Below are 144,179 nucleotides of genomic sequence, written 5' to 3' on the forward strand. Positions count from 1 at the left end.
GTGGTCTCAGCACCCCTGGTTTCGTGGCCAGCAGCTTCCCCACTCGGCTGTGCCCCGTTTCCTTTGCGTGACGATGCTGATGCACAGAAACAGAGAGAGAGAGGGTTGTCACATTCTTAACATACACATACATTACAACATACATGACAGTAACAATACATCTATTGCAAATAAAGCCCCAGGTAGAAACCTTTCAGAGCTTACATCATGTCACAACTGGATATTTCCAACATTCCCATATGACCAGTCTTACCCACACCATACGCCAACCATCTGACCACTACATCACCATCCCATCTATTCACCAGTAACTCAAAAACATCATGCACAAGATGAATTGTCTACATCTAAAATTTCTCCCCATTCAGATCATCACTGTGTATCCGCAAATAATTTTAAGGAAATGCAGTTTACAGACAACGCAATATCATGCCTCCCCCTACTCCTACTCTATGAAAAGACTCATAAAGAGTATCTGGACCCGCTTATCTAACTCATTGACACTAGACAATAATTCTATGTCCTGCAATAGGAGCCTACTTAGCATATGAGATACATCCACAGACAACCACAGGGAGCATAGTAACATCACCAATACAATGGACACCAAACAATGTGCATGAAGGGCTCATAGCATTCCACCATACATGCTCATTAGCAACCTCTACACAACAACATCTAAACACCTACATCACTAACAACTGTCCAGGCATGTGATTCCTATTACCTTAGTCCAGAACTAATACTTACACAACTAATTACTAAGGTAACCCTGAATGACATATACATCTAGAGTCAAGCAAAATGAATGACAACATACGCCATAATAACAACATGTGTATGTCAAATGGAACTCCTGGTACACCATTAATTGTAACACTGTTCAAACTGCCACAGATTAGTAAAGGTAAGCCTGGCAAAGAAGAGGTTTCAACATTACAATAGTCACGAAGTATCAATTGACACATCATATAGGCAGGAAATAGTTTTTGTTGCACTTATATTGGTGTGGTATTGCCCTATGTAGCATGGACAGTATACATGGGTTAAGGGATCAGCAAACTAGCCACTTACCTTCTCAAAACCATATACATTAGAGTAAAAGGTATTAGTACATGTCAATATTATGTCTTGAAATGTCAATGTTTTATTACCAACATGATTTCCACTTTGTAGGATGTACAGCCTGATCAAAAGTCACCTTTCCCAATGTACTAATCTGACCTGACAATATGGGATACCTCCTCAGACCTCATAGGGAGTGTAGTGAGTTTGACATGGCTAAATCCTGCTTGGGATGACAGTCTCACATGAAGTTTCCATCTATTTCAGGACACAGGATTTCCTGGCCCTGTTACTCATTTGTCAGACTCAATGTTTCACATAGAGCAACATCCAGTGAAATAGGACTGGTCCGAGAACAAAGAGCTATACAACTGATGAATTGGATAAATTGACTTGGGAACACTAGGTGGGTAGGATGACGAAGCTGGTTACACATATGTATGGCTGAGTAGAATTACACAGATGGCAAAGTCACATTTGCATCTCCACATGCAGTCATACTATTTGGTTGACATAGGTTATAAACATGTCCCTATATACAACGCAATAGCCACATCTGTGTTTTTATGTTGCCAACTGTAATACTATGTCTACCTAGGAGACACTTTACCCTGTATGACTTACCACATTGTCACAGATGAGATACTTATACATCATACACTGAACTTGCAGAGGCATGTACATGGGTTCAGTCAGTACTTACCCCTTTTTGGCTGCTGTGCTTCCCTCAAATTCCCATCCACCTCAGGGTTGTCTACTACTAAAATGCGGGCCATTAGGGGGGTCAAGGTCCAACGGGTACCCCTCCCACTTTGGGAGGACATCCCCAGATGGGCCTCTGCAGTCTTCCAGGCCTAGTGTCTCAGGTCCTCAGACCTCTCCCTACAGGGGGTACTCCGCTGGCTGTGGATGCCCAGATTCTGCACTTGTTTGGCAATGGCATCCCAAATTCCTTTCTTCTGATGGGTGTTGAGCCGCATGGATGACACAGACAAAACGAAAAAGTCATGTCCGAGTGCACCCTACCAATAGTAGTGGACAGAACATTTCAATGGCAGCAAGTAGACAAACATTCCCATCCTCTCAGCTCACACTCATTTACAAATTAGCATCTGCGTGCATCAACACCTTCACTACTTTACATTTCAGGTACACCGTCACACACCACACCTATCACACATTGGTTTTGCATTGGACTCACCTGCTCCTCTGGTGCACTAAATAGCTGTTTATACAGGGGTAGGGCCTCCTCCACAAGATTATCCAGCTCTTCAGGGATGAAGGATGGGGCCCTATCACCTGTAGGATGTGGCATGATTGCTCCCAGAGGCAGTACACTGCAGCTCAGATAGTGAAGGTCTTGTTGGCAGCAGTGTCAGGAGTCAAGTGAGCAATACTGCAGAAGATGACGGTCACATCCCACCACATACATGACTGTCACCACTGGAGGACATCGGCAATGGCCCAAATCTGCCAAAGGCAGTAATGTCTTCCAATGGCAATTTCCACAACGGTTGTGACCGCCTACCGCCATGAAGACTTCTGCTGGCAGACCTAGGTCACTTCCACATGTCCAGTACAGAAGTTCAGGCGGCTGCCATTTTAAGCACATTTCGTGAATGGAACAGTTTTATAGTCTGCGTCATAAACTACACCCTATATTGTGCAGTATATCCGTAAGTATTGCCTTCATGTTTAGTTGTCTATTTCTGCATCTGCGCAGTAAATGCTATGTAACTGGAGGACATGTGATAGCAATGTACACCTCCTCTGAGGTTTCTATGTGCTTTGAAAATGTAGATAATGTGCAACAACATGTGTAAGACATGTCAAGTCGGTGGGACTTGCAAACATATACAGTACCAGATGGATATGTATGTGTAGTTCAATAGTTAGTTGAGGGAATGTGCACCAAGGAGGGTGTCTTTGGATGCATAGCTATGAGCTGCCCTGTAGATGTCAGAGGCTGTAACCGACCTCAACAGCAGATATGTGTAAGTTGTTTATTTCGCTTTATATGATGTGTGCAGGCTGCATGTCTCATACTATGTTTACATCTTTTCACATGGTGACCCTGAGGAGAGGAAGACAACCACCTGTGTACCGTCCACTAGTAGACCTGCATACCATGGAGGAGAGACATTGTATCCAGACATATCGGCTGAATCATCATACTATCATAGATCTTTGGGATTAGGTGGAGCCAGATCTGATGCCTGCCATTTACAATCCCTATAGCATACCTCCCAGTGTTCAAGTCTTGTCAGTGCTATACTTCCTGGCCACTGGGTCCTTTCAGAATACAGTGGCCCTAACTCGAGGGATGTCTCAGCCCATGTTCAGTCTGGTTTTGAAGGATGTACTGTGTGCATTGTTGAAACACCTGGACAGCTACATCAGGTTTCCCCAACGTGCAGTTTTGGCCTATGTGCAGGCAAGGTTTTATGCTATAGGACACATTTCAAATGTAGTTGGAGCCATATACGGCACCCATGTAGCCTTAGTTCCCTCAGTGCCAATCAACAGATGATATAAAGGACCTATCTGTGTGCCTCCTGCCTTGTTGGTAGACTAACACAACCCTAACTTCTGTATCCTGTGGTTTAGCATTGTGTGACACTTTAGCAGACATCCTGATACTATTCTCAGTCATGCTCTATGTGCTGTTTGCATTTCTACCAATGATTGTGTATAGTTGTAGTTTACAATGTTTTTGGAATCTATCCTGTTACAATCCTATTGTAATGAGTCTCCTGCGGAAGGACTCCACGTTTGATGTCCATTGGAATGGGTGTACAGTACAGAGGGACATATTCAGACTAGAGTTGGCTGCGCTCAAAATACATACTCATTTACAAAACACAACCACATTGGACAATTTGAAATACACACACCTGATACACATACACACACCACACCCACACACCTAATCCATTATAAAGCACATACCCACATCACCCACAAACCCTTACAACCAAAAATGTGACAGAAGGCCAGAGAAAGATTAGCTAACACAACACCAGCATCCATAGACACACAACACCATCACTTATACAACATCCACGCACCTCAAACAACACACACCAACACATCCCCTCACACATCACAACAGACAGCACCTCACACATCACCCACACCACATCATGGCACCTCAAAGACACCCCAGGTTTTCTGAGGAGGAGCTCAGGGTCATGGTGGAGGAAATCATCCAGGTAGAGCCACAGTTATTCGGATCACAGGTGCAGCAGACATCCATTGCAAGGAAGATGGAGCTATGGCGGAGAATTGTCGACAGGGTCAGCGCAGTGGGAAAGCATCCAAGAACACGGGATGACATCAGGAAGAGGTGGAACAACCTACGGGGGAAGGTACGTTCCGTGGTATCCAGACACCAGATTGCTGTGCAGAGGACTGGCGGTGGACCCCGCCTCCTCACCCACAACTAACAACATGGGAGGAGCAAGTCTTGGCGATCATGCATCCTGAGGGCCTCGCAGGAATAGCAGGAGGACTGGACTCTGGTAAGTCATATTTTTACTACTACATCCCCTCAACCCCACCTGCATGCCATCACATAGTCCCACTCTTACCCTCACCCCATCACACCATCAACTCCATATGTCCCACTATCACAACCCACACATCTCAATACCAAGGCCCTGCATGCAACACCTATGCATGGACCACCGTCACCAAGGCATGCCCAGTATAGACACCCACACAGACCCCAAAACAACTATCACTAAAGGGCAAACACAATCATGCAAGCACAGGAGTAGAGGGTACCACACCCAATGCACAAGATGGCAGACACATATACTAAAATTATGCATTTACACCCCAACAGGACCCATACCCAACGTTACCGGACAGGAGGTACCAGACATATCCAGTCCCCCCACAGAAGAGGCCCACAGTGATGACAGCAGCTCTGTACGCCTGGATCAAGATGACCAGCCCGGCCCATCAGGGACCTCGAGACAGTCGGTTCCGCTGACACAGTCCCAAACCACCACAGAGCCTCCCCCCTCAGGAAACACCAGCACAACACCCACCCAGCGGGCCCATCCCTCTGTCCCCAGGACACGTCAATCAGCAGTGTCCACCACTACAGGGAACCCAGGCAAACCCACCAACCCAAGATAATCAGGGACCTGGGGTCAGTGGCAGTGGGCACACGGTTCAGGGGACAGAGGCATAGGATAACAGGGAAGCTGGGAGGACTGCTGTGTGACAGGGGGAGGACAGGCCCAGGGGACCCACTCTCCATGAGGCACTATCCAACATCATGGGAGCATACCACCATTCCCTGGAGACCATGGGCACGGTACTGGCCAAGTTTCAGGAGGCCCAGCGGCTGCAGGAGGAGCACTACCTTGGGATCAGGGAGGACTTGAAGTCCATTAACACCACCCTGGTCACCATAGCAGGTTTGCTGGCAGTCCTTGTCAACACCATGAGGGACACAGTGGCACACCAACGGGCCCCTGACACTAGCCTCGACGATGAACAGCCCTCCATCTCCGCCAGCACTAGTGGACAGGAGGCACCGACACAGGGCCAAAAGGCGACCAGCACCCCACCCCTGCAGAAGGAGAACCACCCCGCAAACGGTCCCTGAGATCCAGGAACAAGACAGAGAACATTGCCAAGATCCCTGCCAGGAAATAAGACTCTCCTGAATGTCACCCTTCTGTCCCACTTTGTCATCCTGTCCTCCTTAAACTGCCATTGCTCCACTTCCTATGCCCCATTGGACAATGCACCTGTGATACAAATAGACTGGAATCTGCCATGGACATTCCTCCACCATCACCCCAGCCCATTTCACACACCCCTCCACATATTTGCACAGAAATAAACACCCTTGAATCACAAAACAATCTGGAGTCAGTCTGTGCTTTCACAAATGTGTAATTGCAACATCTCTGGAATATAGCAATGTCAATGTACTTGTTCACATACCAATGTTACACAGCTGTAGGCCAGCAGTAAACATAGCAGAGGGCACAAATTGGGACCCAGATCTGTGAAATGGAAAGCCAAAGTGACAAGCGAGGGTTCATACATAGAGTGAAAAAGGCTGACTTATGCTAGCTCCTACAATAGTATGAGATGTGGGAAGCAGTTCCATCCTCTTACCTGTGTCTCACTGGAAGTATTGCATGATGATGTTGTTTCGGCTGTCTACATCTTCTTCTTCTGCCTCCTCTTCTTCACTGTCCACAGGCTCCACAGCTGCCACAAGACCAACATCAGGCCCATCCTCCTGCAAAAAAGGCACCTGGCATCGCAAAGCCAGGTTGTGCAACATGCAGCAGGCCACAATTATCAGGCACTTCGGTGAGTAGTGTAGGGATCCACCTGTAAGATGGAGGCACCAGAATCTGGCCTTCAGGAGGCCGAAGGTGCGCTCTATAATCCTCCTAGTTCGCTCATGTGTCTCATTGTAGCATTCCTCTGCCCTTGTCCTGGGATTCCTCACTGGGGTCAGTAGCCATGACAGGTTGGGGTAACCAGAGTCACCTGCAAATATCGAGGGACAACAGTTAGATATCCTCCAAACATTAGGGAATCTCCCATACCCAGAGAGCAAATGAAACTGTCTGGGGACTTTAGGCTCACCTATTAGCCACACATGGTGCCTCTGGAGTTGCCACATCACATAAGTGATGCTGCTATTTCTCAAAATGTAAGCGTCATGCACTGAGCCCGGATACTTGGCATTCACTAGGGAGATGTACTGGTCTGCCAAACACACCATCTGCACATTCATCGAATGGTAGCTTTACCGGTTTCTGTACACCTGTTCATTCCTGTGGGGGGGATAAATGCCACATGTGTACCATCAATGGCACCAATGATGTTGGGGATATGTCCCAGGGCATAAAAGTCACCTTTCACTGTGGGCAAATCCTCCACTTGAGGGAAAACAATGTAGCTGCGCATGTGTTTCAGCAGGGCAGACAACACTCTGAACAACACGTTAGAGAAAATTGGCTGGGACATCCCTGATGCAATGGCCACTATTGTTTGAAAAGACCCACTGGCCACGAAATGGAGTACAGACAGGACCTGCACTAGAGGGGGGATTCCTGTGGAATGGCGGATAGCTGAAATCAGGTCTGGCTCCAACTGGGCACACCTGTTGAACAATCAAGTCTGTAAGTGATAATTGTGTCTCTCTTCCATTGTCGACAGGTCCACCAGGGGTCTGTTCACCGGAGGATGCCACCATCTCCACACCTGCCCCAGCGGACGTGCCCTATGAAGGAGAACAGTGAGCAGAGGGTCATACGACACTTAGGTATCAAAATGTTTTTCGCAAAAACGTTACAATTTCTCCATGTGCCTTTGTCTGGACATATTCCTGGCCTAAATAGGTGTGATGCAGTTATTTGACCTGCCATGTGGCCCCCTGAAATGGCGTCTGCCTGACCTGTAAGCTGGGACAAGGGGAAATTAGGTAACTGCGCTGGCATAGTACACTGTTGCGGTAGGCGTTCAAAGACCGCGGCGCAATTCAGCATTGGTTAACATTGGGCCCTATGGGTTCCAGGAGTCAATGACGATGTATGCCGGTGGTGACGGTACGCACTGCCGTGGACGTGGACGCCATTTTCTACCTGTTCCCTCACTTGATACCTGACCTTCAACAGGAGAGGACCTACACTGCAAGTGCTAGTGTGACCTGTGTCTGGAAGCGACAATGGCTATAGTGTCTGGAGAAAGGGCGCCTGCCTTCACTTGGGAGGAGTTGGAGAAACTAGTGAATGGGGTCCTCCCCCAGTATACGCAACTGTATGGTCCACGGTCCTCCAGACAAACAGGTGAGTACACTGTGAGCATGGTGGATGGCACATGATTGTATGGAGTGTCATGGATGGAAGAGGGTGGGGAGGGGGACAGTATGTGTGTCTGGGCCTGGGTGGGAGGTGTTTAGGCAATGGGTGAGAAGAACTGTACGGGATAGTAACATCCATTCTTACTTCACTTTTCCTATAGGTCAGCGCCCACCATAAGAAGGGTATTTGGCGTGCCATCGCCAAGGACGTGCGGACCCTGGGGGTCTACCATAGACGGAGTGCCCACTGCCGGAAAAGATGGGAGGACCTGTGCCGCTGTAGCAAGAATACGGCGGAGGCCCACCTGGGGATGGCCTCCCAATGTGGAAGGGGTGCCTGTTGCACCATGACCCCCCTGATGTTCTGGATCCTGGCCGTGGCACATCTGGAGTTGGATGGACGCTTGAGGGCATCACAGCAGCCACAAGGGGGTGAGTACACTCTCATTCAGCTGACTCTGCACGCTTTACGAGGTGTCTAGGTGGGGGAAGTGGCCTATGGGTTCCCCTAGGCCAGGGCGAACTTGGCAGGGTAGGTCACTTGTTAGACAGGCTCTGTGGCACTCCAACCGCAATAGTGGTAGTAGCCATCTACACCTAGTCAGACTCCTGTGGACTGTCAGGCTCCCTCCCTGTCTCGTGTCCACTCAGACCTGCATGCACTACATCCTCAGCCACTACCTCCATCGCCAGCATGCCCATCACCACACACAGCTCACGTGCACTCAGCACTCCCACTACCATTCACACATCCCCTGTGTCCTCTCCCAGTGTGTCTATGAGCCCTCCTCCCAAAGTACACAAACGCAGGCACACACCCACCCAACAGCCATCCACTTCACAACAGCCTCCGGCCCATGCACCTTCACCCAAATTCAGCAAATGTACACCTCCTACAACCACTACCTCTTTCTCCACTCCCAAACCCCCTCCATCTTCCCGTCCCAGTGTGTCTAAGAAACTTTTCCTGGCTAACACTGACCTCTTCCCTGCACCTCCCCCCCGTCCTTCCCATAGGGCCAGGCTTTCCAGGTCCCAGGCCAGCACCTCAGCCACCAAATCCCCAAGCACAGTGGTGCCAGAAACTCTGGTCTCATTGCGTGCGCTACCCATCAGGGCTGCCAGTGTGCCACCTAGCGAGGCCAAGGAGCAGGCCATTCCGACACCTGCCAAGGTGAAGAAGGTGCCCACATGCCGGAGGGAGAAGTCGCACCTACCAGCAAGCAAGGGCTCCTCCAAACCAAAAGGGGACAGTGGCAAGACACCAGCAGCAACAACAAAAGTGGGGAAAGGACAAAAGCCGAAGAGCAGGTCAGGACAGGGCACAGTGGCTCTGACTGAGGGACCAGAGTCACCCCTTCTGTCAACCACTACACCAACCTGTACGGCGGTGGACACCGCCACCTGTACCGCCACCAGCACCGCCACCAGCACCGCCACCTGCACGTCTGCTGCCTCAGCAACAGTCCCCAGCATCATCTCCAGTGGGCAGCCGTCCGAGGCTGAGAGAGACGTCCTGCTGTGTCCCTCAACAGGTGCAGACACATGCACTACCGTCAGCACCTCCGCCACAGACACCGCCGCAAGCCCCGCCCCCAGCCCCGCGACGTGCTCAGACAGTTTCAACACAGCTTGACATGGCAGTTATCCCCAGTGGGAAGCTGTCCGTGGCTGCAGGAGATGTCCTGGACCCTGCCCAGCGTCCATGAGGCACGACTCTCAGCAGTGTTTGCACCTGCAGGTGGCAGGCGAAGTCGCAGCAGGGTGGAGTGTGTCTCTGCCTCCATGGCGTATCATGCTACCTGTTCCCAGGCAATCTCGTGGCACACAAACCCAGGTGAGGGAATGGGACCTGCACTGCATGTGAAGCACTCTGGGCACCAAGCCCCCTCCAGAACCAGTGGAGAAAGACATCCACTACCTCAGTCCTTGGCAGGATGAAGCACTCTGGGCACAAAACCCCCTCCAGAACCAGTGGGGATTCACATCCACTACCTCAGTCCTTGGCAGGATGAAGCACTCTAGGCACCAAGACCCTCCAGAACCAGTGGAGAAAGACATCCACTACCTCTGTCCTTGGCAGGATGAAGCACTCTGGGCACCAAGCCCCTTCCAGAACCAGTGCAGACTGACATCCACTTGTGAGTCTGTGGCTTTGCACTCCCCAGGATAGAGCAGTGGGCAAACCACCCACTGGAGAAACTTGTGAGACTGTGGCTATGCACTCCCCAGGATAGAGCAGTGGGCAAACCACCCACTGGAGAGACTTGTGAGACTGTGGTTTTGCACTCCCCAGGATACAGCAGTGGGCATGGAGCCCCCTCGTGGAGCAGTGGCATCGTGCGTTTATCCGGCTGAGGTGCCCCCCTCCCCCTGAGGTGCCTGTTTAATTTCGATCTGATGCCCCTGCAGTGTTCTCTCTGTTTCGAGTCAGGTATCCTGTGTGGGCTTTGCCCATGCATTTTGGGACACTGATCCACAGACGATGTTTGAGTAATATCTGGACTTGTGTAGTTGGTGTACTTATTTGTATATACTGATTTCTGAACTTGCACTTTCTGATTTTTATTGATTACACTTGTTACAATCATTTCCTTTTGTCCTTGTGTTCTTCCAGGGGGTGAGGGGTGTATATGTAATATCGCTGCATATATGTGTGTGTATGGTGTTGTGGGTGAGGGTGGGGGTGGGGTTTTGCGTGTTGCGTGTGTGTGTCACTCCCTTTTCCCTCCCACCCTCCCCTGTGTTGTAGGTGCAGTACTCACCATGGTCGTCGACAGCGCCTTTCCTGCTCCTGACACAGAAGGAGGAAGATCAGCATGTGCAGGACGTGTAGTTCGGGCTACATGGCGTCCTGGATCCTTGTTGGGTGTTGAGAGGTGAGTTGTTTCCCTTCTGTGTACTGTTTCCGCCGTGCTTTTGATAACGTTGGTTCCGCCCCCGAAAAGGTGGCGGATAAGCCTCTTGTAATACAGTGGGCGGTACATTGTCTTCCGCCTGTCTGTTGGCAGTTACCGTCGCGGTGTTAAAGTGGCTGTCTATGCTGGCAGTTTCCACCATGATCGTGATTCCATTTTATTTTCTGCCGGCCTTTTGGCGGTATTACCGCTGCTTTCACACCGACCTCCAGGGTTGTAATGAGGGCCTTTGTGCCTGCCACCGCTGCATGGCTTCCTGGTAGTTGTACCTCTACAGCTTTTGGATTTCCCCCAACATGGTGATAACTCAGGTATCATCTGTACTATGGGGCACAAAATGGATGAAACAGTCCTTGGCATGCAGGTTTGTGGGCGAATGGTTGCCCGTGATGTAGATGCAACAGGGCTGGGAGGAGTTGATGCAGGCAGGGTGAGACTGACACGTGTTGGCTAACCAGATGTCCCAGCCGGACCAGGTTCACTGTCAGTGTCCAGACATCCAGGGGTGTTCTTCTCACTGGGGCCTTCATCCGGAGGGGTAGTGATAGCCTCTGGTATCCTCTCCATGGTGACGATGGCAAGGTTACCTGTAGAAGGAGTGAAAGACAGCATTCAGGTTAATTTGGGTGTATTGTTGCAGTTATGTGAGATGCAGACAGTGCCTTAACATGATCCCCAGCAATGACATTGACAGCTTCTACACAGAATAACTTAGTACAACATACAACTCTATGACTTGAATTCCATACTCCATGTATAGAGTTGTTAGACTCGGTTGGTACTGATTGTATTGCTGATGGCATCTGATAATGTCTGATTATTGACATGGCTGTTCACCTCTGTTGCCTAGTGAACTGTCTGGCATGATAGATGGCACTAATAAGAGCTGTACAATGAACATTGGTGTCCTTGTAGGAACACAGTACGTGAGTAAGCAATGGACATTGATCTGCATCCGGATTTACTACATGGACATCCACTCAGCCATCTGAATTTCCAAACCAGGTGAGTATATTTATAGCTTGGGATCTTTATTCTGTGGCCATTATAAATTGGCACTCAGCTATAGCTGTGGTTTGCTTGGGATGCAAGTGTGAGTGAGCCATTGCATTGCTGTCATTGCCATGTACTGTCCCACATTAGAACAATCCAGCTGGCGTAGAAAGAAAATTAGTTTAACATGCATGACATGTAATATTTGGTGCAGTGTCCAGGTTTTGAAAATATTGGGATCTTGCATTCTGGGAGTTGTAGTGCTATAACTAGCCATTACTTTAAGTGCCATTTCCAAGGGCTGTGGCCCAGATGAGTTTAGTGGACATGTGGCATGCCAGAGAGGGGTATTAGGTGATTAGGACAGAGTTGTAGTAGGTGGTGTGTTAATTGGGGTGGGTTTAGGTGGTGAGGGAGAATGCAGGACTAGACAATTGGGTGACATGTATGTTGTGGGTACTTACCTGACTCCACTCCCTCAGGTATTCCTGGCAGACCCTCAGGATGCAGGATGCCCAAGGCCTTCTCCTCCCAAGATGTGAAAGTAGGCGAGGAGGTGGGGGTCCACCGCCAGTCTTCAGTACTGTGAGCTGCTGCCTGGATGCCATTGAATGACCTTCTCCCTGAGGTCATTCCACCTCTTCCTGTTGTCCTCACATGTGTGTGGATAACTGCCTACAGAATTCACCCTGTCGATTATCCTTTGCCACAACTCCATTTTCCTGGCAATAGATGATTGTTGGACATGTGCTCAGAACAGGTTTGTCTCTACCCTTGCAATTTCATCCAACATGACCCTCAACTCCTCATCAGTGAAACGTGGGTGTTTTTGTGGGGCCATGGTATTGGTTGTGAAGACGGTGTGGTTGTGTACAAAGTGAAAGGGTGCAGAGTTAGTTAAATGGTGAGAAAAAAGTGCTGTGATGTGAGTGGATGTAGGTGTGTTAGTAGTTGTGGTGTCTGCAGGTGTGGTGCCTGTGGGTAAGATGGGTGTGCTGGCTGTGTCAGTGACTGTTGCAGTGATGTCTGTAAGTAGGCTTGATGTGTGCATGATGTTGGGGCTGGTGGGGGTGTCAGGGGCAGTTGTGAATGTTGCTGTGTCTGTGGATGGGTGTTGTTTGTGTGCGTGCCAGTGTATCTTGTGCTACTTGTGTTTGTGAGTGGGTGGCAGGTGTTGTGAATTGTGTGTGGTTCTAATATGTAAGTTTTGTATGTTGTGCAGGTTTGTGATGTGTGCCTAATGAAGTGTAAATATGTGCCTATTCATGCTAATTTATACTCTCTGGGATGTTGGTTGTCTGTGGCTGTGTGTGGTGTTTTGATTGCAAAGGATTGTGGGGTGTGTTGTATAGTGCAGTGAGTAGGTGTGTTGGTGTGTGGATGTGTATCAGGTGTGGGATATTCAAACTATCAAAGGTGGTGTGGCGTTCTGACTGAAATGAGTAGGGATCACCGCAGTTCATACCGCCAATGGTTTTCCGCCATGAAAGAACAGCTGTCGTGATTTGTAGATCGTAATCTGATAGGAGGATTTTTGTCGGGCTGGCCGTGCTGGTGGTAGAACCGCCTCTTTTCCATCCTCCAGTGTCCTGGGGGTTTTAGAAATGTGGCTGTTTTTTGGCAGATTTTACAGTGTGACTCAATACGGCTTTTGGATTACCACCAACATGGCCGTCTTTTAGCGGCCGCCACTGCAGCAGTATTCCCAAAAGACCACCAAAGTTGTAATGAGGAACTTTGTGTTTTGGGACTCTCCCCACTTGTCTCCACTCACACTTGATAGATCACCCCAAAACTTTCCACGGAGGAACTATGCAAAAGAGAGCAATTTTTAGGAATGTTTTGTGAAGATTTGTTAAGCGGTTGAAAAGTTACTAGCAAACCAAAATTGTGAATGATCTTGCAGGTGCCCAACCCCTGCTGGTAGTGGGTTCCCCTCCTCACTGATTGTGTCAAGTGGTCATGCCTAGCCCTGAGCCAACTATCTACGTTCTTGTCTTTCATCCTCCTATGATCTTTCTTGGCCAGACAGGTCTACCGAAAAGGAATGTTCAAAAAAGTGTTAGGGTTTGTACACAGCAAAGAGCATGTCCCCTCTCACTGCACTAGTGGGTTCTGTAATAGCTCCCTTTTAAACTTACTATTCAAAGCCTTTCTTGTTATCTCACCTCCCCCCCCCCCCCTAGGCTTCTGTGTATGTTGTTTAATGTGCTGTTTTGTTTACACATTGGGCCTTGCTTTTACCAAGGCTTCTTTAAAACACTCCTCCCTAGGCCATGTGTTAATCCAACTCATTTGCATAATAACTGAAACTCTGCACACCTTCCAAGAACATGTGCAGCATGTGAGGACCACACCCAGCCCTTCAAACCACACCCAGCTCTTCGAACCACACCCAGCCCTGTCTATAAAAGGCATCCCCCGAGCCTCACCCAGTGCTTGTGCTCGTCTACCTCCCGCTTACCTGAGAACAGATCCCTCGGCGCTGGCACTCCTGCTCTTTACAGACTTTCTTTGACTTCAATTGGCGCAGCTGCTGGCTCTTCCTTCTTCCGGTTTCCGGTTCCTCCTTGCCTCAGCCTCTCTCCTACGAGTAACCTGCAAAAGAGAAAGAAGACAAGGTTAGACTGATCAGTATCTCTTGCCAGCAACAAGTAAGTGCAAAACTTTTTATTACCTGAGGGAGCTTTGACGGCAATTTCTGGATTCGTGTATAGACAGTTTGAGGCGAAGTGCCTTCCACGAGCATTGTGATTAAGGCTCTTTGTTGCAGGATTATTTTGCAGGACTTTGTGAAGCGGACATTGTTTTTTTTCATGGAACTTTTGGGAATCGAACAGTGGAAACCATTGACAGCAAGGAAAACAGTAAATCAAGGACTTGCACAAATTACATGCTGTATTTTGATGTAAAAGTACAGTATTTATTTTATAAAAGATTCTGGAAATATGCGAAAAGTGAGTCTGCTATTGGGAATTTAGGCTTTAGTTATATTATGATGAATGTTTGATATTGGTAATTCTGATAACGGTATTTGTTTAATTTTTTAGAAGCTTAACAGTAATAGAAAACACATCCCAGAGTAGTAACACATTCCAAACCTGGAAACTAGAGACCAGGATCCAAGAGGTACTTTTAGAAGAGAATTTCCAATAAATAAAGGGATAGTCAGGAACCCATTTAGGAATAGGTTGCACTTATCTGTTCTTTGTTTATGTTTCATCAGGCACCAGTTTCTACAGAAGTCAGAAAGGGCCGCAGATTTGTGCAGCACTTCAACAGTGGAAACGCAAGAACGGTGTTGTCTCTCTTTTTTTTATTTTATCCACTTCCCCCCTTCCCTTGAGCTTCTGTTCTTAGTGCACTGTTTTAAAAACTAGTGTGCTGGAACAAGCAGTTTCAGGGTGGGGTCGGATTGTCTTCAACCTCCATCAGAACTGAACAAGAACTCAGGTGAGCTGGGCTTTGACAGAAGCACAAGCCTTAAAAAAATAATTTCAGTTCTGGTGGACGATGAATACCGGGGAAGAAATAGAGGGCATTGACGTCACGGATATGGCGCAGGCCCTAAATGAGGACTTGGCTCATAATGAATCAGTGTCTGGCATCTTGCAACATATGCAAGAGGAAATAGAGAGATTAAAGATGGAGAATACCTCTTTAAAACAGGATTTAAGCAGATATAAATTTAGGGGATCTCAGTGGAACACAGCTTCTACGCCTTTGTTTAAAACCTCCTCAGAGACAGGGGCGCCATCAAAACATACAACTTTGCCTTCCCCAGTTGAGGTTACTGTTAATGTTCCTAATGTTGTGCCCTTAGCAGCACCTGAACGTTTTCATGGAGATAGTAACAAATTCCATGTTTTTATCAATCAATGTCAATTACACTTCATTTGTAAGCCACAACAGTTCCCTACTGATGATACGAAAGTGGCATTCGTCTTGTCTTATTTGGGTGGCACAGCAGCCAATTGGTCAATTCCTTTCGTGGATAGAGATGATCCCATCCTCCATAATTGGAATCAATTTAAACGTACCATGACCAGCCTTTTTGCAAAACACACTTTCATGCAGGCAAGTGATAATGAGCTTTTAAATCTTAAACAAGGTAACAAGGATTTATTGACCTATCTCACTATTTTTAATCGTTTACTCATCGAGACACAGTGGCCAGAAGAAAAGCGTGTCTCCCTTTTTTATAAAGGTTTGAGAGACGAGTTAAAAGACGCGCTGGCTCATATCGTTGATTTGCCAAAAGACTATTCAGACTTTGTAGATTTAGTTGTGAAATTAGAACATAGACTAGGAGAAAGAAAGAGAGATAAATACAAACTGGAATCACGGTTAACTTTTATTAGACACGAGAAGAAAGACACAGATAATAAACTCCCTGAACCAGAGCCTATGCAAATAGGGACACTCAGAGGTCCACTCACATCAGAGGAAAAAGAAAGAAGGAGAACATTTCAATTATGTGTATATTGTGGCAGGGCAGGTCACTTTGCCAGAGAATGTCCAGTAAAGCCTAAAACTCCACGAAAGGGTGCTGTTTCCTCCACCTCCTCAACTGAATCGGGAAACGATTAAGCTTGACAAGGGGAGAGGTTACTTGTTCGAGAAAACATCTTAATCAAACCTCTAATGCTGCAGCCTTCAGGGTACCGCACATACCTAGACATTTCATAATTCAGGTTGTTTTAATTGTTACTACCCAAGTGAGGCATTCTCTCCCTGTCCTACTGGACTCAGGCGCGACAGGACATTTTGTGGATAATAAGTTAGCTGAAATCTTAGGACTTCCTATGTGCCTAAAGCCTTGTCCAGAAGCAGTATGTGCAGTGGATGGGTCAGAATTGACCTCTGGATTAATCACAAAACAAACAAGTCCACTTGTTATGGTCTGTCAGAACGGGCACACAGAGGTGATTAGCTTTGATCTGATAGATACTCCTAATTTTGGTTTGATTCTCGGGGTACCCTGGTTAACAACTCATAACCCAAAAATTGATTGGGTGAATAGAACTGTTACTTTGGATTCCTCTTTCTGTAGAACCAATTGCTATCAAGAAGCAGGTATAGAACAGAGCACAGTATTACACTGTGCTAGTGTTACACAAGATGAACCAAGTCTCCCTCCTGAATATTCTGACTTTAAAGACGTCTTTGATCCAGTAAAGGCTAGTGTGCTGCCCCCACATCGGTCTTATGACTGCCGTATAGATCTTATCCCAGGGGCCCTTTTACCTAATAACAGAGTATATGCTTTGACTGACGAAGAAACCAAATACTTAAGAACCTACCTAGATGACCTACTACAGTCTGGGTTCATCCGTCATTCCACATCTCCAGTGTCATCTCCACTCTTTTTTATCCCGAAGCCGGATAAATCCCTGCGCGCGTGTATCGATTATAGAGGACTAAATAAGGCTACAATAAAGAATAAATATCCTCTTCCTCTAATACCTGTGTTGTTGGATCAATTAAGACATTCTACTGTATACACTAAACTAGATCTGCGGGGAGCTTACCACCTGGTCCGAGTAAAAGAGGGGGATGAGTGGAAGACAGCTTTCAAGACAAAGTTTGGTTTATTTGAGTACACAGTAATGCCCTTTGGGTTATGTAATGCCCCTGCGGCCTTTCAGTTCTTTATAAATGAGGTCCTACACGAATTCCTGGACGTTTGTGTCATAGTATACATAGACGACATCCTCATTTACTCTAAGAACTCAGAAGAACATACCCAACATGTTTGTGCAGTATTATCAAAGTTAAAAGAAAATCATCTTTTTGCTAAGTTAGAAAAGTGTACTTTTAATGTCAACAAGGTGGACTTTTTAGGATACTGCCTGTCACCTCAAGGAATAACTATGGATGTAAAGAAAATCAGTGCTATTGCTGATTGGCCAGAACCATCCTCTGTAAAAGATATTCAGAAATTTCTGGGTTTCGCCAATTTTTATAGGAGGTTTATTGCACATTTTGCAGACATTGCAGCCCCAATAACTACCTTGTTGCGGAAAGGGCAACGATTTCTTTGGACTGATGAGGCGGCACACGCCTTTCAACTCCTAAAACAAAAGTTCACTTCAGCCCCAATTCTGAAACATCCTGATCCTGACTTGCCCTTTTTTGTTGAAGCGGATGCTTCACAAGTAGCTTTAGGAGGAGTTCTCTCTCAACGAGATGCAGTAGATGGCCAGTTACATCCTATAGCCTTCTATTCCAAAAAGTTATTACCAGCTGAACAAAATTACACTGTGGCTGAAAGGGAACTACTGGCTATCAAAGTAGCCTTTTCAGAATGGAGGCACCATTTAATGGGAGCCAAGTACCCAGTTACAATCTTTTCTGACCATAAGAACCTACAGTTTTTTGGATCACTTAAAGCACTAACACCACGTCAGATGCGCTGGTTAATTTTTTTTAGCACATTTGACTTTGTTATAACCTATAGACCAGGTGCACAACAAATTCAATCTGATGTGTTATCTAGATACGGACATACCTCAGACATGAAACAAGATAAAATAGGAGAACCCATTATTCCTCCCCAAAAGTTGTTGGCACCAGTACAACAGAAGGATTTCATCACAGATCTATATAATGCACACATGCAAATAGCACCTCAGGATTGGTTAAAGGATTCCCATAACACAATACAACGAGGTTTATTGTATCACGACAACATGCTGTTAGTGCCCACCTCTGAATTACAAACACAGGTGATAATTTGGCATCACGCCTCACCGTTGGCAGGTCATCCTGGTTGGGTAAAAACCCTGGAAAATGTGCAAAAACACTTTTGGTGGGACACTATAAGAAAGGACATTAAGCAATTTGTCACTACCTGTCCAATTTGTGCAAGACATAAATCTTCTCATAAGGCTCCTGACGGCTTGTTAATACCAATGCCAACACCCAAACAACCTTGGCACACTGTGAGCGTAGACTTTATTGTAGGTTTACCACCTGTAAAATCCTTCACAACAGTGTTGGTTATAGTGGATTTTTTATCTAAAATGGCACATTTTGTACCATTACGGAAATTACCCACGGCGGCAGAATTTGCCGATATTTTTATAAGGGAAATTGTGCGTTTACATGGTTTGCCAAGCAAAGTGGTGTCAGAACGAGGGAGCCAGTTCAACTCCAGATTTTGGAAAAAATTATGTGAAAAACTGAAAATAGATGTGGCCTTATCCACTGCTTTCCACCCAGAGACAGATGGACAGACTGAACGACTGAACCAAACCTTACTTCAAACGCTACGTTGTTTATTGGCTGATTATTCTAGTGAATGGTTGGAAGCTCTTCCTGTAGCAGAGTTTGTTTATAATAATACTGAGCATTCAGCTCTACTTTGCTCACCATTCTATTTCTTGCAGGGGTATCATCCAAGAGCTATACCCATTTTGTTAGAAGATTCCCTGTTGCCTACAGTAACGGATAGACTAACGAGGTTAGGTGACATACAAGACAAAGCCAGAAAACATTTATTAAAGTACAAGGAAAGCATGAAAAGACAAGCAGACAAACACAGGTCTGAGGCCCCAATGTATAAAATTGGTGACAAGGTATGGCTCTCCACAAAAAACCTAAACATAGAGGGATCCCGAAAGCTGCAACCACGTTTCATTGGACCCTTTAGTATAACTGCCATAGTAAACCCGGTAACAGTAAAATTAGATTTACCAAAAGAATATCCAGTACATACTACATTCCATGTGTCCTTGCTTAAGCCGTACAACCCAAAAACCCGACCTGAACCACCACCTCCACCCATACCAATTAAAGGAAATCTGGAATATGAAGTGAAAAGCATAAAAGACTCAAAAAGAATTAGTGGACGTCTGTTTTATTTAGTAGAATGGAAAGGATATGATGAATCTGAGAATTCATGGGAACCAGCATCATATGTACATGCCCCACAGCTGATTAGACGGTTTTATTTAAAAAATCCAGGAAAACCCCGTCCTGTAGGAGGGCCTTTGAGGGGGGCAACTGTTAGGGTTTGTACACAGCAAAGAGCATGTCCCCTCTCACTGCACTAGTGGGTTCTGTAATAGCTCCCTTTTAAACTTACTATTCAAAGCCTTTCTTGTTATCTCACCTTCCCCCCCCCCCCTAGGCTTCTGTGTATGTTGTTTAATGTGCTGTTTTGTTTACACATTGGGCCTTGCTTTTACCAAGGCTTCTTTAAAACACTCCTCCCTAGGCCATGTGTTAATCCAACTCATTTGCATAATAACTGAAACTCTGCACACCTTCCAAGAACATGTGCAGCATGTGAGGACCACACCCAGCCCTTCAAACCACACCCAGCTCTTCGAACCACACCCAGCCCTGTCTATAAAAGGCATCCCCCGAGCCTCACCCAGTGCTTGTGCTCGTCTACCTCCCGCTTACCTGAGAACAGATCCCTCGGCGCTGGCACTCCTGCTCTTTACAGACTTTCTTTGACTTCAATTGGCGCAGCTGCTGGCTCTTCCTTCTTCCGGTTTCCGGTTCCTCCTTGCCTCAGCCTCTCTCCTACGAGTAACCTGCAAAAGAGAAAGAAGACAAGGTTAGACTGATCAGTATCTCTTGCCAGCAACAAGTAAGTGCAAAACTTTTTATTACCTGAGGGAGCTTTGACGGCAATTTCTGGATTCGTGTATAGACAGTTTGAGGCGAAGTGCCTTCCACGAGCATTGTGATTAAGGCTCTTTGTTGCAGGATTATTTTGCAGGACTTTGTGAAGCGGACATTGTTTTTTTTCATGGAACTTTTGGGAATCGAACAGTGGAAACCATTGACAGCAAGGAAAACAGTAAATCAAGGACTTGCACAAATTACATGCTGTATTTTGATGTAAAAGTACAGTATTTGTTTTATAAAAGATTCTGGAAATATGCGAAAAGTGAGTCTGCTATTGGGAATTTAGGCTTTAGTTATATTATGATGAATGTTTGATATTGGTAATTCTGATAACGGTATTTGTTTAATTTTTTAGAAGCTTAACAGTAATAGAAAACACATCCCAGAGCAGTAACACATTCCAAACCTGGAAACTAGAGACCAGGATCCAAGAGGTACTTTTAGAAGAGAATTTCCAATAAATAAAGGGATAGTCAGGAACCCATTTAGGAATAGGTTGCACTTATCTGTTCTTTGTTTATGTTTCATTAGGCACCAGTTTCTACAGAAGTCAGAAAGGGCCGCAGATTTGTGCAGCACTTCAACAGTGGAAACGCAAGAACGGTGTTGTCTCTCTTTTTTTTATTTTATCCACTTCCCCCCTTCCCTTGAGCTTCTGTTCTTAGTGCACTGTTTTAAAAACTAGTGTGCTGGAACAAGCAGTTTCAGGGTGGGGTCGGATTGTCTTCAACCTCCATCAGAACTGAACAAGAACTCAGGTGAGCTGGGCTTTGACAAAAAGAGAAACATTTTTAATCCACTGGGACAATAATGCATACCTACATAACTTAGGCTAGCAAGTAAAGAAATTCCCATTGCACAAGTGCTGACTTGATGGAGACTTTAACAAACTTATAACTAGTCTCTGCTTTCATACTCAAATGTTGTTAGACCTGTCACCGTAGGGTGGTCTTCCACCAAATGTTTTGCCCTTGCCCTCCACTTTTTGCTGAAATTAATTTTGCTTGCCATATTTCTTTGTTCCAATCGGACCCCACAGCCATTTAATATCAATGTCCACGTTCAATCCAGCCAGTTATTCAGTAATACTGCCATGAGTTATAGTCTTGATATTTCTTTGTTCCAATCAGACCCCACAGCCAACACGTGTTTCGTACAGGGGATACCCCATCGACTTCATCAGGGCTGTAAGGCAAATCCGCTGTGAATCTCAAATCTTGAGATAGTATAGAAAATAAGTCATCTATTTGTGAACTATTCTAATTCACCTCTCCAAAATCGCCTACGTTATGTGGCCTTTCAATTCTGCTTAAGGAAGAATTCTGTAAGAGCTGCCGCCTTATCGAAATATCAAGACTATGACTCATGGCAGTATTACTGAATAACTGGCTGGATTGAATTTGGACATTGATATTACATTTCAAGATTTTTGGAATCACGTTGGAGACTGCTTTGCCTCTTAAATTTTTTGTTTGTATCTCACACCATCCTAAAACACATAGCATGGTGTTTTCTTCCAAAGGACAACTGTAGTGACTTCAGCAGATACTTTTTGTACTCAGTGTTTTACATATGTTTATTTAACAAGTGCCTCTTATTTGTTTATGAATGCAGTTTTAAACTGCCATTTTGACTTGGCAATGTAACCCCCTTGCCAAGATTACTTTTCTCCATCTGGAAGGGCTGCTCTACTGTCTGGATCCTGGCTTGAACCCTCCGAGGCCCATTGTGCTGCTTGTGCCCTATTTCATCACTTGACTCCAGACCTACCCAAGTGACTCTAAGGGCTCCTGATCAGAGCCTCGGGACAGAAAAAGGTCCAACCATCTTAAACCCACACCAGGATCCAGTCTGAATGAGTCCTAAACTCCCAAGTGGGGCCTCTCCATTCCTGGACACTTGGGGTAATATTTATACTTGTTTTGCTCTGAATTTGCATAATTTCTTTTTACGCAAATTCGGTTCAAAACTAACTCCATATTTATAGTTTGGCCCTAGACCTGTCTAGCATCAAATTTATGGAGTTAAATTCACTTTTTGGATGTGGAAACCTACTTTGCATCAATGAGATGCAAAGTAGGCGTTCCCGTGGAAAAAATGACTCTAAGGCCCTAGCGCCTTATTTATCCTCTGGTGCAAAAATCACACACGGGAGGAAGGAGGGGTCACAAAATGGTGCAAAGCTTGTTTTGCACCATTTTTTAACGCCTGGGACAGGTCAGGCATTTGGGGACCTGTGGGCCTATTCCCATGGTGGAACAGACAGTGCGCATTCCAAGGGTGCTGGGCAGGCAGACCCCTGTGCTGCCCATGACATGGTAGTGAGCAGTGCAGGGGCCCCCAGCACTGCCTTTCTGCCAGCCTTTTCATGGCGGTACCCCACCATGAAAAGGCTGGCAGAAAGGGGATTTGTGATCAGCGCCGCCATGGCTGACCACTACTCCGACCACCCGTAGTCTTCAGGAACCATGTTACTGGCGGTGGTCCCCTGGTGGTTCGGCCGCCAGGGTTGTAATCTGACAGTCAGAGCGCCAGGAGTGCAGCAGTCCAACCGCCACTGCAAGTCTGGCAGTCATAAGACCACAAGACTCATAATGAGGCCCTAATTCAGAACGTAGATATCTTCACCATGGCTTGGTCTAGTGGCTTCCTGACGACGATGCTCCCTACTTGGACACCACCTGCAGCCTTGCCTGCTGATCTTTACCTTCTCCGAACCCAATCATGCCCAATATACTACTTGTATCCAAAATGCACTCCATTGTAGTTGGCTGTATTTTTCGACTGTGACTCTCTTGCGCGATTAGGTGTCTGCAGTCGGCACTTTTGTCTTTTGAATGCTTGTTTCTACCATAAACTTTCAAAAGTCATAACTCTGACTATACTGATTGGAGTTTTGTCATTTTGGTGCCAAATAATTTATAAAAAGTTACTCTATTTTTCTAAATTTGTGTGGAATTTTTCTTGTGCTGTGTTTTCACTTTATTGCTGTTTGTGTGCTACATAAATACTTTACACATTGCCTCTAGGGTAAGTTGAATGCTTTTTTGCCAAGCTATCAGAGGATTAAGCATAGGTTAATTAAGTGACTTTTGTGTTTCACCCTGACAGGGATTGTGGCTGTTGCTTGAACATTCAGCCAAAATCCCATTCTCTTACAAATTTTTCAAATTGAAAATTCTCTAAATATATCTATGGAATTTGCGATTCAAATAAGGAGAAAGCGGTAATAAGAGCTTATGTTTTTGAAAAATTGTGTTTAAACTGTGGACAATGTAGACTTCCATCAGGTTTCACACATTAGGTTTTGGAGAGTTCAGATATAGCTACAGAGTTTTGTAAAGGATGTTGATCTGTTCTACAATTGTTAACATCACATGTTCCACACTTTATTAATTATTTGTCTGAACCTTGAAGATAAAAGATTACAATTACTTGGTGATTTTATACAATATCACCACAACATAAAGTAAAATGAGTACAATTAATTGTTACAGATTTAAAATGTATAATTGTGGTTTTAACTAGGCCTCGGCGGAGTTCACAAAGTTCAACTCCGCGGAATTCCACAGAGTTGATATAAAACACTCTGTGGAATGCCATGGATGCTGAGTTCCGTGAGTCATGAAGTGGCACCCCCTCCTGAATGCACCCGATCTCAGAAGAGATAAGCAGGTTCGGGCCTGGTTAGCCAGGCCTAACCCTGCTTAGCCCTTTTGAGATCGGGTGCATTCAGGACAGGGCAGTAGGCAGTAAAGGCTGCTGTTTCAGGCCTCTTATGCAGCTGCTTGTCCCGGGTGCGAGCACACAGGACAGGCTGGTTCACAAGAGGTGTGAAACTGCTGCTTTCTTTCGCTGCCTTTGGCTCTGGCCTGAATTCAGGCCAGGGCTGTAGGCAGTGAAAGCTGCCTTTTCAGGCATCTTGTGAACTGGTCTGTCCCGTGTGCAGTGCATTGCACATAAGCCTGGCCAGTGACAAGAGGCCTGGGCGGGCCAGAGCACAAGAGGCCTGAAATGGCAGCTTTTGCTGTCTATGGCCCTGGCCTGAATCCATGCCAGGACGGTAGGCAGCGAAATTCTCAGTTTCAGGCCTCTTGTGCACAAGTGTGCACATAAGAAAAGCGAGGACTTGCCTGGGTCCTCCCAGGGGGTCCTCGTCATTGCCAGCGACATGCTAGTTCTCTGCCTCCCTCTCCCCCGCTCCCGGGCCTGGCCTGGGCTGCTGGTGGCAAGAGACTTGGAGGATCGGAGCTATTCCCGGCAGCAGCACTATTCTGCCACACCAATGTCTGTTGGGCCGAGAGTGCACACTGCAGCCCAGTTATGGGCTACACAGCACAAGCGCAGACTGTCTGCACTTGCACTATGTGGCCCATAACTGGGCTGCAGTGTTCACAAAGTGAGCTCTGCTCCGCTGGTGGGCTAGCAGAGTTTTTGGGTGTATTCTGCGCTCTAATTGGAGTGCCAAAAACTTCATTAGCTCTGCCACTCCTAGTTTTAACTCTTATGTTGACAGAAATTCTGAGTATATCAAAAGTATTTTCATAATGTGATGATAACATTAACCAAACAAAACAAACACCAAACGTGCATGTCAGGAACAATTAGCTTTCAAACTTTTTATACCACAAAAAACATGCTTATATACTGCATAGAAGGTTATAACAAAACTCACAGTACTAACTTACACTTACCATCTCTCTGTTGCTCAGTTTTTTCTGGCTAAGCATGGAGGATCAACAAAGCAGCTTTTTGACCCCAAAAAATACAGTGATGTCCTGCAAGGGAGCCGATAATGTGGTTGGGGGGACAAGACTTTATTTGTTCCAGTGACAAAGGTCCTTTCAGCACTTTCAGCAGAGCTTCCTCTGCTGGGTGTGAAACCCCACTACTCTACAGCATGAAGCAATGTCTTTTCAGATTTGTGCCCATGCTGCATTGCTCAGTTCGGTCTTTAGACCCCCATAAAGCTGACATCAATAACCCCTTCGGCTAATGATGTCTAATTCACTCTCAGAGAATGCAGTGGGGGCCTTCTCATCAAGTCCATCAGCCATGGTGGGGGCAAGAATACTGGAAGAATCAGCAGGATGGAGGAGGAGGAATGTGTTGTGAGGAAAGGACGGCTCAGAATGACAACTAAAAGGCAGACATTATTTTCTTATATGTCATTTGCTGATTGTTGTATTAGGTAGAGCTCTCTGCCCCAAGAGCAGAGTATACGGTCCATGTAAAGAAGCTCAACTCTGCACTGGGAGCAGAGAGGTCCATGTTGGGAAGGAACTCTCCATATGTGGGAGGGAGACACCCTGTATGAGCCGAAAGTAATACATATATGATATAATTACACACAATTTGAAGGGATTGTTTTTGTACTAAATATATATCTGTTAAGTAAAGATGGTAGTATATTTGCCCATAAAACATCAGTGTTGTCTGTGCGATTGTGCAGTTTTGTGATGTGAATAATAAGTGTGAGAATGTTTGCAAAAAGGAAGACCCAAGTAATTTTCAACTTAAGAATAGCATGATAGCTGAGAACATTATGTGAAGTAAATAGAATTGACTCAGAATGGTAGATATGGACAATGTGTAAGCCATACACCATTTATTAGTGATGAGGGGCTGTCTGGCCACAGAAATGCAGCAATCAAACTAGCAGCTGTAGAGAAAAATGAATTAATTAGCCAATGCTGTACCTGTATATTTTGACCTGTGTTCTGTACTCTAGCCCGAGAACCTGGATGTGAGAATAGGTTAATGTCAAGATCTATATGTAAGGCATGTTACATGGTGATGACAATCTTGCACACAAAATCTGAAATGTACACCCCCCCTCCAGGGAGTTGAGACTTCTGAATCGTAACTTGAGGATCCCAAAATGGAATCAATAATGGATAATATAAAATGGTTGCGCTTTTGTACCTCTGTTGAGATACTCTGGCTGGACATCTTTAGGGTGTGAGGAGATGGGGAAAGAGAGCATACCTGACATCACCTGCAACAAAGACGTTTGTTTACAAAGGTAACTCTAGTCTAAATGTACATCATGTCTACATACATGTAGTGTGTGTCAGGGTAATGTGTGTATCATACTGTACTGATTATTGATTATGTTTGAGATGCCACCCCAGACGCACATGTAACCCCAGGGTGAGGTATTGTTGCATGCCAATAAGCCACATGTTACCAAAATCCCCAGCAACCAAGCGACATACAAGAGGTGATTGTGTGTGCTTCCAGAAAAGGCAGCATTTACATCAGTGATGCAGCACCTGGCATCACAGCCAGCCAGCAGGATGAGTGAGTGCCAGCGATGTCTGTTGCCAAAAAGGTGTGCTGTGTGGTGAGGTGACTGAAGTGTCATGTGGGTGCAGTTAATGGCACATAGGACACTAGGGAAGTGGCCAGACACATACAAATTATTTGCCACCCTCTGTCTTACCACCAGTGAAACATAAACCATAGTAGTTAGAAATGGGGTCTCTGGTTGGCAGTCAGTTGGCACCCTGTCCAAGCAGGGACCGTCACTCTAGTCATGGCAATGGAAATACACACTTAGCTAACCCCTGCTCACCCCCTTGGTAGCTTGGCACAAGCAGTCAGGCTTATCTCAAAGGCAATGTGTAAAGTATTTGTACAAAAACACACAGTGCTACAGTGAAAATACTACAAAATGGACACCACACCAGTTTAGAAAAATAGGCAATATTTATCTAAATCAAACAAGACCAAAATTACAAAAATCCAACATACACAAGTCAAGATGTGAATTTTGAAAATAACAAGAGTCTTACTCCATAGAAAACAATGGAAACATTGTTGTTACACAAAGTACCTGTTTTGCTTCGAAAATAAAGCCGCAGGGGCGAGCGTGCATTGAAAATGTCAGTGATGCGTCAATTCCTTAATCACAAGTGAGGCATGCGTTGTTTCTTCTAGGGTTGGGTAGGCGATGCGTTGTTTTTCTCTACCGCAAGACAGCGATGCGGCGATTTCCAGACTGCGCACCTCGGATCCGTGCAGGCTTGTGCTGATTTTTGACACCCAGCGATGATGCATGCTGAATCCAGCCGCACAGTGATGGAGAACCGTGCTGCCTTGTTTCTCCAGCTGCAATGCAGGTGATGTATCGATTTCCCACCCCTGAGGCTGGCGCATCATTTTTAGAGCCTTGTTGCAGGTGGTGCATCGAAATTTTCCCTGCACAGCGTCCTATGCATGGATTTCAGTCCTTGTTCTACCAGCTTTACCTTTCAAGGGCCCAGGGACTGGATAGGGCACCACTTGGCAGGGCAGGGGTCTCAGCAGAGAGTCAAGGTGCTGGAAGGAAAGTCTTCTTTGATGGCCCTGAGCATTCAAAACAGGAGGCAAGCCCGATCCAAGTCCTTGGAGATTCTTCACAAACAGGAATATACCACAAATTCCAGTTTTTGTCCCCTCTCAGGCAGAAGCAGCAATTGCAGGCCAATCCAGCAAAAAATACAGTCACAGGCAAGGGGGCAGTACTCCTCCTCCAGGTCTTCAGTACTTCTCCTTGGCAGGGGTTCCTCTTGAATCCAGAAGTAATCTGAAAATCTAGGGTTTGAGTCCACTACTTATACCCCTTTCTGCCTTTGAAGTTGGCAAACTTCGAAGGAAAGTCTCTGTTGTTCACAGGATCCTGCCTTGCCCAGGCCTGGCTCCACACTCACACCAGGGGGTTGGAGAAAGCATTGTGTGAGGGCAGGCACAGCCCTTTTAGGTGTAAGTGACCACTCCTTGCTCCACTCTAGCCCAGAAGGCCCATCAGTATGTGCAGGCTACACCCCAGCTCCCTTTGTGTCACTGTCTAATGGAGATTCACAAACAGCCCAACTGTCAGTCTGACCCAGACAGGGAATACACAAGTAGGCAGAGTCACAGAATGGTTTCAGCAAGAAAATGCCCACTTTCTAAAAGTGGCATTTTCAAACTAACAATCGAAAAACTACCTTCACTCAACATTGTATATTTAAATTGTGAGTTCAGAGACACCCAACTTCATATGTCCATCTACTCTGAAAGGGAAACTGCACTTTTTCCAGTTACTGCAGTTATTTAAAAGCAGCCCCCTTGTAAACCTATGAGAGAGATAGGCCTTGCAACAGTGAAAAATGAATTGGCAGTATTTCACTGTTAGAACATGTAAAACACATCAATACATGTTCTACCTTTAACATACGCTGCATGCTGCCCATTGGGCTACCTAGGGCCTACCTTAGGGGTGCCTTACGTGTATAAAAAGAAAAGGTTTGGGCCTGGTTGGTAGGTACACTTGCCAGGTCGAATTGGCAGGCTAACACTGTTCAGGATCACATCAAGTGAGAAGCGGTGCTTGGCAATGACAGCTTCCCTGAAAATACCAAAGGTGTTGATCCTTCACCTTTAGAACCTCTTACTCGTCTTCCTTAAATAATTAATCCTTGAAATGAGGGGCAAACCTACAAAGATGTTCATGGACACAGTGAATACCTGACTGTGATTGGTTGTGGAAATATGTTTCAGCAGAATATGGATGGTGGAGGTGGGAACAAATGACTCCTTTCACTACCTGGTGTGTTCCAAGAGTTGTAATCCTTGTTATGAGAATATCCAGCATTTGCTTCTAATGATAATTTAAAAACAAAAAATAAAATATTTAAACTTGTTCAAACATTCCAAAGCAATTTTGTTTACGTTAAAAGTTAATGTTGATACAATATTATACAGTGAGCCAAAAAAAAGAATGATATTGGATGAGAAAGCAAAACAATTCACAGGATATAAAACGTTTTAGTAATTTGGACAATAGTCAAAGACATAAATGTGGCTTCATTTGCCAATATATTTCTATGCTTACTTACTCCATTAATTTCTAAGTGGATGTATCCGGGTTCAGCCATGTTTTGTTCTGGATTTATTCTACCTTTAACCTGGAGTAAATTTACTGCTGTTTTTTTACCTTTTTGGCTGTGGTAACTTTAGAAGTGCAGTTTAAGAATAGCAGGGGGCTTACTCTTTAGTGGTTGGAAGCATGCCCCTCCCTAAGCCCCTCATTAAACCTTCCTTAAGCCCTCCTTACTCCTCATTTAGTCCCTCCCATTTCGAATGAAGTAGTCCCCATTTTCCAGCTACTACTTCCCTTCCCTCCCTTTTTTACTTCTAAAACGTATACTTAGATGTGCAAAGATTCCGCAGTCAGGGTGGAGATTTCTGCACAGAAAAAGATAGGAGAGGTGGAAGTGAGAACTCAAATGTAAGTTTGTGAGTAGCATTTTGAAGTACATCTGTAGTAGTATCGTAGCACTACAAACATATTACAAAATGGAATTTGTGAATAGGCCCAGTAAATTTACCACCCTTAGCAAACTGTGCACACAAGCGTTGCCAAAGCCTCATAAATAATGCTGAATTTTGGTGTAGGAAAAACTCGGAATGCCTGTCAGCAGTAATTGATAAATGTATCATGGCAAGGAGAGTAAACTGGGTTGGACCCACAGCGAAACCCATGGAGGGAGACTGTGTTGTTCTAAATTTTAAAGATTCAGACTGTGTTCATTTTTTATTATCTCGTTTAAGTATTAATCTTGGGAAAATAAAGGCACGCCAGTACACATTTTTTTTTCTTTCCCCATTGGTCCAAACGTTTAATGCTTTGCATGACAGAATCTATAGACCCACATAAAGGCATTTGCCCCCAAGCCTTTCCTGTCCATCCCAATCGATTAGAGGTCCTGTCGGAGCTCACAGATATCGATTGCCTTTCCGATTCACCAGTAGCTCAAGCTAAAACTAGTTTTAATAATGCAACAGAAGTCTCCTCTAACCATACTCTCCATGTACCGTGTAATGTAAAGTCTGATAAAATTAACATAGATTGTGGCCAGGGTATGCATTTTCTCTCGGGGAATATTGTAGGGGCCCTGGGCAAACCTTTCAATGAAGATTGGGTGACTTTCACCCCAAAATTCGATATTATATGATGCAAGAAACATGGGCAGTTGACCCTATTGCTTTCAATGGGTTAAAATCCTATTGTTTATCTGCACACAATCATCTATGAGGAGAGGAAAGGGAGTACTGGCTGTTTTCATATCATGCACCATTGGAAGTTTGAAGGTTAAGATTGTTGCGGCTACCCCCTGCTACCAAATGTTGGGGCATATTTATACTTTGTTTGCGCCGAATGTGCGTCAAAAGTTTTGACGCTCAACCGGGGCAAACCGTGCACCATATTTAAACTTTGACACCTGAGCCCGCAAATGCCAAAATTCCGCTATGTGCGCCATTTTCTGGATGCGGGAAACCGCCTTGCGTTAATTACAAGCAAGGTATGCGTTCCCATCCAAAAAATGACTTAAACACCGGTGCGCCTTATTTATCCAATCAAGCAAAAATCCCTCATGGCCGGAAGGCAGAGGCGGTTAATGATGCACCACCCGATTTGCATAAAAAAATAACACCTGGATCAGGGCAGGCGTTAAAATGGGGCAAACACACCAGAACTTAAAGAAAACACACAGAAGCAACAGCAGAGCTCCAAAAGGAAGACATGGAGGTGCTTTTCATCCAGCATGCACACAGACACGAAGCACAGGACCAACAACAGCAGCATCTACAACACCAGCAGGGACCCCAAAGGCAACGCAGAAGGCAGAAGAGGATATTCCTCACCAGGACAACCCTTCTGGGACTCCAGCAACAAGACATCATCCAGAGGTGCAAGCTCAACTGGCAAGCCATTCAGCAGCTGCTGCGCAACATTGAGTCACAGTTGGCACCCAGCTTGCAGACACCCCGCACCATTCCACCAGAAACCAAGCTGCTAGCTGTACTCCACATGTTGGCAAGTGGCTCCTTTCAAACCACTGGTGCACTGGTTGCCTGGATCTCACAGCCCTCATTCTCTGCCTTCCTACCTAAGGTACTAGATGCCATCATCTCCCTCACACCTTCCACATCAGCTTCCCCAACACACAGCAGAAGCAGCAGGAGACAAAAAAGGGCTTCCACCAAATCAGCAGCTTCCCACAGTTGCTTAGTGCCATTGTTTGCACACATGTATACATTGTGCCACGTGCTGCAACTGGACATCTATACCGCAACAAGAAGCACACACACTCCATCAATGTGCAGGCCATTGTTGATTACCGCTGATTGATCACCAACATCGTGGCAAAGTATCCTGGGAGTGTACATGATTCATTCATCTTCCGCCACTGCACCATCAATCAGCACTTCCAGGATGGACGATGTGGAAATGGCCTACTTTTTGGTAAGTACAGAAACCTACTTATATACACACAGCACAGCAGCCCTCTAGGACTTACAACACATACACCACTACATTGACACCTGGCCAGGAAGACAATGAGGTTGTGACACTGCTAGGCATGTGTGATATCCTGACCCATTTGGATATACACCTATGGACAATTGCCAGAACCATATAACAACAGATGCCACTCCACAGACACAAGGGAACAATTTAAAACAACACAATGACGCTGACATGGCCTCAACTGCCAGTACAACTTGGAAGATTCATCTTTCAATATCACATCAATAACACTTAATCAAACACCCTTCCAACCAATACGTACTGTGTAAGGGGTGGGTAATGTGTTTTGCTACAGGTCAAACACCATGACACACATAGCATGATGATGACTACAATGAAGGTGACATGGAATCATTGAGCCTGTACCAATATCTCACATCACTCCTGGGGTGACATTACCCACTACCAATAAGCAAGTGGACTATGCGAAGAACACATATTGATGGGACAATATTGAAAGTGCATATTCCTACACATACGGATTGAGACAATTTCACACACACAACAGATGTACAGGCATACGGACATTCTGACACTCCAAATGACAACCTCACAACCAAGTTAGCCAGCTGAACTAGAACATGTTCAGTAGTATAGGTACACGTTAGAACCGGAGTCGACTTGGCAAGGGCAGAGAAATAGGTCTGCAGAGAATTTGTCACACATGTGAAATTTGTACATAGTCAATTGTCAACACATCAGTGCTGACAACGTATGGAGATGTGTTGTACATTGTCACCTAGCCAAATCTAAGGGTCTCACTGATGTTTAAATAATTCTATTGAATATGTGAAATTGGATGGGATGTCCAGGGTATATAGATGCAACCGTGTTACCACCACTGTGGAATTGATTCTGTGTTTGGAAGTATCATGTCACCCCCCAGTCAAGACATGGACACCTCTTTCACATGACAGAATGCAAGGGAGTACACAATGTACTGCAACTCCACAAAATTACCGCTGACATCTGGTCAATCAGCCAAACACCCGTTCAGATAAGGAAACAACCCAATGCTGATGGTACATCCTAGAAGCCTAGGATTCCACACAATAAACAATAACACAAACACAGATGAGTCACAGACAACACAAGAGAACAATTGCCATGCAAAGTGATAATCATGGTGCAAGCTACATCAACATGTTCTCACTCATTTTCTCTTTCAGCTGATCAGGGCTATGGGATCCAGCCATGGATCATGACCCCGTTTGCAAACCCAAGCACTGCAGCAGAGCGTGCCTATAATGAGGCACGTCGGAGGACACGCACCATAGTCAAGAGGACCTTTGGCATCCTGAAGTCAAGATTCAGGTGCCTCGACATCACCGGAGGCAGCCTCCTAAACTCACCTGAAATGGTGTGCAAAATCATTTTGACCTGTGCCATCCTGCACAACATATGTGTAAGAAGGAACATTCCCCTATATGAACCCGACCCACAAATGCATGAAGAGGAGGAAGAGGAGGATGCTGTCCATCAACATGAGGGGGACCATCTAAACACAGTTGCAGGATTGCATCAGAGACTACATATTGTCCAAAATTTCTTTAAACTCTACTCATCCATCACCACTGTCTTACCACATGTCAATAAACACCTATACTATTCACTGTATCATGGTCTGGATAATCATTTTTGCATAACATTATCCCTAACAATCAGAATCAGAGTTAGCCTCATGGAGCATTGCAGAAATACAGATTAGGAAACAGAAAAATCCACATCACAATTGATGGGTATGATTGTACAGCCAACTTCACACACACTGTAAATGGCATATATCCTGTCCATTTCACATTTGAAGGGCAATATCAGAGGACCACAGCTTTTTCACACATACATGTTGGCAACATGGTTAATTTCAGCATATGGCACACAACTAAGACACCATCAGTCAATAAGGTAACAAAATGCCTCATACATGAGGCAGTGGATGTGCTATGGCATTGGTGACAAGAAGGTATGACCAGACCATTGACATCAGTAAGTGTTACATCAGCCATCTTTGCAAGGAGTATGTGTGACAAGAATTCCATATAAGCAGCAAATGGATAGCACGAGTGCCCCAGGCATGACTAGCATTGCTCACAAGACATCCCCTGCACATGCCAGCCCAGGTCTTAAGTCCTGCCACTGCCATGTTCCCTGTCTCAACCCACCCTTCTTCAGAGGGCCCTGGAAAGGGAATGTGGGTACCCAGATAATCCCTCATCTATACACACCCAGATTCACATTCTGAATCCAGTGTACCATGGCTGTATGCATGGATTGGGTATGGTGCCTCCAGCACAACAAACAATGTCAGATAATGTGCAAGAAATGTCAACACATGTTAGGACCCTGACAGTCCACACACTGATTCACATTGCCCCCAACATATGGATGGGGCTTGCGTGGTAAATAGCTGTGAGATTAATCAGCACAGAGGCACTAATGTTCCCGGATGCAGTGGGAATATTAGAGGCCAACCTGTGTACAAATGTTGTGAGTAAACCTGTCGGTTTAAAATTCCTGATCCATTAACTTTGTCAGCACACCAAGGTTGCCCTGTTGTCAGACTCATAACACGTCTGCAGTGCCATAGCTGGTCTATCCCTATGTGTGTTCTCAATTCCTCTTCGGCTTTCCTTCAATTCAGCTGTGAAGGATACTTTGTAAATGCAGGAAATGGCTCCACAGACTCATGACTAGACCTGCACCTAACTGTGACAACATGGACCCAAATAATGACTCAGGCTACACATGGCCCCAGACATTTGAACCGGACACCTTTGTGCAATTTACCACTGGAAATATGTGAGCATGTGCTGCTTGGTCTGCGGGTCCTCCACTGCCACAGGAGAAACATGGCTCATTTATATGACTCCAACTGTGGCGTGACATGGCATTTGTGGATTGTATTTGGGGCTCAGTGTCACACACACCGTACCCACAAAGCATTATCCAATGCCTGACTCATGGGTAGTATACAAACAATTGCCTAGGAAGTAGTATCCAACATTCCAGGACATGTGATGGCTTAGTCTTGGAACATTGCTATGATCAACCGTCTTCTATCTATCCTATGCATGGTTTGTCATTGGTGGTGCTTATGTTCCAAAAAACCTAGGAAGTTCACACAGCATTTGTTGCTACGTGTATGACAAACACATTTCCTTTCTCATTTCTACACTGAATAGCATCTGATGGTTGGACACATTGACTCCACATGTATACAAGCAGATTTGAAAAAACAGGTCTTGTGATGTTCACACAGTGGGACAACTACAATAGTAAGAGCCAATTCACACACATTGACACATAGGCATTGGGTTACTGTATTGAGTTGCATACCCTTGCTATCCTCTCTTGACGCAAAACATGCCCAACCTGGGTAATACCTAATTGTATTCCACACGTTTGGCCATCTATTGCGTCAGTGAAGAGTGCAAATCCGGTACAACAACTAGAGGATCATGGTCTGCAGTAGTATGATCTGTCACATGTGCCCATACACCGGAATGCACAATGTTGGTGCAATCAGCCTATCTCTGTATTGTCACACCTGTCTTGTACTATACTATTACAAATGAGAAATGACCCAAACCCAGTCAAAGACAGAATTTTTGACGCATAAGCGTAAAAAAAGACGTACATGCATCAAAAAATTACGCATATGCGTCAAAAAATGAAGCTCATTGCCATGATACATCCATTGGACCTGAGTGGTAATTCCCACACTGTACCCCATGAAATTGGTTAAATATGAAACATATTTGAAAATATGGATGCAGGGTTTATTTCTAAGCATATGCGTAAAAACAAATGACGCACAGACTGTAACCGTTATAATATTTTGATGCATAAGAATATAAATGCCTCGCATTTGAGGCAGGAAGTAATGTAATAGGATATACTGTTTTGAATTGGTACAGTGGGTGTACTTTCACTTTCACTTTGCAGTCTGTGATATTTCCTGACTTTGTGGCTGTGTTTTGACATGTCTCTCTGTACATTTTGTGATTTTGTCTCCTGTGTGTACTTTTAATTGTCATTTTGTGTTTCCTAAGCGTCTGTGGTATCCTGTGTAAGTGTATGTTTTGTCATTTCTGGTGTATAAATTTGTCTTTGTACTGTTGGGAGTCTGTTGTGGGTAGTGGTAGTTTGGGGATAGTTGGGTTGTTTTTGGTTAATTTGTTTTCATTTCCCTCTCCTACTTTCCCATCATTCTCCTCTGTACCCCTTTATTCCCTTTTTTTGTGCAAGCATGTTGGGTAGGCCTCGTCTTGGCAGGATGGGAGAGAAGGAACTGGGTGGATTTATTTGGCTGGTGTGCCACTTCCTACCCTTAATGATCAAAGCAGGTGGGCATATGATACAGGGGTATCACACAGAGGCAAGGAGGCTCCGGTGGGAAAAGGTCCAGGACCATCTCAAGCGAATCTACAACACACTGCGCAACGACCACCAGCTGAAACACCGTTGGGCTGACCTGGTTGCCCGGGAGCAAGACCTGCTGGACCACCTGGGGATTGTGATTGGTGGCCCTGTTGGTGAGTACAAATCAGAGTAATGTGCACATTTAAATGCTCTGTAGTGACAGTAGCATATTTGTTCATATGCTGCAGGCAATGTTTTTGGACATGTGGAAAGCAAGTTAAACATGCAGTTGCCTGTGGGTTATACAATAATTCCTACACATTACCGTCATTTTGTTGACACAACAGCTGTACTAACTTACACTACACAACAGGAGCCTGGAAATTAGTGCTGCCTTCACGTCAATAGATGATGCAAATGTGTGCACGGTCTGTGAGTGTACCAGGAAATATTTTTTTAAATCCAGATATTTTCAAGAAATAATGTGTCCCTCAATTTTTTCGGATACATGTCTGAGCTGTATTCTGACACATACGTAACAAGTTATAGCTGACCTCAGGTAACATCTTAGACTGATATTTGGACTTTGTTGTGCCACAATTAAATTAGGGATGGATGCCAAAAGTTATGCACACAGGTTCATATCTCAATGTTTGGTGCAACTTACCATAGCTGTCGCACATAAAATGAAGCAAATGATACAAATTGAGGGGTAACAACTGTCCCTGGCCCTCTGTACATTGTAAATGTGTGTTTTACATTGGTCTTAGTCACAATAGTTGGGTGACTGGTATTTCAGTCCTCCAGGAAAGTGGCTTTGCATGTCTCTCATGGATACACATGATGAGAGGATTACACTCCATGAATGAGTCTGCTAACAAATGATGTAGCATGTTTGGCACCACATGATAGTTAGGGCCACTGCATGTGTGCAGATATGTGTGTATCACTCACTGGAGTGCCTGGGTCTGTGGATGTTTGCAGTGGTATGTCTGATGCAGTATCATCATGTCTGAGAGGCTTGACTTTCAGATTTAATATTACACATAGTATTTGTATTTGGAAGTGTTGTACAGTGCACAGACATTGAACACATTTCTCCCTTCCATGCTTTACATGTCAACCTGCCCCCCACACTATCGGAGAGGTGGCTCGATTTGCGGACGGAGATATCTCCAGTAAGTGTTGATATTTCTGTTCTGTGTTGTGTTTGCTGCTGTTGTGTGATTGACTCCTGTGTGTTGGACACATAGCAAGGTGTGATGTGCTGGTCAATGATCGGATATGTTCCTTGAGTGGAGTATCATTTTTTTCCCATCTTGAGTTGGCCAATCATTAGCGTATAGTCATACTTTGGGATTGTAAGTCAGTCTTGTAGGCACGGCCACGTGAATAGGGATGACTTTTATGGATAAAACTTAAATTCAGAAAATGAAGCAGAGGACCATATTTGTGATTTAGTCAGCAAGTTAGACCCTGATTGTCACAGAATAGGGATGCCAAAGTCTTACCCACAGACTTCAGCTTCCCTATTCACTAATGAACATGTTTGACTGTATGATTGACTTCCTAGCAGCATGTAGCTCCACATGTTGTGCTACGAGTATGAGGCACTTGAGTACAATGGCCTAGGGGTGCATGCAGCTCATGGTCAGATGTGTGCTTGCATCTAACTGCTTGTTGTAAGTCACGTGTTACTGGTAGGAAATGATGTTGACAATTGTCTGCATTTCCAAACATATGTGTGGATGGGATTGTCCAAGGTTTGGGTGTATCCTAGTTGGACATCCTTCTTACCTGTGGTGGGCTGCCCAAATCCATGTACAGCTGTCCAAAGCTTCCTGGGTGTCCTCGATGTTTAAAAGTATTTGTTGCTTGTCCGCCCCGCAGGCACAGGCATAGGGTTGTGAAAAGTGTACCTAGGACTGATGATCCAAGTTTAGTATACAGACATGTAAATCTGTAAGTCACTTGTCCAAACCTAGGATACCCACTCATGATTTGCAACTGCATTCTATCCTGGCAATTCCATTTACAACTCGCAGATCTTGTGCCCCTTGATTGTCATCAAGAAGATAGTCATTAGTTGGCCTGTCACTGGTGGAGGACTTGGGGCATTTTTTTTACGTGACAAATGGCTGAACAATGATGCATAGGTCATTCAAGTTGTTACTCATCTTTTAGACTATTGCTGTGCTGTTTGAGAGGACATGTGTATGCTTCATTGGCATGTATTTCCTCAGGGACAATCAGGGATCTGTATGATGATATGGGCTGTTTCTGGTACATTAGATGTATTGTCTGATGAACTTCTGGAGCCATGTCACACAATGAAGTACCTAATGTTTGGTTTTCTATTTGTTTTAACAGCTGCCAATATGAATCCCATTCAGATTCGGGAGTTTCAGCGCAGGGCGATGCGTTACTGCCACATTCTGGATGTGGAGTCGGGGTTCCGCAACATGGCAAGGCGTTATCACCATTAAGGAGCCTCCGGGGTGTGGAGGGAATTTGCCCAAGGGGGCCCTTCCGTGTGCACCACAGCCACCACCACCAGCACCACCACTACCACCCAGGAGGCACCAACCTTAGCAGGCACCTTTGCAGGACCGTCAACCTCCACTGCTGCATGACCTGTCACAGCACCACCTGCACCTCCTCCTACAGGCATGGCACCGACAAGGGGACATACTTCTTCAACTGGCACCCAGACCACCCCGCTGCAGTTATTGACCCAGCAGATTTTCAGCAGATACAGCAGAACTTGGACCGTACGTTGAGGAAAATGACCAGGCTGCAGCAGGAGGTGGCACAAGTAAATAGGAGGGTGCGTGCCATAAAAAAGACACTGCGGAGGGCGAACTAGTAGACAATATACCCTCAGCCATGATTCCCTCCCCTCTCTCCTCTTTCCTGGTTCTTTTAATTGGTGGGTTTAGGGGGCTTAGTGTTAAGTTAGTATAGGCTGTTAGTTTAGTTAGTAGTAGAGGGTGTGGGGTGGGGGTATGATACTTTTTATATCTGTTTTTTAATATGTGTGTGGGTGGGGGATGATATTGGGTTTTGGGGTTTAAAAAAATATATATATATATATAAAATATAAAAATACAAACAAATATATATTTGTTTAGTATAAGATAGTATGTGTTTAGGTTAGTATATGTTGCCCTCCATGTATCCCGTCTTATAAGGAGGGTGGGGGGGTTGATGTTTAGATTGATCGTTAAATGTGATAAGTAAGTTTAGCTTAGGTTAGTTAAGGCCAGTTGTGGGTAATGTGTAGTTAGGATAGGTTAGGTTAGTTAAGGTGTTTCCTTCCCCTGCTTTTTGCTTCTGTTTTTACTGTTTAATAAGTATTTAGGTAACCATTTACAGTATGTGTGACATGCTTGGGGATCAGGGCCTTGGCATGAGTGAACAGTGTCTCTTTTGTATTAGCTTTTGTGTCCCATGCTGCAACCAAATCCCAACTGAGCTGTTACATTGGCAGCTACACCAAAGCTACTTTGCTAAGATTCTGCCATCCATTGCACCCACCAATCACGGTTACTATGGATCCCAAAGTGTTGTTAATTTTTGATGTATGTTTTCAATGTCACATACTTTGCTACCAGAATTGGTATTGAGGACACTGTGTTAAGTCTGCCTGCAGCCTGATGTCCAAGTGAATCCTTATATACTCATAAGGTGAGTGGTAGTATGCTCTCATGTAGTATGGTATACATAACTCACACCTATAATTTGTTACAATGTTCAGCCCGGTTACATATTTGTATGTAAACTCACACACATCCATTCATGCAGTATGGGGTGTGTTAGGTAAAATATGGGTCAAATGTCACATATGTAAGTTTTGGCTTGAAGAAACATTTGAAGGCCATAATTTTTGGCTTAGACATCCCTAGAGGAAGCGTTATTCTGTCCAACACAGCATTATGGTGTATAGTTTCTATTTTCCTCAGAAATAACCCTCAGGAAGGGCAGATTATGGTACAATCCAGACGACTGTGCATAGTTATCAGCCAACATTCTTTTATGTCAAGAGTATTGACAATCTATTATCATTGACCTGAGGTAACCATCACTGATCTACCTCACGGTTGATGTGTCACATTACACAGAGACAAAGTTGTTGTGTAAGTGCTATTTATTAGTAAGTGCTGTAGTGCTATATGTGCATTGTCCATGATTGTGAGTCCATTAGTGTGACACCTTCTATTGTGATCCTACACAAGTGCAAAAGGACATGTCATTGGACATGGTGGGGTGAAGTGTCAGACAGTTCAGAGGGACAGGATTTGCCAATGAGTTAGTGAGAGACAATCACAGGGCAGGGTGACAAGATAAACAGTGGGCTGAAGAACAGTGCTTGAGTACAGTTGTTGCAAGACTGGCATGTTACAAAGCACAAGACCTTGGCAATAGGTGGCCATGTGGCAGGGACTAGTGCTAACGGGTACTCTTACGGGTGAAGGTGATCTGTTCCACGTCTTTATCTTCTGATGTGTGTGTTGTCTCCTCTGCCCTTGGTGGTGGTGGTTGTGAAGGGGCAACACACACCTCAGTGTTTGAAGACATGGAGTCAGACATCCCAGTAGCTGCCAACTGTGGGGCTATTAAGGGCAGTACTGCAGCAAGGAGGAGCTGCTGGTTCTTAAGAATAGCAGCCACATCACTGTGGTAGGCAGCCAGGTCGGTCCTGAGGGATTCAATATTGCATTCGTGCACGCGTTGACAGGATTGTTGTTGTAGGTGTTGTGTCAACTCTCTTACAGGTGTGCTGATTTCCTTCAACCTTTTTTCAATTTCCTGCAAGATTGTTGTTCGCCCTTGCATGGCTGCTGCCTGTTCTGCAGTTGACATCATGCACGAACGCACCCCCTCTAGGGTGGCTGCCATATTTTCCATCCCCACCGCACCTCCTTGGCCAGCTCCCGCTGTACTCCAACTACAGTTCTCTCAAAGCTGGTGCCAGTGTTGTCTGAGTCCTCTGCTGTGTTGGAGCTGGCAGGTCGTACAATTGGGGTGGTGGGTGATTCCTCTGTGATGGCTGCTAGTTCTGTGCTCCTCCTTGTGACTGAGGGTTCCAAGGACATCTTGGAGGGTCTGCTGGCTGATGTTTGTCAGCTCGTCATCCATCTCATCAGGGTAGTCCTGGGCACGCATATCCGCAGGAGAGCCATCGTCCTCTGCAATGAGATATGGTACAATTAGTGTGTCTGTGTTGTAGGATTTGTAATGTGACGTGCCTGCCTTCCTATTAGTTTCACATTGTGATCTTGGTTCCTGTTCATTGTTCCTGTCTTTCATATTAGCATTCGCCCAGGCATATGCCCCACCTGCATGTCACATGTATTGTGGTCCGTTTGTGGACTTGTCAGTATCACATCTTCTAGGTGTTGGTTCTGGCCAAATTGTGAATTGCCACCTTCTTGCCCTACTCAACCCACCATCTAATTCCATTCTCATGGTGAGGCCTTTCACTGGCTGTGGGTGTTCTGATGGCACTTGTACCACACTAAATATTCTGGAACTTCCCCAGTCTCTGATATTTCACATCCACCTATATGTTGCTGAGACCTAGCATATACTATGTATGGCATTGGCATGGCACGATACGTATGTCAGCATTGGTACTGTGTACTGCTGATGTTGGGAAATGTGTGCTACATTGGATTGCACTGATGGTCCTAGCAGTGTTCCATTTCCTCCTCTGACTGTGCGGGCGTATTTCTGTAGCCAGTTACATATGTCCTCCCCCTCAATGCTGTTGTCTGAGCAGTATGACATTTGGGATGTTGCATGGTGTCATTGGAGCTACTGTGACCCAGGCACAGGGTGGACCCTGACATGTGCAGCATGGGTATGACATTAGTGCTGTGTACCTCATAATGTTTATGACAATAGATGATGTTTGTAGCAACTATGGACAATCACATTTGACAGGATTGGAACATGTGTATTGATTTCAGAGGATTGATAATGTTGTCATCCTGAACCCTCTAATTTGGGTGTGTTTGATCCATGGGGACGTTACTGCCATGAGCTACTTGACCTACACACGCAACAGAGGTGGTAATGGCAACTGTTGTCAATGTTAAATTCCACTTGCAGATATGGCCTGAGGTAGTTAATTGGGCCCTAGTTCATGTAGGGAGAATACTGGCTGATGTGTGACAGCATGCCAGTTTAACGTTGTACCCTACCCTCCTGGCCTTCCTTTACCTTTCCATCATCCTTGGCATGGCAGCATACCCCCATGCAAAGGTTGTTGGTTTAGGGTAGTACTGTGCCCCAGGATTCCTCTGAACGGGCCATGCCCCCGTACCGTGCCCCTTTAACCATGCCACTCCCTGAATATCATGACTTCCATGCATTGTGTAGTAGGTATGACTCCTCCTCTGGTTGCAGTTAACAATTAGGCATTTTAGTTCCCCATGCGACTTACCGTGCATCTGTGTTGTCTCCTGGTAGTCTGCGCTGTCCTGTCCTTGAATCCCTGTGATGATCTCCTCAGGGATGATGGCTGCCACCATCTCCTCCATGTGGTCCAGGGCCTCCTGCGGTGCTGGACTCCCACCTCCAGTCTGCAGTCCTGCCTTCCTGTTCCTGGCCATCTTTTCCTTGGTCCTGCGCTTGCAGTCATGCCAGCATTTCTTGCACTTGACGACTGTTCTCCGCATTGTTGATCTTGTGAACAATTTGTTGCCATATTGCCTCTCTCCTACTGATTGGCAACTTTGAGGTGACAAACAGTTGGTGCTGGTGTTCCGTCACCTCTTTCACCAGAATTTCCTGCTCCTCTGCACTGAAGCGACACTTTCTTTTCTTCTTCTCCCTGTCCTGGGTCTTGTGTGAGTCCTCCTGGCTGGCTCCTTCTCTGTTTTCATCTTCCTGGGGTCTGTGCAAGCCTCTGGGATCCATTTTGTCTCTCCTTAGCTCCTTTGCGGTGTTTGCGCCACTTTTTGACACAATTGCGTAAAAAAGCGGCGCATTTCTGTTTTGCAACATCGTAAACCAGCTCTCAGTTATTTTCGCCACGTTAACGTCCTTTTTCTTTCCGATGTGATGCATTAGTTTGAGTAAAAAAAAAATACGAACACCTGTGGTTTGCGCCGCCGTGTGTCAAAGTATATATTTGACGCCCGCACAGCGCAAAGAAATGGCATTATCCGGCAGTAAAGTTTTTGACACAAAACTGCGTCAACGCAGTTTTGCGTCAAAATGTATAAATATGGGTGTTTATATTTGCAGCTAATTAAAGTGATATATGTGATTTCAATATATTTTCATATTAATTTATTTCTCCACAGCCCATTGAGATAGTTGAAGATCTGGGGAGGAATCTCTCTGCCTTTGTTGATAGAAAGGGGAAAAGTAATGTTTCAGTTATATGGGTAGGCGATATTAACATAACGAAATGTATCTATTGTGGTGAGCACATCTGTGGGTTCACTGATGTACAGGGGGTTGCCACCATTAACCACTTTACACAATCAGCCTATGGTGAAGCTTTAAACCAGATGATTTTGACATATAACTTGAATTGTGTATCAGAAGCGTATGGACAGCGTAATACTAATACCACCATTTTTACAGGTAGGGGCAAGGGTAGCACGATAGATTTCGTGCTCCTGTCAACTGAACTTCTGTGTAAATTAGTACACTATGAAGTTTGTCAACTCCCTTTTAGCATTCAGAACCCTATCTATCTATGTTTTACTAATAAAACACATCATGAGACATCAAATATAGCAAAGATGCCCATCTGCTATTCTGTTAATAAAGGGATTAAAGTGAAACAATAAATAACCAGTTAAGTTCTTTAACGATCTGATTAGTATAACCTCTATTGATATTATGTGCTGCCTTTCACTAGACAGGACTCCCAATGATATTTTGGAGAGTTTGACCAAATCTGGCAGTATTGTGGGATATCATTTCTACATATTTTAATAAAAAAGCGCCTCGTTAAACCATGGTTCAGTCCCGAATATACATCAGTACTCAAAGCTTTAAAAAGGCTACTAATGAAACATCCCGTAATATGGAGGACATAAAAGGAACCACAAAGGATTATAAGCAGGCTCTTGAAAAAAAGAGGCAAGAAATCAGAAGCCGGCCTGGGAGGACTTAGAAAAAGCTGCCCATTTGAAAGATAATAGACTTTTTTGGGAAACTCTAAATCAGCCTTTTTTCCGATAACCCAGCCACTGGCATTGAGTGACATATTGGTGAGCAGGACTGGATTGATCATTTCCCTAACATCTTTAACCTAAACAGTGAAGCAGCCAAACAGTGAAAAGACCACAGCCCAGCTTCAGCAACACAAAAGGATGATGGACAGAGTGTTGAAACTTTTCAAGCACTCACCCCTAGTTACAGATCTGGGTTTAATCCATCATTCTTTTGCTTACCACGCCACCCCAGTTTGGACCCAGCCATATGCAAATCAGTCTTGACCCTGTTCCCCATAGGAACAGTCCAGCTCAAACTGCCAAGTCAGGTCCTCTCTAAACAGGAAACAAGCATCCTGAGACCAGTTTCAGGATACCAACTTTCATCAACCAGGTTAGTTTGAATCCAGTGGCAATGTGAGCAAGAGACCCACGTCTGGACATGCTCTTCCCACTTAGGGCAACTTTAGCAACACAAAAGGATGATGGACGGAGTCTTGAAACTTTTCAAACACTCAGTCCCAGTCACAGATCGGGTTTAATTCATCATTCTTCTTTTCCTCACCATGCCACCCCAGTTTAGACTGAGCGATATGCAAATCAGTCTTGACCCTGTTCCCCATGGAAACAGTCTAGCCCGAACTGCCAAACCAAGTCCTCTCTGGACCAGAAACAAGCATCCTGGAACCAGTTTCTGGGTATCACCCTTCATCAGCCAAGCTAGCTTGAATCCAGTGGTACAGTGAGAAAGGGACCCACATCTGGGAATACCCTTCCCAGTTAGGGCAACTTTAGTAACACAAAAGGATGATGGACAGAATGTTGAAACTTTTCAAACACTCACCCTCAATCACAGATATGGGTTTAATACATTAATCTTTTGCTCACAATGCCACCTCAGGTTCGACCCAACCATATGCAAATTAATCTTGACTCTGAACTACCAAACCAGATTCTCCCTGGACTGGAAGCAAGAATTCTGGGACCAATTTCAGGGTATCACCTTTCATCAGGCAGGCTAGCTTGAATCCAGTGAGCAAGAAGCCCACATCTGGGTATAACCTTCCTTCTTAGGGGAACTTTAGCAACACAGGATGATGGACAAAGTGTTGAAACATTTCAAACACTCATCCCCAGTCACAGATCTAGGTTTAATCCATCATTCTTTTGCTCACCATGCCACCCCAGTTTGGAGCCATATGCAAATCAGTCTTGACCCTGTTCCCCATGGGAACAGCCCAGCCCCAACTGCCAAGTCAGGTCCTTCCTGGACTGGAATCAGGCATCCTGGGACCGATTTCAGGGTATCACCCTTCATCAGCCAAGCTAGCTTAAATCCCATGGTACAGTGAGCAAGGGACCCACGTCTGCTCATTCCCTAGCCATTTACGACACAGAAAACATCACAAAATAAAATGATGGACAGAATGATGAAACATTTCTAACACTCACCCCCCAGTCACAGATTTGGGTTTAATCTATCATTATTTTGCTTGCCACATCACCTCAGTTCAGACCCAGCCATATGCAAATCAGTCTAGACTCTGCTCCCTATGGGAGAAATCATTTTTGTGTCCTCATTCACTTATTCGGCACTACTATATGTGGGAGCAGTCATGTCCAAACTGCCAAGCCAGATCTTCCCTGGACAAAATTCAAGCATCCTGGAACTAGTTTTAGGGTATAATCCCTCATCAGCCAGACTAGCTTAAATCCACTGGTGCAGCAAGCAAGGGACCCATGTCTGGACATTCCCTAGCCACTTAGGGCGCACAAGGCAAAATCACAAAATAAAATGATGGACAGAGTGTGGAAACTTTTCAAACACTGACCCCCAGTCACAGATCTGGGGTTAATCCATCGTTATTTTGCTTGCCACGTCACTGCAATTTGGACCCAGCCATATGCAAATCAGTCTTGACCCTGTTCCATATGGGAGCAGCCCAGCACACACCAATGTTTTTGCATGCATTCACAATGGGGACCCATTCCCTTTTGCGAATGTGTTATCACCAGCTTGAAACTGGTGCTAAATGCAATTGTGTTGTGATGGCATTCACGGTCACAAAACAATCATTCATCGGACTGCGACTTGCAATTAGGAAGGGGACTTCCTAAATGCGACTCACAAACCCTTTTTGCGATTCAGTAATGTGATTGGGAAATGGCAAAATTGGGTTTGTGCATTGGAAAAAGCTTTTTTTCTTGTCACAAATGGCCCAATTCTGCAAACTTCTAACACTCACCCCCCAGTCACAGATTTGGGTTTAATCTATCATTATTTTGCTTGCCACATCACCTCAGTTCAGACCCAGCCATATGCAAATCAGTCTAGACTCTGCTCCCTATGGGAGAAATCATTTTTGTGTCCTCATTCACTTATTCGGCACTACTATATGTGGGAGCAGTCATGTCCAAACTGCCAAGCCAGATCTTCCCTGGACAAAATTCAAGCATCCTGGAACTAGTTTTAGGGTATAATCCCTCATCAGCCAGACTAGCTTAAATCCACTGGTGCAGCAAGCAAGGGACCCATGTCTGGACATTCCCTAGCCACTTAGGGCGCACAAGGCAAAATCACAAAATAAAATGATGGACAGAGTGTGGAAACTTTTCAAACACTGACCCCCAGTCACAGATCTGGGGTTAATCCATCGTTATTTTGCTTGCCACGTCACTGCAATTTGGACCCAGCCATATGCAAATCAGTCTTGACCCTGTTCCATATGGGAGCAGCCCAGCACACACCAATGTTTTTGCATGCATTCACAATGGGGACCCATTCCCTTTTGCGAATGTGTTATCACCAGCTTGAAACTGGTGCTAAATGCAATTGTGTTGTGATGGCATTCACGGTCACAAAACAATCATTCATCGGACTGCGACTTGCAATTAGGAAGGGGACTTCCTAAATGCGACTCACAAACCCTTTTTGCGATTCAGTAATGTGATTGGGAAATGGCAAAATTGGGTTTGTGCATTGGAAAAAGCTTTTTTTCTTGTCACAAATGGCCCAATTCTGCAAACTTGGCTGTTTGCGATGGCAAAAAAGAGCTTCGTACATGTGGGCCTAAGTGATAGTCGTACATTACTCAACAAACCTCTGACCTGCAAATTTAACATGTACTGACATGTGGACCACATCTCAGTACTTGGACACTAGCACTTCATTCTGGTTGCATTCAACTTGGCCACAAACAATGCATGCAGCACGCCAACAAATCTGCTACTGTCACTCAGGAGCATTCTACTATACACATATGTCAATGTGATACTCACCAACAGGGCGACCGATCACCACACTAACGTGGTCCAGCAGATCCTGCTCCCTTCTATCACCCTGCCACCCATCTCGAGCATCATGGGTAGAAAGTGGCACACCAGCCACAGGAAGCCCTCAAGGTCCTCCTCCCCCATCTGTGTCAGCCTCACCCTTCCTGACATGTCCCTCAACCACAATTTCAAACAATAAATATTGAAAAAAAGAAAATAAATGAGAATAAAGGAAACTTACTGCCCAAACTTAAGAACCCCAACTAGCCCAACTAATCTAACCCCCACACAGTCACCCGACAGTACAAATACAATATGAAATACAGTAAACTACACAAAATCACATACACTGGTACAAGTAACAAACAGATTTCATGACACAAGAGAGGCACCACAAGATACAATATTTGCAATCAACACACCAGCAACACCGAGACACAGCCACACAGTCAACAAATGCACAGACTGCAAAGTGAAAGTGAAAGTACACCAACTGTACCATGCCTGTGAACAGGATTTCCTATTACATCACTTCCTGTCCCCTTGCAACACGTTTTACATCATGCATGTATTTTTTTGACGCATACGATATTTGTGTGAATATTTTTTACGCATTACCTACATGTGCGGCAATATACAACGCATTACCGTTATGCTTCAATTTCACTGGATATCCACATGAGTGTGGTGCGCAGGTGGAATTCACTCTAAGGGCCCATGTATGGGTAGTTTGTGCTTGCAGGTGTTTTCGACGCATTACCGTCAACATTTTTGACTCTATCTGTGATTGCATGATTTTCTAATATTTAACATGGACGCACTCTGTATCAACATGAAGATAGGATGGTATGGGCTGCAGTGTGTAATATAGTGTAGCCACATGTGGTAGAGCATGCAACTTTGTGATTTGGGTGTGAATGGTCTGTAACAACAATATGTGTGTTTCTGAAGGAACGGCATGCAAAACTTTGGACGTCATGAAAATGTATGAATGTGTACAAAATGTGTATCTACATTTGATGGCAGTCAGTGATCTACAACAGTCATGGTATGTGTTTGTGAAATGTGTTGACTCTTGTGATGTGTGTAGTTGTTTGACTTAGGGGACATTACATTTCAGATGACAAACACAACTCAGGCATCATTGAGGATGGTTGATGAGTGCTATGTAAGATATGTTACCCCTCATATGTCACTAATTGTTGGTTATGAGTTCATGGTGACTTGTGTGTGGACTATACAAATGTCTGACATGTGTACATGTTTGGCACATACTGTGTTTGAAACACTGTGTCTAAATTCCACTCATTACAATTAGCTATGTTTCTTGTGTTGCTGTGGTGGACCTGCTGCCCTAGCTGTATGTGTTCACATATTTTCAGATGTGCATTCCACAGAAGTGACCAGTTCAAGTGTGTGGGCATGTGTACCAGGTGCCAGGATTGGGTTCAATGGCAGTTGCAAGACTGATTTCCAGGGATTGACTGTGCAAGGCATGTGTTGTGAACATTGCTTGTCATACTGGGGACAATCATGCCATCCATTGTCACAAATGATGCCTCCCCTTGTCACACAAGCTCCTTGCAGACATTGAAAGTGTCACATTTAGTCAGGGGTCTGTTTATACATTCCTGTACTTCTGATATTTCACATCCACTGCCTCATGTATGGGGCCCTTGCTTACCTTATGATTGGAGATGTCATAGTTGTGTGTCATGTGCTACAGTTGACCATGTTGGCAACGTGGATGTGACTCACATGTTGTGGTCCATTGATTGTGTCCTTCATTTGTGACATTCAAGAGATGAGTCTTTTTGTTATGTGTGGAATGGTTGCTGTACAATCATACACATCACATGTGATGTTGCATCAGAAGTAGTCAGATTTGTATTTATAACATACTTCCTGTGGGCTTTGACATTGGCCCCTTGGTGCTCTAGAGTGGCAGCTAATGTTTGTGGCAGCTGCCATTTGTCCAGAGGTGTGTATCCGATTGTGTCAGGGTGTACAACATAACTACCAGTGTCACACCTCAGTGTCACCCTGCCCACGTGTCAACTTAGTGGCGTATGTCTTGTGTGTCCTACAGGGTTGTTGTGCTATGTGTATATTGCTAGGTTTATTGACTTACCGACAAGAAGGCCATTGCCATATTCTCCATCCTGGAAGTGCTGATTGATCCTGCTGTGCCGGAATATGAATGAGTCATGGACACTCCCAGGATATTTGGCCAAGATGTTTGTGAACAATCCCTGGTGGTCAACTATGGCCTGCACATTGATAGAATGCGTGTGCTTTTTGTTCCTGAATAGGTGCTCTGTTGCTGCAGGTGGGATGATCCGGACATGGATGCAGTCAAGTTGCACCAAGCACATGCGGGAAGCCATGGATTTAATAAAATCCCTGTTTTATCTCCTGCGGCTTCTGCTGGGTGTTGGGGAAGCTGATGTGGTAGGATGTGAGGGAGATTATGGCATCTAACACCCTGGGCAGGAAAGCTGAGAATAAGGGCTGTGATACCCCAGTGACCAGGGTGTCCGTTGTCTGGAATGAGCCACTTGCCAACATATTCAGGATAGCTAGCAGCTTGGTAACCGGTGGTATTTTGTGTGGTGTCTGTAGGCTAGCTGTTAGTTATGGCTCAATATGGTGCAGCTGCTGCTGTATGGCTTGCCAGTTGAGTTGATACCTCCGAATGATGTATGTTCCCTGAGGCCATGGAGGGTTGTCCTGTTTCTGAAAAGTCTCTCCTACCTTCTGCGTTGCCTTTGTGGGCCACGTTGGGGTAGTGGTGGCTGCCGCCGTTGGTCCTGTGCTTGGCGTTGTCTTGCAAGCTGCATCAGTAGCACCTCCATGTTGTCCTGTTGGTCTGTAATGTTGCTTGTGTGTGTTTTCCTTAAGTAGTGGTGTGTTAGCCTCATTTTAACGACTGCCCTGACCCAAGCGTTACAATTTGACCCAAATCAGGGTTAGTATAATTTTTTGGTCCGCCTTCAACAGATGCGTCATTTTTGCTCTGTTGGATAAATATGGCTCTAGGGTGTTTGAATCATTTTTGGGACGGGAACGCCTACCTTGCATCTCATTGACGCAAGGTAGTTCGCACATCCTTAAAATGATGTTAACTCCATATTTTTGACGCTAGACGTGTCTAGTGTCAAACTATAGATATGAAGTTAAGTTCGCGCTGGATTTGCGCACAAAAATTACACAAATCCGGTGCAAATAGAGTATAAATATGGGCCTAAGATTCAATTTTAGCATAAAATCATTAAACATATTTAAAAGACACTGCAAGCCATTTGCTGTTAATGCTAAAAGGACAGCGTTGTCAACCTACAAAAATAGAGCAACTGCCTGCAAGCCAATGGGGGGATATCTTTACTGTATGACTAAAAGGACACTTAGGGGCATATTTAACTTTTTGATGCAAAACTGCACTAACACATTTTTTGCATCAAAAAGTTTAGCACGGTCTTGCACCAGTCCTGAGCGCCAGCCAGGCGCCATATTTATGGAATGGTGCAAGCTCACGCAAAGGGTGGGCTAGCACAAAAAGCTGGGTGGGGTGGCGGACCACAACCTTCTCTGAAAAAAGAAAAAGAAAAGCTATCATTTTTGTTTTTGACATGCATTCCATTTACCTTTAATGAAAATGTGCTGCATTTCAAAAAAATAAATACTGCTTTATTTAAAAGCAGTCACAGGCATGGTGGTCTGCTGACCCCAGCAGGCCACCATCCCTGTGAGTGCTGCCATTCCCAATAAGTTTGCAAATTGAGACCCACCTCATGAAAATTCATGAGGTGGGTCATTTGCTACCCCGTTGCGAATTGCAAAAAGGGTCATTGACAGTGTTGTACATCAGGTTTTGCGACTGGCAAATTTTGAGGTGTGAAGTCTCGCATTTTCCGACTCACAAAACCTGATCTTCGTACATGTGGCCCTTAGTCACACATTTCAGGTACCAGGGCAACACCTGTGCCCATGCATTCTGTCAATGATGATCAGGCAAGAAACTGGTAGCATACCATATTTCACTGGATCCTGACAGCAAAGTGGGCAATCCATGTTTAGCGCTGCATTGTAATCATTACACACACATGATCCCTGCCATTATGTTGGCAAAGAGAGCATACCCGCCTAAGGGGACACTGACAATGGAGCATTTGTTACCAACATACAACTGTGCCACGGACCACTGAACACATGATAATTACAGACTGAAAATTAAGCACATGTCCATCACACAGTAACTCAGTGTGCCTTAATGCACCACCCACAATACCTGAGTCACTTGTATTGCAGTGCACCAAGGAAATGCCATAGAATTTTTCACCCAAATAAAAATGATGCCATGGAGTACCATCTTAAATGGATTAGCCACCTATAGTTGTTGTAGGGTTTAGCACCACATGATTGTTAGGCCAAGTACATGTATGCAGATGTGTGGCTCTCAATCACCGGACTGCCAGTGTCAATGTGAGTTTGCAGTCGTATGTCTGTTGTACTGTCTTCTTGCAGGATCACTAGCTCACTCATGTAATATGTTACACACTGTGACATGTTGTCCACTCGTATGTAGAGTGATATGACATTGGACATATATTTCCACCCATGTCTTACAGGTGGACCTGCCCCCTATACCATCAGAGAAGTGTCAAGATTTCATTACCTAGACGTATCCAGTAAGTGTGATAATGTCTGTCCAGTGTAATGATTGCAGCTGTTGAGTGATTCTTGTGTGTTGCACTCATTGCAAGATGTGATGAGCTGGCACATGATCAGATATCTAAGTAGGCTGGATGGTGACATTGTGTGCCGTACAAGGGTTACCCATTCACACAAAGAGAGTCATATCTTGGGAGTAGTGTGCTGCGCAATAGGTAGAAGCGTGTGAACAAGGTGTTTAGTAGGCACATGTAGGACCACATGTGACTAGGAAGTGCACCAGTGTCAGTACATTGGCACTGGGTCATACCATCATTGTCACAACATAGTGATGTACCAGTCTTCCACACAAATTGGTGCATCCCTGTATTGTAATGTACACGTAGGACTGGATGGGTAACTGTCCCCCAGCATGTAGCCCCATACGTTGTACTCCATTTATGCAACACTTATGTGGTATGTAATAGGCGTGCATGAAGGTCAAGTACAGACGTGTGCTGGCATCAATGTGGGTGTTTTGGGAATTAGCTAGCAGATCAGGTTTTGATGGCTGTCCACATCTGGACACATGAATGTAGATGTGAATGACCTATGGATACCTTATTCCTAGGTGGCAGTCCTCCTCACATGCATTCCACTCCCTAAATCCATGTATAAGTGGACATGCCTTTGTGGTTGACCTCGACAGTTGTGATGATGTATTGCATGCCCATCCCCCCTGAGGCAAAGGGGTAGGGCAACAACATATATGTAGGTAGATGTGATGGTCACAGTGTTGATGACAGTCATCTCATTCAATCTTGCACGTGTCCCAATCAACACTGACCCCTTATGATTAGCAACTGCATACCATGCTCCCAATTCCATCTAATAGTCACCGGTGTTGCGTGCTTTGAAGTTGACTCAGATGATGACGATTAGTGGGATTGGCCCATGTGAAGGAGTTTCTGCTTTTGCATTGTGACAAATTGCACTACATCAATGCACAGATTACTTTATTTGGTCCAACTCTTGTTGTGTTTTGCTTTGGTGTCAATGACATGATGGGTAAGCAGTGTTGCCAGTACTTTGATCAGGGACATTGTATTATCTGGACTGTGATTCTGAGTGCATGTGCAAATGGAGGCAGAGTGTTAGAGTATCATCTGTACATACATCACACAATAATGACATTGATGGTTGCCTGTCTCAATTTTACAGCTGCCGACATGGATGTTGTGGAACTCGGGCGTTCCAGAAGAGGGCAGTGCGATATCGCCACATATTGCATGTGGAGCCTGGGTACCGCAACATGGCACAACGCTTTTGAAAAGAGCGAGCCACTATGGAATGGCGGGCATTCAGCCAAGGGGGACCCACATTGGCCACAAAGAGAGGACGGAGCAACACAACTTCACAGGGGACCACAGCCGCCTCCATCACATCTGCCCTACCTGCAGCACCATCAACATCGACACCACATCCCACCACGCCTGCTGCAATGGACATGTCAGCAATAAAGGAGCTCCAGAGGGACATGAAACAGGTCCTCAAAAAGCTAGACAGCCTACAGAAGAAGGTAGACAGCAATACAAAGAGACTGAAGGCCAACAAGAGGACACTCAAGAGAGCCAACCTCTGAACTGATGCCTCCCTTCACCCCTAGTTCAGACCCCTCCCTCCTCATTCCTTATCATGTTTTGTAGTGGGTTTAAGGGAGTTAGTGATAGGTTAGAGTAGGGATTGTTGTTTAGATAGGATAAGTAGGTTTGGGGGTGGGTTTTCACATTATTACATGTTAGTTTGTGGGTGGGTGGGAAGGGGTCAATGTTGGGGCATTTGTGTATAAATAAAATAAATGAATAAATACATAAATATAATAAAAATAAAAAATCTATATATATTTGTTTAGGATTAGATAGTATATGTTTGGGTTAGTATATGTTGTCCTGAATTTGTCTTGTGATATAAGGGGGTGGGTGTCCAATGTTTTGCTGCATTTTGTGGAACTACATATGGCATCACTGCAGCTAGGAGGAGCTACTGATTGTTGAGTATGACAGCAACATCCCTGTGGTAGGCATCCATGTCTGCCCTGAGGGAGGCCAGTTCCCGGTGCATGGAGTCCTGCTTGTTGTCATGCGTGCAGCAGCAAGATTGGGAGGCCAGGTGTTGTGTCAACTCCCTCACGGCAGTGGTTAGGTCCCTCACACGCTGTTGGACTCCATGCAGTGGGGATTGTGTGCCTTGTTTTGCTGCTGTCTGTTCAGTGGCCGTTATGATTCACATGTGCATACCCTCAAGGCTGGCTGCCATAGTTTGCATCCCCACCCACACCTCCTTGGCTCGCTCCCGCTGGACTCCCACTACTGTCCTCTCAAAGGTGGTACCTGTGTCGTCAGAGTACTCAGCTGTGTTTGAGCTGGCAGGTCATACTATTGGGGTGGTGGGTGGGTCCTCTGGGATGGTTGCTACATGAATGCTCCTCCTTGCGACTGGAGCTGGTGGCTGGAGGGTTCCCAGGACATCTTGGAGGGTTTCCTGGATGATGGTTTTCAGCTGGTCATCCAGGACATCAGGGTAGTCCAGGACAGGCAGATCCACAGGAGAGCCATCGTCCTCTGAAATGAGATAGTGTACAATTAGTGTGTCTGTGTTGTGGGAGTTGTAATGTGACGTCACTGACGTCCTATTGGTGGTACATTGTCATCTTGGTTCCATGCATTGTTCCTGCCTTTAATGTTTGCTGTCTCTCAGCCCAATCCCCACTTGTATGTCACATGTAGTGAAGGGCAGTTTGCACAATTGTCTGTGTCACATCCTCTACATGTGGGTTCTGTCCAATTTGTGGATTGCCATCTTCTGGTCCTCATCAACCCTCCCTCTGCTTCTATTTTCATGGTGAGGCCTTGCAATGAGTGTTGGTGTGCTGATGCAACAGCACCACACAAGACAATGTGGCAATGTCCCAGTCTTTCATTTTTCACAAACACCTATGCGGTGCTGAGACCTAGCACCACCCCATGCATGGCATTGCCAGGAGACAATGCACTTCTTACCATTGCTAGTTCCTCATGTTGATGTTTGCGTATGTGTGCTACATTGCATTGCACTGATGGACCTGGCAGAGTTCCATTTCCTCTTGTGACTGTGCGGGTTTGTTCGCCTTCCTACACACATGTCCTCCCACTCAATGCAGTTGTCTTTGTACTATGATACCTGAGATGTGGCATGGTGGCATTGAAGCTAATATGACAAAGGCACAGGGGTAAACCCAGAGATGGCCAACATGGGTATGAGATTACTGCTGTGTATATCATTATGTATGTCACAGTGCCTGATGGTTTTTGAGTCTATGGACATGAACAGTTGACAGGAGTTGTACTTGGATAGGGATTGACGTATTCATACTAAACCCTAATTTCAAATGTGTTTGTTTTATGGGCATCTAACTGTCATTCCTAAATGACCAGCAACAACAGCACAGGTAGTAGGGGCAACTGTTGTTAATGGGGAATACCCCTTGGGCTAATTGCCTGACACTGGGCATTTTCCTATAGTTTACATTCTGACAATATCAGCTGTCCTGTGACACCAGACCAGTTTTACGTTCTACCCCACCCTTCTGGTCTGCTTCAGCATTTCCACCAGCCTTGGCATAGTGGTGTACCCCCATGCAAAGGTTGCTGGTGTTGTGTTGTGCCCCTGGACGCACCTGCACAGCCCATGTACCTGGCATGGGCAGTGCAGGGGGTCCCATGCCCTGCCTCTTTGCCCTTCCCACTGCCTGATTTGCAGGTCTAACATGCATTGTGTAGTAGCTATGTGCCTCCCCCTTCTTGCACTTGGCATTTTGGCAGTTTTATCCGCCAGGCAACTTACCCTGCATATGTGTTGTTTCCTGGTAGTTTGCGCTGTCCTGCGATACCAGTGGCGAATTCCTCAGGGATGAAAGTTGCAACCATCTCCTCCATCTCATCCAGGTCCTCTTGTGGTGCTGGAATCCCACCTCCGTTCTGCAGTGATGCCTTCCTGTTCCTTGCCATTTTCTCCTTTGTCCTCCGCTTGCAGTCATGCCAGCGTTTCTTGCCCTTAGTGACAGTCCTCCTGACCTCTGCCTCACTGTTAATCTTGTCCACAATCTGCTGCCAAATTGCCTCTCTCCTTCCAGTTGGCAATTTAGAGGTGATGAAGAGTTGATGTTGGTGCTACGTCACCTCTCTCACCAGTATTTCATGCTCCTCTACGTTGAAGCAACACTGAGGCCCTCATTTCAACCTCGGTGGTCTCCTCCAGAGACCGCTGAGGTTCCGCCGGGACGAAGACGGCCAGTGTTGGCGGTCTTCCACCAACCATATTATGACTGCTGTCAACCCTCCGCCCTTTTTTTGACGAAGAACCACCAGCAGCCATACTGGCGGTCGGCGGTGAAGTGGAGGCTGCTCCACCATCACCGCCACGTCACCAGAACACCGCCCACCGTAATACGACTTAGTATTCGGCGTGGCGGTGCTCTGGTGATAGGGTGCTGGTGGCTGAGCAGCCCCCATGGATCCTGGTCCCTCCCAGAGGATCACCGGAACAGGCAAGGTGATCGTCCATTGGGGAGGGGGGCGGGGGGGTGTTGTGTGATGTGGGCGTGCATGGGGGTGAATGTGTGAGTTTGTAGAGGGGTTGTGTGAGTGCGTGTATGTATGCAGGGGGGTGTACTGTGTGGAAGGGAAATGTAACGTGTATGTATGTGTGCATGTGTGCATGTATGTGCACATGTATGTGTGTGAGTGGTGTGAGTGTGCGTATAGATGGGTGTGGGGCTATGTGTGGGGGTTTCAATGGGGGTGTGGAGGGGTTCCTACTACCTTTGAGGGGTGGTAGGGGGGTCCTGGTTGTTGGGGGAGGACTCAGGGAGGGGGATGGGGAGACCCCAATCAGTGCCAGGGAACGTATTCCATGGCACTGATGGTGCATACCACCATGGATTTCATGGCGGTAGAAAACCCCACCAACTCCATGGCAGTATGCGGGGTCCTGATACCGCCGGTGGTCTAGTGATGGCCGCCAGGTTGGAGACCGTTGTCTCCAGCCTGGTGGTCATTGCCGCTGTGACGGACGGTGCGGGACATTGGAAGTTTGGCATATGCCAAACCGCCAATGTCATAATGGGGCAGTAATGACCGCCGGCCTGTTTGCGGTCTTACCGCCCTTTTTGCACCGTCCACCACAGTTGTAATGAGGGCCTTAGTCTTTTTCTTTTCTCTCCCCTGGGTCTTGTCAATGTCCTCCTGGCTGGTCCCTGGTTGTCTGGGGTCTCCCTGGGGTCTCTCCTGGCTTTGTGGATCCATTTGCACTGTTTGCTCCTTTGCACTGTTTGCTCCATTAGCTTCGCTTTTTGGTGCTATTTGTGGGCAAAAATGGTAGGCACACACAACACGCTGAAGCAGACATGGAGAGAGAATTGGAAATCATGCCAGTGCTGCTTGCCATATACCTCCACAACCGTGACCGCCGCCGCCGCCGCCGACGACGGTAAGTACCGCAACCTACTAAGCAAGGGAAGAAAGGGCACAGTTACACACCCACCCATCCCATCCACCCTGCAACGCACTCCCAACCCCTCACACCATCACAAGCCATAAACACCAGAACAAGAGGTACTTACCCGACACAAGGCCAATACAACCTACCCAAAGTACACACATGTGCACACCACATCCCCACAATGAAACGATGAACCACGTCTCCAGAGTGTGCCAACAGCAACACTAGGCACACAAACTTTAATAAATGTTGAAAATTCAATGTTCAATAAGGCCATTGGCCAGTCACAACATAAAAAGGCTGAAGGTCCCAAATGGGCCGAACTTGACTCCCACTTGTGCACATGGTACTCCACCATAAAGGGACATCAATGGGGCAGCCAGGCACCTCAGGGAACATGGACATTGGGTGGCGGGATGGGGACTTACGTCTGGGAGGGGGGGACTTGGGCTTACATTTGGGAGGCGGAGGGGGTTTGGGTTTAGCCTTGGCAGGTAGGGGAGCAGGCTTAGACCGAGGGTGGCAGATGGACCTGGGCCAGCATGGGGCTTCTTGCTCACTAGGGAAGGGGCACGAGAATGGGAAGGGTGGACTGGGGCGGACTTAGAAGTAGAAGGAGTGGACAGGGCAAGGAGGTGGGCACGTTTAGGGATGAGACAGGGTGGGCCAGTGGGTTTGAAAGGTCAACACGGGATAGGAAAAGTTATTTGGGGAAGTTGGGGTGGACATGGAGAAGGGTGTGGGAGTGGAGGTAGAGGGAATGTTTGTAACAAGTGTAGGTGTGCTGAACTTGGATTCTGGTGCCTGTAAAGTGTTCTGAGGTGTGGGGGATGTGTGTTGGGTATGTGTCTGGGAACGTTTTAGTGTTTTGGGGGAGGAGGGGGTGGACACAGTGGGACAAGACAGGCTGCCTGTGGACATGAATGTTGCCTAGGTGTCTGCAGGTCTGGTGAATGTGCTGCACGTGTCAGTCAATGTCGTTGTGGTGAGTGCAGGTGTGGGGTCTGGGGTGCATGACTGAATGTCTAAGGTAGAGGTGACTGCAAGAATGGGGTCAGCAACAGTGAATGATGGTGCAGTGCTTGTGGGTGTGCATGTAGCGGTGACAGACAGGGAGGCAGGAGAGGTGGACACACTGGGGGAAGTGGGTGTTGTTGTGTGGGCCTTTGTATGTTGGCTGTGTGTAGGCCTGTGTTGGGAAGTGTGATGCTTGTGTTTCTGTGTATGTTTTTTGTGTGTTGAGGTGTGTGGATGGCTGTCTGAACGTGTGCTTGGGATGGGTGAAGGGAGTGGGGTGCTGGAAGGGGCAGAGGTGATTGGAGGGGGGATGGAAAGGCTAGGGACACTATCTGCCGTCAAAGAGGAGGCAAGAGCCTGAAAAGATCGCTGTAGGCCAGACATGGCACCATGAATGCCTTCCAGGTATGCATTGCACTGCTGCATCTGGGATGCTAGCCCCTGGATGGCATTTACAATGGTTTTCTGCCCTACAGAGATGGTCTTCAGGAGGTCAATAGCCTCCTCCGTGAGGGCAGCAGGGCTGACTGAGGCAAGGGATGAGGTGCCTGGGGCAAAGGAGACGCCCACCCTTCTGGGTGAGTGGGCACAGGCAACTGGGTGGAGAGCAACTGGTAGGGCAGTGATGGTGTGGGGGTGGCAGAAGATGAGACAGAATGGGTGGGCCACCACCAGGGAGCTCTAATCGGAGGAGGTATCAGAGTCACTACCGCCAGTGGTAGTAGCCTACCCTGTGGTACTCCCCTTGCCCTCCAATTCTCTAGTCCCCTTGGCGTCGGTAGACTCTGCCTCCGTGGAACCGTGAGCCACTGCAGCCCCCTTGCCGGTGCCACTGCTCCCTTGCCAGATGATGCTGATGTACACAGACAACACCAGAATCCAGGGGTGGGGAGACAAAACATGAGAGAAATATGTAAATACCTGTATGGATGTACATATGTGGCTCACTCATACTCCCACCCAGCTTTCACACCTACACGCAGCACCTACAACTATAGTCATGCTTATGCCCCTGACTAGTGGCCACAACCCTAGCATACAACTCTTCTCCCACATGACACAAAGACCTGATGAACTGCAGATCTGCCCCTAAACATTTCCGTGCACATGGGGCCCGGATTGCTGTAAGACACCTGTCAGAGTACCTGGCACTAGACAGCATACATCCGACAGCACCCTCAGATATCCATCAAAGAGGCATGATAGGGTGTTGGTACTCATCCCCTTGTGGCTGCTGTGCAGCCTTCAAGTGCCCATCTAAGTCTGGATATGCCACAGAAAAGAAACACAGAGTTCAGAAAATGGCTTTGTGATACCGCTGACTATACGTCCCCTCTGGGACGGACTCTTCACAAGATCATGTCACCACCTCACTCATGGTACTTGCCACACATTGTACGCCTGTGCAGGTACATACCGACCACACCTGCATACAGTCATCCGCCACCATCACACACATCCATGCACGTCAACCGCCTATTCACCTGCACCTCACGTCGCCCATATAACTTGGCATACAGGAGTAGGACCCCGTCCACCAGCTTCTCCAGCTCCTCCTTGGTGAAGTCCGGGGCCCTTTTACCTGTGACTCGTGCCATTTGAGTAACCAGAGTCAGGACACAGCAGCACACTCAGTGGAGTACTTCCATGCACGGGAACCTGGGAGTTAAGTGAACCTGGGGTGACGACATGGCTTATGCTCCATGGCGGTGTGCACCGTCACTGCCAGCAGCGATCATGATAGGCCCATATTCTGCATTGACAACCATGTTAACCAATGAATGGGTGCACGTCAGTGAACACCGGCTTATGCCATTACAACAACCGCCAGCGGAATGAGCTAACTTCCACTTCTAAATATCTGGATGGCAGGGGGCTGCCATTTTGCTAGCACAACACAGATATTTATTTGTCATGGGCCCCATGCAGGCCCTATGGACCCCATTCCTCAGTCGCATGCATACATGACTCTTTCCTCCCCATAACAGTCCAGACGTTACACCTAATACATGTCCCTACAGTTGTACATCATACATCGCTTGTGTGTAACGTACATATTGTACAGCAGTTATTCATACACACGGTACTTGCCACACATTGTACGCCTGTGCAGGTACATACCGACCACACATGCATACAGTCATCCGCCACCATCACACACATCCATACACGCCAACCGCCTACTCACCTGCACCTTAGATCCCCCATATAACTTGGCATACAGGAGTAGGACCCCATCCACCAGCGTCTCCAGCTCCTCCGTGGTGAAGTCCGGGCCACTTTCACTTTCACCTGTGACTTGTGCCATTCGAGTAACCAGAGTCAGGACACAGCAGCACACTCAGTGGAGTACTTCCATGCACGGGAACCTGGGAGTCAAGTGAACCTGGGGTGACGGCATGGCGTACGCTCCATGGAGGTGTGCACCATCACCACCAGCAGCGATCATGATAGGCCCAGATTCCCCATTGACAACCATTTTAACCAATGAATGGGTGCACGGCGGTGAACACCGCCTTACGCCATTACAACAACCGCCAGCAGAATGAGGTCACTTCCACTTCTAAATATCTGGATGGCAGGGGGCTGCCATTTTGCTAGCACAACACAGATATTTATTTGTCATGGGCCCCATGCAGGCCCTATGGACCCCATTCCTCAGTCGCATGCACACATGACTCTTTCCTCCCCATAACAGTCCAGACGTTACACCTAATACATGTCCCTACAGTTGTACATCATATATCACTTGTGTGTAACGTACATATTGTACATCAGTTATTCATACACAACATGTTGTGCATATGTATATGTGTCCCTCACATGTGTTCTCCACTTTCCCTAGGTACAGACCCATGTGGCGAGGGAGGGCCCCATCTGTGTACAGGCTTCTTGTTGATTTGGATACCATGGTGGAACATCACATCATTATCAATGACAGACTCAATCGTCCTACAATCCATGAGCTATGTGCATTACTGGATCCAGTACTGAGACATGCAAATCGGTGCAAGTGCTCTCTGTACTCCATTTTCTGGCCACAGGCTCATTTCAGGTGACAGTTGGCATGGGTGCAGGGTTCTCACAGCCAATGTTTAGCATCATCCTGTCCAAATTCCTTGATGCTTTTGTACCTCACCTGCAGACATATGTGAAGTTTGAATTTTATGCCTTTGCTAACATACCCCATGTGGTAGGTGCCATAGATGGCACCCACATAGCTCTCATCCCCCGAAGAGTAAATGAACAGGTGTACAGGAACAGGAAAAACTTCCACTCAATGAACACACAATTGGTGTGTACTGCAGGCCAGTACACATCACATGTGAATGCCATGTTGTCAGGATCAGTCTATGATTCATTTGTCCTGAGGAACAGCAGTGTACCACACATGATGAATCAACTACAAGGGGACAGAGGATGGCCCATAGGTGAGTGTATATGATACTGGTTCTGTACATAGCTGACAGCCAGGCTGTCTGCAAGTAATGGCAGTATGTTACAGTCCTGTTTCAAAACATTTTTGCAGGTGATTCTGGCTATCCCAACATGCCTCAGCTCCTGACACCTGTGAGAAATCCTAGGACAGATGCAGAGAGGAATTACATTTAGGCACATCGACATACTAGGAGGGTGACAGAGCGCTCTATAGGTTTCCTGAAGACTAGATTCCGTTGCCTCCATCTCTCTGGGGGCTCCCTGTGCTATAGCCCTGAGAAGGTGAGTAGAATAGTGGTGGCCTGCTGCATGCTGCACAACGTGGCTGTGAGGAATCCTATCCCCCTAATGGAGGAGGAGGGTGCTGTATATCCAGACCTGCATCATGTGGGAGGGGATGAGAGTGATGGTGGGGATGAAGAAGGGGAAGATCTCCACTCCACGAACCAGCTGATCCAACTATACTTCCAGTGATCATGAGGTACCTTTCACTGTTGATGTTGTCTGCAATGCATAATAACTTTCTGACTTATTCTGTAGTCATTGACAGTGTTACCTGAATATAGAGGTGGCATGTGCCATTGAGACAAACATGGTATACATTTCTGTTTACTCCACACAATGTTGTACGTGGGCTGCCATTCCTGCAATAAAGGTCTGATTATGGAATTGACTTGAAAATGCATTCACATTTACAATTGATTCATCAATATGACAGGGGACATATGATTTGGTGTTCATGTGTTTTATTTGGTGTCCTTAATGCATTGGTGTGCTTTACAGAGATAGGGAGTGGGCTAATAGTAGATGTCCATACCTGGTACATGGGCTCAACAATTGGTGGCAGTGGGTATAGGTCCATCTGCCCCTTGTAAGTTGTTATGTTGCTATTGGCGGGTGAGGATGGTGGCACAGTGGCACATTTGGGAGAAAGTCCATTTCAGAGTCACTTCTTGCAAGGGCCTTGGTCTTGGCAGGTGTTCCTGAGCCACATCTGGGTCTGAGGGACCGTTTGAGGGTATGGTGCTAGTCTGCAGGGGTAAGATTGATGAACTCCTGTGTGTCCTTTGGCAGTGCCACCAGTCCAGTTGCTGCTGCTGATGTAGATGGCTGGTCTGTGTCCTGGTCAGTGGTAGGGGCTTCCAGGTTTGTGGGGGGTCTCAGGCTGGGATAGATGGTGGTGCTGCAGCACCCCTGCTATGGTGGCCATGGTAGCATTCAGTTGTTTCCACTGCTCCATGGTCTCTGGGGCTATCTTCATCCTGCCTGTTAGTAGGTGTAAATTGTAAATGTAAATTAGCACTTGTATAGCGCACTACTCACCCATTAGGGTCTCAAGGCACTGTACTCATACCGCTATGGAACCCCTCCTGGCTTTTCCCTGTGAGGCACCCACTCCTGAGCACCCCCAGAGTGAAGCCAGGCATCCAAGCGCTGTTGGGGCCGTTGTGGAGATTAAGCAAGCTATTGCCCAGAGTTGCAGAGTGGGACCCATGAATTAGATTAGGCACCGAGGCGAGAATTATCTGGTCAAGGGGAATTGAGCCCAAGACCTGCCGAAGTGGGACTTGAACCCTGGTCTTGAGCCAGATCTCTGCTTCAGGGTCTGCCGCTCTAACCATTGAGCCACACTTCTCCACTAAGGTGGAGACTCTGGAATCTGTACTCGTGTTCCACCAGTCTGTGACCTGGATCCACTGGTGTGGGGTCATTTAGCCAGAGCTGATGTTGGTGGCTGGGTGGTAGGGGTGTCAGTGGTATCCTGGGTGGGACTGCTGGAGGGTGACAGTCAGTACTGTGTGATGGGCCAGGGTATTCCTCACTGTCCACACTTCCCTCTCCAGTTTCCTGAGTGGGGCCCTGGCACTCCTTGGCCTTTCCATTAGGGTGGCATGGGTGGTGGTGCCTGTGGGGGGGAATGGACATGTATTTTGCATTGCCTAAATCCGATGAGGATGCACAGCTCCACCCTATTTTGTGCAGTTTCTTCCCCTGTTGGGCCATGCAGGGGCCTATAGTGGGGTTGCCGTTGCATTTTGCGTTGGGATGTGGATGTGGATGTGCTTTGAGGGTGGTGTAGTGCCATTGTGATTCCTTGCAGGGGTGAGTGGCTGTGCACAGAGGGAGGATGTGGGCCTATTAGTGCATTTGTGGGCATGCAGGGTGAGTGGATGTAGAGATTGTGGCCTGGGTGTGGTAGTGGTCCTGGTGGTAGTTAGAGGGGTGGGGTGGTGCATGCATTACAGGTGTGGTAGATATGGGGTAATTGTAGATGACTTACCTGAGTATATTCCTCCAGAGAGTCCAGTGAGGCCCTCAGGGTGCAGGATGGATAGTACCTTTTCTTCCCAGTCGTTGTAGTTTGGGTGTATGTGGGGGTCCTCCCCCAGTCTTCTGTATGGAGATGTTGTGCGTGAATGCCATGGCCCTTACCTTCTTGCGCAGGTCATTCCATCTCTTGCGGACGACGTCCCTCGTGCGTGGATGGTTTCGCACTGCATTGACCTTGTCTCGGATAACTCCATCTTCCTGGCGAACGGTGTGTGCTAGACCTGTGCCCCGAAGATTTGTTGCTCGACCTTGAGTATTTCGTCCACCATTGTTCTTAGCTCCCTATCTGTGAAGTGTGGGTGCTTAGAGGGTGCCATGGTGTGTGTTGTGGGTGGTGTGTTGTGTGGATATTGGTGAGAGTGCTATTGTGTGGTTGGGTGTGTGACTTGTGTGATGTTGTGTTGTGTCTGTGTTTCGTATTGTCAGTCTCAGTTGTCCTATTGACAATGCAAAGGATTGCGTGATGTGTCTGTGAGTGTTTAATGGTGTTGTGGATGTGTGTCAGGTGTGCGGGTTTTGAACTTGCCAATGTGTGAATTTCTTGCTGTTAGGACCCATTGCTTGCCGTGGCGGTCTGTCCCGTCAATGGTCATTCGACATCCACTTACCGCTGCGGAGATTTGTGCATCATTTTTTGGAAGGTGGGAACTTGGCTGCTAGATGGTGGGTGGGTGGGGTGTGCAGCCTTTCCGCCAACAAGGGCCCTGGTGGTGGCTGGACGTAGCAGTATTTTTGGTGGTTTCAGTTTTTGTCATCATTATATGGCGGGTTTCTGTTCACTGCCAATGGCGGTCTTCTGTTCAGCGTCGCCACGGCAGCCGACGATGTTTACAACCATGTTCATAATGAGGGCCTAAGTGTCACTTCAACGCAGAGGAGCATGAAATACTGGTGAGAGAGGTGATGCAAATTGCCAATTGGAAGGAGAGAGGCAATTTGGCAGCAGATTGTGTGACAAGATTGACAGTGTGGCAGAGGTCAAGAGAACTGTCAACGAGTGCAAGAAATGCAGGCATGACTGCAAGCGGAGGACAAAGGAGAAAATGGCAAGGAACAGGAAGGCAGCACTGCAGTCCGGAGGTGGGAGTCCAGCACCACAAGAGGACCTGGACGAGATGGAGGAGATGGTTGCAGTGGTCATACCGGAGAAAATCATCACTCGTATCACAGGACAGGACAGCGCAGACTACCAGGAAACAACACAAAAGCAGGATAAGTTGCATGGGGGACATCAATGCCAAAATGTCTAGTGCAAGAAGGGGGAGGCACATAGCTACTACACAATGCATGTTAGCCCTGCAAATCAGGCAGTGGAAAGGGAAAAGAGGCAGGGCATAGGACCCCCTGCGCTGCCCATGCCAGGTGCCTGGGCTGTGCAGGGTCATCCAGGAGCACAGCACAACACAACACCAACAACCTTTGCATGGGGTATACTGCCATGCCAAGGCTGGTGGAAATGCTGAAGCAGAACAGGAGGGTACGGTAGATCGTAAAACTGGGCTGTTGTCACAGGACAGCTGGTATTGTCAGAATGTAAACTATAGGAAAAAGCCCAGTGTCAGGATATTGGCCCAAGGGGCATTCCCCATTGACAACAGTTGCCACTACTACCTGTGCTGTTGGCGCTGGTCATTTAGGAAATGGCAGTTAGATGCCCATAGAACAAACACACTCAAAATGAGGGTTCAGTATGACTACGTGATCAATCCCCATCAATCCCTATCCAAGTGCAACTCCTATCAACTGGTCATGTCCATAGACTCAATAACCATCAGGCACTGTCACATACATAATCATGTACACAGCAGTAATCTCATACCCATGCTGACCATCCCTGGGTTTACCCCTGTGCCTGTGTCACATTAGCTGCAATGCCACCATGCCACATCTCAGGCATCAGAGTACAAAGACAACTGCTTTGAGGGGGAGGACATATGTGTGTAGGAAGGCAAGCACACCCTCACAGTCACAAGAGGAAACGGAACTCTACCAGGTCCAACAGTGCAATGCAATGTAGCACACATACGCAAACATCAACAGGAACTAGCAATGGTAAGAAGTGAATTGTCTTCTGGCAATGCCATGCATGGGCTGGTTCTGGGTCTCAGCACCACATAGGTGTATGTGAAAAATGAAAGACTGGGACAGGGCCATGTTGTCATGTGTGGTGCTGTAGCATCAGCACACCAACACTCATTGCAAGGCCTTACCATGCAAATGGAAGCAGAGGGAGGATTGATGAGGACAAGAAGGTGGCAATCCACAAATTGAACAGAACCCACACTTAGAAGGTGTGACGCAGACAATTGTGCAAACTGCCCTTCACTACATGTGACATGCGGGTGGGGCATAGTGCTCAGAGACTGCAAACATTAAGGACAGGAACAATGCATGGGAACCAAGAGGACAATGTACCACCAATAGGAAGTCAGTGACGTCACATTACAACTGCCACAACACAGACACACTTATTGTTCAATATCTCATTGCAGAGGACGATTGCTCTCCTGTGGATCTGCCTGCCTGGACTACCCTGATGACCTGGATGACCAGCTAACAACTATCAGCCAGGAAACCCTCCAAGATGTCCTGGGAACCCTCCAGACACCAGCTCCAGTTGCAAGGAGGAGCATTCATGTAGCAGCCATCACAGAGGACCCACCCACCACCCCAATAGTACGACCTGCCAGCTCAAACACAGTTGAGGACTCTGATGACACAGAGACCACCTTTAAGAGGACAGTAGTGGGAGTCAAGGAGGTGCGGGTGAGGATGCAAACTATGGCAGCCAGCCTTGAGAGTATGCGCATGTGCACACAACGGCCACTGAACAGACAGCAGCCAAACAAGGAACACAATCCCCACTGCATGGAGTCCAACAGCGTGTGAGGGACTTAACCACTGCCGTGGGGGAGTTGACACAACACCTGTCCTTCCAATCTTGCTGCTGTATGCATGACAACAAGCAGGACTCCATGAACCGGGAACTGGCCTCCCTCAGGGCAGACATGGCTGCCTACCACAGGGCTGTGGCTGCCATACTCAATAATCAGCAGCTCCTCCTTGTTGCAGTGATGCCACATGTAGTTACACAGAATGCTGCTGCCAGGAATTTAGTGTTCACTTCTCCAACCACTGAAGTGTGTGTGGCCACCTCTACCCCACCACCACCATCAAAGGCAGAGGAGGCACCCACACACACACACATCAGAGGATAAAGATGTGGAACAGATCATCTTCACCCATAGGAGTACCCAGTAGCGCCAGCCCATGCCACATGGGCAGTGATTTCCCTTTGTCCTGTGCTTGACAACATGGCAGTGTTGCTACAGTTGGTAACATGCACTCTTCACCAACACACTGTTAACCTTTCCACTATGGACTGCAATTGTTTCTCACTACCCCATTGGTAATTCATGTTCCCTTGCACTGAACAACTGCACTGAACCTCAGTATGTCCAATGACATGTCCCTCAACCCTGCACTTGTGTTGTGTCACAATAGAATGGTTTACATTAATGGGGTCACAGAACTGGAAAATGTAAATATTGCACTACAGCACTTTAAAATAAACAGCACCTACACAACCACTTTGTCTCTGTGTAATATGACACATCTGCTTTGTTGGAGATTTGTGATGTGTGTAACATGTCTATAGTCACAGAGTGTCAGTACAAGAGTGCAGAAATATTGTGGGCAGATATCTACACACAAGGTACTACATGATGAGCGTCAATGCTGGCCACATCCCCTACAAGCAAGTCACTGTGTATGTGACATTTGTTTAACACATATATGCCTCACCCACTATATACAGCAGGGATGGCTGTGTAAGAGTCCTCAGCAATAACGTCAGCTGAGAGTACAAGTGAAACACATTGTTGTGAAATAGTTATACTTGACCTCATCTGAATTTGGCACTGCTCAGTTTAGCAGTGTTGACACAAACTTCAGGCTGTAGTCAGACGTCCCACAGCACCCAACATTCTGACACAGAACTCAAACAATGACAGCTTAAAAAACACACCTACCTGTCCAATACATGGGAACCACAGTCACCTTGGGTGCATTGGATGGCAGATGCATTGAGAAGTAGATTTGTTGTAGCTGCCAATGTGACAGCTTAGTTTGAAGTGGGAATTCATATGTCAAGAGAGGGATCTGGATGCAGTACGGAATCCCCAGGCCAACAGACAATTGACACTGTACAGTCATGCAAAGACCCTGAGTCCCAAGCACATGACACATGCAGTAAGGGAATACTCAAAGTATTATTATATATGTAGAAAACTGAACTTAAAACTATGTTAAAGACCTATACTAACCTAACCTATCCTACCTATACATTACCCACAACTGGCCCTAACTACCCTATGCTAAGCTAACTTTCCACATTTACCAACACACTCTAAACATTGGCCCCCACCCCCTTATATCACGAGACACATTCAGGACAACAGATACTAACCTAAACATATAGGCCCTCATTCTGACCCTGGCGGTCTTTGACCGCCAGGGCGGAGGACCGCGGGAGCACCGCCGACAGGCCGGCGGTGCTCCAATGGGGATTCCGACCGCGGCGGTAAAGCCGCGGTCGGACCGGCACCACTGGCGGGGTCTCGCCAGTGTACCGCGGCCCCATTGAATCCTCCGCGGCGGCGCAGCTTGCTGCACCGCCGTGGGGATTCCGACCCCCACTACCGCCATCCAGATCCCGGCGGTCGGACCGCCGAGATCCGGATGGCGGTAGGGGGGGTCGCGGGGCCCCTGGGGGCCCCTGCAGTGCCCATGCCACTGGCATGGGCATTGCAGGGCCCCCCGTAAGAGGGCCCCTACATGTATTTCACTGTCTGCTGCGCAGACAGTGAAATACGCGACGGGTGCAACTGCACCCGTCGCACAGCTTCCACTCCGCCGGCTCGATTCCGAGCCGGCTTCATCGTGGAAGCCTCTTTCCCGCTGGGCTGGCTGGCGGTCTGAAGGCGACCGCCCGCCAGCCCAGCGGGAAAGTCAGAATTACCGCCGCGGTCTTTCGACCGCGGAACGGTAACCTGACGGCGGGACTTTGGCGGGCGGCCTCCGCCGCCCGCCAAGGTCAGAATGAGGGCCATAGTATCTAATCGTAAACAAATATATATATATTTTGTTTATTTTTATTATATATATTTTTTTCATACACAAATGCCCCAACATTAACCCCCGCCCACCCACCCAGAAACTAACATATAATAATATTAAACCCCACCCCAAACCTACTTATCCTATCTAAACAACTACCCTACTCTAACCTATCACTAACCCCCTTAAACCCACTACAATCTATGATAAGGAATGAGGAGGGAGCGGACTGAACTAGGGGTAAAGGGAGGCATCAGTTCCGAGGTTGGTCCTCTTGAGTGTCCTCTTGATAGCCTTCCGTCTCTTTGTATTGCGGTTCAACTCCTTCTGTAGGCTGTCCAGCTTTTTGAGGACCTGTTTCATGTCCCTCTGGAGCTCCTTTATTACAGACATGTCCATTGCAGCAGGCGTGGTGGGCTGTGGTGCCAATGTTGATGGTGCTGTAGGTGTGGCAGATGTGTCGGTGGGGGCTGTGTAGTTGTTGTGCTCGGTCCACTCTTTGTGGCCAGTGCGGGTCCCCCTTGGTTATATGCTTGCCATTCCCCAGTGGCTCGCTCTTTTCAATATCTTCGTGCCATCTTGCAGTACCCTGACTCCACATCCAATATGTGGCGATATCGCTGCTTTCTTCTGGAACACCATGAGTTCCGCAACATCCATGTTGGCAGCTGTAAAACTGAGACAGACAGCCATCAGTGTCATCATTGTGTGATGTATGTACAGATGATACTCTAACACTCTGCCTCGATTTGCTCATGCACTTCGAATCACAGTCCAGATAATACAATGCCCCTGATCAATGTAATAGCAACGCTGCCCACCCATCATGTCATGGACACCAAAGCAAAGCACAACAAGAGTTGGACCAAATAAAGCAATCTGTGCATTGATTTAGTGCAATGTGTCACAATGCAAAGGCAGCAACTACTTCACATGGGCCAGGCCCACTACTCTTCATCATCTGAGTCAACTTCAAAGCACACAACACCAGTGACTATCAGATGTAATTGGGAGTTTGGTATTCAGTTGCTAATCATAAGGGGTCAGTGTTGATAGGGACACATGCAACCCTGAATGAGATGACTGTCATCTACACTGCAACCATCACATCTACCTAATATATGTTGTCCCCCTACCCCTGTGCCTCAGGGGGATGGGCATGCAGTACATCATCACAGCTGTTGAGGTCAACCACGAAGGCATGTCCACTTATACATGGATTTAGGGAGTGGAACACATGTGAGGAGGGCTGCCACCTAGGAGTAAGGTATCCATAGGTCATTCACATCTACATTCATGTGTACGGGTGTGGACACCCATTAACACCTGATATGCCAACACAATTCCCAAAACACCCATTCTGGCCTTGACCTGCATGCACACCTGTTACATACCACATAAGTGTCATGTAAATGGAGTACAACTTTTGGGGCTACATGCTGGGGACAGTTACCCATTCAGTCCTACATCTTCATTATAATACCGGGATGCACCAATTTCTGTGGAGGACTGGTGCATCTCTGTGTTGTGAGAATGATGGTATGGCTATGACCCAGTGCCAATATACTGACACTGGTGCACTTCCAAATCACATGTGGGCCTACATGTGGCTACTAATCACCTTGTTCACACGCTGCTGCCTATTGCGCAGCACAAGACTCCCAAGATATGACTCTCTTTTTGTGAATGCACGGGACACAATTTCACCATCCAGCCTACTTAGATATCTGATAACGTGCCAGCTCATCATATCTTGCAATGAGTCCAACACACAAGAGTCACTCAACAGCCGCAAACACTACACGTGACAGACATTATAACACTTACTGGATACTTCTGGGTCCTGAAATCTTGCCACTTCTCCAATGGTATAGGGGGCAGATCTACCTGTAAGACATGGATGGAAATATGTGCTCAATGTCACATCACTGTACATATGAGTGGACAACATATCACAGTGTGTAAAATATTACATGAGTGAGCTAGTGATACTGCATGAAGACCGTACAACAGACATACCACTGGAAAATCACATTGACACTGACACTCCGGTGATTGAGAGACACACATCTGCACACATGCACTGGGCCTAACAATCATGTGGTACATTTAAGATGGTACTCCATGGCATCATTTGTATTTGGGTGAACATTTCTATGGCACTTCCCTGGTTTACTGCAATACAAGTGACTCAGGTATTGTGGTTTGTGCATCAATGCACACTGAGTTACTGTGTGATGGGCATGTGGCTCAGTTTTAAGTCTGCAATTATCATGCGTTCAGTGGTCCATGACAGATGTGGCACAATTGTATGTTAATAGCAAATGCCCCATTGGCAGTGTCCCCTAAGGTGGGTATGCCCCCATTGCCAACATAATGGCAGGGATCATGTGTGTGTAATGATGACAAAGTAGCGCTAAACATGGGTTGCCTACTTTGCTTTCAGGATCCAGTGAAATATGGTATGCTGTCGGTGTCTTGCCTGATCATCACTGACAGAATGCACTGGCACAGGTGTTGCCATGGCACCTGAAATGTGTGACTAAGGGCCACATGTACAAATATCAGGTTTTGTGAGTCGCAAATTGCGAGACTTAGCGACTCAAAATTTGCAAGTCGCAAAACCTGATGTACAACACTGTCAATTACACTGTTTGCAATTCGCAATGGGGTAGCAAATGACCTACCTCATGAATATTGGTTTGCAAACCCATTGGGAATGGTGGCACTCACAGGGATGGTGGCCTGTTTGGGTCAGCAGACCACCATGTCTGTGACTGCTTTTAAATAAAGCAGTATTTATTTTTTTGAAATGCAGCCCGTTTTCATTAAACGGAATGCATGTCAAAAACAAAAATGATAACTTTTCTTTTCATTTTTTCAGAGCAGGCAGTGGTCCATGGGACCACTGCCTGCTCCAAAGCAATGTTTTGCATGCATTCACAAGCGAATAGGCTTCCAGCTTGAAACTCGAGCTAACTGCAATTGTTTTGTGATGGCATTCATAGTCACAAAACAATCATACATCGGACTGCGACTCGCAATTAGGAAGGGAATGCGTTTCCTAAATACGACTCGCAAACCCTTTTTGCGATTCAGTAATGTGATTGCGAAATGACAGAATTGGGTTTGTGCATTGGAAAAAGCTTTTTTTCTCATTGCAAACAGCCCAATTGAGCAAACTGGGCCGTTTGCGACAATAAAAATGAGCTTCGTACATGTGGCCCTAAGTGATAATTGTACATGAGTCAACAAACCTCTGACCTGCATTGTTAACATGTATAGACATGTGGACTCCATCTCAGTATTGGGACACTAACACTTCGTTCTGGTTGCATTTAAACTGGCCACAAACGTTGCAGGCAGCACGCCAGCACATCTGCTACTGTCACTCAGGAGCATTCTACTTACACATATGTCAATGTGATATTCACCAACAGGGCCACCGATCATCACACCCAGGTGGTCCAGCATATATTGCTCTCTGGCCACCAGGTCAGCCCAGCGATGCTTTAGCTGGTGCTCATTCCGGTTGGTATGGTACACCATCATCAGGTGGTGGAGCACCTTGCCCCACCGCAGCCGCCTCGCCTCTGTGTGATACCCCAGTATCACTTTGCCACCCACCTCAAGCATCATGTGTAGGAAGTGGCACACCAGCCACACAAAGCCCCAAGCACCTCCTCCCCCATCCGTATCAGCCTCGCCCATCCTGGCATGTCCCTCAACTACAATTTCAAACAGTAAATATTGAAAAAAAAGAAAAGAAATGAGAATGAAGAAAACATACTGCCCAATCTTAAGAACCCCAACTAACCCAACTAATCTAACACCCAGAAAGACACCCGAGAGTATAAATACAATATGAAATACACTAAGCTAAAAAAAATCACATAAAATGGTACAAGTAACAAACAGATTTCATGACAGACACAACAAGAGAGACACCACAAGATACAATATTTGCAATCAACACACCAGCAACACCGAGACACAGCCACAGTCAATAAATGCACAGACTGTAAAGTGAAAGTGAAAGTAACCCACTGTACTGTGCCTTTAAACAGGATTTCCTATTACATCACTTCCTGTCCCCTTGCGACAGGTTTTACGTCATGCATGTATTTTTATGACGCATACGATGTTTGCATGAGTATTATCAACAAACTACTTACATGTGCCGCAATATACAACGTATTACCTGTATACTTCAATTTCAGTGGATATCCGCATGAGTGTGGCACGCTGGTGGAATTCAAGCTAAGTGCCTATGTATAGGTAGTTTGCATTTGCGGGTGTTTTTGACACATTAGCGTCAACATTTTTGACTCTAGCTGTGATTGCATAATTTTCTAATATTTAACATGGATGCACCCTGTATCAACATGAAGATAGGATGGTATGGCCTGCGGTGTGTAACATAATGTATGGTCACATGTGGTAGACCATGCAACTTTGTGATTTGGGGGTGAATGGTCTGTAACAACGATGTGTGTGTTTCTGAATGAACGGCATGCAATACTTTGGATATAAATGTATGAATGCGTGCCAAATGTGTCTCTACAGTTGATTGCAGTCAGTGATCTACAACAGTCATGGTATGTGTTTGTGAAATGTGTTGACTCACGTGATGTGTGTAGTTGTTTGACTTAGGGGACATTACATTTCAGACGACAAACACAACTCAGGAATCATTGAGGATGGTTGATGAGTGCTATGTAGGATATGTTACCCCTCATATTTCACTAATTGTTGGTTATGAGTTCATGGTGACTTGTGTGTGGACCTCACTAATGTCTGACATGTGTACATGTTTTGGTACGTACTGTGTTTGAAACACTGTGTCTAAATTCCACCCATAAAATGTTTTATACACGTCAGTTTGACTCATTATTATTAGCTATGTTACTTGTGTTGCTGTGGTGGACCTGCTGCCCTAGCTGCATGTGTTCACATATTTTCAGATGTGCATTCTACAGAAGTGTCCAGTCCAAGTGTGTGGGCATGTGTACCCTGTGTCAGGATTTGGCTTCATGGCAGTGGCAGGACTGATTTCCAGGGATGGACTGCACAGAGCATGTGTTGTGAACATTGCTTGTCATACCTGAGATAATCATGCTATTCATTGTCACAAATGATTCCCCCCATTGTCATACAAGCTCCTTGCAGACATTGCAAGTGTCACAATTAGTTATGTTAGGGGTCTGTTCATAAATTCCTGTACATCTGATATTTCATATCCACTGCCTCATGTATGGGGCTCTTATTTACCTTATGATTGGAGATGTCTTAGTTGTGTGTCATGAGCTACAGTTGACAATGTTGGCAATGTGGATGTGACTCATATGTTGTGGTCCATTGATTGTGTCTTTCACTTGTGACATTCCAGAGATGAGTCTTTTTGTTATGTGTGTGATGGTTGCTGTACAATCATACCCATCACATGTGATGCTGCATCAAAAGTAGTCATATTTGTAACATGCTACCTGAGGTAATACTCACATTCCTAAGGTACATGTGATGGAGAATGAAGACACCAGAGCAGGATTGTCTGATCAAGTAAGGTTTTTATTTACATATCTTAACAAGGTGTGTAGAGTGGCTATAAAGTGAAAAAGTTGTGTGTAATTTGCTGTCTGCAGCGCATTCCTGTAGCTGTGTTCTGGTGTTCCCCCTCATTTTCCCTGCCACCATCCTCCTCCTTCTCCTCCTCAGGCAGTTCTTGGTCCGGTTCATATAATGGGATGTTCATCCTCACACAAATGTTGTGCAGGATAGCACAGGTCAGTATAATTTTACACACAATGTGTGGGGCATTTAGGAGGCTGCCTCCTGTGATGTCCAGGCACCTGAATCTTGACTTCAGGAAGACAAAAGTCCTTTCCACAATGATGCGTGTCCTCTGATGTGCCTCATTATAGGCATGCTCTGCTGCTTTGCTTGGGTTGGGGAATGGGGTCATGGCTGGATCCCATAACCCTGATCTGCTGCAAAAGATAATAGGAGTGAGTATTTTGTTAGTGCTTGCAACAGGAATGTCATGTAGCATGGCAGTTGATATCTTTTACTGTGTGTGACTCATATGTGTTTTTGGTATGGTGTGAGTTCCTGGGCTTCTGTGAGGTCTTCTCAGCACGGGATTGTTTGACATGACAACTTGTGTTTGGCTCATGGACCTGGGATCAATGATTTGGTTTCCTAACTGTTGGTCAGAATGTATGTACCATGCGTTGTGTAGTGTCCCATATGTATCAGTGTGATTTCACTGGAGGGGACATGATATATCCACACACACAATGGGTTCTGATGTGGTGGTAACGCGGTTGCACTACATGGCCTAGACATCCCATCCATTTAGACATGTGTCATTGCAGATGAAATGCAACACTGAGGCCCTTTGAATTGGGTAGGTGACAATGCACAACACATCTCGAGAAGTTGGCAGCACTAAGCTGTTCAGTATTGACAATGCACGATTGTTCCATGTGTGACTTGTTTCTAGGCAAGCCTTTGTTGTTCCATCTGCCAGTTGCTCATGTGCAACCGTGCACCTACACTACCGAACTTTCTCCAGGGAACGTGGCTAACTGCCTTGTGGAAGTGGATGTATCTGTGCAGGAAGGGCCATCTCCCTGTACATTTGCTGTTTTGATGGACAATTGGCTCTTTCAGTGTGTGCAGCAGTGTGCACTTTGTATTGGTGGCACATCAATATGTGTTCATAGCACAGTCCACTTCCTTATTGCAACCTGCAAACGGCACCCCAGGAGTGGTGTATGATGTTGGGAGTGCCTCAGTACTTCCATTTCACCTACATGTGAGTCAGCATCATCATGCTATGTGCCTCATAGTGTTTGACCTGCTGCAACACACATTGCACACCCCTTCCACGCTACATACCGCTTGGGAGGGTGGCCGATTGACTATGTGGTCTGATGTATTTATAAACGTTTTATTTTCCAAGTTGTACTTACAGTGCAGGCCATGTCATTGTCACTGTGGGCTTTGACATTGGTCCCTTGGTGCTTTAGTGGCAGCTAAGATTTGTGGCAGCCACCATTTTTCCAGAGGTGTGTATCCCATTGTGTCAAGGTGTACAACATAACTACCAGTGTCACATCTCAGTTTCACCCTGCCCACGTGTCAATGTAGTGGTGTATGTCTTGCGTGTCCCACAGGGTTGTTGTGCTGTGTGCATATTGCTAGGTTTATTGACTTACCGACAAGAAGGCCATTGCCATATTGTCCATCCTGGAAGTGCTGATTGATCCTGCTGTGCCGGAATATGAATGAGTCATGGACACTCCCAGGATACTTGGCCAAGATGTTTGTGAACAATCCCTGGTGGTCAACTATGGCCTACACATTGATAGATGACGTGTGCTTTCTGTTCCTGAATAGGTGCTCTGTTGCTGCAGGTGGGACGATCTGGACATGGGTACAGTCAATTGCACCGAGCACATGCGGGAAGCCATGGATTTGATAAAATCCCTGTTTTATCTCCTGCTGCTTCTGCTGGGTTTTGGGGAAGCTGATGTGGCGGGATGTGAGGGAGATAATGGCATCTAACACCTTGAGCAGGAAAGCCAAGAATGAGGGCTGTGATACCCCAGTGACCAGGGCATCCATTGTCTGGAAGGAGCCACTTGCTAACATATGAAAGACAGGTAGCAGCTTGGTCACCAGTGGTATTCTGTGTGGTGTCTGCAGACTAGCTGTTAGTTGTGGCTCAATACGGCGCAGCGGCTGCTGCATGGCTTGCCAGTTGAGTCGATCCCTCCGAATGATGTCCTGTTCCCTGAGGCCATGGAGGGTTGTCCTGTTTCTGAAAAGTCTCTCCTGCCTTCTGCTTTGCCTTTGTGGGCCACGTTGTGGTGGTGGTGGCTTCCGCCGTTGGTCCTGTGCTTGGCGTTGTCTTGCAAGCTGCATCAGTAGCACCTCCATGTTGTCGTGTTGGTCTGTAATGTTGCTTGTGTGTGTTTTCCTTAAGTAGTGGTGTGTTTGCCTCATTTTAACACCTGCCCTGACCCAGGTGTTAAAATTTGATGCAAATCGGGGTTAGTATCATTTTTTGGGTCCGCCTCCCACCCGTGTGTCATTTTTGCCCTGTTGGATTAATATGGCGCTATGGTGTTTGAGCCATTTTTTGGACGGGAACACCTACCTTGCATCTCATTGACGCAAGGTGGTTTCACGCATCCTTAAACGTTAACTCCATATTTCTGACGCTAGATGTTTCTAGTGTCAAACTATAGATATGGAGTATGAATTTGCTTTAAAAAAAATGATGCAAATCCGGCACAAACAGAGTATAAATATGGGCCTAAATGTTTTAGTACTGGGGCAACCCCTATTAGGAAAGCACCCTTTTTTAATGCCTAGGCATCTTGCTTAATGAGAGTGGGTCATGGGTGGGGCTAGTTAATCAGAGAGTACAAAAATGGGGGAGGCCTGTATTGTAATACTTAGATTTGCAAAAAAAGATTGGCTGTAAGCCAATAAGAGAGATAATTCAGCTTTATAGGAGTAAATGCCTTTCCACTGAGGTATATAGGGTGGGAGTGTGGGTATGTGCTATGCCAGGAAAGCTGCAGGTAGCAGGAAATACATTTTCCGGCACACCTAGAACTCGGAATGGGACTTTTGGAGGATGCTGCGGGTATTGTCCTACTGTTAGTATGGCTGAAAATATGGAACACCCCGATGACTGGATTCTCCCAGAAAGTTATGAAGGATTTTTAAACTTGGATAACATGCAATCTATCCCATGGCTTACTTACCTTAAAAATAGTTTTTATAGCCTAGGTCTGAGAACCCTTTTTGACGCTCCCGAAGTGATAGGCCCGACACAAAGTACAGAGTGAAAAGGCCCTTTGCTTCATATAGGGTAGAGGACCTAGTTGTAAGGTCTCTTAGCATGCGCTCCATTACTAGCTATATACAATTTAATAAAATTTAAGGTGTAAATTCTTATTTAACATGGTTAACTAGCCCCCAGCATAGATTTTATCTGACAAGCCTAAGGCTAAACTTGGTCCATCATTTGGTTGCCTTCCCTATAGCTCGGTTCTACAATAGAGTGGCCTTTTTCATGCTGCCCATGTGACGCTGTCTCCTCACAATCAACAGAGCATTTCATGTTATTTTGTAAATTGTATTGCTTGCCTAGAGACCGGTTCCTACGCCCCATCCTGTTGCACAAGCATTTTACATCTTATAAAGACGGCCTCAGATATTTGCAATCCTTAGCCATACCGCAAATTGGTTTTTCTTTACTCAGCTGCGATAAAACTAAGGTTTTTAAAGTGTCAAGTTCTGGTGTTTTTAATAGGCTCTTTTTTATGCTGGATATTATTGTGAAGAATATATTTATTTTTGTGCTTTTAAAGTCAGTAATTAGGGTGTTTACATTAGACTGTGTGCTTTTTCTTTCATTTTTTCTGGATATTACAGTGAAGATTGTATTCACCAGGGGCGTGGCTAGGGAAGCCAAGATGTCGGACGCGTAGTCTGTGTGCTCCGACGGGGCCTTGCAATTATCCTCAAAAACGGAGCCCCGCCAGAGTGAAGCTGGCGCCTGAGAAGTGCTGATCTACCGCTAGAGATAGCGGTGTCGCGTGAGGAAGAGCCGCTTGACTTGGAGGGGCCAGGGGCCCAGGGTCCAGAAACCCTGCCGCAACTGGGGCTTACCGGGAGCTCGAGTAAACGTAGACGCCGAATGGCAGGACTCGAACGACTGAACTGAGGAGGCGCGGACATATAAGGCGAGTGGAACGCTGGCGACCCCTGCCCCTGGGTGAACGAACAGAGCGGAGGACAGCTACCCTCGCTTGATCGAACGGGGAGAGGGACGCCCGTCTATTGAGGCCGTAACAAACGGAGCGGAGAGAGCGGGCCTGCCCCTGAGCGTGCTCCTGAGAAGTTCTGATCTGCCGTTAGAGATAGCGGTGCCACGTGAGGAAGAGCCGCTTGATTTGGGGGGACCTGGAGCCAGAAACCCCGCCGCACCTGGGGCCTACCGGGAGATCGAGTAAACATAGAAGCCGGACGGCAGGGCCTGAACGACTAAACAGAGGAGGCGCGGACATATAAGGTGAGTGGAACGCTAGCGACCCCTGCCCCCGAGTGAACGAGCAGAACGGAGGATGACCACCCTCGCCTGACTGAACGGAGGGAGCGACGCCCGCTTATTGCAACGAGCGGAGCGGAGGGAGCAGGCCTGCCCCTGAGCGGGGGGGACGCTGCCGGCTCCTGAGAAGTGCTCCTGAGAAGTGCTGATCTGCCGCTAGAGATAGCGGTATCGCGTGAGGAAGAGGTGCTTGACTTGGGAGGACCTGGAGCCAGAAACCCCGCCACACCTGGGGCCTACCGGGAGCTCGAGAAAACGTAGACGCCGAATGGCAGGGCTCAAACGACTGAACAGAGGAGGCGCGGACATATAAGGCGAGTGGAACGCTAGCGACCTCTGCCTCCGGATGAACGAGCAGAACGGCGGACGACCACCCTCGCTTAGCCGAACGGAGGCAGTGAAGCCTGCCTATTGAGGCAGTAACAAGCGGAGCGGAGGGAGCGGGCCTGCCCCTGAGTGGGAGACGCTGTCGGCTCCTGAGAAGGGCTGATCTGCCGCTAGAGATAGCGGTGTAGAGTGAAGAAGAGCCGCTTGACTTGGGGGGACCAAGAGCCAGAAACTCCGCCGCACCTGGGGCCTACCGGGAGCTCGAGTAAACGTAGATGCCGGACGGCAGGGCTCGAACGAATGAATAGAGGAGGTGCGGACATATAAGGAGAATGGAATGCTAGTGACCCCTGCCCTCGAGTGAACGAGCAGAACGGGGGATGACTACCCTCGCTTGGCAGAACGGAGGGAGTGACGCCCGCCTATCGAGGTCGTAACAAGTGGAGCAGAGGGAGCGGGCCTGTCCTTGGGCGTGGGGGACGCTGTCGGCTCTCCCCCGAGGCGCAGTAAATCGCTGGGATACGGGGTGCAGGGACTACCCCACAAGCAAAAGAACCGAGAGAGCAGGAATCAGGGAGAGCCTGGCAAAGGGCGAAACGGACCTGTGACGCAGCCTGAGCACTGAGGAGCAGCACCACATACGCATAAACAACTCAGGCGAGTGGTACGGCTCCCAACAGAACCACCGGGGGGTTAAAACAGATGGCAGTTGGAGCACACAGAGGCCCGAGGTACAAGTGATACCCAAGGCTGGAACCCCGATATAACAGCGCTGATGACATCAAAAAGCCGCAGAGGAGGGAAAAAAAAGGATCGTCAGGCACTTGATGGAAGTAGAGGTGGAGACAAGCATGAACCAACACAATCCACGATGCAGGAAAAATTGGACAAAATCCTAGGAGCAATAGAAGACACAAAAACCACACTGCAACACAACATCAGTCAGGTCGCAGTGGAAGTGGGTCTCCTCCGAGCAGATCATCAAAAGCTAGCAGACAGAGTTAAAGACACAGAGAAGATCCTGACAGACATAACCCCGAGACAAAAGGACTTGGAATCCATTGTACTGCACTTGACGGAGAGAATAACAAGGCTGGAACAAAGAGCAGAAGATGCAGAGGGACGAAGCCGAAGGAACAATGTACGAGTGGTGGGTCTGCCAGAAGGAACAGAGGGCACAAACATAGTGGAATACCTGGAGAAGTGGATGAAGGAGACAGTAGCTCCAGACTGCCTGACACCATTCTTCGCGCTAGGGAGAGCGCACCGAGTTCCTGCGAGACAGCCGGCACCAGGTCGACCGCCAAGGGTGGTGATAGCACGTCTGCTACATTATAGAGACAGGGACATCCTGCTCCAGAGGGCTAGGGAGATGGGCCCCCACAGAGTAGGCAACGGAGAAGTGACCCTCTTCCCAGACTTTACTCTTGAGGTTCAAAATAGGAGAGCCTCCTTTATGGCAGTAAAGAGAGCACTGAGAGAAGAGGGAATACAGTACTCACTCATCTTCCCGGCCAAACTGAAGGTGATGATCGACGGTAGCACCAAGTTCTTCCCTAGTCCAGAGGAAGCCTGGGAATGGCTGGAGACCCGAGGAAGCAGCGGAAAACGAACTGAGGGCCCAGGGCGTGATCCCACCTACCCGGCCAGAGGCAGGAACAAGAGGACGAGACGCAGACCCCGCTCACGAGCTGGTTCATCACAGACTCAGAAAGACCTGAGTAAAAGAGAGGCCCTAAGAGCAGCGGCCTCAATGAACAAAGAAACTTCACCAAAGAGGAAAATTGACAATGAATCGGACGACACAGCAGCATCATCCGCGGAGAGCACCTGCGGCTCAGAGAACCAGCCGACAGTGACACCGCAGACGGCGGATGAATTAGGGTGATTGCGGTGCAGCCGCGCACCAAGGTGGGGCACACCGACCAGAAGTAAGGCCCCAACGGACTCTGTACCAGCCCCCCCCAACAGACTTCTCGCCTACTCAGTAGAATGGCGAGAACTAGACAGACTTGTTGTATTAAGTTGCTCGTTGGCACATTTTTTCTGGGCACCCTACAGTTAGGGAGGGGCCCTGGGGAAGGGGAGTTGGGGTTGCGTAAGTTTGGAACCAATAGGTGCATAAACCTAAAATATCATACATATGTGGGTCGACAGAACACACAACAGAGAGAAGAGATTAATGGGAGGGGGTGGGACCAGCATCCCTCACAGACATACCCAGATGACAGACTATAGCATCCTGACATGGAACGTACGGGGAATGGGGTCACCGGTAAAACAACACAAAGTATTGGCCTCCTTGAAAAGAAGAGGCATACATGTAGCAATGCTTCAAGAAACCCACTTGACAACGAACGAGGTAGAAAAGTTAAAACGCAGATGGCGAGGACAGGTGTTTGCCACCAGGCCAGTCTTACTCCAGGGGGGCGCTGATTTGGATCCGTGCTGGTGTGCCATTTGAAGCGAGATCAATAGAGGTAGATCAGGAGGGCAGATTTGTGGTGGTGGAGGGAAGACTACATGGGATTCCAATAATGCTGGGAAGAATCTATGCCCCCAACCAAGATCAAGCACCCTTCCTGCAGCGTCTCTCGAGCCGGATCACCTGCCAACAAAATGGGGACTTATTAATAGGAGGAGACTTTAATAGTGTCATGAATGTAGACTTAGATCGCTCTTTACCTCCACTACAGGGGGCAGCGACACATAAAACAACGAAGAAAGTAAGAGAGTGGATAGAAGCTTGGGGAATGGTAGATATCTGGCGAGAACAACACCCAGACGAAAAGGATTACTCCTTTTACTCTGCACTACACCAATTACACACTAGAATCGACAGGGTGGTGTGTACTACTGGGATAGCAAGAGGTATCTTTCATACGGAATACCTGGGACGAACAATATCAGACCACAACCCGCTTTTGGTGAGATGGAGACTAGATGAGGATAGGCCCCCCATTCCGATCTGGAGACTTCCACCAACAGCATTAGAAGATCAGACATTTAGAGAAAATCTTAGATCCCACCTAGCAGACCAAATTAACATAAACAAAGGATCAACGTCTTCTAGGTATCTAGAATGGGAGGCACTAAAGGTGGAGGTGAGGGGCTACAGTATAGGGCAGACAGTCGGGATTAAGTGCACACTAGAACAAGAAGTAATCAAGCTTGAAGACGTGATACATAGGTGGGAAAAGAAAGTGCACAAGAGTGCACAGGAAAGGGAAGAGTACGAACAGGTAATGAAATCCTACTCCTGCGCCGAGGAACAGCTAAGATGCCACTGTTTCCAGAAACACTTGGCCACAGTACAAGCAGAAGAGGGCAGATCGGGGAAGATGCTAGCATGGCTGGTGAAAGCGGGAGGAGAGGGAACACCTATAGTGAGTGTACGCAACATGAGAGGAAACCACAGATTCCAACCTGGACCCATTAACGAGGCCTTTAAAGAGTATTACACTTACCTATATAGGGAACCAGACGAACTAGAGAAAGACAAACTAACGGAAATCTTGCGATCACTCCCGCTCCCGACCTTAGACAGGGGAGAAGGTGAAACACTAGGGGGCCCAATTACGAAGGAAGAGGTACTGGAGGCTATCACACAGCTGGCCCCAGGCAAAACACCAGGAACTGATGGGTTGCCAATGGATTTTTACAAGAAATACCCCAAGCTATTGGCCCCACAGCTGGTAGACCTTTATGCAGAGGCACTACACAGAGGCCTTCTCCCAGACATACTCAGGGAAGCAGTGGTGATTCCACTGCCCAAAATAAAATCTAACAAGGCCTCAGTCACCAACTTTAGACCACTTTCAATGTTAAACAATGATTTTAAAATCCTCAGCAAAATCCTAGCTAACCGGCTGCTGCAACATATACCAGCTCTGGTACATGTGTGTTGTATCGAAGACAAAGGAACCAGGTCGTTTTTTATATTTTATTTGCCAAATGTAAATACGTCAGTCTTGTTCCGTTTCCAACTTCCAATGCCCGCGTTCACCCACAACATTCCACTCCCTCCTTCCCACGTAATTACATTCTCCTTCTGTGTTCTTTAAAGAGACCACAGTATGAACAGAATATAACACATTTTCCCCCTTAACAAAATAACAACCATAATGAAAGTCAAACATGAAACTAATAATGATAAAACTGATACTAAGACTAAAGAGAAATAGCTTCGATATTTATACATAATCAACCAACCGAGAAGATCTCTGTCTGATGCGCCCATCATACTTCACTCTTGATGCAATAGAATCAACTTCTACCCCATTATCCATACCACTCCTTTCAATGCTCACATTTCTTCCCCAAACTCTATTATGCACAGAACCATCGGTTTCAATAATACCTCCTTCTTCATCAACCACATCGCTGGCACCACCCTCAAGCACATCCGCACAAATGGGTTCAACTGACTTCTCACTCACTACGGACCATGAACCAGCAAAACCAGATTCATCATCTAGTACAGGAGGACACTTTGCCAGTCTGTTAACATTCCAAACTTTGCCATCCTGTGTAACCACCTTCTTATTAAAGACCTTAACCACCCTCATGGCTCCACTAAACTTAGGCATGTCTTTTCTTATAAATCCTGGCCTCCTTACCCTGACCCAATCACCCACACGCAATATAGGTTCTCTTACCTTCCACTTCTTATCATACGACTCCTTACTTTTTTCCTGCTTCCCTTTCATGTAATTTTTAATATTCTCAACATCCAACACACCATCACTATTGCTACTTATCTTTTTGAACCACCAAGGACAAAGCTTAGACACAGGATCTCTACCCCTCAATAACCGGAATGGGCTAACACCTGTGGTACTATGCGGAGTAATACGGTAATACGACAATTTTTCTCTTGTTTTATCCTTCCAAGCTTCCCCGAAACTCCGTGCCCATCCAATACAATCCTTAAGTACACCTTTCCACTTGACCATTCTCTTGCGGTTCATATAAAGAGGTAGTCACATGTTTGATGTTGCAGTACTTAAGGAACCTTTGCATTTCTTTCGAAACCAACTGAACTCCATTATCAGTCACTAGTGTCTCAGGATAGCCTTCCTTTGCAAATATCTCCTTAAGGAATTCAACAACCACACTCGAGGTCACGTGAGGTACCATCTTTACTTCAGGCCACTTGGAATGGTAATCAACAAGCACTAAGGCAAATTTTGCTTCATGAGGTAGAAAAGAGAATGGACCAGAAATGTCTAACCCTAGCTTTTGCCATGGAGAATCTGGCCATGGTACAGGACGCCAAGGCACAGGAACAGTCCTCAGCATCCTTTCAGCATTAATACATACACAACACTCCCTAACCATCCTTTCTGCCATCTTATCCATGCCAGGCCACCAAAAAGAGGTACGTATCAATTTTTTCATGGACGACATTACTGGGTGCCCAAAATGGGCCAAACTTAAAATCACAGATTGCATGCCTACAGGTGGAATACATTTCCCCTTCTTAAACAGGAGTTCATTCTTGATTTCCAACTCCTCTTTTATCTTAAAGAAAGGAGCCACTTCTTCTAATATTCTTTCCTTCCTGGGCCAACCCACTCTCACAAAAGATTTTACTTGTTGTAGTACAGAGTCCTCTTAATCTTTTACAAACCATTCCTTCTCCTCCACAGATTTAAACTCATCAGCTACAAATTCAGTCACCACAGAAACAATATCCAAATCCCTGGATTCACCCCTATCAATCTTATCAGTAGGCTCTTGGGGCAGACGCGACAAACAATCTGCTACTGAATTGCTTTTACTTGGCACATATTCAACTTCAAAAGAATACTCCTGCAATCTCGATACTAACCTTGCAATACGAGCAGTTGCATTCCAACCACCACCCGGGGATAGAATGCCCACCAGCGGCTTGTGATCAGTGCGAAGTACAAACAGTGAACCACACAAGTAGTTACAAAAATGTTCAATAGCCCAAACACATGCAAGTAACTCCTTCTCAATAACAGCATTTCTCCTTTCAGCATCATTTAAGGTGCGAGAAGCAAATGCAACATTCCATTCATCCTTTCCAATCCTTTGTGACAATACACCCCCAATACCATACATACTGGCATCTACTGTCACCATACACCGAGCTTTGATATTGAAAGGTCTGAGGGAAGGTGCACTCGCAATTTCTTTTTTTATAGACTCAAATGCACGTTCCTGTTTATCCAACCACACAAACTCTACATTTTTTCGAGTTAACTCTCTTAACGGTTCCATTTTAGTCGCAAAATTCACAATAAACTTGCTATAATACTCACATAACCCAGCAAAGTTCAAAAGTTTATCACGATTGTCTGGCCTAGGAGCATCTACAATAGCTTTAACCAGCTAACTTTTGGGCACTACCCCGTTCCCCGAAATGGTGTGCCCCAAATACTCTACGGATTCTGCATAAAAACGACATTTCTTAAATTTCAGAGTTAGTCCGTTCCTGTTGAATACTTCGCACACTCTTTCAAGATGCTCTCTGTGATCCTGTTCACTTTTTGAATATATTAATACATCATCCTGGAAACACTTAACAAACTTGTCCATATCTTTGAACATCATGAACATTGCCCTCTGGAACACAGATGCTGCTGAAGCTAATCCGAACGGCATACGTTTAAATTGGTACAGACCTTGCGGAGTGATGAATGCCGTGAGATGACGAGAATCCTCTGTGAGTTAAATTTGGTGGTAAGCTGACTTCAAATCCAATGTAGAGAATATATTAGCCCCTTCAAGCATGCTAACAACTTCATTAATTTTTGGTAGAGGGTGGCAATTAACTATAATATTAGCATTCAGGGCTCTCAGGTCAACACACAGTCTCAACAATTTATCTGGTTTACGAGCCAAAACAATGGGATAAACCCATTCAGACGACTCCACCTCCTCAATAACACCATCTTTCACCAATTCATCCAAACTATTACTCAACTCCTCACGTATACCAATAGGAACATTTCTCAATTTCTGCACAACAGGTTTAGCATACTGTTTAAGCTTAATTTTATGGCTGTAGTTTGCCAGTTTCCCCAGTTTCTCAGAAAATACTTTGGGAAATTTTGATGTAATCCAGTTGGACTCTTCCCCACCACTCACAAGCATAACAGGCTCAATTGCCCTGGGGTTCAGAATTATGCCTAACTCAGCTTGATCCCTCCATCCCAGGACATTGACCCCCTTCTCTGCAACATACACTTTAATTACAGCAGTACGTTCTTTAAACCACACAGAAGTCTCCACATATCCAAGAATATTGATTGCAGTACCATCAAATCCTTCCGCCACTATGTCTGAAGAGGATAAACTAGATAAATCCCACAGCGACTTAAATTTTTCCAGAAAATAATCACATGTAATAATCGTCCAAGGAGAACCAGAATCTGCCATGAGTTCCAATTCTCGCCCTTCAATCACAATAGTACATTTAGGCTGTTTCACAACATTTCTAGATTTGTCAAGAAAATTATTTTTTACAGAAAGAACTACGCCATTTTCCCTCTCATCCTGTACATACGAGATCTTTCTTTTATCGTTACTACCAACACATTTAACGTCCTTGCACACCCTGGCAAAGTGTCCAGACCTTCCACATTTGTTGCATTCCTTACCAATCGCAGGGCAATGTGTGGAATTTGCAATATGACTCAAACTCCCACACCTATAGCATGATATTCTATCTGTTCTTTTACTCCTATCCTCCCTTTTGTTCCCTGTATTACACTTCAACGTGGATCTACTATAGTTACTACTATTCCCAACAGCCCCTATGGCATCACAATTAGATGAGTTGTTTTTTTCAGCATTTTGTACAGTCTTCATCAATTTTTCCGATTGCTCCAGTGCTTTGGCTGTATTTATTACTTCTTGTAACTTCGGATCACCCATAGTTGTTCCTGAATCCTCTTGCTTCTCACATGAACAATGATCTGATCCCTGATCATTTTATCCGTGATGGGACCAAAATTACAGTGCATAGACAGACTGCGTAAACTGGTTAAAAATTCGTCAAATGCTTCACCTTCCAGTTGAGTTCTGGTATAAAATTTAAATCTGTTAAGTGCAATGCTAGTGGTTGGCTTAAATCTTTTCTCAAGTTTACTTAATGCATCATTGAATATATCACTATCTTCATCTTGAACCATTGTTTGTGGTAGTGTCCTAAAAATGAGTTGCCCTTCAGAGCCTAAACAATGTAAAAGAATGTTCTTCTTTCTCTCTTGAGACATTCCATCTTCATCAATTGCTTTGAGGTATGTCAAAAATTCTTCCTTCCATCTAGACCACGGAATGGGTGGGTCTCCTTTTGTTTGTAAAAACTTTGCTGGTGGCTCAAATTGCATGTTGATTTTCAAATAAATATCAATATTATTATAACATATACATATATATAGGGGGTCATTCTGACCCTGGCGGTCGGTGATAAAGCGGCGGCCAACCCGCCAACAGGCCGGCGGACAAAAAAATGCAATTCTGACCCTGGCGGGAACCGCCAACACAGCCCGCCGCATTAACACTCCGACCGCCACGGCGGAACAAACAAATAGCGCGGCGGTCACCGCCAACAGCCAGGCGGCAGACAATGTACCGCCCACCCTATCACGACCCACCAATCCGCCACCTTTTCCGGGGCGGGAGCCCCGCCGATAAAAACACGGCGGAAACAGACATTTCCAATGGAAAACGCTCACCTCAAGACACTCCACGCGGAATCCGGACAGCATGGAACCCGAATTGAACATCATACCTGCTCTCGTCTACCTGCTCATCTACCACGAGTACGAACTCCGGCGCAGACGTCAACGGTGAGTACTGCACCTACGACACACGGGAGGGGGGAGGAAGAAAGGTTATGGGCATACACATATGCGACCCCCCACCCCCCCAATATGTACACACCAATGCAGAGCAGGAAGTCACAGTGACACCACACAAAGACCCTTTAAAAATACAATGACACAACCAAATTTGGAATAAATTTTCATGTACAAAAAAAGCACCTGGAAATAATTGAGCAACCGTGAAAAATATTTACAAAAACCAAAAAGATATACACATCAGTGTATCACTGAAGTAACAAGTCCTGCACATCCTACGAATCTAACATGTCCGTGGGCCAAGGTTCTGCGAAACAAGGGCAAAGCCCACACACGAGACCTGAGTCCTTTGGAGAGAACACTGCAGGGGCATCTGATGTCAAAACTACAGGCACCTCAGGGGGAAGGGAAGGGGGGCCACCACAGCCACATGAGTCCACGACGCCAGATCCACGAGGAGCCACCATGCCCACTGTACCATCCTGGGGAGTGCAAAGCCACAGTCTCTCAAGTCTCTGCAGTGGGTGGGTTGCCCACTGGACCATCCTGGGGAGTGCAAAGCCACAGTCTCTCAATGTCTCTACAGTGGGTGGGTTGCCCACTTTACCATCCTGGGGAGTGCAAAGCCACAGTCTCTCAAGTCTCTGCAGTGGGTGGGTTGCCCACTGGACCATCCTGGGGAGTGCAAAGCCACAGTCTCTCAATGTCTCTACAGTGGGTGGGTTGCCCACTGTACCATCCTGGGGAGTGCAAAGCCACAGTCTCTCAAGTCTCTGCAGTGGGTGGGTTGCCCACTGGACCATCCTGGGGAGTGCAAAGCCACAGTCTCTCAATGTCTCTACAGTGGGTGGGTTGCCCACTGGACCATCCTGGGGAGTGCAAAGCCACAGTCTCTCAAGTCTCTGCAGTGGGTGGGTTGCCCACTGGACCATCCTGGGGAGTGCAAAGCCACAGTCTCTCAATGTCTCTACAGTGGGTGGGTTGCCCACTGTACCATCCTGGGGAGTGCAAAGCCACAGTCTCTCAAGTCTCTGCAGTGGGTGGGTTGCCCACTGGACCATCCTGGGGAGTGCAAAGCCACAGTCTCTCAATGTCTCTACAGTGGGTGGGTTGCCCACTGTACCATCCTGGGGAGTGCAAAGCCACAGTCTCTCAATGTCTCTACAGTGGGTGGGTTGCCCACTGTACCATCCTGGGGAGTGCAAAGCCACATCTCAATGTCTCTACAGTGGGTGGATTGCCCACTGGACCATCCTGGGGAGTGCAAAGCCACAGTCTCTCAAGTCTCTACAGTGGGTGGATTGCCCACTGTGCCATCCTGGGGAGTGCAAAGCCACAGTCTCTCAGGTGGATTACAGAGTCCACTGGTCAAGGAGGAGGCATGGTGGGCACAGTGAACCATAAACAGTGCCTGAGACGGCGGGACCCAGCGCAGCGGTGCATGACATGGCGATGTCCAGCGGAGCGGTGCTTGACAGGAAGGGTCCAGCGGAGCGGTGCTTGACAGGAAGGGCCCAGCGGAGCAGTGCTTGACAGGAAGGGCCCAGCGGAGCGGTGCTTGACCGGAAGGGCCCAGCGGAGCGGTGCTTGAGACGGTGGGGCCCTGTTCAGCGGTACCTGTCTTCACGGCGGGGCCCTGTTCAGCGGTGCTCTTCTGCACGGCGGGGCCCTGTTCAGCGGTACCTGTCTTCACGGCGGGGCCCTGTTCAGCGGTACCTGTCTTCACGGCGGGGCCCTGTTCAGCGGTGCTCTTCTGCACGGCGGGGCCCTGTTCAGCGGTACCTGTCTTCACGGCGGGGCCCTGTTCAGCGGTACCTGTCTTCACGGCAGGGCCCTGTTCAGCGGTACCTGTCTTCACGGCGGGGCCCTGTTCAGCGGTGCTCTTCTGAACGGCGGGGCCCTGTTCAGCGGTACCTGTCTTCACGGCGAGGCCCTGTTCAGCGGTACCTGTCTTCACGGCGGGGCCCTGTTCAGCGGTACCTGTCTTCACGGCGGGGCCCTGTTCAGCGGTGCTCTTCTGCACGGCGGGGCCCTGTTCAGCGGTACCTGTCTTCACGGCGGGGCCCTGTTCAGCGGTACCTGTCTTCACGGCGGGGCCCTGTTCAGCGGTGCTCTTCTGCACGGCGGGGCCCTGTTCAGCGGTACCTGTCTTCACGGCGGGGCCCTGTTCAGCGGTGCTCTTCTGCACGACGGGGCCCTGTTCAGCGGTACCTGTCTTCACGGCGGGGCCCTGTTCAGCGGTACCTGTCTTCACGGCGGGGCCCTGTCAGCGGTACCTGTCTTCACGGCGGGGCCCTGTTCAGCCGTGCTCTTCTGCACGGCGGGGCCCTGTTCAGCGGTACCTGTCTTCACGGCGGGGCCCTGTTCAGCGGTACCTGTCTTCACGGCGGGGCCCTGTTCAGCGGTGCTCTTCTGCACGGCGGGGCCCTGTTCAGCGGTACCTGTCTTCACGGCGGGGCCCTGTTCAGTGGTACCTGTCTTCACGGCGGGGCCCTGTTCAGCGGTGCTCTTGCAGTATGTCAAGGGAGTCATACCTGGCCTGGACACCCTGCTCAGTCGCCCTCCGACCGTGCTGTGTCAGGCCCCTTCGGGGAGTGAGTCCTGGGCCCTTTGGTGTTGTCCCTTGCAGCCGGGATGGGGCTTGTGGGGCCCTCCTGCTCAGCGCTCCTGGTGGTTGTCCTCTCCGCCCTGCTGTCCTTCCACTCCTTAGATGGGGCTCTCGGGCCCTTGCCTCCCCTGGCTGCTGTGGCCGGTGAAGTGGCCGGAGTCACCTCCTTGGGGTCAGCCGTCTCTTTCCGCTCACGGCGGCCCTTCAATTTCCGGGTCCTCTTGCCTGGGGGGGGGCTGGCTGTCCCCTTGCTGCTCACCGAAGTGTTACTGCCGCCAAAGGGTGGACTCCACATGCCATGCACCACTTGCACTGTAGAAGTTGGGCTGGTGGTGGCTGAGGTGCCCTTGGGACTTTTCCCAGTTGGAGGGGGTGGGTCGGGGGAGGGAAAGAGGTCAAAACTGGAGAGGTAATTTTTCTTGGGACTAAGGTAAGGGGTAGGAGTAGTGGTGAGAGAAGTGGAGGAAGAGGATGTGGTTGTATGAGAGCCAGGTGTGCTGTCCTTGGGTGCAGGTGACTGGGACGTAGGCTGTGGTGAGGTGGTTGGCTGTTGTTTGGGTGTCTGCCTGCGTTTATGTGTCTTGGAAGAGGGGGTGACAGACACAGTGGGAGAGGACACAGGGGACGTGTAAATGCGAGTGGGGGTGGTGACTGCAGGTGTGCGGACTGTAGTGGAGGGTTTGCTGGTGGTGGAAGAACTGGCTGATGTTGGGGTGCATGCAGATGTGAGTGTAGACGTCACAGGGAGGGAGGAGGGAGACGAGGAGGACGGGGACACAGAGGTGGTAGTGACTGTTGATATGTCTGCATCTGTGTGTTGCTTGGGTGAATGCTTGTGTTTTCTGTGGTGCTTATGTTTGGATGAGCTGGCCTTGGGTGTTGAGGTGTGTGCAGGCTGGTCTGATGGTGTGGATGGGATAGGTTGAGGTACAGGAGACAGAGAAAGGGTGGAGGCAGATAGAAGAGGGAGACTGGAGACAGGGACAATGGCTGCCGTCAGTGCTGAGGCCAGAGCAGTGAACGCTCGTTGATGGGCAGCCTGACCCGAATGAATGCCCTCCAGGTAGGCATTGCTCCGATGCACCTCCCTTTCCACCCCCTGGATGGCATTCAGAAGGGTAGTCTGCCCAACAATGACCGTCCTCACCAGGTCAATGAGCTCCGCACTGAGGGCAGCAGGGGTAACAGAGGCAGGGGCTGAGGTGCCTGGGGCGAAGGAGACGCGCGCCTTCCTGGCCGAGCGGCCACGGAGCGAAGACTGAGGGGCTGCTGGGAGGGCGGTGCTGGTGCGCTGGGTGGCGGCTGTACCTGTTGTTGGGGGGGCACAGATGGTGCCGCCACCGCTAGGGAGCTCCCAAACGAGGACGTGTCCGTGTCGCTGGTGTCTCCACTGGCCCCCGTTGTGGTGCTCCCCTCGCCCTCCGGATCACTGGTGCCCTCGGTGTCTGTGTCAGTGCCCACTGGGGCCTGGTGACCTGCAGCTCCCTCCTGCTCCGACGCCAAATCTCCTCCGCCTGATGATGCTAAAACACAAGAAGACAAAGATTTAGGGTGGGGGGAGAAATGAAACAAAGTTGAGTGCATGCCTTAGCAATACCCTTTGCGGAGAGGACAGACACAGGTGCCTCGTGCACTAAGTCGCGAACTTGGGGTACACTACTCAGTACTTCTGACTAGGCAAACAGGTCTAGGGACAACACACGCGCACATGTGTGATACTGGAGCATGGGTAGCTGCACTTGGCACCCTACAGAGGTGGGGGGCGGGGGCACAGGGCCATGCCTAAGGGAGCGGACTACACTACAGAGAGCGCCCTGGCCTAATGTCACCCACAGCCCTCCTCCCCCACCCAGACGCCTCCAATGCGCATACAGATAGGAGAATGTGCGGATACTCACCCCCTTGTGTCTGCTGTGCTGTCCTCAAGCGCCCATCCAAATTAGGGTAGGCCACCGCCAGGATCCGGGACATCAGGGGGGTCATGGTGCGACTGGCACCCCTCCTAGGTCGGGAGGCCATCCCCAGCAGTGTTTCTGCGGTCTTCCTCGTTCCGCGGCGGATGTCCTCCCACCTCTTGCGGCAGTGGGTGCCCCGTCTGTTGTGGACCCCCAAGTTCCGGACTTTCTCGGCGATGGCACGCCAAATATCGATTTTCTGGTGGGCGCACACCTGTTTGACATGTACAGGGTGGGAAACAGAAACCGTCACATATCTGCATGTTTGGAGTACATGCCCCCCCCTCCCCAACCTTGTCATGGTTCCCATTCTCTCATCTGTCGTGCGTTGCACTCCTCATTCCCTCCACACCCCACCAACTTACATCCCCCCCCCCTCCACACAGGCATAACCCATTCAATGTGCACTGAGTGTACTCACCTGTTGGTCTGGAGGACCGTAGAGTAGCGCATACTGGGGGAGGACCCCGTCCACGAGCTTCTCCAACTCTTCTGAACTGAAGGCGGGGGCCCTTTCACCAGTAGCAGCAGCCATTGTCACTTCCAGACCGAGTTCACAGCAGCACTTGCAGTATAGGTCCTCTCCTGTGGATGATCAGGTCTCGAATGATTGAGCAGATAGAAAATGGCGGTCACGCCCGCGGCGGTGCGTACCGCCGGCGCACATCGTCATTGGCTCCTGAAACCCATAGGCTTCAATGTTAACCAATGCGTCTTCGCACAGCGGTCTTCGACCGCCTACCGCCACGGTGTGCCCCGCCAGCGCAGTGACCTCACATCCCATTGTCCCACTTCACAGGTCAGGCATCGGCCATTTCAAGGGCCCACATGGCTTAATTTCTAATGCGTCACACAGGCCTAGGCCTTGCAATGGCACACATACAAACATATCAAACCATACATTTACCTGTACTGTGCAAGCTGTGTTGTACGTACCTGTGAGTGGATTGACTCTGGACTCCATATTCTCCTTCCTAGGCACCGTCCGCTGGGACTAGCGATGAGAAGGAGGAATCCTCGCGTGTACCGGCCGCTGGTGGACCTGTCCACAATGGAAGAACGCAACATAATACTACGATACCGACTTGACCGAGCCTCCATCCATGAACTGTGTGCCCAGCTGGAGCCAGCCCTGATGTCCCCCATCCGCCAACCCACAGGAATTCCCCCTCTAGTGCAGGTTCTGTCTGTCCTCCATTTCTTTGCAACTGGCTCATTCCAGACAACAGTGGCCATGTCATCTGGGATGTCTCAGCCTATGTTTTCCAAGATCTTATCCAGAGTGTTGTCTGCCCTGATGAAACTCATGCGGAGCTACATCATTTTCCCAGAGGAGGGTGATTTGCCTACAGTGAAAGCTGATTTCTATGCCCTTGGACACATCCCCAACATCATTGGTGCAATTGATGGGACCCATGTGGCTTTAGTCCCCCCAAATGACGATGAACAGGTGTACAGGAACAGGAAGAATTACCATTCAATGAATATCCAGGTGGTCTGTTTGGCTGACCAGTACATCTCCCATGTAAATGCCAGGTTCCCAGGGTCAGTGCATGACGCGTATGTTATGCGAAATAGCAGCATTCCCTATGTGATGGAACAGCTACAGAGACAGTGTGTGTGGCTAATAGGTGACTCTGGTTACCCCAACCTGCCGTGGCTATTGACCCCAGTGAGGAATCCCAGGACCAGGGCAGAGGAACGGTACAATGAGGCCCATGGGCGTACTAGGAGGGTGATTGAGCGAACCTTTGGGCTCCTGAAGGCCAGGTTTAGGTGCCTGCATATGACAGGTGGATCCCTAATGTACTCACCAAAGAAGGTGTGCCATATCATCGTGGCGTGCTGTATGCTCCACAACCTGGCTTTGCGACGCCAGGTGCCTTTCCTGCAGGAGGATGGTCCAGATGGTGGTGTTGTAGAAGCCGTGGAGCCTGTGGAGAGTGAAGAGGAGGAAGACTCTGAGGACGACACAGACAATAGGGACAGAGTGATACAACAGTATTTCCAGTAACACACAGGTAAGAATCACCCACGCCATTTCACAATTGCTTATAGCCTCCTGCATCTGTACTTTCTGTAGTTCCCCACAGATGTTTTTCATTAATTTTTGCCTTTCCCTTCCCTTCTCAGTGCTGTCTGACTCAGTACCTGACTTCTGCTTGGTTCGCCCATGAAATACAGCGTATTGACATTGGTCTGTTGTCATGACTAATTGACAGAACAGAAATTGAACAGTAATATGTAATACATTTGTTAATAATACAGCATGACTCAAAACAGATTTGTGTGCAAAATGTGATTTATTTACAGTGCTAGATATCGGTACATGTGATTCTAAGGGTGATGGGTGGGGGTGGAGGAATATCCATGGCAGAGTCCAGTTCTCAGTCTCACAGGTGCATTGTCCTTTTGCCTGTGGAAGGATGGAGCATAGGCAGTTCATGGTTGGACAGGGTGGCAATGTGGGACAGTGGGAAGACTTGAGGGGATATGTCCTGCTGGCGGGGGTCTTGACATCCTACTCTGTCTTTTTTTTTGGTCTCAGGCTCCTCTTACGGGGTGGTTGTTCTTCAGCAGGAGGTGGGGTTCTGGGGGGCTGTCGAGGTGTTGGGACCTCCTGTCCACTAGCGCCGGCGGAGGTGGTAGGCTGTTCCTGGTCCGGGCTAGTGACAGGGGCCCTGTGTGGTGCACCATGGTCCCGCAACGCGTCCTCTATCCTGTGGAGGGCCAGGACGATGGTCCCCATTGCGGTCCCGATGATTCTCAGCTCCTCCCTGAACCCCATGTAGCGTTCCTCCTGCTGTGTCTGGATCTCAGTGAACCTGGCCAGTACCGTCGCCATCGTTTCTTGGGAGTGGTGGTATGCCCCCATGAGGATGGTGAGGGCCTCTTGAAGAGTGGGTTCCCTGGGCCTCTCCTCCCCCCCCTGTCGCACAGCAGCCCTCCGAGCTGCCCGGTTTCCCCCGGCCTCTGTCCCCTGGACGGTGTGCCCGATACCACTGCCCCCAGGTCCCTGTTGTTGTTGGGGTGTTGGGTTAGCCTGGGTGCCCTGTAGTTGCAGACACACCGCTGATTGAGCTGTCCTAGAGACAGAGGCATGGGCCCGCTGGGTGGGAGCTGTGCTGGTGTTGGCAGAGGGGGTCGGGTCTGGTGTGGCCTGTGGCTGCCTGAGGGGAACCGACTGCCCAGAGGTCCCCGATGGTCCGGGCTGGTCATCAGGTTCACTGTCGACAGAGCTGCTATCCTCAGTGTGGGCCTGTTCCGGTGGTGGGATGGACACTTCTGGACCCTCCTGGCTGGTGTGTTGTCGTTCGGGTCCTGCATGGGGTAAGAGAGTTTGGTTATTGTTTCTGTGTGTGCAATAGCGTGCGTGTTATGGGTGCCCTTGTCCCCCAGTGCAGGCATTCCCTTGAGGGAGGTGTTGTGAGGGTAGTTAGTGGGGGGGGGGGGGGTTAGTGCAGTGGTCATGCTTAGGTGATGGGTGCCCATGATTTGTGTTGGCATGCAGGAGTTGGTGTTGGGATGGGTGGGTTGTGCTGGTGAGACATTGTCAGGGAGGATGTGTGCTGGGGGGTTGGGGGTGAGGGTGGGGGTGTGGGTTGGCATGCTGGTGGGGTGGGGGGGATATAGTAGTTGAGATTGGACTTACCAGAGTCCATTCCTCCGGCTACTCCTGCGAGGCCCTGAGGATGCAGGATGTTCAAGACCTCTTGCTCCCACGATGTGAATTCGGGAGGGGTGGGTGGGGGTCCGCCGCCAGTCTTCTGGACCGCGATGTTGTGCCTGGAGACCATCGATCGGACCTTCCCCCGTAGGTCGTTCCATCTTTTGCGGATGTCCTCCCTATTCCTGGGATGCTGTCCCACCGCGTTGACCCTGTCCACGATCCGCTGCCATAGCTCCGCCTTCCTAGCTATACTGGTGTGCTGCACCTGCGAGCCGAAGAGCTGGGGTTCCACTCTTAGGATTTCCTCCACCATGACCTGGAGTTCTTGGTCCGAAAAGCGTGGGTGCCTTTGGGGTGCCATGGGGTGGTGTGGGTGAGGTGTGGGGTGGTGTATGTGATGATAAGTATGTTGGTGAGTGGTGCTTTGTGCTACTATGTGGTGTGTGTGATGGTGTAGTGTGCCTCAGTGTGTCTTGCTATGGATTGTCTGCTGTGTCTCTCTCTCCTTCTCTCAGTAATTATGGTCGCAGGGGTTTGTGGGTGATGTGGGTGTGTGTTTTATAGTTGGTTGATTGTGTGGGAGTGGTGTGTGTATGTGTATCAGGTGTGTGTATTTCAAATTGTCCAATGTGGCTGTGTTTTGGTGCTGTGTGTGTATTCTGACCGCGGCGGTGTGTAGCGCCAATGGAATACCGCGTTTGAATGACCGCCATGTGGATTCGTGGGTCGTAATGGCATGGGCGTATTTCTGTTGGCGTGACGGTGGAGGTTTGGTCATCTCCAGTTTCTCGCTGCCCGCTGATGTGGCGGGCTGCAGTGGAGGACGGATTTTTGGAGGTTTGGCCGTTGTGGGTCAGAATGACCGTGGCGGTTAACCGCGGCGGTGTTATGGCGGTCTTCTGACCGGCGGTAAGGGCCTTTTACCGCCGAGGTCAGAATGACCCCCATAGTCTTTATTTAATAGAATACAACAAATTGAGGATCTTCGCTCTGGTAATCAGTCTTAAAAATAATAGCAGGCTTTTAATACCTAAGCCTACTTAAGTCCATTTAAAAAAAAAAAACATTCCTATTAAATGTCCACAAAGAAATAACACAGAGCGCGTTTTCGCATTTGGTTGTAAACAACACGAACTGAACACGGCGAGCATTTCCTGAACGTGCTCGTGCAGGAAAGCTTCCCCGGTTGCTAAGCAACCCTTACAGTTGTTAGATTTGCTTCCCGTAATTAATTCAAGAAAAACAAGGGCCAAATATACTTGCCCTTAAAGCAAATCAGGCACGCTTCCCACTTAGCGTCGTATGTTAATCTCCGTATGAAAATAGATGTCCTTTCCTTTCGACGTCTTTTATTTATACCAACGGCTCGCTGACTCTCTCATGAAATTCTCTCAGCACGAATAGCACCGGAAACAACCTGAATGGGTCCAAAATCCTCGTCGCCAATTTCTGTTGTATCGAAGACAAAGGAACCAGGTCGTTTTTTATATTTTATTTGCCAAATGTAAATACGTCCGTCTTGTTCCGTTTCCAACTTCCAATGCCCGCGTTCACCCACAACATTCCACTCTCTCCTTCCCACGTAATTACATTCTCCTTCTGTGTTCTTTAAAGAGACCACAGTATGAACAGAATATAACAATGTGGACCAAAACGGGTTTGTACCGAATCGCAATACATCACTCAACCTCCGACGACTCTTTGCCATCTTACAGATGCCAGCAGAAGCGAAGCCACACAAAGGGATGTTGCTGGCTATAGACTTTGAGAAAGCCTTTGACTCGATCCGCTGGGATTACCTTAGAGTAGTAATGCTAAAGATGGGTATGGGAGACAAATGGGTAAAATGGGTAGACTTGCTCTACACAGCCCCACAAGCGAGAGTCAAGACAGGGAAAGTTATCTCAACCCCCTACGCCATCCATAGGGGAACCAGGCAGGGATGTCCATTATCGCCGCTACTGTTTGCCCTGGCCATTGAACCGCTAGCCACCTACTTCTGTAGGGAGGGTAAAGACAGAGGGGTGAGATGGGGAGGGAGTGAACACAATATCTCACTCTATGCCGACGACATCCTAATCTACCTTAATGACGGGGACACTGGACTTCAATGGGCCTTACAGGCCCTGGATTGATTTGCTGAGCTATCAGGGCTAAAACTTAATAGAAGCAAAACATACGTTTTCCCGATCACAAAGGGCTGTACCCAGCCAGCGACATTCCCGGAGACAGTGGTATGGGCTCCTGACACATTTAGGTACCTAGGCATCCAGGTGAATCATGACCAGATGGATCTACGGGAGGGTAACCTTGGCAGGGCACTCGGCTCTCTAAGAGCATCCGTAGGGTTCTGGAGAACCCTGAAACTCTCCATAATGGCCAGAACAGCACTAACCAAAATGATCATGTTACCTCGCCTCCTTTACTATTTTACTAACTTACCGATATTGATCCCAATGCAATGGTTTAACGAACTAAACTCACAACTAGTCTGGGACGGAGGCCGAAGTCGGACAGCACTATCTACATGATGTAGACCAACTACTGAGGGAGGACTGGGAGTTCCCGACTTTGAGTTATATTATTTAGCTTGTCAATTACAGTGGTCAGCCAGATGGAATGCAGGGGAGGGCAAGCTAGAAAGACACACGGGGAGCAGAGTGTTAAGCATGGAAGAGATCATATCGGAAATGATAGGACGAAAGCTGAAGTTCCAAGGAAAAAGCATGTTGACGAAAGTAGCTTTGAGGTGTTGGAAGAGATGTTCAAAGAGGATATGAATAGGTAAACCCTACTCCCCGGCATTACCACTACATGTGTTGAAGGCAGAGACAATTGATGGGAAATGGATGGACACAGATCTAGGGCCCTGGACAAAAGCTGGAATAGGGACGATAGGAGACCTATTTGAGGAGGGGGTACTGAGCTCATTCACTGAGTTAGTAGAAAAAAAAGGGGTTCCCAGAGGTCAGTTCCTAGTGCACCAAAGACTAACCCATATTATACAAGAACACTGGGAAACGGTTAATGCAGAACGCGCCACGCACTGCATGTTACACCAACTACTTACAATAGGGACAGAAGCCCACCAAATCACCAAGCTATACAAAACACAAATTGAAGGCACATTAGACCAACTGAGACCATTGAGAGATAAATGGGAAAGAACACTCGGAAAAGACCTCACAGACTGGGAGTGGAGGAAAATACTGGCGTACCCAAAGAAAGTATCGAGAAATACCCGTTTAAGATATAACCAGTATAACTACACTCATAGGACATATCTCACCCCACAGCGCTTAACCCGTATATATGGGGGCACCCCGGCGGAATGCCCCAGATGTGGTGTGGTGAATGCCGATCTAGACCATATGGTATGCCAGTGCCCAGAGATCCAAACTGGATGGGGACTGGTGACAAATGACCTAGAGAAGCTAGTGGGATTCCCAATCCCACAGACCCCGGCGATATGCTTGGTAGGCCTGAAACAAGACCTCAAAATCGGGAAAGTGCAGGAGCGGTACATAGATACTGCTCTAGAACTATATAGGCGGCTAATAGCAGCAGGCTGGAAATCAACTAAGGCCCCAGTAATAACGGAGTGGAGGTGGGATGTAGAGAGATGGGCGAGGGCTGAATTACAGGCCCTGAAGAGCGAGGAAGCAAGAGGGTTGCGTCAAAAAAAAATAGCCCAGGCCTGGGAAGAGATATTGTCAAATTGGAGAAGCGAAGTAATGGAAGAAAACAAGGACACAGAAGACTCAGATTAGCAACTGGCAAGTGAAATAAGACATAGCAAGAAGAAGACCATTGAATAGTAAATGACCCAACTTGTCAATAGAAAGGGTAAGAACTAATCAAGAGCAGGATGATATAAGATAATGCTCTAAACTGCACCCACATAAAAAGACATTTGGGAAAATTGGCACCAGAAAGTTTAGGTTCATGTTTAAGTTTAGATAAGCCGACAGGATAATAGTAAGGACCAATCAATGACTACATCTCACTAAACTGAATGCAGAATAAGACATCGAACATAAATGAAGCGAATAACAATGACGCATGCTGAAAAGGAAAAAAAAAAAAAAAGAGTGGGAAAAAAAAGAATAATGATGAAGAAGCACAAATAATGTCTGAAACTGTACATACATATAGTAAAGAATGCAACCTGTAAATGGCAAATGTTAATAAAAATATTTATTAAAAAAAAAAAAAAGATTGTATTCACTACTGTACTTCTATGGTCAAAAATATGACCGAATAATTAATGAAATTGAATTGAATTTCCTGTTTTCAGGGTGGAAAAACGTATTTTTTTTTTTCAGAATTTCAGCATTCCTGCAAATGAGGGCCCACTTCTTGCATCTGGCAGTAGATTTTTACACACACACGGCCTAATTGAAAAACAGTTTTTTTAACTGGTTACTCCATCACAAACATGCCAGATGCCCTGCCAGCCTTATTACAAAAACATTATGGCCCTCATTATGACATTGGCGGTAACTCCTGTTTACCGCCATGCCGACTGCCGCCAACATACCGCCGCCACGGCGGTTTACCGCTACCCATATTATGACACACACATAGCAATCCTTCACTATACAGCCAAACACAGGTCCGCCAGCCCAAAGGTCAGTGATAAACTGGCGGTACCAAAACCCACACTGTTACACCAACAGAACTACACCCACAGCATTATGACCCACAAATTACTGCTGCGGACATTCAACCTGCGCTCAAAATACACACACACTAACAAAACAACACTACATTGGACAATTCAAACTACACACACCTGACACACATACACACACCACACCCACACACCACTATAAAACACACACCCACACTACCCACAACCCCTTATGACTCAAAAATATTGTCAACGGAGAGTGACAGACCAACAGCACCCAAAGAACCAGAGACACAAAACACCATCACCCATACACCATCCACGTACCTTAAAGCACACACCCCAACACTTCACCCCACACACCCTCACACTACACCAATTGCACCACAAAGACACCCAAGGTTTTCAGAGCAGGAGCAAAGGGTCATGGTGGAGGAAATCATCAGGGTAGAGCCACAGCTATTCGGATCACAGGTGCAGCAGACATCCATTGCCAGGAAGATGGAGCTATGGCGGAGAATCGTGGACAGGGGCAATGCCGTGGGACAGCACCCCAGAACAAGGGATGACATCAGGAAGAGGTGGAACGATGTACGGGGGAAGGTGCCTTCCGTGGTAGCAAGACACCAGATAGCAGTACAGAGGACTGGTGGTGGATCCCCACCTCCTCCCCCACAACTAACAAAATGGGCGGAGCAAGTCTTGGCAATACTGCATCCTGAGGGTCTGGCAGGAGTAGCAGGAGGACTGGACACTGGCAAATCAAATCTTTACTACTTTCACCACCCTACCTGCATGCCAGCACATAACCCCACCCTAACTCCGATCCCTCTACCACCTCCCCCACACACCCCACCATCACAACCCACCCCTCCCTCAACCAAGCCCTGCATGCAGCACCAATGCATGGACCCCTATCACAGACCTGCATGGACACCCATCACCAAAGCATGCACACTTAAGACAATCACCTAGCCCACCAAATCACCACTCACACAAGCCTAAGCTGGCAGGGCAATAACAACCATAGAGGGCAACACACCCATACACAAGATGGTACACGCAGAAACAATAGCACTGCATTTACATCCCCACAGGTCCCCCATCCAACGTCACTGGAGAGGAGGTGCCAGCAACATCTAGTCCCCCCACAGAAGAGGCCCACTGTGCTGACAGTAACTCGGCACGTCTGGATCTGGATGACCAACCTGGCCCATCAGGGACCTCCGGACAGTCGGATACCCAAGCACAGTCCCATACCACCACAGAGCCTCCCCCTCAGGAAACACCACCACAGCACCCACACAGCGGGCCCATACCACTGTCCAGAGGACACGTCAATCAGCAGTGTGCCCACCACTACAGGGACACCAGGCCACACCACAAACACAGGACAACCAGGGACCTGGGGTCAGTGGCAGTGGGCACACAGTTCAGGGGACAGAGGCACAGGACAACAGGGAAGCTGGGAGGACTGCTGTGCGACAGGGGGAGGACAGGCCCAGGGAACTGATTCTCCACGAGGCACTCACCAACATCCTGGGAGCATACCACCATTCCCAGGAGGCGATGGGCCAGATACTGGCCAAGTTGCAGGAGACCCAGTGGCTGCAGGAGGGACAGTACCTGGGGATCAGGGAGGACCTGAGGGACATCCACACCACCCTGGTCACCATTGCAGGGGTGCTGGCAGACATGGCCAACACCATGAGGAAGACAGTGGCATACCAACAGGCCCCCGACACTAGCCACACCGATGAACAGCCTCCACCTCAGCTGATGCTAGTGGACAGGAGGCCCAGCCACAGGAACAACAGGCCATCAGCACCCCTCGCCCTGAAGAAGGAGATCCACCCCGCAAACGGTCCCTGTGATCCAGGCAGAAGCCAGAGAATATTGCCAAGACCCACGCCAGGAAATAAGACTCTCCTGAATGTCACCCTTGTGTCCCCCTCTGTCACCCTGTCCACCTTGAACTGCCATTGCTCCTCTTCCTATGCCCCATTGGACAATGCACCTGTGACACAACTAGACTGGAACTTTACACTGGACTCTCCTCCACCACCACCCCAGCCCATTGCAATACCCCCTCCACTTATTAGTACATAAATGAACACCCTTGTAAAAAAATACAAGTAGTGAGTCTGTCAATTGATTGAACTATGTATTTGTTTAACAAGCTGTAAACATTGCAATTCAACTGTAAAGTAATGTATACATAGGTATGACCTGTAGTTGGTTGCAGTCAACACACCAGGAGCCAGAGTGGGGCACAGATATCTGAAAATAGACATGCCAAAGGGTACAGTAAGTGGCCATAGTCATGGGAAAATCAGCCTGCCAGTGACAATATCCAACCCAAACTGTCAAAGGAAGGTGAATTGAAAGTGTCTTACCTGTGTGTCACTGGAAGTACTGTTGTATGATTGCTGTTCTGTTGTGCTCATCCTCATCCTCTGCCTCATCTTCGTCACTGTCCACAGGGTCCACTGCTGCCACACGGCCATCTCCAGCCTCACCCTCCTGCAGAAAAGGCACCTGGATATGTAAGGCAAGGTTGTGCAACATACAGCATGCCACGATGATCTGGCAGACCTTCTTGGGTGAGTGGCACAGGGAACCACCTGTTAGATGGAGGCACCGAAACCTGGCCTTCAGGAGGCCGAATGTCCTCTGTATAATCCTTCTTGTTCACCCATGTGCCTCATTGTAACATTCCTCTGCCCTTGTCCTGGGGTTCCTCACAGGGGTCAGTAGCCATGAGAGGTTGGGGTAATCAGAGTCACCTGCAAATATCAAGGGATACCTGTTAGCCAAACACTAACCCTTAGGTCCAACCCCATACCCATACACCAACATATACTGGGTGGGAACCATGGGCTCACCTATTAGCCACACCCTGTGCCTCTGGAGTTGAACCATCACATATGGGATGATGCTAGTCCTCAGGATAAAGGCATCATGCACAGACCCACGATACTTTGCATTGAAATGGGAGATGTACTGGTCCGCCAGGCACACTCTCTAAACATTCATTGAGTGAAAGCTCTTTTGATTTCTGAATATCTGTTCATTTCTCGGGGGGGGCAAAGGCAACATGTGTATCATCAATTGCCCTAATAATGTTGGGGATATGTCCCATTGCATAGAAGTCAGCTTTTACTGTGGCCAAATCCTCCGCCTGGGGGAAAACAATGTAGCTGTGCATGTGTTTCATGAGGGCAGACAACACTCTGGTCAGCTCTATTGAGAACATTGGCTGTGACATTCCTGCTGCCAAGCCCACTGTTACTTGGAAAGAACCAGTTGCCAAGAAATGGAGCACAGATAGCACCAGCAGAAGAGGGGGGATCCCAGTGGGGTGACAGATATCATATATCAGGTCAGGCTCCAATTGGGCACACAGCTCTTGGATTGTGGCCTTGTCAAGTCTGTATGTGAGGAGAATGTGCCTGTCCTCCATAGTTGCCAAGTCCACCAGGGGTCTGTAAACAGGGGGATGTCTCCATCTCCTACTCATCTGCAGCGGTTGCAATCTAGGGGGCAAAACGGGGAGCAGCTGGTCAGTATTCAACATTTCCAAACTGTACACTGCATTGCATGTTGTGACTGAAACATTATGTTGTTGGATAGGCCCAAATGGTGCCTATGTGTACTTTGACACAGTTAGGTGCCATGGCCTGCCCTCCCCCTGAAATGGCGTCCGCCTGTCCTGTGTGGATGGACAGGTGGAAATGAGGGAATGCCGCTGATGTTGTGCGCTGTTGTGGGAGGCTGTCGAGTACCACCGTGCAACTCCTCATTGGTTGTCATTGGGCCCTCTGGGTTACAGTGGCCAATGGTGATGCACGCAGTCGATGACGGTACGCACCGCCGCGGACATGACTGCCATTTTCTATCTGTTCTCTCACTTGCTACCTGACCTTCAATAGGAGAGGACCTACACTGCAAGTGCTGTTGTGACCTGTGTCTGGAACCGACCATGGCTCGTGTGACTGGGGAAAGGGCCCCTGCCTTCACCTCTGCGGAGTTGGAGAGACTGGTGGATGGGGTCCTACCTCAGTACCGAATGCTGTTTGGGCCTCCAGACCAGCAGGTGAGTACACTGTGAGCACGATGCATGGGGCATGAATGCATGGAGTGCTGTGTGTGAGTGCCTCATGTAAGGGGGGATGGAAGGGTCCTGGGCAGCGTGCTGCATGTATGGCAGGCAATGTCTGTGCGTAAGGGGATGTGAGGGATATGGTGGGCCATGAGTGTAAGAGGCCAGACGGTATAGCTGATATCTTTTTCTATGTTTATTTGTCTGCAGGTCAGCGCCCATCAGAAAAAGGATATATGGTGTGTCAACACCAAGGAGGTGCGGACCCTGGGGGTCTACGGCAAGCGGAGCACCCACTGTCGGAAACGGTGAGAAGAACTGAGACGCTGGGCACGGAAGACGGCGGAGGCCCAGCTGGGGATGGCCTCCCAACGAGGAAGGGGTGTCCGTCGAACCCTGACCCCCCTGATGTTCCACATACTGGCGGTGGCCTATTCGGAGCTGGATGGGCGCTTGAGGGCATCACAGCAGCCACAAGGGGGTGAGTATAGTTTCCAAATCTACAAATTGCACATGGTGGGGTGGTCTCTGGGTGGGGGAAGTGGGCCTGTGGGTGCCCCTAGGCCAGGCCAGACATTGCATGGTAGGTTCCATGTTGGGCAGGGTTCTGATGTAAAATTCCTCCAACCAAGCTAGTAGGCATCCACTACTGGGCAGGGGTCTGTGGGTCTCAGGTAGGCTGCTATTGGCCTTAGGTATTCCTGTCCTAGGGATGGTGACTAGCATTGTGACTGGTAGTGCATTGGATAGTGCCTAGGCCTGTTCCCTGTGTGAGTGTGCTGTGTACACCAACGGTTGAGTTGGTGCAGCCATTGACCAAGTGTATCCTTTGTCCCCCCCTTTTTGTTTTGTCACCCTGTCCTTGTGTGCATTAGCATCATCTGGCGGAGGAGCAGAGGCACCGGCGATGGAGGGAGCTGCGTCCCACATGGCCCAGGAGGCCGAATCCACCAATGGTGAGGGCATCAGTGGGACCGAGGGCAAGGAGAGTTCCATTTGCAACAAACAAATGCATTCCTGGAGGACATTCACTCTGGTATGGCGGCCCAACAGGAATCAATCCAGGCTCTGGCCTCCTCCCTGATGGCAGTCATTGTCCCTGTCTCTAGCCTCCCCCTCCAACTTCCTCTACCCAGTCCCGTTCCCCTGAACCCCAACCTATTCCAAGCACACATTCAGACCAGTATGCACCCAAGACAACACACAGGAGTGGCTCAGGCAAACACAAGCACCACACATCATTCCACAGGCACTCACACAAACACCATCCAGAATCAGACACACCAACATCCACTGCCTCCAGTGTCCCCCCCTCCTCCTCCTCGTCCACCACCCTCCCAGTAGCATCTCCACTCACACCTGCATCCACTACATTCTCATCCACTACCGCCATCACCATCACGCCTATCACTACACACCCCTCACTGGCAGTCACCACTCCCACATCCATGCACACATCCCCTGTGCCCTCTCCCACTGTGTCTGTGACCCCTCCTCCCAAAGTACACAAACGCAAGCAGTCAGACACCCAACAGCCATCCACCTCACAGCAGCATCCAGCCCATGCACCTGCACCCAAACACAGCAGACTGACACCTCCTCCGACCACTCCCTCTTCCTCCACTCCCAGACCTTCACCCTCTTCCCGCCCCAATGTCCCTAAGAAGCTTTTCCTCTCTGCCATTGACATCTTCCCTACCCCTCCCCCCATCCTTCCCGTCGGGCCAGGCTGGTCAGAACCCAGGCCAGCACCTCACCCACCCATTCCACGGCCTCAGTAGTGTCGGCAGCTACTGCAGGTGGGAGAGGATCCATGGAACCAGCCATAACCACTGACAGTGTGCCTGCACCAGCTGCCAAAGGGAAAGGACAACGAGGCACTGTTAGACTTTCATCCTTGGCGTGGTCTCCCTTAACTTTTTGCCTCTGTTTCCCAGGTTGTTGATGTGTGCTAGACTCTGATTTTACTATTTTTGTTACTCTGGGCAGTTTACCACTGCTAACCAGTGCTAAAGTGCAAGTGCTCCTTTACAAAATGTGTATGTAATTGCCTTATCCATGATTGGCATATTTGATTTACTAGTAAGTCCCTAGTAAAGTGCACTAGAGGTGCCAGGGTCTGTAAATCAAATGCTACTAGTGGGCCTGCAACAGTGGTTGTGCCACCCACATAAGTATCTATGCAATCATGTCTCAGACCTTCCATTGCAGTGTCTGTGTGTGCAGTTTTAACTGTAAATTTGACTTGGCAAGTGTACCCACTTGCCAGGCCTAAACCTTCCCTTTTCTTACATGTCAGACACCCCTAAGCTAGGCCCTAGGTAGCCCCAAGGGCAGGGTGCAGTGTATGGTTAAGGTAGGACATATAGGTGGTCATTCCAACCCTGGCGGTCCATGACCGCCGGGTTGGAGGACCGCGGGAGCACCGCCGACAGGCCGGCGGTGCTCCAATGGGCATTCCGACCGCGGCGGTAAAGCCGCGGTCGGACCGACAACACTGGCGGTCACCCGCCAGTGTACCGCCGCCCATTGGAATCCTCCAAGGCGGCGCAGCTAGCTGCGCCGCCGAGGGGATTCCGACCCCCCCTACCGCCATCCAGTTCCCGGCGGTCCGCCCGCCGGGAACCGGATGGCGGTAGGGGGGGTCGCGGGGCCCCTGGGGGCCCCTGCAGTGCCCATGCCACTGGCATGGGCACTGCAGGGGCCCCAGTAAGAGGGCCCCTAAATGTATTTCACTGTCTGCTGCGCAGACAGTGAAATACGCGACGGGTGCAACTGCACCCGTCGCACAGCTTTCACTCCGCCGGCTCGATTCCGAGCCGGCTTCATCGTGGAAGCCTCTTTCCCGCTGGGCTGGCGGGCGGCCTGAAGGCGGCCGCCCGCCAGCCCAGCGGGAATGTCAGAATTACCGCCGCGGTCTTTCGACCGCGGAACGGTAACCTGACGGCGGGACTTTGGCGGGCGGCCTCCGCCGCCCGCCAAGGTCAGAATGAGGGCCATAGTAATTTGTTTTATATGTCCTGACAGTGAAATATTGCTAAATTCGTTTTAACTGTTGCAAGGCCTGTCCCTTTCATAGGTTAACATGGGGGCTACCTTTAAATCTGATTAAAGTGTAGATTCCCTTTGGGAGCGGATCGACATGTGGAGTTTGGGGTCTCTGAGCTCACAATTTACAAATACATCTTTTAGTGAAGTTGATTTTAAGACTGTGTGCTTGAAAATGCCCCTTTTAGAAAGTGAACATTTTCTTGCCTATACAATTTCTGTGACTCTGCTGTTTGTGGATTCCCTGTTTTGGTCAGTTTGACAGTTGGGCTGGTTGCACCTCACACTAGACAGTAACACAAAGGGAGCTGGGGTGTAGTCTGCATTTCCTGATGAGCCATCTGTGCTAGGAGGGAAGGGAGGAGTTGTCACTTACACCTGAAAGGGCTGTGCCTGTCCTCACACAATGCAGTCTCCAACCCCCTGGTGAGTGTCTGGGGCCTGGCCTGGGCAAGGCAGGATTTCACATTCAAAAGATACTTTACTTTGAAGTAGGCCTACTTCAAAGGAGAAATTGGGTATAAGAAGGGCACCCAAAACCACAGACTTTAGAACACTTCTGGAAACAAGAGGAACCTCTGCCTGGAGAAGAGCTGAAGAGCTGAGGAAGAAGAGCTGCCCTGCCTGTGATTGTGCTTTGTGGAGCTATCCTGCAGTTGCTGCTTCAGCCACAGTAAGAGGGCAAAGACTGGACTTTGTGTGCCTTCCATCTTGAGAAGAAGTCTCCAAGGGCTTGATTTAGAGCTTGCCTCCTGTTGTTTGAAGTCTCAGGGACAGCAAAGACTTCTCTCTGCCAGCTCCTGGAGTCTCTGGAGAAACTCCTACTCTGCCCTGTGGTGCCCATCCAGTTCCTGGGACCCTGAAAGGAGAAGTTGGCAGCCTACGAGGAGGAAATCCACGCACAGAGCGCCGTGCAGGGAAAAGATCAACGCGACTCCGATCTGCGGCTGAAGAAATGACGCGCCACCGGCTATGCAGCTGAAAATTGACGCTCGCCTGAAACACGACCGAAGAATCGACGCACAGAGCTGGAGAAAGGACAAGCAGCATCGTTGACAGAGGCTGGGAGATCTCAACCCGGGCTGCATGGTTTTCGGATCATTGTGCGGCTGGATTTCCAATGCAAACGCCGCTGGGCTTCTAAAAACAATGCAAGGCCTTCCCGGACCCGAGAGTGCTGACCGGATCGATGCATCGCTCTCCTGTGGAGAGAAGGAACGATACGCCTGACCCGTCGAAAGGAGAAACGACGCAAGGTCCCGCTCGTGAGTGAAATCAACGCATCGCAAGCCCTTTTTGACGCACACTCGCCCATGCGGGGTTATTTTTGATGCACCCAAAGTATATTTTCACGCTAACAGTGTTAGTGTATGTTTTAAACTACATAATGATTCTTTTTGTGTTTTAATTGATAAGAAGACTTATGTATTGGGGATTTTCGTTGTTTTGGTCTTGTTTTGTTTAGATAAATATTTTCTATTTTTCTAAACCTGTGTTGTGTCATTTTGTAGTGTTTTCATTAGGTTACTGTGTGTGTTGGTACATATACTTTACACCTATCACTCTGAAGTTAAGCCTACTGCTCTGCCAAGCTACCAAGGGGGCAAGCAGGGATTAGCTGAGGGTGATTCTCTTTTACCCTGACTAGAGTGAGGGTCCTTGCTTGAACAGGGGATAGCCTGACTGTCAACCAAAGACCCCATTTCTAACAGGCACCACCAGCTGTGAAGGGTAAGGAGGCACCACCAGCTGTGAAGGACAACGGCAAGGAGGCACCACCGGCTGCCAAGGTGAAGGACAAAGATGCACCACAAGCTGGGAAGGGCAAGGGGCCTGCACCTGCAGGCAGGAAGGTCAGGTGGCCTGGTGCAGGGACTGAATTTGAGCCCCCACCACCAACCATGGCGGTTCAGCTGTCCGAGCCTGCAGGGAAAGAGCTGGAGCCTCCCCCCACCACGGGCATTCCAGACACCAGCAGCACCACCAGCACCGCCACCAGCATCACTGCCTGCAGCAGTGCCAGCAGCTTCAGCCCCAGTGGGCAGCCGTCCAAGGCTGCAGGGGAAGGGCTGGGGCCTCCCCAACCACAGGCACTCCCAACACCAGCACTGCAACCAGCACCTCCACCAGCATCACTGCCTGCAGCAGTGCCAGCAGCAGAAGCCCCAGTGGGCAGCCATCCGAGGCTGCAGGGGACGGGCAGGAGCCTCCCACCACCACTGCCAGCACTGCCAGCAGCCCCAGTGGGCAGCCGTCCGAGACTGCAGGGGATGGGCAGGAGCCTCCCCCCACCACTGCCAGCACCGCAAGCAGCCTCAGTGGGCATCCGTCCGAGGCTGCAGGGGACCAGCAGGAGCCTCCCCTCACCACTGCCAGCACCGCCAGCAACCCCAATGGGCAGCCACCTGATGCTGCAGGGGATGGGCAGGAGCCTCCCCCCACCACTTGCATCCCCGGCACCAGCCCCGCCACTGCCACCACTGAGCAGCCGTCACCGCCGGCAGGCAGTGTGTAGTCCTGCCTCCATGGACTGTAGTGCGTGTTGGCCCCTGCAAATCCTGTGGGTGTGACACCCAGGTGAGAGACTGTGACCTTGTTCTCCCCATGTGCTGCATCATAGGGCACAATGCCCCCTCCAGAAGCAGTCGAAGAAGCCATCCACTCACCCCCTCCTTGCCAGGATGAAGCACACTGGGCATAAAGCCCCCTCCTGAACCAGTGGAAGGAGCCATCCACTCACCCCCGCCTTGCCAGGATGAAGCACACTGGGCACAAAGCCCCCTCCAGAACCAGTGGAAGAAGCCATACACTCACCCCCTCCTTGCCAGGATGAAGCACACTGGGCACAAGGCCCCCTCCAGAACCATTGGAAGGAGCCATCCACTCATCCCCTCCTTGCCAGGATGAAGCACACTGGGCACAAAGCCCCCTCCAGAAACAGTGGAGAAGCCATCCACTAGAGAGACTGTGGCTTTGAACTCCCCAGGACCAGGCAGTGGGCAGACCACCCACTAGAGAGACTGTAGCTTTGCACTCCCCAGGACAGTGTGATGGGCATGTAGCCCCCTCCAGGACCAGTGGTGTTTTTCCATTTTCCAGCTGAGGTGCCCCCGTTCCCCGTCCCCCTGAGGTGCCTGTGTATTTTTGACCTGATGCCCCTGCAGTGTTCTCTCCGTGTTGTTGCAGGAGTCAAGTGGGGCCTTGGACTATGTGTTGTGGCCCTGTGGCCCACAGACATTGTGGAATAGGCAGTGTCCCTCCATTTGTGTATATGTATATACTGTTTTGATTTTGAAGCATGTCTTTCTACTATTTTATCTTATTATACTCACTTTAATCAATTCCTTTTGTCCTTGCATTATTCCTGAGGGGTACGGGGTGAAAATGTAATGTTACTGCATCTGTTTGTGTGTATGGTGTTGGGGGTGGGGGTGTTGCATGTTGCATGTGTGTGTCACTCTCTTTTTCTCCCCCCTCCCTTGTGTGCTAGGCGGTCTTACTGACTGTGGTCGTCTTCGCTGTTGTTGGTATTCATGGTGAAGAAGGAGATAGACGATCATGGGGAACACCTGCAACTAGGGGCTCCATGGCGGCGTGGTTCTTCCTTGAGTCTCCAGGGGTGAGTCGTTTCACTTCTGTGCACTCTTTCTGCCGTGCTTTTGATCTCATTGGTACTGCCCCGGAAAAGGTGGCGGATAGGCCTGTTGTAATACTGTGGGCAGTACATTGTCTTCCGCCTGGCTGTTGGCGGTTACCTTTGCGGTGCTTGTTGCTACCGCCGTGGCGGTCAGTGTGTTAAAGTGGCTGTCTGTGTGAGCGGTGTTCGCCGTGGTCATAATTCCATTTTTTTTTACCTGCGGCCTGTTGGAGGTATTAGCGCCGCTTTATCACCGGCCACCAGGGTTGTAATGAGGGCCTATATCTTATGGCAGATGGGATATCTGTCATGATTGTGACAGAGTAACCCGTCTAACAAACTCTAAATCATGTCCAAAGTGTTTTGTGTAAGTCTTTTCATTACTGTAATATCACCTTCTGTTAAACAAAGAGCACACAGAAAAAGGTTAACCAGATATAATCTAAACAGATATGCTCAAATGTCTTTTGAATAGTTCCCTCAGTATTTCAACACCCCATATGCTAATTGAATTAGTGCCTGACAGCTATTGGCATGACAATGTAACGGTGACACATGAGCTTCCCCTCCTATACCCGCCTAACTTTAACGTTGTGTACTGGGATGCAGAGGGTGGTGGCAGATTCTGCACACTTTACCAGATTAACAAAACTATTTTTCATGGAAGTGCAAATTTGCATTGCCCCAAGACAGTGTTTAGACTAGAAGGGAAATTCTCTAGCCAAAGTGTCCTTGCTTGTAAAACTCAACACAACTCTCTTGGTTCATGACATAATGTGTTTAGTTAATTTGACAGAAACCAGTGCACAGTGAACAAAGTATACTATTTTTGTTAATTTTAATCCATCATTCTTCACTTGCTCCAATATTTATGCAAAACAAGTGGTTCATGACATTAAGGTAGGAATTCATCCTATATCCCTCAAAAATACTTCCCAGTTGTTTTCTTTCCGAACTTAATGGCTGGTAAACTTCTGATTCTAAATTACGTGCAGATGCAGTTCAGAAAATGACAATAAACCCTTTTGTTAAAAGAACACACAGGGAATTCTGTACGGCTACAGCTATCAGATCCAGTTGAGCTCGACCATAAAGAATTCGGCAAAATATAAGAGTATCAGGGCAGTATTCGAGTGGTTACTCCCAAAAAGCCATTATTGCATGAATTTTCTGCAATTGTAACTGGGTAATGTAGAAGACGTGCATACAGTCTAATTAGAAAATTGCTTTGATATTTTGTTTCTACCAACAGGAAGATGATTACCTTGAACAAAAATGGAAGAAGATTTCAATCTAAATAAAGATCTAAATTACAGGCTTTGATATGCTATGAAACGAGAACTCGGCTAATCCCCATTTGCATGTAACAATTAGCCAAGTATTAATCGATCTCTTTTATACGTGGAAACGGGGACAGCATGCTCTCTTTGGTAGGATAATGTTTCTCATTAGCACAAGTTAAACCTCTTGACATCTTGAAGAAGGAGAGACTCCCCTAACGTTTAGCGCATATTTTTATTTTCCAGAAGAAAATTAGCTCCAAAGACAAATATAGTGAGGAGAAAGTCTCTTAAGCACGTTATTAAAAGGTTCATTGTATTTCGCTTAACCATGAGAGCTTGATGTTTTTAGCTTGCTCTATGGCAGTTTTACAAAACTTACATTACTCATGGCAAGTTAAATTAAATTATTGATGACCACTAAATATAACATCACTTTAACCTTTTTTCAGTAAATATATACAAAGGTTTAAGATAAGTTATGAAAACATAATGAATTATTTCTATACAAAACCAACTGAAACTATACAAACCTTAGAAATTCAATATTTATAGTAAGTTATAATTTGCACCCCACCCAAAAATTACTATACCTTATTCAACTTCGCGCCCAGTGATGTTGACTCGCTAGCCACAATAAATTAACTATAACTCAGTCTGCTAACATGCACAGATAAATGATGTCATATGAGATGCAATGTGTTGTTATAAATGTTATGATTTAACATGCTATCAGTGATGTAATATGAAAGGTTCTAAGCAGTGAATGGGGAAGGCATGTGTTATAGGTGCATATTTATACTCCATTTGCACCTAATTTGCATCATTTGAGGGTATGCCGTCTAGCCCTGGTGCCTTTCCTGATTTTTGGGCCTTAACCCTTGGTCGCTCCTCGCCCCGCCGCCACGCGCCGCCTCCACCTGGCCGTTCCCTTTGCCTAAAATCCCTGCCACTGCGTCACCGCGGCACCTCCCCCCAACTCCTCACCGTCCATTTTCCAGTTTTTCTCTCTCTTCCCTTGATGCTGCGTCCCCGCGGCCTCTCCCGCCTCCCCCCATCTCCTCACGGTTCATTTTCCAGGTTTTCTCTCTCTTCCCTTGCCGCTGCGTCCCCGCGACCCCTCCTGCCTCCCCCACCTCCTCACTGTCCATTTTCCATTAATTTTTTCCCGCCGCTGCTAATCCCTGCGGCTCCATCCCCCCAGCCTTCCCATTCATCCAGACCTCCCTCCTCCCAACTGCCACTCCCTCCCTCCTCCCAATTTATGGCAGCCGCAGCGCGGTAACAAGGAGCAACCCTTGGTCGCTCCTCGCACCGCCACCCCACGTCGCCTCCACTTGGCCGTTCCCTTTGCCTATAATCCCCGCCGCTGCGTCCCCGCGGCCCCTCCAGCCTCCCCCACCTCCTCCCCCTCCATTTTCCATTTGTTTTTTCCCGCCACTGCTAATCCCGGTGGCCCCACCCCCCCAGCCTTCCCATTCGCCCAGACCTCCCTCCTCCCAGCTGCCACTCCCTCCCTCCTCCCCATTTATGGCAGCCGTGGCGCGGTAGCAAGGAGCAACCCTTGGTCGTTCCTTGCACCGCCGCCCTGCGCCGCCTCCACTTGGCCGTTCCCTTTGCCTAAAATCCCCGCCGCTGCGTCCCCGCGGCCTCTCCCGCCTCCTCCCACCTCCTCACCGTCCATTTTCCATTTGTTTTTTCCTGCCGCTGCTAATCCCTGTGGCCCCACCCCCCAGCCTTCCCATTCACCCAGACCTCCCTCCTCCCAGCTGCCACTCCTTCCCTCCTCCCCCTTTATGGCAGCCGCGGCGTGGTAACAAGGAGCAACCCTTGGTCGCTCCTCGCACCGACGCCCCGCGCCGCCTTTACTTGGCTGTTCCCTTTGCCTAAAATCCCCGCTGCTGCATCCCCGCGGCCCCTCCCGCCTCCCCCCACCTGCTCACCGTCCATTTTCCATTTGTTTTTTCCCGCCGCTGCTAATCCCTGCGGCCCCACCCCCCCAGCCTTCCCATTCACCCAGACCTCCTTCCTCCCAGCTGCCACTCCCTCCCTCCTCCCCATTTATGGCAGCCGTGGCACGGACACGCGCAGCGGGCATGCCGCTGCCATGCCGCTGCCATGCCGAAGGCGCGCCAAAGGCAAGCCCGTCTGCGCCCGTCCGCACCAAGACCGCGCCCAGCGCCAGTCCCCCTAGCCCCCTCAGACAAATCTACTCCCCCCTCACCCTCCACTCACTCAACCCAGGCCCTCGCCCCACCTGCACCCTCTCCAGCCCCACACACACTCATGGCCCCTTCACCTGCCACACCTGTCATTTCTACTGCTCCTCATCCCTCACACCACACTCCAACCACAGCCTCATGCACCGCACCAACACCACCCACCACAACCACCTCAACTGCCTGCTCCTCAACACCCGCTCCCTTCACAAACATGCCATAGAACTCTGGGACCTCATCACATCACACTCACCTGACATCGCCTTCCTCACGGAAACCTGGACCAACCCCTCCTCGGAACCTGACATAGCCATCGCCACCCCAAGGGATACAAACTCCAACGCAAAGACCGCCTCAACAGGCCAGGTGGTGGCATCGCCATCCTACACAGGGACACCATCAAAGTCACCACCAGCTCCCAAGACACTATCGGCAACACAGAACACATGCACTTCTTAATCCACATTAACAACAACTCCACCCTCAGAGGTACACTAATCTACAGACCACCAGGACCACGGTCGCCTTCTGCGACACCATCGCCGACACCATCAGCTCGCACGCCATCACCTCCACAGACTACATCCTCCTCGTGATTTCAACTTTCACTTGGAGAACCTTCAAGACCACAACTCTACCTCCCTCATAGACAACCTCACCAACCTCGGACTCAAACAACTGGTCACCGCACCTACCCACTCAGCAGGACACACGCTCAGTGCAATTTTCACCTCAAGCCAACACATAGCCTACACCCACACCACCGAACTCCTCTGGACTGACCACCACTGCATCCACTTCTCCTTCACCAAACCCCCCACACACCACCATCAACACACCACACCCTACCGCATGTGGGACAAGATCCCCACAGAACACCTGAACTCCCAACTGGCTCACAATCTCCCCCCCCCACCAACGACCCCAACACAGGATCACACAACCTCTCTAAATGGATCACTACCTGCGCAGACACACTAGCCCCCTCAGAAAACACATCGCCACCTGCAACGTCAAGAACGCCCCATGGTTCACCCCCGAACTCCAAGACTCCAAGCGCAAATGCTGCCAAGCGGAGAAAATATGGCGACAAGAACCCTCTATAACCAACTTCTCCATCCTCAAAGCCACCATCCGCACCCATCACCAACTCATACGCACCGCCAAAAGAGATCACTACAAGACACGCCTTGACAACAACTCTCAAAACAGCAAAGAACTCTTCACCATCATTAAACAGCTAGCCAAACCCAAAGCCAGCAACATAGACACCACACACACACAGCCCCTTTGTGACACCCTCTCCAACCACTTCCACCACAAAATCCTGGACATCCACAACAGTTTCATACCACACCCACCCACCACACACACCCCTCACTCACCCAACTCAACCCCCACTCATGACCCCCCCACCACACTCACCACCTGGGCCCCACCACACACAAAGAAACCGTAAAAACCATGAACTCCATCCACTCCAGATCCCCCTCCGACCCCTGTCCACATCACATCTACAACAAAGCCAGCCCAACCATCGCCCCAGACTCCGCGACATAATCAACTCCTCTTTCGACTCCGCCACCAACCAGACCCCTGGAAGCACGCGGAAATCACCGCTCTCCTAAAAAAAACAAAGCCGACCCGGAGATCCTCTCCAACTATCCCCCCATCTCCCTCCTCCCTTCCCCCACCAAGGTTGCTGAGAAACTAGTCAATGCCCGCCTATCCCACTTTCTCAAAGAAAACAACACTCTTGACCCCTCACAATCTGGGTTCCGTAAGAACCACAGCATGGAAACTGCCCTCATCGCATGCACTGATGACATCAGGACCAAAATCGACAAAGGCGAGACCATCGCACTCCTACTCCTAGACCTCTCTGCAGCCTTTGACACTGTCTGCCACCACACACTCTGCACACACCTCCACAACATAGGAATTTGCCACAAAGCCTTAGACTGGCTCACCTCCTTCCTCACCGACCGGACCTAGAGAGTCCGCCTTCCACCTTTCCACTCCACCGCTACCAAGATTATCTGCGGAGTCCCCCAAGGGTCCTCCCTCAGCCCCACACTCTTCAACATTTACATGATCCCCCTAGCCAACATCCTCCGACCACACGGAATCACTATCCCCTCCTACGCAGATGACACCCAACTCATCCTCTCCCTCACCGCAACCCCACCACCGCCACAACCAACCTACACGCTGCTCTCCTCAACACCGCCAATTGGATGACAACTAACCACCTCAAACTTAACTCCAACAAAACCGTGATCATCATCTTCGGCCTCAACAAAACCATATGGGACGACTCCTGGTGGCCCACCGCCCTAGGCCCCGCACCCACCCCCGCAAACCACGCACGCAACCTCGGCATCATCCTGGACCCCTCCCTCTCCAACAAATCAATGCACTAACCTCCTCCTGTTTCCACACACTGCGCACTCTAAAAAAATCCTTCAAATGGATTACCCCAGAGACCAGGAAGACAGTCACCCATGCACTCATCAGCAGCAGACTTGACTACGGCAATGCCCTCTACGTCAGCACCACACTCAAACTCAAACGCAAACTCCAGAGAATCCAGAACACAGCCGAACGCCTCGTCCTTGGCCTCCCCCGCCACAAACGAATCTCACCACACCTCAAATCTTTTCACTGGCTCCTCATAGACAAGAGAATCACTTTCAAGATCATCATCCACTCACACAAATCCCTCCACAACACCGGCCCGACCTACCTCAACGAAAGAGTGAACTTCCACACTCCCACCCGCAACCTCCGATCAGCTGACCTCGCACTAGCTACAATCCCCTGCATCCATCGAACCACCACAGGAGGCCGGGCCTGCTCCTACCTCGCCCCCACAACCTGGAACTCCCTCCCCACCAACCTCCGCAAAACCAAAGACCTCCTACTCTTCAGAAAAAACCTCAAGACATGGCTGTTCGAACAATAGCCCCCACTCACCCCCCCCCACTAGCGCCTTGAGACCCTCACGGGTGAGTAGCGCGCTCTGTAAAAAAAAAATTTTTTGATTTGATTTGATAGCAATCTCGGTTTCCTTCAAAGTAAAGGGTGTCAAACTAGCCAAGGGAGAGGAAAGATGTAATGGTTTGCCATAATTTGCAATAACGCAGTCGGGCACGGATCTATACAACTCAGCAAAGTAACTAGACCAGATTTCCGGGGGAATATGACACTCCGGCTTTGCGTCATTTGTTTACGCAAATTCGGCGCAAAACGAACTCCATATTTATATTTTGATGCTAGACACGTCTATCGTCAAATTATTGGAGTTTGCACAATTTTTTAGATGTGTGAACCTACCTTGCGTCAATGAGATGCAATGTAGGCTTTCCCATCTAAAAAATGGTGCTAACCCCATAGCCCCATATTTATCCCCGTGCTAAAATGACGCACGAGTGGTCGGACGGGCTAAATAATGGTGTAAAGCTTGCTTTGCACCATTATTTAATGCCTGGGTCAGACCAGGCGTTAGGGACCTGTGGACTCATTTCCATTGTTAAACACCATGGAATGTGTCCACAGGTGCCTTCCTCAAGCCCCAGGAACACCCCCAGCCACACCAGAAGGACACCGGAGTATGAGGGACCCCATTCCAGGTAAGTAGCGTAAGTATAGGTAAGTATTTTTTTAATTAATGTGCCATCGGGGGCCCAACATGGGGGCCCCTACATGGCACAGGGTGCAATGGACATGCCCAGGGGACCCTTGTACCCTGGACTGGCCTTTTGGGTGATGGGCATGACTCCTGTCTTTCCTAAGACAGAAGTCATGTGGTATGGATGGTTTTGTGTCAGAAAATCACACTAGGCTGGTTAGAGGCATTTTTTGCCTCTAATCAGCCTAATGTTTTATGGTGCAAAACCTCATTCTCCCATACTGCCACCCCCACCCGGCTAGTCATTCTTTTTTTTGCGCTAGCCCACCCTTAGTGCCAGATGGCGGCATTCCATAAATTTAGTGCCCGGCTGGCATCCTGGAATGGTGCAACCTGGCGCTATAGGTTTTGACGCAAAACTCCACAAATGCAGTTTTGTGTCAAAAAGTATAATTATGGGCCATCGTTTTTTAATTTTGTCTCTAATCATATAGTGTTGCTTATTATGGCATTAATCTTTTTAGATTTTTAGATAGTTTTTTTGGTATCTGGTACTTTTTAGAAAGTCACACATTATGATTGTGATAGTAATTAATCGGAAGTATCGCAATAGCTCTGTAAAATTTAAAAATTATATTTGGACCAAAGAATGATTTTACATTATTATATTCTTTATTCTTATTATATATATATTTTTTTTACCTAAAATATTTATTCAGGGTTCCTAGCAATAGACGTCTGTTTTCGTAGTATGGGGCAGATTTATACTTTTTGATGCAAAACTGCGCAAACAAAGTTTTGCATCAAAAAGTTTAGCGCTGGCTAGTGCTATTTTTTAATGCCACCGGGCGTCATACTTATACTATGATGCTGGGTGGCGCTAAGAATAGTATAGAGTCATTTTACCTGACACTAACCATTGCGCCTTGTTGTAAGGCAAAATGACGTTAACGCAGGAAAAATGACTCTAATCCGGTTTACGACATGTAAACACGTCGCAAAACGGAAATGCGCCATTTTTGCCTGCAATAGTGTCAAAAAGTGATGCTAACAGAGAAAACAGTGCAAAGGAGAGGCAAGATGGACCCTCAAAGCCAGGAGAGACCCCAGGGAGACCCCAGACAACCAGGAACCGGCCAGGATGACATTGACAAGACCCAGGGTTGAGACAAGAAAAAGAGGAAGTGTTGTTTCAGAGCAGAGGAGCATGCAATACTGGTGAGAGAGGTGAGAGAGCACCAACATCAACTCTTCCTCACCTCTAAATTTCCAATTGGAAGGAGAGAGGCAATTTGGCAGCAGATTGTGGAAAAGATGAACAGTGTGGCAGAACTGTCATTGAGTACAAGAAACGTTGGCATGACTGCAAGCGGAGGACAAGGGAGAAAATGGCACGGAACAGGAAGGCAGAACTGCAGACCGGAAGTGGGAGTCCAGCACCACAAGAGGACCTGGACGAGATGGAGGAGATGGTTGCAGCAGTCATCCTGGAGGAAATCATCACTGGTATCGCAGGACAGGACAGCGCAGACTACCAGGAAAAAACACATATGCAGGGTAAGTTGCATGGGGGACAAATATGCCAAAATGTCAAGTGAAAGAAGAGGCAGGCACATAGCTACTACACAATGCATGTTAGTTCTGCAAATCAGGCAGTGGAAAGGGCAAAGAGGCAGAGCATGGAACCCCCTCCACTGTCCATGCCAGGTACATGGCTGTGCAGGGGCATCCAGGGGCAACAACACCAACAACCTTTGCATGGGGGTACACTGCCATGCCAAGGCTGGTCAAAATGCTGAAGCAGACCAGGAGAGTAGGGAAGAACGTAAAACTGGTCTGGTGTCACCGGACAGCTGGTATTGCCAGAATGAAAACTGTAGGAAACTGCCCAGTGTCTGGCCATTGTCCCAAGGAGCATTCCCTATTGACAACAGTTGCCACTACCACCTGTGCTGTTGGCACTGGTCATTTAGGAAATGTCAGTTAGGTGCCCATAAAACAAACACACTCAAAATGAGGGTTCAGTACGACTACGTGATCAATCCCCATCAATCCCCATCCAAGTGCTACTCCTGTCAACTCGTCATGTCCATAGACTCAATAACCATCAGGCACTGTCACAGACATAATGATGTACACGGCAGTAATCTCATACCCATACTGGCCATCCCTGGGTTTACCCCTGTGCCTGTGTCACATTAGCCGCAATGCCACCATGCAGCATCTCAGGTATCATAGTGCAAAGATGACTGCATTGAGGGGGAGGACATATGTGTGTAGGAAGGCGAACACACCCGGACAGTCACAAGAGGAAATGGAACCCTGCCAGGTCCATCAGTGCAATGCAATGTAGCACACATATGCAAACATCAACATGAGGAACTATTAATGGTAACAAGTGCATTGTCTCCTGGCAATGCCATGCATGGGGTGGTGCTAGGTATCCACACTGCACAGGTGTATGTGAAAAGTGAAAGACTGGACAGGGCCGGGTTGTCATGTGTGGTGCTGTGGCATCAGCACACCAGCACTTATTGCAAGGCCTCACCATGCAAGTGGAAGCATAGGGAAGGTTGTTGAGGACAAGAAGGTGGCAAGCCACAAATTGGACAGAACCCACACCTAGAAGATGATATGCAGACAATTGCGCAAACTGCCCTTCCCTACATATGACATGCAGGTGGGGCATAGGGCTGAGAGACTGAAAACATTAAGTACAGGATCAATGCATGGGAACCAAAGATGACAATGTGCCACCAATAGGACGTCAGTGACGTCACATATCAATTACCACAACACAGAAACACTATTTATACAATATCTCATTGCAGAGGACGATGGCTCTCCTGTGGATCTGCCTGTCCTGGACTACCCTGATGACCTGGATGACCAGCTGACAACCAACAGCCAGGAAACCCTCCAAGATGCCCTGAAAACCCTCCAGACACCACCTCCAAGTGCAAGGAAGAGCATCCATGTAGCAGCAATTCCAGAGCCCCCACCCACCACCCCAATAGTATGACCTGCCAGCTCAAGCACAGCTGAGGACTCTGACGACACAGGGACCACCTTTGAGAGGACAGTAGTAGGAGTCCATCAGGAGCTGGCCAAGGAGGTGCGGGTGGGGATGCAAACTATGACAGCCAGCCTTGAGGGTATATGCATGTGCATCATAACGGCCACTGAACAGACAGCAGCCAAACAAGGCACACAGACCCCACTGCATGGAGTCAAACAGTGTGTGAGGGACCTAACCACTGCCGTGAGGGAGTTGACACAGCACCTCCCCTCCCAATCTCGCTGCTGCATGCATGACAACAAGCAGGACTCTATGCACCGGGAACTGGCCTCCCTCAGCGCAGACATGGCTGCCTACCACAGAGATGATGCTCCCATACTCAATAATCAGCAGCTCCTCCTTGCTGTAGTGATGCCATACGTAGTGCCACAGATGGCAGCTGCTGGGAATTTGGTCTCCACTTCTCCAACCACTGAAGTGTGTGTGGCCCCCTATTCCCCACCACCACCATCAAGGGCAAAGAAGACAACACACACATTAGAGGATGAAGATGTGGAACAGATCATCTTCACCCGTAGGAGTACCCGGTACCACCAGCCCATGCCACATTGGGAGTGATTTCCCTTTATCCTTTGCTTGACATCATGCCAGTGTTGCTACAGTTGGTGACATGCACTCTTCACCGAAACACTGTTGACCTTTCCACTATGGACTGCAATTGTCTTTCACTACTCCATTGGCAATTCATGTTCCCCTGCACTGAGCGACACTTCACCCCAGCATGTCCAATGACATGTCCCTCAACCCTGGACTTGTGCTGTGTCACAAAAGAATGTTTTTCACTAATGAGGTCACAGACGTGGACGATGTAAATATTTCACGACAGCACTTTGAAATAAACAGCAACTACACAACCACTTTGTCTCTGTGTAATGTGACACGTCTAATTTGTGGTTGACTTATGATGCGTGTAACATGTCTATAGACACAGAGGGGGTCATTCTGACCCTGGCGGTAATTACCGCCATGGCGGAGGTCGGCGGTAGCACCGCCAACAGGCTGGCGGTGCACCGCTGGGCATTCTGACCGCGGCGGTTCAGCCGCGGCCAGAAACGGAAGGTCGGCGGTGTACCGCCGACTTCCCGCTGCCCTTGAGAATCCTCCATGGCGGCGGAGCGCGCTCCGCCACCATGGGGATTCTGACACCCCCTACCGCCATCCGGTTCCTGGCGGTTCTCCCGCCAGGAACAGGATGGCGGTAGGGGGTGCCCCGGGGCCCCTGGGGGCCCCTGCAGTGCCCATGCCAATGGCATGGGCACTGCAGGGGCCCCCGTAAGAGGGCCCCACGGAGAATTTCAGTGTCTGCTTTGCAGACGCTGAAATTCGCGACGGGTGCAACTGCACCCGTCGCACCTTCCCACTCCGCCGGCTCCATTCTGAGCCGGCATCCTTGTGGGAAGGGTGTTTCCCGCTGGGCTGGCGGGCAGACTTTCGGCGGTCGCCCGCCGGCCCAGTGGGAAAGCCAGAATGACCGCCGCGGTCTTTCGGCGGGAACCGCTTGGCGGGCGGCGACCGCCGTCCGCCGCCCGCCGCGGTCAGAATCACCCCCAGAGTGTCAGTACAAGAGTGCAGAAATATTTTGGGCAGATATCTACGCACAAGGTACTTACATGATAAACGTCAATGCTGGCCACATCCCCTACAAGCAAGTCACTGTGTATGTGACATTTGTTTAACACATGTATGCCTCACCCACTACATACAGCAGAAATGGTTGTGCAAGAGTGCTCAGGCAATAATGTCAGCTGGGAGTACCAGTGAAACACATTGGTGTGAAATAGTTATACTTGACCTCATCTGAAATTGGCACTGCTCAATTTAGCAGTGTTGACATGAACTTCAGGCTGCAGGCAGACGTCCCACAGTGCCCAACATTCCGACACAGGACCCAAACAATGACAGCTTAAAAATCACACCTACCTGTCCAATACATGGGAACCATAGTCACCTCGAGTAATAGGTACATTGGATGGCAGATGCATTGAGAAGTAGCTGTGTTGTAGCTGCCAATGCTACAGCTCAGTTGGAAGTGGGAATGAACATGTCAAGAGAGGGATCTGGATGCAGGACAGAATCCCCAGGCCAACAGACAATTGCCACTGTACACTCATGCAAAGACCCTTAGCCCCAAGCATATGACACATGCAGTAAGGGAGTACCCAAACTTTTATTATATATGTAGAAAACTGAACTAAAAACTATGTTAAACACCTATCCTAACCTAATCCATCCTACCTATACATTACCCACAATTGGCCCTAACTACCCTATGCTAAGCTTACTTACCACATTTAAGAACACACTCTAAACATTGGCCTCCCACTCCTCTTCTATCACGAGACATGCGCAGGACAACAAATACTAACCTAAACCTATACTATCTAATCCTTAACAAATATATATATATATTTTATTTTTACCATATTTTTAACATTTTTTTTTAGAACCAAATGCCCCAATATTAACTGACCAAAAACTAACCAACCCACAAACTAACATGTAATAATATGAAAACCCACCCCACAAACCTACTTATCCTATCTAAACAAGTACCCTAATCTAAACTATCGCTAACCCCCTTAAACCCACTACAAAACATGATAAGGAATGAGGAGGGAGGGGAATGAACTAGGGGTGAAGGGAGGCATCAGTTCAGAGGTTTGCCCTCTTGAGTGTCCTTTTGATGGCTTCCAGTCTCTTTGTATTACGGCCCCGTCCTTCTTTAGGCTGTCCAGCTTCTTGAGGACCTGTTTCATGTCCTTCTGTAGGTCCTTTATTGGCGACATGTCCATTGCAGCAGATGTGGTGGGCTGTGGTGCCGATGTTGAGGATGCTCCAGGTGGGGCAGATGTGACTGTGGTCGCTGTGGCCCCCTGTGTAGGTGTGGTGCTCAGTCCACTCTTTGTGGCCAATGCGGGTCCCCCCTGGCTGAATGCCCACCATTCCCCAGCGGCTCGCTCTTTTCAATAGCGTTGTGCCATCTTGCTTTACCTAGACCCCACATCCAATACGTGGTGATAGCACACTGCCCTCTTCTGGAATGCCCTGAGGTCCGCAACATCCATGTTGGCAGCTGTTAAATTGAGGCAGGCAACCATCAGTGTCATCATTGTGTGATGTATGTACAGATGATACTCTAACACTCTGCCTCGATTTGCACATGCACTCCCAATCACTTTCCAGATAATACAATGTCCCTGATGAATGTAGCAGCAACGCTGCCTACCCATCATGTCATTGACACCAAAGCAGTGCACAGCAAGACTTGGAACCAAATGAACTAATCTGTGCATTGATTTAGTGCAATGTGTCACATTGCAAAGGCAGCAACTACTTCACATGGGCAGGCCCACTAATTTTCATCATCTGAATCAACTTTAAAGTGCACAACACCAGTAACTAGTAGATGTCATTGGGATTATGGTATGCAGTTGCTAATCCTAAGGGGTCAGTGTTGATTGGGACACATACACGCCTGAACGAGATGACTGTCATCTACACTGTGACCATAACATCTACCTACATATATGTTGTTCCCCTATCTCTGTACCTCAGGGGGGATGGGCACGCAATCCATCATCACAACTGTTGAGGTCAACCACGAAGGCATGTCCACTCATACATGGATTTAGGGAGTGGAACACATGTGAGGAGGGCTGCCACCTAGGAGTAAGGTATCCATAGGTCATTCACATCTACATTCATGTGTCCGGGTGTGGACACCCATTAACACCTGATATGCCAACACAATTCCCAAAACACCCATTCTGGCCTTGGCCTGCATGCACACCTGTTACGTACCACATAAGTGTCATGTAAATGGAGTACAACTTATGGGGCTACATGCTGGGGACAGTTACCCATTCAGTCCTACATGTTCATTATAATACAGGGATGCACCAATTTCTGTGGAGGACTGGTGCATCTCTGTGTTGTGGGAATGATGGTATGAATATGACCCAGTGCCAATATACTGACACTGGTGCACTTCCAAGTCACATGTGGGCCTACATGTGGCTACTAATCATCTTGTTCACACGCTGCTGCCTATTGCGCAGCACAAGACTCCCAAGATATGACTCTCTTTTTGTGAATTCACGGGACACAATTTCACCATCCAGCCTACTTAGATATCTGATCACGTGCCAGCTCATCATATCTTGAAATGAGTGCAACACACAAGAGTCACTCAACAGCCGCAAACACTACACGTGACAGACATTATAACACTTACTGGATACTTCTGGGTCCTGAAATCTTGCCACTTCTCCAATGGAAGCAGGTATCTATAGGTCATTCACATCTACATTCATGTGTCCAGGTGTGGGCACCTATCAACACCTGATCTGCCAGCACAATCCCTAAACACTCACATTGATGCCAGCACACTTCTGGCCTTGACCTGCATGCATGCCTATTACATACCACATAAGTGTCACGTAAATGGAGTTCAATTTATGGAGTTACATGCTGGGGGACAGTTACCCACCCAGTCCTACATGTACATTACAATACAGGGATGCACCAATTTGTGTGGAAAACTGGTGCATCACTGTGGTGTGAGAATAACTGTATTACCCAGTGCCAATATACTGACACTGGTGCACTTCAAAGTCACATGTAGGCCTACATGTGGCTACTACTCACCTTGTTCACACGCTGCTGCTTATTGCGCAGCACAAGACTCCCAAGATATGACTCTCTGTTTTTGAATGAGTAACTCTTGCAAGGGACACAATGTCACCATCCGGCCTACTTTGATATCTGATCATGTGTCAGCTCATCATATCTAGCATTGAGTGCGACACACAAGAGTCACTCACACAACAGTCGCAATCACTACACGGGACAGACATTATCACAGTTACTGGATACGTCTGGGTCCTGAAATTTTGCCACTTCTCCGATTCTCCGATTGTGTAGGGGACAGGCCCACCTGTAAGACATGGATGGAAATATATGCTCAATGTCATATCACAGTACGTGCGAGTGGATAACATATCACAGTGTATAACATTTTACATGAGTGAGCTAGTGATCCTGCATGAAGACAGTACAACAGACATACCACTGCAAACTCACATTGACACTGACACTCCAGTGATTGAGAGTCACACATCTGCGCATATAGACTGGGCCTAACACTCATGCAGTGCTAAACCCTACAACAACCATATGTGGCTAATCCATTTAAGATGCTACTCCATGGCACGATTTGTATTTGGGTGAAAAAATCCATGGCACTTCCCTGGTGCACTGCAATAAAAGTGACTGAGGTGTTGTGGCTTGTGCATCAAGGCACACCGAGTAACTGTGTGATGGACATGGGGCTTAATTTTCAGTCTGCAATTATCAAGCGGTCAGTGGTCCATGACTGATGTGGCACAGTTGTATGTTGGTAACAAATGCCCCATTGCCAGTGTCCCCTAAGGCAGGTATGCGCCCTTTGCCAACATAATGGCAGGGACCCTGTGTGTGTAATGATGACAATGTAGCGCTAAACATGGAATGCCCACTTTGCTGTCCAGATCCAGTGAAATATGGTATTCTGCCGGTGTCGTGCCTGATCATCATTGACAGAATGCATGGGCACAGGTGTTACCATGGCACCTGAAATGTGTGACTAAGGGCCACATGTACGAAGATCAGGTTTTGTGAGTCGCAAATTGCGAGACTTAGCAACTCGCAATTTGCGAGTCACAAAACCTAATGTACAACACTGTCAATGACACTGTTTGCAATTCGCAATGGGGTAGCAAATGACCTACCTCATGAATATTCATGAGGTAGGTCTCAGTTTGCAAACCCATGGGGAATGGCGGCTCTCACAGGGATGGTGGCCTGCTGCGGTCAGCAGACCACCATGTCTGTGACTGCTTTTAAATAAAGCAGTATTTTCTTTTTTGAAATGCAGCCTGTTTTCATTAAAGGAAAACTGAATGCATTTCAAAAACAGAAATGATAAGTTTTCTTTTTCTTTTTTTTTAGAGCGGGTAGTGGTCCGTGGGACCAATACCCTCTCCGAAAAAATGTTTTCGTATGCATTCACAAAGGGGAAAGGTTCCCCTGGGGACCCCTTCCCTTTTGCAAATGGGTTAGCACCAGCTTGAAACTGGTGCCAACTGCGATTGTTTGGTGATGGCATTTCCGGTCACAAAACAATCATACATCGGACTGCGACTCGCAATTCAAAAGGGAACGCCTCTTCTGAAACGTGACTCCCAAACCATTTTTGCAATTCCGTAATGTGATTAAGGAATGGCAAAATTGGGTTTGTGTATTGGAAAAAGCTTTGTTCTCATCGTAAACAGCCCGATTCTGCAAATTGGGAAGTTTGCAATGATAAAAAAGAGCTTCCTACATGTGGCCCTAAGTGATAGTTGTACACAACTCTACAAACCTCTGACCTGCATTGTTAACATGTATAAACATGTGGACTCCATCTCAGTAGTGGGACACTAACACTTCCTTCTGGTTACATTCAACTTGGCCACAAACAGTGCATGCAGCACACCAACACATCTGATACTGTCACTCAGGAGCATTCTACTGTAAACATATGTCAATGTGATACTCACTAAAAGGACCACCGATCACCACACCCCAGTACTCCAGCAGATCCTGCTCTCTGGCCACCAGGTCAGCTCAGCGATGCTTTAGCTGGTGCTCATTACAGCTGGTATGGTACACCCTCTTCAGGTGGTGGAGCACCTTGCCCCACCGCAGCCGCCTCGCCTCTGTCTGATACCTCTGTGTCACCCTGCCCCCCATCTCGAGCATCATAGGTAGGGAGTGGCACACCAGCCACACAAATCCCCAAGCTCCTCCTCCCCCATCCGTGTCAGCCTCACCCTTCCTGACATGTCCCTCAACCACAATTTCAAACAGTAAATAGGGAAAAATTAAATGACAATAAAGGAAAGTTACTGCCCAAACTTAAGAACCCCAAATAAGCTAATACCCAGACAGACACCTGACAGTACAAATACAATATGAAATACAGTAAACAACACAAAATCACTGGTACAAGTAACAAACAGATTTCACGACAGACACAACAAGAGAGACACTACAAGATACAATAATTGCCTACAACACACAAGCAACACCGAGACACAGCCACGCAGTCAACAAATGTGCAGACTGTAAAGTGAAAGTGAAAGTACACCCACTGTACCATGCCTGTAAACAGGATTTCCTATTACATCACTTCCTGTCCCCTTGCAACACGTTTTACATCATGCGTTTATTTTATTGATGCATTAGAGGTTTGCATGACTATTATTGACGCATTACCCCCATGTGCGCAATATACAACGCATTACCTGTAGACTTCGATTTCACTGGATATCCGCATGAGTGTGATGGGAGGGTGGAATTCACGCTAAGGGCTCATGTATCAGTAGTTTGCGTTTGCAGGTCTTTTCGACGCATTAGCTGTGATTCCGTGATTTTATTATTTTTATCATGGATGTACCATGTATCAACATGCAAAAAGGATGGTACGGGCTGCAGTGTGTAATGTAGTGTATAACCACATGTGGTAGAGCATGCAACTTTGTGAGTTGGATGTGTATGGTCTGTAACAACGATGTGTGTGTTTCTGAAGGAACAGCACGCAATACTTTGGACATCATGAAGAGGTATGAATGTGTGCCAAATGTGTTTCCACATTGATGGCAGTCAGTGATCTACAAAAGTTGTGGTATGTGTTTGTGAAATGTGTTGACTCGTGATGTGTGTAGTTGTTGTACTTAGAGGACATTACATTTCAGGCGACAAACACAACTCAGGCATCATTGATGATGGTTGATGAGTGCTATGTAGGTTATCTTATCCCTCATATGTCACTAATTTTTGGTTATAAGTTCATGGTGACTTGGGTGTGGACTACAAAAATGTCTGACATGTGTACTTGTTTGTTACATACTGTGTTTGAAACACTGTGCCTAAATTCTACCCATAAAATGTTTTGTACACGTCATTTTGACTCATTACAATTAGCTATTTTACTTGTGTTGCTGTGGTAGACCCGCTGCCCTAGCTGCATGTGTTCACATAATTTCAGATGTGCATTCCACAGAAGTGTCCAGTCCAAGTGTGTGGGCATGTGTACCCGGTGTCAGGATTGGGCTCCATGGCAGTGGCAAGACTGATTTCCAGGGATTGACTGTGCAAGGCATGTGTTGTGAACATTGCTTGTCATACTGGGGACAATCATGCTATCCGTTGTCACAAATGATGCCTCCCCTTGTCACACAAGCTCCTTGCAGACATTGCAAGTGTCACACTTAGTCAGGGGTCTGTTCATACATTCCTGTACTTCTGATATTTCACATCCACTGCCTCACGGGGCCCTTGTTTACCTTAAGATTGGAGATGTCATAGTTGATTGTCATTTGCTACAGTTGAGCATGTTGGTAACGTGGATGTGACTCATGTGTTGGGGTCCATTGATTGTGCTCTTTATTTGTGACATTCAAGAGATGAGTCTTTTTGTTATATGTGTGATGGTTACTGTACAATCATACGCATCACATGCGATGTTGCATCAGAAGTAGTCAGAATTCTATTTCTGACATGCTCCCTGAGGTATTACTCACATTCCTAAGGTACATGTGATGGAGAATGAAGACACCAGAGCAGGACTGTGTGAGCACATAAGGTGTTTATTTACATATCTTAACAAGGTGTGTAGAGTGACTATAAAGTGAAAAAGTTGTGTACAATTTGCTGTCTGCGGCACATTCCTGCAACTGTGTTCTGCTGTTCCCCCTCATTTTCCCTGCCACCATCCTCCTCCTCCTTCTCAGGCAGTTCTTGGTCTGGCTCATATAATGGGATGTTCATCCTCACACAAATGATATGCAGGATAGAACAGGTCAGTATAAGTTTACACACAACGTGTGGGTCATATAGGAGGCTGCCTCCTGTGATGTCCAGGCACCTGAATCTGGATGCCTCATTATAGGCACGCTCTGCTGCTGTGCTTGGGTTGTGGAATGGGGTCATGATCCATGGCTGGATGCCATAACCCTGATCCGCTGCAAAAGATAATAGGAGTATGTATTTTGTTAGTGCTTGCAACAGGAATATCATGTAGCATGGCAGTTGATATCTTGTTTTGTCTTTGACTCATATGTGTTTGTGGTATGATGTGAGTTCCTGGGCTTCTGTGAGGCCTTCTCAGCATTGGGTTGTTTGACATGACAACTTGTGCTTGGCTAATGGACCTGGGATCTATGATTTGGTTTCCTAACGGTTGGTCAGTATGTATGTAGCATACTTGTGTAGTGTCCCATCTGTATCAGTGTGCTTTCACTGGGGGGGACATCCACACACACATTGGGTTCAGATGTGGTGGTAACATGGTTGCACTACATGGCCTGGACATCCCATCCATTTAGACATGTGTCATTGAAGATGAAATGTGACACTGAGGCCCTTTGAATTGGGTAGGGGACAATGCACAACACATCTCCAGAAATTGGCAGCACTGAGCTGTTCAGTATTGACAATACATGATTGTCCCATGTGTGACTTGTTTCTAGGCAAGCCTTTGTTGTTCCCTCTGCCAGTTGCTCATGTGCAACCGTGCACCTACACTGCCGAATTTGCTCCAGGGAATCTGGCTAACAGCCTTGTGGAGGTGGATGTATCTGTGGAGGAGGGGCCATCTCCCTGTATATATGCTGTTTTGATGGACAATTGGCTCTTTCAGTGTATGCAACAGTGTGCAGTTTGCATTGTGGCACATCAATATGTGTTCATAGCACAGTCCACTTCCTTATTGCAACCTGCAAACGACACCCCAGGATGGGGGTATGATGTTGGGACTTCCTTAGAATTTCTGTGTCACCTACATTTGAGTAAGCATCATCATGCTATGTGTCTCATGATGTTAGACCTGCTGCAACACACATAGCACACACCTTCCACTCTACATACTGCTTGGGAGGGTGGCTGATTGACTATGTGGCCTAATGTAATTGTAAATAGTTAATCTTCTAAGTTGTACTTACAGTGCAGGCCATTTCATTGTCACTGTGGGCTTTGACATTGGTCCCTTGGTGCTCTAGAAGGGCAGCTATTGTTTGTGCCAGCTGTCAGTTGTCCAGGGGTGTGTATCCCATTGTGTAAGGGTGTACAACATGACTACCAGTGTCACACCTCAGTGTCACCCAGCCCACATGTCAATGTAGTGGTGTATGTCTTATGTGACCTAAAGGGCTGTTGTGCTATGTATATATTGCTAGGTTTATTGACTTACAGACAAGAAAGCCATTGCCATATTGTCCATCCTGGAAGTGCTGATTGATCCTGCTGTGCCGGAATATGAATGAGTCATGGACACTCCCAGGATACTTGGCCAAGATGTTTGTGAATAATCCCTGGTGGTCAACTATGGCCTGCACATTGATAGAATGCATGTGCTTTCTGTTCCTGTATAAGTGCTCTGATGCTGCAGGTGGGACGATCCAGACATGGGTTCAGTCAATAGCACCAAGCACATTCGGGAAGCAATGGATTTGATAAAACCACTGTTTTATCTCCTGCTGATTCTGCTGGGTGTTGAGGAAGCTCAAGTGGTATGGTGTGAGGGAGATTATGGCATCTAATAGCTTGGGCAGGAAAGCCGAGAATGAGGGCTGTGATACCCCAGCGACCAGCTCACCTGTTGTCTTGAAGAGCCACTTGCCAGCATGTGCAAAACAGCTAGCAGCTTGGTCACACGTGGTATGTTGTGTGGTGTCTGCAGGCTAGCTGTTAGTTGTGGCTCAATATGGTGCAACAGCTGCTGTATGGCTTGCCATTTGAGTCGATAGCTCCAAATGATGTCCTGTTCCCTGAGGCCATGGAGGGTTGTCCTGTTTCTGAAAAGTCTCTCCTGCCTTCTGCCTTGCCTTTGTGGTCCGCAAGCGGGTGGTGGTCGCTGCCGCCATTGGTCCTGTGCTCCACGTTGTCTTGCAAGTTGCATCAGTAGCACCTCCCTGCTGTTCTGTTGGTCTGTACTGTTGCTTGTGTGTGTTTTCCTTAAGTAGTGGTGTGTTTGCCTCATTTTAACACCTGCCCTGACCCAGGCGTTAAAATTTGATGCAAATCGGAGTTAGCGTAATTTTTTGGGTCCGCCCCCCACCCGTGCGTCATTTTTGCCCTTTTGGATAAATATGGCTCTAGGGTGTTTGAGTCTTCTTTTGGATGGAAACACCTACCTTGCATCTCATTGACGCAAGGTGGTTTCACGCATCCTTAAAATTACGTTAACTCCATATTTTTGATGCTGTCTAGCATCAAACTATAAATATGGAGATAAGTTTGCGCTGGATTTGCGTTAGAAAAAATGACGCAAATCCGGCACAAACAGAGTATAAATATGGGCCTATGTGTCCAATATATTTGTTTTCTACACTTCTTGATTTGTGGGATCAAAAGGTGCAAGGTATTCAGTTTGAAGTAGGTTTTTCAGAGCTCTTTGATGTGATGATGACAAGGCTAAACTAAGCTACAGCAGTTGAATTAGTATATAAAGTTGAGGAACATAAGTGGTCACATGCTTCAAAGTCACTAATGTCACAGTGAGATAGCATTTGTAGGCTAAATCTGTATAATCTTTGATTTAAAAATTGGTCAGCAGATATTTCTTCCCACACTTCCTTCATATCTGTTTTTCTGCCTTTGCAATGTAGTACTGAGTTAACTGCAACAAATTGTTTTTCCATGTTAGCATCCTATATATATATATATAATTAAAGGGTTGTAGTCGTTAATCCATAATAATACTTGTGGTCTTCTAAGGTTTACGTGTTTTTTGGTGATTTGCCAGTCACTGTGTGTCATGCAGATGACATTAAATTATTGACCATTCCTTTCTGTAGAATTAATTGGTCTTGGGAATCCAAAATGACATTTTAAATAATATTTAGATTTTCTCTGATATTTTCTCAAGTAGTATTTACATATGTGACTGAAATCGTAAAATTTACTCAGATAGTTTCTTGTTGGTCTCTTTTTTGGGATAAAGAAAAAGACACAAGGGCTGCACTATTGACAAAGACCACACACAATAGCACTAAGTAAATACTCCAACAGAATGAACAAACAAGGAGACATCCCTCAATTTAAATTCCACAGATTAGTTTAATATACCAATCCAAACATATGTGTGCCTACAGCAAAAAATAATCTCATCAATTTGAACCTGTGACACATACCACAAATATAAGACAACATAGCCCATAAAACAAAAACAGGCTTCAAGAAAATCGCCATAAGTGACTCCACAGATGGTAACAAACAATGTCCATTTTTCCCTTAAACACTGGGCAATTTGAGTCCATTATGGCTCAGTCAATGACATTTGACCCTCTATATAATGTGGGGTCTCATCAGGATGAAGTGTTTGGTGCAGAGACACCTTTTCCAAAATTTAAAATAACATCCACCATGTGCATATCCCAAAATATCTATGAAATTTTACTCACAAGGGAAAACTGTATACAACTTCTAAAATAGAGATGTATATTAAATAGGAAACATCTACCATCAAAATGAAATGGTCTCTCCAGAATACGATAAGGATACAAATAAATAGTGCCAGGGTATTAATTACTTACCCCCTATTAGTTGAGTAATCAAAATGGGAGAGGGCTAATTATTGTAGAACTCCAAATGTACATTATTTCTAAATAAAACCCAAAAATGTATGTTACATAAAGAAAAACTTTAAATATAAATATATCTGGAGTGACAAACTCTTCTAGAGTCAAAACTTACCCCTTTAAGCATACCACCAAAGGTTTAGGGGATCAAGTAGCTCTATATCATTCAAAAAGAAAATCAATACGAGTGTCCAATTGCACCTTGCATAATATGATCCGTCAAATTGTTTACAAGAACTGCCACCGTCGCACAAAAAAGAAAGTGCGCCCGAGCAATGCTCTCACCACTCAGATTGGGGTAAAAACGCCATATTCCTCTCAATGTGCATGATATCCACATCGGGACCAAAGTGAGGCTCCTAACAATGAGGTCATTCAAGTGGGAAAAGGATACTAACACTAGAACGCAGCGTTGCGTTTATAATAGACTCATGTTCCTAACATTGCTAGGACCAAGGTGGAGGTCTGAACAAAAATGTCCTTGAATTAAGACAAGAATAATGACTAGACCTCATATTTCCATTTGTAGTAGATGTGTGTACCTAAAAGCTGCAGGAGATGAAAAAGTAGATACAGAAGAAAAATAATAATAAAAACGGAGATACAATAGTATTGGTTAAAATATAAAGAATGAAAACAAAAATGAAGATGAAAATAAAAATAAGAGAAGCAAGAAGAAGCGAGAAAAAGAAGAAAGATGGAGAAAAGAATACAAACAATAATATCTTCCAATCGAGTTAGAGTTGCAACCACTCAACCGTATACTCACATTTGCAATGAAAATAACAAAGTAAAGCAAAAACAAATAGAAAGAAAACTAACAAATAATACAACTAAATAATATTCAGATTATTGAAATAAACAAAAAAAGGAAAATGAAGGAAAAAACAGCAAAAAAAAAGGAGGAGATACATAATAAAGAAACAAGAAAAAACAATATTCTACAATCAGCTAAGTACATGCTGGTATACAGACAAATTACACGTATCTTATAAGAAAAAATCTCATAAACAAGTTCCTTTGTTTTGCTATGAAACTATACCATTGCATTAAAAATGCATAGCAGTATTCTACATCTATCATGTGCACAATAGTACACAACCTAAATTGTGTACATCATATAGAAAAATGTCCCATAAACAAAGTAGAACTCCTTTGTTCTTAGTGTACCAGTTCGGCTATAAAACAATGTGATTCTTAAGTTGTATTCAATCCATTATTAATAGAGTAACACTGTTCCATCCATCTCACTTCGTTCCTTTTCAGAATAAAACCTGGATTACCTCCTCTTGCTGGGGATAATATCAATTACTTGCCATTCTGCAGAATGATTATTCTCTTGAAAATATTGAACCAACAGTGCTGACATAACCAAGCATCTAATGCGGCTACTATGTTGGCAAACCTGTGTCTAAACTGGTTGGGAATACTGTCCCATATATATATATTAATAATGAACAAAGATCACATTCCTAGAGTTGCAATTCAAAAAGAATTTTAGGTCCGATTTCACAGGGCCATGCTCAAAGGTCTGAGGCCCTCATTACGAGGCTGGCGGTCATCAGACTGCCAGCCTCGCTGTGGCGTCCTTGCCTCCGCCGACCAGGTGGTAAAGACCGCCACATTACAAGTTGTGGGGTTTGGCAGAAGCCAAACCTCCACAATGACGCCTGGCCCGCCGGTGTGGTCACATGGCACAGCTGGTAGTGAGCACCTCCAGCCTGGCCGTTTTACGAGGCTGCAAACCACGAGGCTTTCCGTTATGGTCACCCGGACGCTAAAACCCTGGTGGAAACGCACCTGGTGACAAGAATCCTCATTCCTGTCACTGGAACACACATGCACACATGTCCCCATACCTCGGTGCACCCCACCACCTGTCCACACACTTACAAACACCCCTCCAACTGTACACATCCATCTAAACACCCCCACCTGCTCTCACAATGAAATATACACACCCCCACTCACACATACGCACCCCCGCAAACATTCACACCTGCATCCCCCTCCCCCTCCCCCTGCACCGCATACATATACTCACCTGCTCTCCCCGTCCATTTACACAAACACACACGCACCCACACACTCCCCCATCCAGAAACTCACTTACCCCCACCTCATCCTCATTCAATCGCTCACACAAGCATCCCCATCCCCAATCATTCACACCCCTAGCCCCTCCACATTCATGCACACCCCCACTCCACCCCCTTCATGCATGCATACATTCACTCACTCCCCCTCCACATACGCAAACTTGCACACACACACCCTCATCCACACACTTGCATACATGCACCCCCACTCACTCGCTCACAAACAAGCACTTAGACACCCACATTTGCACATATACACGTACTCAGACACCCACATTCGCACACACATACAGACACACACATGCACCCAACAATCCCCACCACCCCGCCGGACGATCACCTTACCTTTTCCGGCGAGCTGGTCGTCCGGGAGGAGATGGGTCCTGTCGGTTATGCTCTACCAGCACCACCACGCCAGCAAGACTCCACCAAGCCGTATTACAGCTCATAATATGGCGGGCTGAGTCTTGCTGGCGTGTCGGTGCTGGCGATGCACACTCCTCTTCTACTCCATTGGCCAGGCTGACGGAGTAGGACTTCTACCCATAAATGGGCGGAGGTCCTCCAATGACTCCAAATTTGGCCGTCAGCAGACCACCAGCACTGGTGGTCTGTTGGCTTCAGCGGTCTTTGAAAAAGACTGCAGAAGTGATAATGAGGGCCTAAGTGTCAAAAGTAAGGGAACAAACCGCACAGCTCCCACAACGATAATGACCAATTACCGGTAGTGAACCCCAAGATGCATCAAAGTACAATTTGGTCTTTTATTTAGCAAAATGGAATTAGTGGAATGGACTAAATGATCTCTAATGCTTTTCCCTTTCTTATAGGCAAACAACAGCTCTTCCAATGAATCATCAATATTGCGTTTGATATGCCAGCTCTTACTTTGGGATGTCATAAGTGACAGAACATTCAATAAAATTTAGAACTGCGTAATCAGAGCTGTATCGAAACGTAGGGCATCTTTGATTCAGAGAAGCATATAAATGTATGTTGCACCTGTTGCTTGCTCCTCATTTTGCCAAAAGTAATCAAGTACTTCTCCTATGGGATTTTACTCTTTGTTGCTTAAGTAGTGAAGCACAGTTTGAAATTTGCGATTGAAATATTTGCAAATGTTGGCAGGATCTAAAGAACATAGGGCCAGATGTAGCAACATTCAGAATTGCGACCCGCAAATTGCGAGTCAGAGCGACTTGCAATTTGCGAGTCCCAATTCTGAATGATGGATGGTGTCCCTGACAACCCCTTCCTAATTGCGACTCGCAAACCTGTTTTGCGATTTGGTAACCAGGTTACCGAATCGCGAAATGGGGTTTGTGCATTGCGATGTGCTTTTTGCACTTGCTACATCTTGCCCATAGTTCTGTGGGTGTTTTGCAATGAATATCTAGAACGATAACATTAACTTCAAGAAGAAATTGATACAAATCGCCCCATAAGAACTCAGCCCAGCTTAAAGTGATAAAACAAGTAGGCAGTCCTAAATTTCTGAGCACACATTTCAATTCTCTGTTTCTTTAATACCAAGATTAATTTGCACCTTGTTAACATGCCTTAATGTTGACTGTTATTGTCAAGATTTTCATATTTTTATGCATCTTTCTCACAAAATCCTGTGTTATTACATTAGTAACGCAGTTTCATTTTTCACAGAATATGCAACAGTATATAAGTGATGGAAAGTTCACTTTCATTTCATAGTTTGAAAATATACGGAATATCCTGTCAAAAGCCTGGATCCTGTGAATATATTCTTGTAGTTCAGTACTCACATGCTAAAATTTTGACTCAACAATCATATTAGCATCCATCTCTACCAGTGGGGAATAAATGTGGATAACTTCTTGCTGCTAGTTTTTTCCCCGGAGACTAATAGGGTCTCCTTTAGCTTCCTTCATCTGATACAGTCCTTAAGCATCATCCATCATGTCTCTTGAGTGTAGTGGGTATACTTTTCAGCTTGTTCTTCACTAATCTGTTCAAATTGTCTGTCTGATTTGCATTTCCAAATGAAAGGTACACAGAGAAGATGTAGCTTGCACTGCCAAATCTTCCAAATATATGGTGTTTTTCTTAGGTAATGTAGTGCTTTCTGAATGTTTTGTATGCTAATTAATTCCTGCCAATTTTCTTTTCTTTGTAGATACTCCACTGACTAAAACCATTAAAGGTTCCTCTATTTTACAATCAGTCTCAAGAGTTGTTATGTTTTTGTTGAAATCTAATGGAAGAAAAACACATTTTTCTTCCAGTGGACGTACTGACTAATGTGTCTGAAAATGTCCGGATTTTGGTTGCATTCTGATTATGGTTGGACTATTTTTAATTAAACCCTGTCATATAAATCAGGCTGCTATAGTTCTAAAGGGATTGGACATATTTCCAAATTGCTAGAAATTTCTCATGAAGACATGAAGTTATGGTCTAATTTTTCATGCAGTAATAGCAGATTACATGTTATTCACAAAGACCGTATCATTCTTCTATAAATGGAGTATTAGATTTCTGCATTCAATTTTATCTTTATTTCAACTTTTGTTTCAAGGAGATCAGTCATTTTTACATGCTTCCTATAATGCGCTCCTCAGAAACAAATGCAAATCCGATTAGGGATTTCAGAAATTGTTTCTTGAATTTCATGACTATCCATTTTGTATTTGGCTAAGTCCATTCATGGATTTTCTAATTGATTCAGAGTAAAGACAATGTCTGGATGATTTTGTTCCTACTGAATGGATCAAAGTATTTTGATTGGATATATTCCCTCATTATGACATTGCCGGTAAATCCTGCTTACCGCCACGCTGACGGTCGCCAACTTACTGTTGCGGCAGCCGATATCCGTTCACCATATTATGACACACACACACCAATCCGACAGAATTCAGCCACATACACTAATCCGCCAGTCCAAAGGTCAGTGATAAAGTGGCGGTATCAAAACCCACACGTTATGCCAGCAGAACAACACCCATCACATTATAACCCACAAATCACCACGGCGGACATTCAATGGCGGTAAACCATTGGTGGTACATACCATCGCGCTCATAATGGACACCCACGCACAAAACAACACCACATTGGAAAATTCAAACAACATACACCTGAAAACCATTCGCACACCACACCCACACCACTATAAAACACACACCCACATTACCCACAACCCTTTACAATTACAAATCATTGCCACCAGAGAGACACCAAGACCACTGAGACAACTAGAGCCACACACTACTCACACCTATACACCACTCAGACACTCTACATCACACACCCCAACACATTACCCAACACACCCTCACAATACACCTCACATAACACCCATGGCACCACAAAGACACCCCCGTTTCACAGAGGAGGAGCTAAGGGTCATGGTGGAGGAAATTGTCAGGGTAGAGCCACAGCTATTTGGAGCACAGGTGCAGCAGATATCAACAGCCAGTAAGATGGAGCTATGACAGAGAAGCATGGACTGGGTCAACGCTGTGGGACAGCACCCCAGAACTAGGAATGACATCATGAAGAGGTGGAACGACCTACCGGGGAAGGTACGTTCCATAGCAGCAAGACACCAGCTCGCTAACCAGAGGACTGGCGGTGGACCCTCACATCCTCCCCCACGACTCACAGCATGGGAGGAGCAAGTCTTGGCAATACTGCATCCTGAGGGACTGTTCAGAGTCAGAGGAACACTGGACTCTGGTAAGTCAACTCTCTGCTATTATCACCCCCCTACCTGCATGCCATCACATACCCTCACCCTCATCCTCACTCCCATCACTCCACTACATCCCACATACTCCACCATCACATCTCATTTATCCCAATGCCAAGCCCTGCATGCTGTACCAATGCATGGACACCCCTCACGGCCCTGCATGGACACTCATCACTAAAGCATGCACAGCATAGGGAACTGACAATCCCACCATACACTAACATACACAAGTGAAAGCTGGCAAGGCAAATCCAACTATAGAGGGGAAGCCAGAAATGTACAATATCTCATACACAGAAAACATAACACATCATTTACATCCCCACGGGTACCCCAACCAATGTCACCGGAGAGGAGGTGCCACCACTATACAGTCCCGCAACAAAAAAGGCCCACAGTGATGACAGTAACTCTGGACTTCAGGATCTGGACGATCTACCTGGCCCATCAGGGGACCACTGGACAGCTGGTTACTCAAGCCCAGTCACAGACCACCACGGTGCCTCCCCCATCAGGAAACAACACTGCAGCACCCACCCAGCCTACCCACACTTCTGTCCCCAGGACACATCAATCAGCAGTGTGTCCACCTCTACAGAAGTGTGTACACCTTGCCCCCAAGACAATCAGGGACCTGGGGTCAGTGGCAGTGGGAACACGGTTCAGGCGACAGAGGCACAGGCCATAAGGGACACTGGGAGGAGTGCTGTGCACCAGGGGGAGGACAGGCCCAGTGAACCAACTCTCCAGGAGGCACTCTCCGAGATCCTGGGAGCCTACCAACATTCCCAGGACACAATGGGCCAGATCCTGGACTATGTGCAGGAGAACAGGCGGCTGCAGGAGGGACACTACCAGGGGATCAGGGAGGACTTGCAGGCCATCAACAACACCCTGATCTCCATAGCAGGGGTGCTGGCAGACATGGCCAACATTATGAGGGAGGCAGTCTCACAACAGCAGACCCCTGCCACTAGCCAGACATCTGAACAGCCTTCCACTTCTGCTGCCGCTAGTGGCCAAGGGGCCCCGCCACAAGGCTCACAGGCCACTAGCACCCCTCCCCCTGCAGAAGATGAACCACCCTGCAAATGTTCCCTGCGATCCAGACAGAAGCCAGAGACACATGCCAAGACCTCCGCCAGGAAATGAGACTCTCCTGATTGTCCCCTTTGTGTCCCACTCAGTCACCCTGTCCACCTTGAACAGCCATTGCTGCCTTCCTATGTCCCCTTGGACAATGCACCTGTGCTACAAACAGACTGGAACAATACCCTGGACTTTCCTCCATCATCACCCCATCCCATTGCACTTTCCCCCTATATCTTAGCACTTCTATAAACACCCTTTGAAAAAAATCTATTTGGAGTATGTCATGTATATCAAATTTGTATTTTGTGAAACAGGTACAAACATTGCAAATTAACTGTACATAGAATGAACATGGAATAATGACCTGTAGCTGGCTGTAATGATCACACAATGAGTATTTGTCAAATCACCAACATCTGCAAAATGAATTGCCAGAGGGAACAGTAAGTGGGCATAGAAGTGGGAAATATCAGCATGCCATTGCAACACAGATTACAACCAAAGTCATTGAAATGTAAAGGTACACTGTCCTACCTGTGTGTCATTGGAAGTATTGACGGATCACAGATGTTCTGTTGTCCTCATCCTCATCCTCTGCCTCCTCATCCTCACTTTCCACAAGGTCTACTGCTGCGACAGGGGCATCTCTAATCTCCCCCTCCTGCAGGAAATGGACATCTGAGGGTCAGGTTGTGCAACATGCAGCATGCCACTACTATCTGGCAGACCTTCTTGGGTGAGTAGCACAGGGATCCACCTGTTAGAATGAGGCACCGGAACCTAGCCTTCAGGAGGCCAAAGGCTCTCTTAATTATCCTTCTGGTTCGCCCATGTGCCTCATTATAATGTTCTTCTGCCCCTGTCCTGGCAATCCTCACAGAGGTCATCAGCCATGATAGGTTTGGGTAACCAGAGTCACCTGCAGGTATTGAGGGACAACATTTAGCCACACACTATCCTATCTGGCCAACACCACAGGCATACACCAACATATACTGGGTGGGAACCAGGGCTCACCTATTAGCCACACCCTTTGCCTCTGTAGTTGGGATATCACATTTGGGATGCTGCTATTCCTCAGGACGAAGGCATCATGCACTGACCCAGGATACTTAGCATTGATGTGGGAGATATAGTGGTCTGCCAAGTACACCATCTTAACGTTCATGGAGTGGAAACTCTTAAGATTCCTGAACATCTGTTCATTCTGCCAGTGGTGGGGGTGGGGGGAACAAATACAAATACAATATGTGTACCATCAATCGCCCCAATTATGTTGGGGATATGTCTCATTGCATAAAACTCGTCCTTCACAGTAGCCAAATCCGTAACCTGGGGGAAAACAATGTAGCTGCAAATGTGTTTTATCAGGGCAGACAACACTCTTGTCTGCACTATTGAGAACATTGGCTGTGACATTGCTACTGCCAAGCACACTGTCACTTGGAAAGACCCAGTTGCCAGGAAATGGAGTACAGATAGCACCTTGCACAAGAGGGGGGATCCCAGTGGAGTGACAGATAGCAGATATCAGGTCAGGCTCCAATTTGGCACACAGCTCTGTGATTGTGGCCCTGTCAAGTCTATAGGTGAGGATAATGTGCCTGTCCTCTAGTGTAGCCAGGTCCAACAGGGGTCTGTACATGGGGGTATGTCTCCATCTCCTATTTATCCGCAGCGGTACGTATCTAAGGGACATAAGAGTGAGGAGGCTGTCACAAACTGAACATTGGAGC

Source organism: Pleurodeles waltl, chromosome 8 (genome assembly GCF_031143425.1).
Source record: "Pleurodeles waltl isolate 20211129_DDA chromosome 8, aPleWal1.hap1.20221129, whole genome shotgun sequence".
NCBI classification, from domain to species: Eukaryota; Metazoa; Chordata; class Amphibia; order Caudata; family Salamandridae; genus Pleurodeles; species Pleurodeles waltl.